At 37.3% G+C, this 143,966-nt stretch overlaps 5 protein-coding genes across 7 annotated transcripts in view; 2 read left to right on the forward strand and 3 right to left on the reverse strand.

Moving 5' to 3' along the window:
* The window catches only part of PDE6C (phosphodiesterase 6C), a 25,558-nt gene extending 15,236 nt beyond the window's left edge, over positions 1–10,322 (reverse strand). For all 3 annotated transcript variants that reach the window (XM_026051842.1, XM_026051833.1, XM_026051849.1), the window contains exons 1-7: positions 9,643–10,322; positions 1,821–1,973; positions 1,618–1,707; positions 1,245–1,385; positions 659–733; positions 505–569; positions 329–395 (exon numbers count right to left, since the gene is read on the reverse strand). In XM_026051842.1, coding sequence (XP_025907627.1) covers positions 329–395; positions 505–569; positions 659–733; positions 1,245–1,385; positions 1,618–1,707; positions 1,821–1,973; positions 9,643–10,122 — 1,071 coding nt within the window. In that variant the 5' untranslated portion in view covers positions 10,123–10,322. The remainder of the gene's footprint in view (positions 1–328; positions 396–504; positions 570–658; positions 734–1,244; positions 1,386–1,617; positions 1,708–1,820; positions 1,974–9,642) is intronic.
* A 9,428-nt stretch (positions 10,323–19,750) lies between these two features.
* Positions 19,751–27,360, forward strand: RBP4 (retinol binding protein 4). Its single transcript, XM_026050942.1, has 6 exons — positions 19,751–19,818; positions 19,979–20,114; positions 20,763–20,899; positions 21,041–21,147; positions 22,686–22,898; positions 27,049–27,360. Exons 2-6 carry the CDS (start codon positions 19,986–19,988, stop codon positions 27,060–27,062), a joined length of 600 nt encoding a protein of 199 aa, XP_025906727.1. The 5' UTR covers positions 19,751–19,818; positions 19,979–19,985; the 3' UTR covers positions 27,063–27,360.
* Positions 27,361–27,979: 619 nt separating this feature from the next.
* Positions 27,980–32,396, reverse strand: FFAR4 (free fatty acid receptor 4). The gene is made up of 3 exons (XM_026051273.1): positions 31,875–32,396; positions 31,256–31,384; positions 27,980–28,418 (listed from the first exon to the last, which is right to left on the reverse strand). The coding sequence occupies exons 1-3, from the start codon at positions 32,394–32,396 to the stop codon at positions 28,011–28,013; spliced, it is 1,059 nt and encodes a 352-aa protein (XP_025907058.1). The 3' UTR covers positions 27,980–28,010.
* A 10,178-nt stretch (positions 32,397–42,574) lies between these two features.
* CEP55 (centrosomal protein 55) lies at positions 42,575–52,932 on the reverse strand. Its single transcript, XM_026051723.1, has 8 exons — positions 52,750–52,932; positions 51,828–52,112; positions 49,288–49,353; positions 46,768–46,909; positions 45,613–45,941; positions 44,397–44,468; positions 44,122–44,247; positions 42,575–43,081 (listed from the first exon to the last, which is right to left on the reverse strand). Exons 1-8 carry the CDS (start codon positions 52,930–52,932, stop codon positions 42,875–42,877), a joined length of 1,410 nt encoding a protein of 469 aa, XP_025907508.1. The 3' UTR covers positions 42,575–42,874.
* A 1,959-nt stretch (positions 52,933–54,891) lies between these two features.
* MYOF (myoferlin) lies at positions 54,892–117,188 on the forward strand. The gene is made up of 54 exons (XM_026051218.1): positions 54,892–55,051; positions 59,790–59,845; positions 60,766–60,857; positions 70,775–70,883; positions 72,248–72,332; positions 75,055–75,212; positions 75,659–75,787; positions 76,227–76,289; positions 76,393–76,443; positions 77,785–77,815; positions 78,288–78,403; positions 79,276–79,402; positions 80,610–80,713; positions 81,576–81,644; positions 81,767–81,810; positions 82,664–82,746; positions 84,865–84,903; positions 86,888–87,012; positions 87,451–87,567; positions 87,908–88,085; positions 88,887–89,011; positions 89,545–89,651; positions 91,683–91,875; positions 92,695–92,850; positions 93,889–94,020; positions 95,473–95,636; positions 96,007–96,121; positions 96,238–96,343; positions 97,178–97,320; positions 97,627–97,800; positions 98,595–98,706; positions 99,625–99,702; positions 100,523–100,704; positions 100,811–100,969; positions 101,102–101,200; positions 101,300–101,461; positions 102,022–102,187; positions 102,602–102,678; positions 105,612–105,623; positions 106,898–106,996; positions 107,600–107,725; positions 108,546–108,701; positions 108,816–108,907; positions 110,157–110,327; positions 110,864–111,012; positions 111,172–111,311; positions 112,230–112,318; positions 112,404–112,499; positions 113,158–113,299; positions 113,736–113,835; positions 114,733–114,926; positions 115,782–115,891; positions 116,234–116,381; positions 116,847–117,188. Exons 1-54 carry the CDS (start codon positions 54,964–54,966, stop codon positions 116,880–116,882), a joined length of 6,174 nt encoding a protein of 2,057 aa, XP_025907003.1. The 5' UTR covers positions 54,892–54,963; the 3' UTR covers positions 116,883–117,188.
* Positions 117,189–143,966: the final 26,778 nt, after the last annotated feature.

Consider the following 143,966-nt stretch of genomic DNA (forward strand, 5'->3'; position numbering starts at 1 on the left):
AAAAAAAAAAAAAAAAAAAAAAAAAAAAAAAAAAAAAAAAACACCTCCTGTATGTGGTGAATTTCTAATTTTTTCCTTGAGACTGAGTTTGTACATCTCACACATGACATCAGGTAATAACTGCTTTATTTCTCTTCCATGATTGGAAGGAAGTCTGATGTTTTGCCTATTTGCACTTGTCCATCCAGGCTACTGATTCATATAGTTCCTTTGGGAAACAAACAGTGGAGGAGGCACAATTGTTTTGGTATAAGTTTTTGGGTATGGAGAGTTTTTTGGGTTCAGAACTGCACAAAGTAACTATAATTTATTTTTGTTATGAACTTACAAATCCATTTTCAGCAACATATGTTGGCAATCCACTGGCAAGACACCAGTGATCTGCTGGAGGTGACCTTTAGAGAGAGAATAAAATTAAATGATTTCTACAGATACAGGCATGTTGTTCTAGCCCAGCAATTAATCTAATTATCACACAGTTGCAGCCTGCTGGTGAATACTCACGGAATGACTTTGATTTCTTCTTTTCCATGTAAAATATAGTCGATAATCTTATAGAAGTTAACTTCCTAAATTTAAAAAAAAAAAAAAAAAGTGGGTGACCTGTACAACCTCAATGACAAGATTAAGATTCATTAAAAGAAAAAAAGATCCTCACTCTTCCATCAGGCGTCTTGGGGCCTTTGTAGGGCTCTGCCTCCCCCAGCCTGATCGGCCATTCATCATAAAACTCCTGGGAAAGGGACACGCAGGCATTAGCAGAAAGTAAAGTGCATCTCTAGTCATAGCTAACATGACATCTGTGGGCAGCAGTTTTATTTTTCTTCTTCCATAGCTGTATTTTGCCACATCTCAGACTATACTAAGAAAATGTTAGGTGTATTCCAAGCAAGGAATGTTAGCCAATAAATTGAAGGTTGCTGGGATCCTTATCCCTGGAAGGCTGCACACCTTCACTTTTTTAACAAGTAGATAATCAGAGGGTGTGTCTCTTGTACCTCACATGGCTTTATATGGAAAAAAAAAAAAAAAAAGGTTTTAGAATCAACTTTTGTATTTATTTTAGACATGCTTTGCCTTGCTTATTTTTCAGCAGGGCAATATGTAGGGTTAGAAAGTATGGTATCTTTACATCTTGGGGAGGTGCACTAAAAATACCAAGAACAGATGAATTAAGTAATCAGAAGGATGAATTTTATAACTTAGTAGTTAACCTATTTCTAGGAAACAGGTAAAAATGTTACCTTCTCTTTAGTCATATCCAGCAGCCCAACAGAGTACCTTTCACAATTTAGATACATTCGAATAGTGTACAGTGCTTTGTGAAATTGTCGCTCTATATCTGTCAGCTCTTCAAATACTTTGTTGGCAGACCACAAAAGCATCTATTACAACAAAAGAGAAAGAAAGTAAATGTTTCCAAAACGTAAAATGCATTCTGACAGAAAATATAACCGTATGCAGCTTAGACATTCCAAAGTATGATAATAAAGTGTATTTATATTTTAAAACAAAGTAGTTAATGCATGGCATTCTTATTTCAATAAGCTTGAGGGAATGTAAGATAATAATGATTTTGGCCAAATAAAGTTTAATTGTTAACAAATTCTTTTTTACCTGACTTCGTCGAGTTTCAATATTGTAGAGGTACGATGTATGATGATTTCTTAAAACCAAAGATATAAAATTGAGGTATTTGTTAAAGACCTAAAGATGACAAAGAACAAAACCAAGGCAAAGTGTGAAACCAAGATGCAGGTTCACTCAAACTACTTGTTAAAATAACAGTTGTGCTCTTGTCTAGTGTTTGGAGTTATTACCTCTTCATCCTCTTTAGAGAATGCGGTGTCATTTTTTTTGTTGAGTGCCATCACAACAGCCAGCACCTCTTTGCCCTGTGTAATTGGGGTTGCCAACATATTGATTGTTGTATAACCAGTTTGTTTGTCCATATAATCAGAAAAATGGTTATTCTGTAGGGGGGAAAGAAAACCAAAAGCACAAATGAAACCACCACAGTCAATTACTATTCAAGGACAAATGATATTTGCTCTTTATGTTCACAGTGTTATAAGCACACTGCAGCGGATTCATAGTCCCAAAGAGCATGATGACTATTTAACCCCACCTTGCAAACATACATATACCCAACTAACTGGAGCAATGATGATGAATACAGCTCCATGCGGCAAGTTCTATGCAGGGTTTTATTAGAATGATGATAAATTTAAGAAAATAAAAATTTGAGAAGTGTTAGAATAAAAGAATAGTATACTCTTATGTCTACTTGATAGCTTTTGCACAGGCTTGAATGCAAGATAATTATTTTGCAGCTATGTTAATATTTCATTTCTATAGTAATATGAATATTTCCTGTACATACTCAAATATGTCTCTTGAAATCAGTCTTGACGGCCTGTGCCTGAAAACGCTTCTGTCAGAGAGGTATTCACAATAGCAGTGCCGCTGGCTGAGCTTTGTCTTTTGCTTCCTGCTTGACTACCTCCCATTTCTGAAGTTCCTAGTTCAACTGGGTGGTTTCTAGCCCAGTGTGTCCTCTTGGGATAGAATGGGAAGGGATCCAGGATCACTTCTGCTGTGTGATCTTGTGGGACTGAGACCATGCAACACATGTTTTTGGTGAGAGGAGGTAATTTGAGAGGAATTTAGGGGTGCTACAGATCTAGCCAGCATGCTTGAAATGTGTAGCTGATACAGGCTTTTTGTTGTTTTCTACGCCTTAACACCTGTTTTATCTCACTGCATCTTACTAACATGACTAAGCATAAAATTATAAACTTTTTACCAATGCATTTTCAATATAGTGTTCTATGAGCTAAATTTACATCCCATAATCATCAGTGGCATTTATAAAATCAGAAGTCACTGTTAGGAAAATGATATGATTACAGCTCTCTGAAAAAGGCAAATCAGACCATCCTTTCTAAAACTAACTTAGTTTCCTCATTATGGCTGTTAGAAATATGAAGTGAACATATAAAATTAAAATCCATCTTGCTTAATAAAATGGTATCATACCTGCTTTGGAATTTTAGCTATGCAACTTAGTTCTTGTCTATAATAAGGTAAAATAAATATAAATGAAGTAAAGTGTAATTATTGTCAGAATGTAAACAATATAGAAAGAAAAAAAAAAGGAAGAAATAAATGAAGCCAGGCTCTGGGACTTCATGACTTATCAGTCAGGCACTGATTTTTGTGGTGGAAAAGTAGTTCTAAGAGGTAAACTACATGAGTAGGTAATATTTCAAAATTACACAGATTGTCCTTGTTTGTTTCTGAGAAGTCCTTATGGCCTTCACTGGCTAGAAGGAATTATCTTTTGGCATTCTTTTCTCATGGTTCTGCTTTCAGATGGGTTCCCTCCTTCTCTTTTTGTGCCCTTCCCTGGAACTGTCTGGAAAGACCTTATTTCTGTCATGGTGCTTTTGCTGGCTTGAGATATCTCACAGCATTTTAAGTGAACTATGAAAACAGCTCTGCACAGTTTTCTAACCTTTCACAAACTTTCCCATTAAATTCACCAGAGTTAAAGAAGCAGTGATGACCATCCTTCTAATGTTTATTCAACCAATCTGTGCAGTAGTTAATGAAGGAAGCTCATTTCCAGTTCATAATGTTGTCTTAGGATTTGCTACCCTATCCTTAAAACCACTGAGCTAAGTCTTTAGCATTTCTGATTGGATTAATAGCAAAATGCAACCTGAGGCAAGTGAGTTTGACAGTTTTGGAAACCCCCAGCTTAAATTCAGTGGTGTAAATTACTCTGTGTGTCAGTTTGATCAGAAATTGAGAAAATTACTGTAAGTGGTGGGATAGTGTAAATCTGTTAATTTGATTTTCATGGTATATGCAAGAAGTGTGTAATTTATACAAATGCAGGGAAGAAGATGAGAGGAATATGAAAAGCAGGTCAAGGTTGTAGGCAATGTGGATCTGGCTCCCTTGTTCAGCTGATCAGCATGAAGACTCACTGCACTGGTCGTTTGAAGCAATAGGAGCAGATCAGCAGTTCAGACTTGTTAGCTTCCTACATCTCCAATATATTTACTTATTTTCCATTGCTTATAAACACTCACATCTCATTCCATCTTTGACTTGAAATGTTAGGGAGTGAAACTTTCTTATAAGCCTTTGCTCCCCTCATTGAGTACCCCCGTACCCCGCTAGGAAACAGCCCAGTGTCATTTTGGGTCTCAGAAGTCATTAACACCTTGGTTTCGCATTGTCCTCACAATTACTCTCATTTGCAAACCTCTTACCATTGCTGTTGTTTCCAAGTGACACTTCAATACTTGCTGTGCTGCCTACCTCTGCTTTTGGAGTTTGGCCAAGTGCCTGACCTATCACTGGGGAGAAGTGACAGACTTAATCCTCCAGCTGTGGCAGAAGTGTCAAGAAAGCTGATGCCTTTCTCCAGCCTTTTCCCCTTATAAAAGAGGAAGAATGGCTTTCGGGGGAGGTCCTTGAAACAGTGACTACTTTGCCTGTGCTGTAACATGGTAGGACTGAGTAGCTGCAGAAATTCCTGAGTGCTAATGGAGCAGGAGCCACAGGAGACTCTAAAGTCAGGAGCATGGTGCCATACTTTCATCATTATCACACATTTATTAGCACCATCTTTACATATTTCCTGCTTTTGCTTATAGCAGCCCTGCAGTCTAGTTTTCTCTTGCAGATATTTTAGTCTCCTGTTCGTTGTCTTGCATTAACTCCAATACCTCAAGCAAAATTTTAACCCCTGAGTTGTGGGTGTGCTGTCTTGCTTACCCTCTTATTTCTACATATCCTGATTTCAATTCACAAGTGTTTTTGTGTCATAATGATGCACTGGAACAGGAATGAGATATGAAATGCACCAATCTTCAGCTATGAAAATGTCACCAGTTTGATCAAACATCAAAACCAACTGCTTAAATGAGCAAACCTTTCATAAGGCTACAGTCAAAAGTTCTGTATTGTCAGGAGTGCATGGCAATTTTGAAATCTACCTTACAAGCAGTGTAGAACACATTGTTTTTGATACTTTGGAGATCATTGAAATTTTGCAGTTGAAAGCAAGTAGAAGTTATATGTTTAATGATGCTCTGGGGCTGAACTTCTAGGTCATTTCATTGAAATGTCTGCCTTATTTTTTGCAGTAGATAATGATTGTTTTAAAACTCCCTGAATTTGAATCTATTATATGAATTTAAATATTTTTGTGTTAATTAAAATAATGAGACTAAAAGATTTCTCTAACGGTCTTCCTTTGGCCTTCAAAGTTTTTTGACAATAACTTCCTTTTTAATCAACTGGAATTCGGGAGTAGTGTTTGAGACTATGTCCTTTATAGTTGATGATATCTTTTTATCTCTCTATCTACTGTGAATTTTAGGAAATCCAAGTACTTCCCATTTCTTTTGTAAGGAACAACAGAAACTTCTATGTCAATATAACTATTCAGCTTTCACATCTCTTACCCATCACTAAGGGACCTGAAATGAGATTAAACAGAATTTTTATAGCAATCCTAAAACATGACCTGAGACCATCTGCTTGTCATCTTGAAACCTGAATTTTTCCCAGCAAAATTTCAGGTTCACCTGAAGCTTTGCCTGTCAACAGCCAAACTGTTGCCTTTTTACCAGGTTGTGATACTCTTCCCTGCGCTCAGGGCAGAACTTCAATGTGGATTTTTCTGTGCTTGTTGCCCTGTGGTGCCATGTTGGGGGGGGTTGCAGAGAATATGCCCAGTGTATGGTCGGGAGAAAGTTCTCAGTGTAGGATGGTAGCATGGTCTTTGTGTTGTGCATGGAACCGCAGTTCCTCTCTAATCCCTTCTCTGTCACTACCAAGGCAGCCAACTGGGTCCATCATATGTGCTTCATGTTTTTGACATGGATTTATCTGAATCCTTCAACCTTTTCCTGCCCTAGGAGGAGTCCAAGATCAAGCCTAGTCCCAGGCCTACTGTGAAGTGGTACTAGAATGGCTCATGGGCAGCGGTTTGGTGTCCAGCTCTCCTCATTGCCACATGGAAGTCCAAGTCACTGAGCTGCAAAGATGTGCTTTACTTGGCGCTCTTTTCTCTTAAAATAATCTTTGGTAGAGATTCAAGAAAAGGGATTGAGTGTTTCTTCTTGGTTCCAAGCTCAGATAGCCTTGAATCAGGGCACCAGCATTTTCTTATGCCTCTGTATGTGCTGCCATTTGAGACAGGCATGGATTGAAAAGTCCTGCACACCCTGTAGTTAAAAAGTAGCAGAGCTCACCAAAAAAAGACTTCTGCAAACTGAGGCTGGCTCAGTTTCCAAAGAAATGGTACAGGTGCTCAAAACTTGATGGTAGATTTAAGACATTTTGTGTCATAGATTTCCAGTGGTTAGATTATTTGCAACACAGACCAGTGCTCTGGCTGCTTGAATGCAAGGTTGGAGCAATGGCACCTGGTCCCACTCTGGTGTTTAGGTACTTCCTTCAGGGCTACTGATCCTAGTCCAGGGCCTCTAAAACTGAGGGCTTGTTAAAATCAGCATCTGAATGTTTAAGTCCCTATGGATCTAATCCTAAAGCTTTCCCTTCCTTTGAAGCTATTTTTCAACATATATATGTTTTATTATAACTAAGAATACTATTCTTGAGTTTCTGATTCTCAGCAAAAGCTTTTGTCTCCAAAAAGCTCTGAATTAAAAACAATCATGTATTAATTTAAATATATTTTGTTTTAAAGGAAATCTATATAGTCTCCTGCATGCTGAGAATGTGAGATTTTGATTTTCAAGTCATGTTCCTTGCCTATTTCTTAATTCTGTTTAGAGATAATGCCTTAGTAAAAGATGTAAGGCAGCTGTAGTCAGTCATTCTCTTGCCCATGTTATCAGTTAATATTTAAAGGATTTTTGTTGAACTACTAGATAAATGCGATTTTATGCAATCGGTTATTTTCCTTTGGCACATTTGAGCAGCACACTCTGTCATGTCGCTGGGAGTAATGAGAGGCCAGAGAGGGGTCCTGCCTGCTGTCCTGTTTCTCACTCTCTTTAAAGATGGGATTAAAAACTGTTCGCTCCTGCATCAACAGGTCTCTAATCCTGTGGGGGGAGGACACTCTTCTTGCTATTAAGTTAATTATGGAAGGTCTATATCTTTTCTTCTGCTTTTCTTTCCTGAATCATTAGCCAGGATGAGGAAATTCCTCACATTTATTGGTACCCTTCCAAGTTTTTTATTTTTCTTAAAAACAAAGATAATCTCTAAAGAATGGGCAGACAGGCATTGAAGGTGGAGTCTCTTATTTTCAGAGATTGATTGCTGCTGTAATCTTTCATTGCCTTCCCTCTTGTTATAAAGAGATGGGAACTGAAGCATGAAGATGTCTCACTGTGGGTCTGTCAGTGCTGTCATGTACTTGAGACTTTAAAAAAATATTATGCTGTTTGGATACAGTCTGTGTCAACAATAAAAAGTGGTTAGGTGACATCTTCAAAGCACTGGAGCTGTCCGGAATTATTCATTGTGCATTTTCTATTCTGACAAGGCAGTAGAAGCCAAATCCCTCTCTGCTTGTCATTTTTTGCATGGTGTTTGGGTAGCAGACAATCTGACTGAAGTGCATACAATGCGCTTTGAAAAACATTTATCCTTTTGAGAACACGTAATAATGGGTTTGCTGCCTATTTCTTATGCCATAGACTGATAATGTTACTGAAGTGCTACTGTCCAAAACTGCAGCCACCAAAGCTCTCACTGCTGCCACCAAGATCTTCACCTAAAAAAGGTGAAACCCTTTCCCTCCATGAGGAGGGTGAGTTTGGACACTTTGGATAGTTGAATGCAAATACTAACATTTTTGAGCTTCATGACTATTTCATGGATATTTTTGAAGAAGAAACCTTCATTTTTAGGAATATCTCTGATTTTTACAATTAACTAATAAAACACCAATATTTTGGAGACATGTAATTACCAGATGTGGGCTAGCGGCACCAAGGTTGAACTCAGCATTCCTAAGTGTGGACCTGATAGCATAGATCTTGGAAAATAAATGAATGCCCAAGTAAAAACACAGTCATTGATTAATTTGAATTACCTTATAATGAATAAATAACTAGATGGCTATTCAGCAGGCACAGATTAATTCGTATGTGCAAAAGCTATCCCTGGCAGTATTAGAGGGACAGAAAGGTTACAATTTGCTTATTTCAGCATATTCAAATTACATTTGTCTCAAAACATTGAACAAATCCTATTGCAAGAGCAGAATTTTTTAGGCGGCCCTGTTCTGGGAAGGTATCACGCTCTAATAATATTAAGCAGCAGTGCAGGGTCTGATAAAAAGCACATCTTTCTTGATCCTCCTGATCTTTTCTCATGTAATCAGCCTTATGAATTTAGAAGGATTATCTTCTAATCTCCCCATTTGGTGGCAAGAGATGGTAAGTCAGATGTTTCTTGTCAGAAGAGCAGCCATTGAAGAAACCATCTTAGCGATCAGTTAAAAATCAAACCTAGTCTTTCTTCTGCTTGTTCATGTGCTTCCAGCTTACATCTGAGAGGGTTTACTCTATATGAAAATAATATTTTTAATATATGTATGTATTTGGATTTGAGCTTTAACACTAGCCTAACCAGGCACAGGTGAACTTGTACATTAATTTATCTTTATTTGTACCAACTTCTAACATGCTAAAGTACAAGACTTTTGGTATATCTCCTGGGAAACATAGATAATTGCACTGCATCAAGATCTTTATTATTTAAATAGAATTCAGGATTGCTGAGGTGGTTCCCCTCTATAAAAATGTCCCAGAATAATAAACTGACTGTACAGTAAAAGTTAATAAGCCAGGCTATTATCCGTGGGCTGGGTTTTTTCCACATAAGTCCAGAAGGATGAAGATGATACTTTCATAATTTAAGGTGAACCCTTTAAGGACATCAGCAATCATTGGAACACCTTTATATATATTCTAGCATCCAAATTCTAGAGCAATTCTTATGCATGATTAATCGTGGTTAGGTTGTTCCCGGTTTTATGTGATTTAATAATCCTTATCTGAGCTCTATTTAAGGAAGGTGATTCTATGAAAATCTACAAGCAACTTTTGGAGCAATTTTAAATCAGATTTCAAATTGAACATATATCTTGACCATCTTCATATGGACTCATTTACCTCCTTGTAAGCTCTCCTTAACAGGGCTGCAAATTAGTTGTCCTGAGCTGTTTGTATGGCAGCAGGGACTCTACAAGGGAGACCACCTGCATTTTTGCTGGATTCTTCTTTGGATTTTTTAAATTTATTTTTTAATTTTAGATCTGTGCCAGGATAGCAGCCTGCTTTGTTCCATAGAAACACAAGCACTTTTTGGCCTTTTTTAATCTAATATTCTCTTCCCTTATTACAGTAAATTACATTTCAGATACTGTATCAGGATACTGGTAGTATCTAGCCAGGCTGCATAACATGCTTCTGCTGGATTTAAAGCATGTTACCCTGTTGCTTTTATGGTTTTTGGTCTGGATTGATATCTCCAGTTTGGGATGTTTTTGAGGAATGACTCTGTGCCACAAGCTCTATTCAAGAAACTGAGTAATTAAATGCACAGAACCCCATTCACCAAGACAAGTTGCTCACTTACCTTTTTCACATCTGGTATATTAAAAAACTTCTTGGTATGAGCCACCCATCCCACTATTCCGATGTCCAGAGGAAAAACAGTTTCATTGTCTGGATTCACCAAATTCTCCTCAAAGCTGGAAGTTGGAGTGACATTGAGAAGCCTCGAGGCTACCTCTGGGATACCATTTCGGGCTCGGCAAACAAACATGCTGCACCGATCAGCTGCCAGCAGCTGGGCCAGCCTCTGCAGGGTCTTATGCACTGTCTTTTCCATAGAGCCTCCCTCATCCTGGATTTCTGTTAGCAGCTCAAAAAGTATGTTAGACTCCTCCAGACGGGACATGTCCTTGAAGCTGACTCCTTCCTTCACATCTCCAGGGTCCGCTTTAAAGATGCTTCCCAGCACTTCTGCCCTCATTTTTCGGTCGAAATATTCCTTGGCAAACTGGGGGTTGTTCTCCAAGTATTTTTCAACAGCATCTTTATTTACTTCACCCATTTTTGTTGGATCCTTCTTTGGATTTTTTTTTTTATTTTTAGAGCTGCATCACCGTCAAAGCAGGAGCAGTAGCAAAAAGTCCTATTTTGATACTAGTAAGAAAATGGTACTTTGTACATACTGTACACCTCACAGGCATAGTACCTTCCCCTTCCCCTGTGGCTTCCAAGCCTTCTGAAACTCTTGAGATGTGACGGAAGGCACTGGCTTAGTATCTTCTTAGCGTGAGGTCTTGGAGACTGCTAATTAAAGAGATGTCAGGGCATTAAACCCCTGAGGATTCTTAGCTCATAAATCCCAAGGGAATCATTTTAGCATTTTAAACTAACCACTTCATTCTTAGACCATACAATAATCTGATGTGTAGATATGTGCAAGTTTTCTCCTTCATATACTGTATGAATTGTAGCATACGTATGAAAGTTTTCATTGAAACGTAATAGGAGAATTTCCTCTTAGATACTCAACCCACATAAAACACGTGTGCAGACATAGTCACGTGTACACGGGAGAGGTGTTTAAGGCAAGGAAAACAGAATGGTACAGAAAAAAAATTGCTTTTCCTTGAAATGGGAGATTATTGAAAATGGTTTATTAAAAGCAAATAACTATATATTTAAGTGAAATCCCTAAGTCCATACAGAAGTCAAAATTTGTCAAGTCATTTGCTTATGTGATAATGCATTAAAAACCAAGCCTTGGAATTTGAATCATCACAGCCAAATATGATTTAGATGCACCTCTTAAAAAAAATTAAAATAAAAGTAGATATCATTAAAGAAGAAAAAACATGACTGAAATTCAAATTGCAATTTAAAATTTTTACTCATTCAGAAATTGTGTATCATTCTCAAGTGTTCAATGAATTAATAATAATTCTCTTATTCTATCTTAACATGTTTCTGCCAAAGTATCAACTTGCAGGTTGGAGTCTAGTGTTATTTTAACTAGTGTTCTTTAAAAGTGCCATACATGAATGGACTCCATGATCTTTATTCTGTGTTGTGATCAAAACAAAACCCAAAATTTCAATAATATTGCAAATTAATCTATAGGAGTTTTATCAAAGATGTTCTCCAGAAAACTTGAATTGCTTTTATTTGACTTATCAGCAAGAATAAGCCAGCTGACAATTTTATTATTATGTGTGTCCATTTTTATTATGCAAGATTCCACCAGATTTCCATCATACCTGTCTGTTTTTACAGGAAGAGAACTGTTCGTAGTTTGAGGTCACAAGTAATGTTGATGCTTTAATTCAGCCCTAATGGAAGGTGATAAACCTTACCTGAAATGCTTTATTAATGATGGTTGGTTGTCCTATAAACAAAGTGATTTTCCCTTAACTAAGATTAACTCTTACAATAATATTCATGTTCTGTTAAGTGTTTGAAATGACATGTGAAAAGTATTGGAAACCCATAAAAGATCTTTATAAGGTTTGGAATAGCGCAAAGGGATGGGGGGGAGGTGTTTAATAATTACCACATTAGTCTGTTAAGTTGAAACATGAACTCATGAATAATTAAATACAATAAAGATGAATTGATTGGATGGAATTTAAAAATGTAGTTTGGTTTACAATGACCTTGAATTAATAGAAATCCTCATTTTGGTTACTCATGTTAAAGTGTATTACAAGAAATTATCTCCCTCCAAACTCTGTTTCCATGAGTCAGATCTTCTGAATTAAAACATCAAAATTATCTTCCCTAGGAATTGTCAATTATATGGCAATATGAAAAAACACAACATTATAATGTAGTAACTGCTATATGTACAGAGGTTTGATATTGGAAACTAACCTTGTACAGTCATTTTCACTGCAGTTTTAGAGGCAAAAATAATACACGCATGGCTTTGATAGTTTTCCATGCTGAGGTTTGATTTAAAAACATGCTGAGCAAGCTGTTCTATTTTTCATATTGTTTTAATTTCAGAGGATTTCAGAAATGCGTATGCTTTGCAGTTTTAATACATATGACGTCATTTACCTTTGATGTTCATAGCTACTACAGAAATTAAGGCTATTTGTGGACTAGTTCTTAGTAGTAGACTGTCGCTGAGCCCTTTTGATACATGGAAACTCCTAAGCAGGATAAGTGACAGACGTAGTTATTTAAATAGATTCAGGCAGCATGTAAATGCCAAAGGTATTTACAAGGCTTCCCGGTTCAGCTCAGTGTTTATGTCTGAGCATACCTGTCTATGTTGATAGCAGTTCATGTGGTTCATTTAGTTAAGATTTTCAAAAGAAAAACAGATGAAATGCATCTCTTACAGCTGCTTGACTTCTGATATGTGTGTTTTCATGGCCACTGACCCCTCAGGGAGATGGGCAGTGTACTCCTATAGATCACTTCTGGTTTTTTGTGTTTTTTTCTTGTGTGTGGGGTTTTTTATTTTTTTTTTTTTCTTCTTCTGTTGCATCACGTAATTTATCTGATAGGCTTCAGTAATATTTTAATAACCCAAAAAATAAATCCAGGTTAAATTCTAATGAGGAATGTGTTTGGGTCTTTTCCCAAGACACACAAATTCCTTCAGCCTTTCACAAAATGTAATCAAAGCCCAAAGGGTATTACTAAAGTTCCTTCTGTGAGAGTGGTGTCTCACAACCCATTGATGGGATATACTGAAAAAAGATGTTCTGTGCTCCAAACACAGATGGCTTTTGATGCAGAGATGGTTTGGTGTCACTGACTGGTATGTTTTCGTACCTATAAAAAGAGAAAAACAGAAAAGAAAGAAAAAAGCTCTTATGCTACTTTTAAAAAATGTTCTATACCTTTTCTTACATATCTTAAAAATGTGGGTACTGAAGCCTGCACATTTTTATAGATTCTTTAAAACTGCTAACAATTAGTTTGGGGTTTCATGAAACAGGTGATCAGGAGAGGATTTAACTTTGAGGGGAGAGTTCCTGAAGTGAATTTCCAACATGGGATAAAGCGATTACCTGGGTTGCCAAATGCGTCTTTGTTAAGCTGTAGTTTCAGGTGGCTGCCCAGCACTGAGATGGCCTTTTAGAGAGATGCACTTCGACCTAGTGTTTCTTGGTAGCTTCTTTAGTGCATATGGGCGAGAGTGAAGGACAGCAGCTTTTTCATCTAATCTGTCCTCACATTTAGCCCGCAGTGCTTTTTGGATACCTAACCATTTTTTGTTTCTTTTGGCTCACCAGAAAACTGAAATAATTTGAAAGTCTGTCATTAAGGATGTCTGCAACAAATAATCAGCAAATGTATGTAAAGCTTAGGCAACTGATATGCATATGGAAGTGTACTTGAAGGTATTTATTCAGTTTGTTTAGTCAATACATTTTTTTAAAGTTCATGGAATTTCTGATCTTACAAGGCTCAGCTGCTAACATGTCAGGCATTTCTGAACTATATCCAAAAAATTACAATATTTTGCAGAGAAAATGTATTGTCTTTTACTATTGCTATCTAATGCTTTGATTCTGTCTATCTCTAAATTACATCCTTATTTATCTAATGTAAAAAGCATTTAAAGCACATAAAGAATTTCTTGATCCAGAGTAGTTTTTATAAGACAATATATCAGGACCTTAATATGCAAACAGTATCTCACTTCTGTTCCTTATTGTTCTCATAACACACTGAAAGGCTAAAAATAAAGCCAAAAGTATCTAGCTAGAAGATTAAGAAATGTCAAGCAATGGCCATGAAGAAACCTGATACGAAAATGGAGATTATAAATAACTAAAGAACAATATTTACTGATAATATATTTCTCTCTGTTGTCAAGAAAATGTTTTCTGAAGGCACAAATTCTACTCTGGAATATTTTTGACACTTTTCCTGGGCAGTGCTCAGTGCTGGTAGTACCTCACACTGCATATTTTCATGCCTACGTGGAGTGTTACTTCTTAGAAATTTATTGTGAGGCAGGAGAGAAAAAGAGATAACAGGGGAAAAGCTCTGAAACTTGATTTATTCTGGCACCTGCTGATGACAAATAATTCACCAAATTCTCATCTCAAATATAATGATGTGATTTCAGAGTAATTCTTTTGAACCACACTTTATAGATCTATTTTTGCAGTTATCATACACATGCAGGTACCTTCTGTAAATCCTCATGGCTTGTATGAAAAATAACCTGTAAAATGAAGGATTAAAGTATCATACCTTGCTGTATTAAGCAACTGAGCTGTTACAGCACGTGCTGTGCAAAACCACAGTGTGCTTCATCTGGTGCAATAATGTCTGTAAAGGGCAGCACAACGGGCTGACTGGGATGAGCTTCCAGAAAAGTGCTCTCATGTTAATGGAGGGCTGGTTACCAGAGGGGGATGAGAGGTGGCTTTGCGAGGTGTTTCCCACTCTTGGCACAGGAGGACTTCTTCCCTGGCACGGCGGGGGTGTGGAAAGCTGGCAACCCCACCGCCCATCCCGAGCCGCTGAGCACGGGTTTTCCTGTGGCTTGTCCTCCTGTGGTTTGTGTCATAGATAAGCCTCATGTTGCTTAATGACAGTAAACCTGCTCAAGAACAGATTTAACGCATTAAGAAGCCTTCAGCCGGTTACAGCATTGGTTGAATGGTCACATACAGGACCCGTGTAGTTTTGGTTTCTCTTCTCTCTGAACAGAACAAATTCTGCTGTGACTCTGAGAGCATCAAAATGTTTTCACAAATATAGCTGGGCTACATTCACATGCCAGAAAATATTAATCATCCTAGTTTGCTACCACCAAAAACAATCCACTTTGAGAATTAAATACAGCTGCTGTTTGCACTGGCCATGCACTTATTCTATAGATTATCTGGAGCAGAAAGTTGAGAGTAATTGAGATGACAAAGAAAATACAGCTGCAGGCACATATTTGCCCATGCCGCAGCCTAGGTAGAGCGCTGCGGATTAGTATCTGCCGCCTGCTGCCCCCAGCTGCAGCTCTGGGTTCAGCTCCAGATCTGTTAGGACACGTGAGCAAGGCTCAAATTTCCCCTATCCCTGAGCCCCATGGCCTTCAGCATGAGGAGGGCTCAAAAAAAAAAAAAAAAAAAAAAAAAAAAAAAAAAAAAAAAAAAAAAAAAAAAAAAAAAAAGTGCCAATAGCAATGGGAACTTATTTTTTGAAGAGAATTAATGATTTTGTAATTCTAATTTAACTGCAATCAGCCCTGTTTTTAAATTCTTCTGTCTAGAGATTTTCCTGGAGAAAAAGTAAAGCTAACCGTGTATCATAATTTATTCTGAATGTAGACCGAAAGAGGAGGCTGGGAATAGTAAACTGCTTTTGGGGGCTATTTTTTGTTGGCTATCAGAAGCTTTCTAAGAAAAAGAACATAAAAAGTGAGTCTTGAGCTTGCTTCCTCCCTGATCCAGGGCAGTATGAAATACTGAAGTAGTAACCTGGGCAGCAGGAAGAGAGTCTGCCATTTAGACAGGTGAGAAGCAGCTTTGCTTGCCCACACAGATATATGTGTGTCTCTGTTTTTCCCTTTCTCAGTCTGTCTGTCTTTCACCAGGGGCAAGAGCAACTTGAAGCAATGCTGAAACTTCTGAGCAAGCAGAACATAAGTGGAAACAGTTGATACTTTTGAGATACTTTTCAGGGTTTTGTACTGAGTGAGAGATGTTTGTGTATGGGAAAGCATCTGAAAATTTCCAAGTTGAATGCTGTTTTCCCCAGGTTAGCCAGCATACTGGCAAATGGGCTCTTACGCCTTTGTTTCCATTTTTGTAGTACATCTAGATGGGATCTAGCATGTTAAAAGTTAATCCAGTTAATATTCAATAGCTGGCAGACCTTAATGTAGAAGAAAAATGTTTCAGCCACAATCTTTATGTAGCTTTGCTGAAGAGAATGAAGTTGCAATTCTGAGCTAGATTTGTTTAAATATTGTTTGTAAAGCATGTGGTATGCATTCACTCACAGAATGTCACGTCATTAAGCTACAAAAACAGTTATCAGAGGCTGGCGTGGTGCAAAGGCCGGTATTTTCAGTTTCTTTCTGTCCTTGACCTCTGTATTCAGACTGCCACCAAGGGGGCCTGTTGTGATGGTGACAGCGTAACAGAACACAGCGCTCCTTGGCTCGCTTGGTGCATTGGCTGTCCCGTTGAGATGAGCCTGGCCCAAAGAGACACTGGCCACGCTTAGATCTATTCAACAGGGCCCAGAGCGTTCCGTCTCCAGCAAAATCTGCTTCTGAGGTTTTAATCTCTGATGGTTGTGAATGGCACTTTGTCTTCTTACAGTTATTTATTTACAAAAAGTCTTTCAGTCTGTATGGACTGCAAGTGGATGCTCCATTTCCTAGTACCAAGTATTTCAGCTAGCTTTCTTCTAAGAACCAGTTGTCATCTTGTAGCCTCAAATAAAATGAGTTTTCAAATATTTAAAGTTTTAATACTGCAGTGGTAGAAATATTTTAAATAGTAATTTTATTCCTTTTTTTTTGTTGTTGTTTTAAAGTCATAAATGAAGCAAAAAATATCTCCTAAAATGAAAGTTTTTTTCCCTCTTCTATGTCCTGTAAAAATCTGACCTTTACTGTGTATTTTCTGTCACTATTCCTAGTGGAAAATATTGCATACTTTTGCAGGCTGTTCATGTAAAAAATATTTTAATCACAGAATCATTTCCAGGAATTCGTCCTTTTTGGGACTCTTGGAAGAATTCAAAGCTAGAAGACATTTTCCCATTGAGTTAATTTCAAGTTCAGTTAAATACAGTTCCAAGAAACACATACAAGCTTTTAAAAATTCTCTGTAGGATTCAAAGTGTGCTGTCAGTTTCAAGCATGAGAATAGGAAATCATGCCTGAAATTTAACAAGCTTGATGCTTAACTTATCACATTTCTTGTAAATTTGTGCTTTGATTTATTCTATGTTTATGCCATCAATATTTTAAATAGAATTAGAGTATTTTAAATATTTCAGATATTCATAATCTTTTACATTTAATTGTCTAAGATTTTCCAGAACCCAGTAATCACTTCTTGCCATTAGCTTGGTTTGTGCACACTGCTCTGAATCCCTTGACAGCCCAGCCCGTATCTGTTCCTTTCTGCTTGTGAGAAGCAGCAAGGGCTGAATCCAGGTTCCAGAGACCTGGAGGAGGATCACTGTGTGGCATCATTTCTCAGCCAAGCCTATAGCCCAAGCCAGTGGAAATGATTATTAACTGAATCAACATTTATGCTGTTTATGAGTTTGCGTAGCTGTGGTGGCATAGTTGTTTTTGTTAAGACTGAGGAAAACCTCACCCTTGAATCAGCAGGCTCCGGTGATTCATGTACCTGTGCTCGTCACCCTTCCCTCCGTCCTCCAGCACGATGAGCTCCTAGCTAGATGAGACTGACTTAGGCAGAGGAGTTTTTTGTGCTGCAAAGGCTTGTGCCGTTGAACTGAAATGCTTTAACTATAGCAGCAATAGGACATCATTAACATAAATTTTCTCATCTAGGCAGAGCTAGAAGTATGGCTAAAGCAGAAGAGAGGTAGAGCCAAACTTTAATAATGTAACCTTCAAATTGTACCAATTTACTTTTCTGCAGTTGTTGAAATCTGACTTGAAAATACTGATGCTTTCATTGTAGCCGTGCTGCCACGAATCTACAGTGGTGATACTTTAGAGCAGTTTTTTCACAGGCTTTACCCAGAGTTTGTAGAGACCTCAGACTTGAAGAGCTGAAAGAATTAAAAATTGAAGTTACTAGGTTGCTGCATCTCTACCGGATATGAATTGCCAAAGAGAAATTACATAATTCTGATTTTCTCCTGTTGATGACCTCAGCTCAATTTAAAAGACTGTACTGGCTCTTGTACATATTTAGAGCTGATCTTATTAAAAAATATTTACAGAAGGTTTTCTGTTCTTGTTTTAGTGAGACCTGGATTGGTCTTTTGTCTGTAGCACTTGCTGAGGACAACATGCAGTAAACGTAATAGCACTGGTGACCTACATACAGAGGTGCACAGATACCGTCATATCTGGATTCACTTGGTTGTGTGACCTTAGACTTCTTTGAAAACCTCTATCATGCAATTTTCATGGGTACTTCATTGACAAACCATTATATGAATAGATTTGATACTGAAAGAACCTCTCTGGGTCTTTGTGGGAAAAGGCAAACATGAAAATCTCAGTATATTAATGGAAATGTTGGTTTATTGGCAGATTACTGTTGAAAGTTTTAGGATAATATACAACTTTTTCTAGTTACCTATGTTAAATAGTTTCTTGCTCCAAATACAAGTTTAGCATTAAAGATAGCGTGACGTTTAGTGACTAGTGATATCTAACACGAAGAATCAAAGGTTCAGAACAGATTTGGAAGAGCCCTGACCATTTGTCATGTGAGAAAGTGCACAATGATATGCCACTTGCAATGCAAAAGGCTCCAACACAGACCAGATAAGAATAAGAGAAAAATCAGGCTATTCCACGTGTTGAATTATATGTCAAAAAGTCTGCCAAGGTCAGCAAGAGTAAAAAGCTTAGTATTTTTGTGAACACACAGATGGAAGGAAAGGTTGAAGTAAGTTTCCGGGAAAGGCCATGCTGAATGAAGTGTTTGGTTTCCACAAATAAGCTACTATTTTAGTATTTTCTATGCTTTACAGCTATCTCCATATTTGAGTTATATTTTTGGTTTATTCATAAAGTAGTAAACACAATCCTCCAACCCTTATTCTTTCAAAATTTGGGGGTGAAATAAGTATGTGAACTAGTTCTCTTGGTAATGATCATTCCTTTCCTGCTCTGGTTACAACTCTAGAAAATAATTAACAGGTTTTCTCTAATGCTTCCTAAAGATGTTGAAACTATAGAACAAATATTGACCAAGAGGCAGCAAAACTTGCCCAGACAGGAGGAAAAATAATCATTTATATAACTGATAACACATTGCCAAAAAAAGAAAAAAATCTGGAAACTTTGATTCATATCAAATGGGCAGGAATGGTGCACACATACATGGGGTGTTCACAGGCTGAGCCTTTGCATCTCTTGCAGGGATCCCAGCTCTTGTTCCCTGGGGTGGGGCAAGGCAGCTTTTGGGTGCCTGAGCCATCCTTTGGGAAGCAAGAAGGAACGGGCTTTGAGGCCAAGACCAGGCTTTCAGAAATGCTAGCAAAAACCTTCAAGAATGATGTTTGCCACCATTATCAGGTGAAGGGAGGGAAGGAATTTGAGAAGGGGTGAAAGAAACAAGCCTGCACCTTGTGACTAGTTTGAACATATTGGGCAAGAAGGATTTTGGACTTTGGTGTATGAAAAACGACAGCAGGGGTAAAGGTACTTCACTCCCCCCGCCCTGGGAAGACACAGGGTGCTTCTGCTTCTCTTTGTCCACCCCTCCATCCCACCAAAAAAACCTACCAACACCTCCTCTCTCTCTCTCTCTCTCTCTTTTGTGCCCACCGACATGGGCCCTGCCTTAGGGTTAAGAAAAGCAGAGAAAGGCATTTGCTTCCAGTGCCCACTGGGCTACAGGCTAGGGTCAAAGACCACCTGCAGAGATGATGCAAGGGGCTGTTGTGCAGGGGCCCTGGCCTGCAGAAGCCGCCAGCCTGCCTCCCTACTCCCCCTCCAACCTTGCTTTGTATCCCAAGGGATTGCGAAAGCCCCAGGGCTACATAAAGCAGTGCCTGGCTGGGCAGCCCGACTGCTGCCACCAACATTTGGGCTTTTGAGGGGCTGCAGGGCCTGGCACTGTCTGTAAGTGATCTTGCTGCAGTAGCATGGGGTGGCCAGGCCTCTTTCCTGTGAATGCATCAGGGAGAGCTGTGGGATGCCCTGAACGTGTTAGGGTTCTTTATTCCGTGTGTGCTTGACAGAGCCCCTTTCTGACTCTGTTCTCTGTTTGCTGTTACTGCAGGGACGAGATGGCCCCTGCAAGGAGAGCCCTGGCCTGGCTGCTGCTACTGGTGCTGGCCTTGCTGGGAGGCAGTGCAGCAGAACGGGACTGTCGAGTGAGCAGCTTCAAAGTCAAGGAGAACTTCGACAAGAACAGGGTAAATCTCTCTTTCTGGATCTGTGATGTCTTTCCTAGCTCCTCTTCCTAGTCTACAAAATTTGGCATTTGGGAATACCACAGTGTTCACGTTTTCACCAACAGTCGCAGGTGGCAACTTGGAGAAACAGCAGCTGTGTGTAGTGTTGCTTGCACCTCGGCAGGGCTGGATCCCGATGCCTCCCAGGAATATTACAGAATCTTTCATTTGGTGGAATAGTCTCAAACTGCATGGAGTAAAACAAAAAGGGGTATAGCAACTCAGTTATTTCTATGAAAAAATAACATTCCGGTGTTTTTTCAGAAAGTATTGCAGTGAACAGATGTACTTACGTTTAAATCCACAAAGATCCTGCTAATTATTTTCTTCTGTCCACCAAGTTTTGTATTCTGCATAGTGGATATCTGTGGATACAAATAAGATAACTAAAAGAAATGTTCACTCTTTCATAAACCCTTTCTGCCCTAGGACAGAATTTGGTGGTTTTATGCTATTGAAACTAGATTTGCTTTTTAGATACAACTTTGAGGTACGGGGTCAAAGATCTGCATGTCCTCCCCTCAGTCATCCAGCTCTAGTTTATAATGTTTCCAAATATGTTTCCCATACCTCCTAGATCTAACTGCAGCCTTCCTAATTTCCTTTCAGTATAGTGGCACCTGGTATGCCATGGCAAAGAAAGATCCGGAGGGGCTCTTTCTGCAAGACAATGTGGTAGCCCAGTTTACAGTAGATGAGAATGGACAGATGAGTGCTACTGCAAAGGGCAGAGTCAGACTCTTTAAGTAAGTTTTTTCCACTCTTCCATCTCTTCTTACTGCATTTCATTAAACTTCTGCTTTGCTTGCTCTTGCTCTAGCCCTACCTGCTATCACTTCAAATCTGTGCTGTTAGGTTTTAATGTGTTGCTTTATCCCATGCTGCAGTAACTGGGATGTCTGTGCAGACATGATCGGCTCCTTCACTGACACAGAGGATCCTGCCAAGTTCAAGATGAAATACTGGGGTGTTGCTTCTTTCCTGCAGAAAGGAAGTGAGTACTTAGCTATGGAATAACTACCTGAGAGTGTTGTTATGTTGTGTGCCAATACTGGGGGAGAAAAAGTCTCTTAACCACCTTTAAAAAACATAATAACAATCATAAAGGAAAGCCTTACTGTAAGGAAGCTAGTCACTCTGTAATATGAGACAGACAGGTGATTGGTTTTCTTTAACCAAATAGAAATCAGGCCTCTGGTTACTTTTGTGTTTCATTTGTTACTGAACAGTATAAACTAGGGTCACTGTTTGGGGAAAAAAAGGAAAGATGGGTGAAATAATTGAAGTCTTGTTTTAGTTTAGGAAGCAGTTATTGAATGCTTCTGTCTTTTTTGAAAAGCCTAACGTTACCCTTAGTGTTCAGCAGGCAGCGGAGGAGAGGATTTTGCAACTGTTCTTTTGCTTAATCTTATGTGCAAATAAAGAGATTTGTTTTTTAAAGAAACAGATATGATGAAGTATGTGTGTGCGTATACATATATCCATATTTTCTAATAATTTGTCGCACACCTAAGCATAATTTCGTTTACTGAGCCAAGTACAGGTTTATTCATAGTTGAGGATTTTCTCAAGGACAGTTTCATGCAGAAGCAGGTCAAAGAGTCTTTCAGAGGTGATTGGAGCTCCATGCCCTTGCGGGGGAGGGGAGGGAGGAATGCTCTGGAAGCCGTTGGCTTTGGATTGTTGCCCAGTCTCCTCGCAGCATGCTGCTGAATCATTTTTGCAGGAATATTCCAAAGTCTCCTCCCCAGGCTCAGCCTTTGGCAAAACTTGTGCCTGATCTTCGCCCACAGGAGGCAGAGGGAGAGAACATGCACTGTTGTTGCCTGCAGTAACAGACAGGTGCAGAGATCTTTTGTTCCAGGAGAGTTAGGTGCAGATAGTTCATTTCTCTGAGCACAGGGTGACTGCATAATCATACATTTATCACATTACCCAGCTGAATAGAATTCTTTGAAATTGTAACTGTGTGTTGAGAAGATAGCATACAGCTGCTGCAAGTACAATTCTAACATAAGTTCATGGAAACTGCATGATGATCATCTTCCACATCAAAGTGATTTATACAGTGTTCCCAGTAGAAAAATGGTGACTCAGGAAGGTTTTGAGTAACCTGGAGCATGACCAGCATGAGCAGGATTTTCTGTCTATTTAACTTTTTTTTTTTTTAAGCACTTTGAATTTTTTGTTTTTATTTTTTAAAAAAATCTGTATACTTCATGATGGCTGCTCTAATACATTTTTTTATTTTTGTGCTATTGCCACAGTTTATAATGATGTTCAGGCACGGATTTACAAGAGGCTTATTAGTTAGTGATGCCGCTCTTGCTCTGGGCCCATGCTGGAAGAGAAGTGGTATTTTCAAACTCTCCATCATCCAAAAGAATTTGAATTAAATACTTGGCACAGGAGTAGGAGATAATTTGCACATTCATAGCAAACTTTGTGGCATCACCTCTTTTACAGTGTTTCAACAGAGATTTCATTAGAATTTTATGTCACTAGTTTCTTCTGTGCTATTGTTTCTTCCAGATGATGATCACTGGGTAGTGGACACGGATTACGATACTTATGCTCTTCATTACTCCTGCCGCCAACTAAATGAAGATGGCACCTGTGCCGATAGCTATTCCTTTGTGTTCTCCCGAGACCCCAAGGGATTGCCCCCAGAGGCACAGAAGATTGTCAGACAACGGCAGGTAGACCTCTGCTTGGACAGAAAATACAGAGTTATTGTTCATAATGGTAAGAGTGTTTCCTTCTGAAGATTTTTATTTCAGGGTTTAATGAGAATCTTTTGTTTATTAAATAGTAAATGCTCGAAGTCTTATACTTAGTGTCTCTAATAGTGTCTTTGGAAACAGGAGTTCTTAGAAAATTCACTCCTACTTTTACTTCCCTTATCTGAAGGAGAGCTAATGTGTATAGCTTTTTATGTCATATTACATCAGTTGAAACAATTAGAGGAGGTTGTAAAATGATTAAATCAGCGTAGTATGAAAAAACATACTAAGGATAAACTTCATAGTGACTGTAAAGAGAAATTGTATCTATCAGAATTCTTTGTTTTTTGTAACAAACCAATTTTTGAAAGGGATAAACTGTTACCTATATTTTCAAAGATTCATTTGAAATATTCCTCACAAGAGTTTTTTTAAGGAAAAACAGAAGTCTTGGAAAAGATAGTGATGCCCCACCTTGCAATAGTGGGGTTGTCCTTTTCCCACATGTCCTCACACCCCCTTTTTCACAGAGGGTTATGGAAAAGGGACATACCTCTTATACTGGAGGAGTGACCTCATCTTGAGAAAGATAGTCAGGCCGAGCTTACAGCATAGGGACACATAAATTGGCTCACTCTGTTACTTATCTTTACCTCCTTCCGTTGGGTGTGTGGGGTTGAGAAGCTACGAGAATACAGGAAGAATGTACATTTCCAGCACCACAGAAGGGTGTAGAAGGTTGGAACAGGGAAAGGGTGGTGTGTTTTTTTTTTTTTTTTTTAATTCCATTCCATCCAGTAAATTGTACCAGTGGAGCGGAGGGGAGAAAGTTCAAACGTGTATTAGAATAGGCCAAATGGTATTTTATGCTAGTTTAATCAATGATCTGGAAGACAACATAAAATGCATATTGATAAAGATAACATCCAGACTGGGGAACAGGAAAAAAATGAAGAATAATCATGAAGGGCCATATGGCACGCATGAGTGCTGTGGCCAAAAAAGTAAGGGTGGTTTTGAAAGCATAAACAAAAGATGTTGAAGATGAATTTACAGACTTTCATGAGACTGTGTTGCTTTGCAGAGGTTTGCTTGCTATGCCATGTTTAATGATCCTGATAATTAGAAGGGGTATTGAGAATAAATTAAAAGTTTCAAAGACCAGCAAATGCAGAAAGAGAAAAGCAAGGAGAAAATGACTGAATGTTTGTACAATGTATCTTCTATTGAGAGCTTCAAGGAGCTTGATACTCTTCTCATTAGAAGGAGGTTAAAGTCTGACCTGAGCAAAGTCTGTGCTTACCTGCAAAAACAATGAGAATTGGATAGTAAAGTTTTGCAAACATAGAAATAAAATAAAATGGCTGAAACGATGCCTGACACAGAGTGGAAATAGAGCCATTTGTTTAATTCTAAAGGTCATTAACCTTTGGAACAGTTTACTGAGAGCTGTTGTATGTTCTTCATCACTAAAATCTGCAAATCAAGATTAAAGGTTTTCCTAAATGACCTGTTGGAATAAACTGGGATTGACTGAGGGAACTCTCACATATTATAAAGAAAGTCAGCCCAGTCAGCTCTTGTGCCTCTATTGTCTGTTCAGCTGATCAATAAACAGAGTAATATACTACCATGTTGTAAAGTATGTTGACAATATGGTGCCCAAGAGACCTGCCGAGGTAGGTGGTGTTGAGCATACTGCTTAGCGACCTGGAAAAAGTACCTGGTGGCAGTGAAAGAAGTTTTGTTTTGAATGAGAGTTTGCAGACAACATAAAAGGATTTAAGGTATCCAAAATTAAGAGATATCATAAACGCAGATGAAATTGGCTTTTGGTAAGTACTTTGCAATAAAAATGCAAAGGAGAAACTTTAACCTTCACATACTGATGGCTTCTGAATTGTATGTTCAGGAAAGACATCTGTATGATGCAGTGGGCAGTGAAACAAAAATGCCGCTTAATTTTTAGCAACCATCAAAAAGTAAATAGGGAACATAAAGCATACAGATTGCATAAAATAGGATAGAAAATTAATATCATTACATAAGTTTACAGTATTTTCTTGTTTTTCAGTATTACAGTTGCTCTTTAAATGAAATACATCAGGAACAAAAAGTTGTGAAGATGAGAGAACAAAATGATGAGATGTTTAGGCTTTTTTTCTAATGATAGCAAAGATAAAGCTTAGATTACAGTTCTTATGATGTGCCTTTAAGAGATTATTAAGATCATCCCTTGCATTGCTGTCAAACCCAGAGATAGCATTATCCTGCTATTAAATTGGTATTGGACTCATGAGTACTGCTCTGATTCAGCATAGCAGTTATCTGTGTTTCTATTATTTCCACACTATATGAGAAATAAACGTAATGAGAATCTTTGCAAGAAAGTACAAACCTAAGGAAAATTATCTTTATTCACTTATTTATGATTTTTGATACAACTTCAGATATGGCATAAATTCTATAAAATAGAATGGCTGTCTTTTTCACAGAGTATGGAAATGGTAGTGTATTTTAAGTATAAAAGCTTAGAAACCTTTTACAAGTTCAGTCTCAAATATTCTTTGTCTGTCCAACCTTAATTTAAAAGCAGATCATGCTACCTTCAGTCTGTTACAGAAATATCCAACCTACCAACCTGAATTAAGTGTTAAATTTGTTGTCTGCTGTCCTAATTTATATTCAGGTGTTGAGCACAGTGTCTGACAGACTATTTGAGTATTGATTGTAAATGAAAAAAAAAAAGATTGTCTTGATTTTTTTAAGACTGTCTCCTTTTTTACTGAAGATTATGTCAAAGTAATCAAACTTAAAGCCAGCTGTTTGCATCTTCCATTACTATGATCAGGGCCTGTAATTACCATAGTGTTAATTGATTCTGAATTCTCCAGTACACTTAAGCCCAAATTCCTGCAGAGCAAATATATTCGGGAGAGAGAATGATTGTAAGCTAAAATGGAGGGGGAAAAAAAAGTATGTTTAAAAGTTTGTATTAGTAACTCTTGAAAACTTCATTTAAATCATATGAGGGTGATTGAAAATCTAACTACTTTATGCTGTAATTCTGCTATTAAGAGTTGCAGAATTATTATCAAAATGGGCATCTTCATTTGTCTCTTTTTTCCTTGCATTCATTTGTTATTCTAGTCAAATTCTGTCTGAACTTTATAGACACTGTAGAAGGCTGAGATCTGTTCTCATTGTGCAAGCCAAGTCTACATCTTAAACCTAAATGTTTTTCCCAAAGATTTATAACTAGCTTTCTATATAAATATTGTACTGAAATTAAGTCCCCAAAATAAATAATAGATATACAAAACTTAAAATAGCAGTTATTTGTATACTAGCTCTTTGAGGTAAAAGAAGCCTAGGAAATTCTGTTTTCATTGTTGTTTATCTCGCATTTCTAATGGCAGCTCCTTCCTAAACGTGGATCAGGCTGTGCTACTGCTTCTCAGTTATAGCTCTACTGCTTAAAGTTACTCAGTGTGAATGTGATATCACACTTTATTTAGCTTTCTAATAATGTTCCTTGTGACAGCAATGTCACCCTAAATATTTACATTGACAGTGGGACTGCGTGTAGAGTAAGATACTGCTTGTAGAGTAAGATACTGTTGTACTTTTACTAAGGTTAAAAAAAAATCTGTTAGCATTCAGTAGAAACTGAAATTCTGAATTAAACAGTGTTGTATATATATTCAACTCATCTGCCATTGCTCCTTGGAAGTTTTGGAGGACAGGAGATCACTTGCTTGTTGAAACACATTCTTATATTAAAAAGAATGAATTACAAATACTTTAAAGCTCTTTAAATAAAATAACTGTTTACCACCGATCTGTCCAATACCAAAGCATTAAAATGATCAAGACAAATGTAACAGAGGAATCCCTTTTTTGTCTTGAATTGAAAATCCTTTGGAATTATATACTGCAGAGATAAATATTTGCATATGATAACAAAAATAAGACTGTTAGATTTAAGAGTATATATCTAAAAATATAACATGTATAATATATTTTTACAATATTATACATATATATCCTATATTTATAATGTGTAAAATAAAAACATAATATAAACACACTTTAAGTTTAGTAAAAGCTTGAATATTTTAATTTTTTCAATGTAGCTGAAAAAATAAAACTTTGATATTTGTGTTTTTCAGGATTCTGCTCTTAAGGGGATCCAAAACTATGGAAGGAAATCACATAACAGCAGCATGGATGTAATGCTACCACATTGATTAAGTGTTCAGTTGAAAAGCTTTTAAATGGCTTTATTTAGATCTTGAATATATTTATCTGAGCTACGTGGCTCACCTTGTCAATAAACCAATGAAATGTTTTAATAAACTCGGATTATAGGGGATGCAGGTTGTTTCTATGCACATCTGTACATATGTAGATGTTGGTTTTATTAGTAAACCATTATCTTAATGCACTATGTAAAATTGGTGACATATGGCAATAAATTAGAACATAATATTTCTTTTTTATCTGTTTCAACTTATGACTAATTTAATTTTTTTAAAAAAACGCATGTTTTCCATAACTTTTAATTTCCTTCCAAATATCATTTCTTTTTTTTCCCCTAGAAAATACTGAAAATCCTTTCCAGACCATTTTGGAAAAGAGGAAGGAATTTCACTGCCCTATATATCATCTATTTTTTTTATGATATGACTATCAGAGACATAAAAATATGCATCTTTTTTGAAGAACCTATTATACACTTGTCATGAGTAAACATTTTTTATTTTCTGATATTTAGCAAAGTTGTCACTTTTTAAACGTGATATGCAACCAGAAACAATCATGCACTTGGTAATAACGCATGTTTATCATCTCATTATTGTCTTCTACCTGAAATGAGTTGGTTTGTCCAAAACTATATTCAGGCAGTTAGTTACTTGACTTAGTATGTAGATATCCTTTTTTTGGCAAGATACAAGAGCATGCATATTTCCGAGGAGGCAAGAATTTTACTTGCAGGAATTGGAAATACAGCTGTTTATATTTTGTTTTCCTGTGAGCCTTCTGTAGTATATAATACTATAAAACAGTGACCTGTTCTGACTGGAATAGTGTAAAGATTAACATCTGAAGAGTGGCATGGCTCAGACTTTAATTATCTGTAAATGAAAGATAAATTAGGTTGTTCACAGTTATTTCTTCTTACAGTGGTTTCTGTGCCAGCTCCATTTCTTATAGGGCTCCTTATACAGCAGAGAAGTATTTCCTGACATTTGCGTCTAAAATGGGTAACATTATACAAAATTGGATTGACAGCAGAGTTGGCAAAAGTGAATACCATGATCCAGAAAAACACTGATGGCAAAATATGCAAATCTTGTTTGAAGTTCTGGACTAAAATTAAAAAAATAGTGATTATAATTGGGCTCCACATGATGAAGAAGGAGATCATCAATACAAACAGGGCTCGAAATAGTTTGTAATCTTGTTGGGAAACACGAATGCGATGATTTTCTGAGTAGGCTAAGCCAGCATTTAAACTCCTTCTTGATGCTTTTGTAATCTGCAAAAAATAGAATAAAGTAACCTATATTGAAACATGGGAGAATTCTCAACACATTTTACAGGTGCAGAACATGATGTTTCTAATTTGAAAAGTAAGTATAGAAAAGGATTTTTTGGTTTTTTGTTCATGGTTTGATTTCAAACATTCTAAATCTGCTAGTCTACTCAATATTAGTCAATCTGTTTATTCTCTTCATACTTTTCCAGCAATAAATACTTTTCTGTTCCAAACAGGCCCTTAACTACTCATGAAATTCCATTAACTTCAGATTGTGACTTCATTTATTCTATCTAAATAAACTCATTGATTTTTTTTACACATGTAAAATGGAAAATAGTTAACAACCCTGTCAATGCACAAGAAGGAACAGAAGCCAGTTTTCTGTCTTATAGCTATGCTGACATTATCAGGTAAAAAAGGAACATGAATTCATTGCAATAACAAAAATCAAGGTACATTTTTAAATAAGAGAGATTTTATTTAAATTGCAGTGTAAACTCTTTTTCAGTAATCAGAATTGTTTTCTATGAACCTGAAATTAAGCTTAAAGATCCTTTTCTTTGCTATGAAAAGTGTCTACATGTTTAGTAAATGTATGATCTAATGTAATAAAACAGCCTAGGCCTCATGTTTGTTTAGAAAGTGGGAAAACCAACCCTTAGCTTCCAGTGTTCAGAATAAATCTACCTTACCTAAAATATCTTCACCAGCAGAATTTGTACCAATTCATAAAAATACCCTCCATCTTTCCAGCTGGATCTGCACAGTGTAGAACTAAGAATTCAAGAAATACCAGTATTGTAGTAGATAAGATGCAGTTGTATCTTTATAAAATATTCACCTGAAATGGGGTAGTAGTAATATATTTTGGATTCCTTTCTGACCTGCCTAAAAGTAAGGCATCTTGATGCCTACAGCAGGCACCTGGATCACACTCAGGACTTGAAGCTTATAAGTCAGGTGTAGGCAGGTATGTAACTTGAATGTTTTTACTGTTTTTAGCCTTTTCCTAAATCTCTATAGGTTGTGCATTGCTTGAGAGGGGAAAAGGTTGAAAACAAACAAACAAAACAACAAAAAAAAAGCTAATTACAGATTATGCTTCTGATCTGTCATTTTTGCCAGTGCTCTGGGCAGTGTTATGTACAAATAATAGATTAAATTCAGCACATTTGTAGAGTATGTTATCAAATTTGAGGTTTTATATCTGTGGTGAATCATCATCCTAGTTGCTCTGTTATTTGAATACATCTAATGCTTTGAACTGTTTTCAGTAATACTTGGCATTTTACTCTATATACACTGGCACTATGGAGTGTTTTCACAAAGTTAGGAGGAATCTGGTTTGAGGGATGACTCAGGTTTAAGATACTTTCCAGCTGAATTCTGATTGCTTCATGGAGAGCTGTATGAGAGAGGAAATTCAATTTACAATAGATGGGATCTAACTATGGGCCTTGCTCCTTTTTGGTTATAAAGAAATGCTAACACATTTTAGCATCTTTACTGTCAGATTGTAAAAGAAATGTGAACACAACAATAAGGAGTTATTTTGCAATCCAGTCTTCAAAATGTTGTCTTATCGTCTTCTAGCTCCCTGTTGCCTTCTAAATCTATCTGTTGTTAACTGAAGTCTGTAAGGACAAGCGAAACATCATTCTTGTCTTGGTCTCTGACCAAGTGCTGTGACATTCCTTGGTTACTGCTTTTTTGCAGTTCTTTTAAGGAGCCAAGATTCTTCATTAATTACTGTATGTTCTTTGTCTATACAATTTGCCTGAATCCAGGTTGGAAAGGGCAGTTGCTTTACTTCACTAGATGAAGTTTAGCTAATGCATTTATCTGAAGATTGTGATGAGATTTAAGAGGGTGGAGAACTGATTATTTTGACTGAGTTTGAGACTTATCCATAGGCAAGTACATGTGAAGCCTAAATTCTAGTTGATGGACACATCTAGGTGGAGTTCTGGTTTGTAAGCCCAGAGCCCCTTGCTGCTCGGCATTTCATCAGTTAATTCCCTGCTTAATAATCTGTGTATTTCAAGATCCCTTCCAAAACCCATAATTTTCCTTATTCATAGTATAAGAAATTACCTTGTACAGCACCACCCTTTTAGTACAGGTGCCATAAAACAAGTTTTGCAGCTCTTAGTTTGAAGACTTCTAGCTTTTTTTCTCACTGTCTCATAATAATACATTTAGGTATCTAATACCATGCTTGCCAGAATGTAGAATAAAACTACAGTGTCTGATATCTAGGCCTATGTTTAAGCAGTTAAACAATACCTACTCAGAAAGAAAGAAAGTTTTGACATACGGCTTTTGCAAAGTTGCTTTGAAAGTGGTGCAAAAATAAGCACATTCTAATGAATACACTATGGAGATCTGCATATTAAAAGGCATGCGGAAAGGAGAAAAACTGTAGATTTAGAAGGAGAAGGATTGTTGTTTCCAGTCCTGTCTGCCTTTAATGGCTAACTCTTTGAGGTAGAGGGTCAGGGAGTGCAAAATCTAGCATTTCAAATGCTTGAGTCTCTTAAGTATTTAGGAGATTGACCAACAAACAAACAGAGAAGACTATTTAATTCTGTATATGAATAAAGACAACCTCTCTCTTGGGCTTTGTAAAGTGCCATTCAAGCATATACTCTTGACTGAAATGTGTAGACTGGTAAATACAGGTTTGAAGTGCCTCATTTCATATCAGGTACTTTTCTACTTGAGCAAATAGTCAATACTCTTGGGGTAATTGTATTTGATAATAACATGTTGATGTCTAGAGAATGCTGGTTACTTCTGTTAGTTCTACAACAAAATTTAAAGGAAAAAAATACCTGTAGAATTTTTGAGTAACTGATGACAACGATTAATCCTGGTATTAAAAAGACAACAATGGCGAAGGCCACATCCCAAACTATTTCTCCTTCAATGCTGGGCCAAAGCAAAGTGCAAATCTGGACATTCTGTTTGCAAAGGATAAAGAAGAAAATTAACATTGTACCTTTGTTTTTTACTGGAAAATTGTCCTGTCCTTAACTGTATTACCTGTGGAGAAAGAGGCTGCAAACTGGACAGAATCAACAGTAAGTTTCTACTTGAACAGATCAGTCAACTAATGTGTTAGTTAATATTAAAAATAATAAGAATAATACTTGTAAATGTTGTCCACAATCTAATTATTGCCAAAAGTTTTAAGTTGAGTGCTAATAATGGCTTTAAAACAGAAATGCAGGCTTGAGACTAAATGATGTAAATGATACAATGATATCACCTTGAATGGATTTTTGCTCGTACTTCAAAACACTGTAAAGGAAAAATGCTAGGTGGGGAAGTGTGGGGACAAGGGTTTTTTTGGCCTCCTGAGTGCAAGCCGAACCCCTTGTTGTGTTTATTTTACATTTTAGGTTGTGCAGGGCATCCCGGCTCCCCACTGCCTGTCCAAGCTCACCTTACCTTGCTGTCGTCGGTGGCCAGCGGCACCACGGTGAAGAAGAGGCAGAGCGGGAGGGTGGCGAGGGCGGAGAAGCCCCAGATGAGGAGGAGAGTGGCGGCGAGGGCCCGGCGGCGGCACACGGTGCGGTGCTGCAGCCGTGCGATGCTGACCACGCGCTCCAGGCTGACGGCGCCCAGCGAGAGGATAACGACGGTGCCACTCAGGCTGACCATGTAGAAGAGCAGGTGGCAGACAGCGGGGCCCAGCACCCAGCCACCGGTCCAGCGTACCACGCTGATGATGGGCATGGCGCTGATGAAGAGCAGGTCGGCACAGAAGAGGTTGAGCACCAGGCAGTTGGCGGCGCAGAGCCGGTGCCGCCGCCGCGCCAGCAGGCAGATGCCCCACACGTTGCCTGCCAGAGCCGTCAGGAAGATGCAGGCCAGCACGGCCGACTCGACAGCACGCAGCCCGGTGCTGTGGTGGCCCTCCACGTCCGAGAAGAAGGGGAAGTAAGTCCTGTTGACCCCAGCATCGGGCATGGAGGAAGCCGGTGGACGTGTGGGAGCTGCGGTGGGCGGCAGTGGCAGGGACAGCACTAGGCCTGGGGCCACACTCCTGTTCGCCAGGGTGGCGGTGATCGGGGCACCCTCTCAGCTCTGGTTGGGGGACCGGCCACCATCCCCTCGGCGCTGCCGCCGCCTGCACGCCCTGCTGGGGCTCAGCTGTGCCAGCCAGGCGGTTTATGGCCCCGGCGTTGCGGTGAAACAAGGAAGTAGGAGGGTAAATACAGTGCAGCTCACACAAAGGTGAGGCTGACACTCATCCCCACCAGGGAGGTGCAGAGGGGCTTCCGGGCAGCCCTGGGCTTGGCTGCTTCTCTTAGGATGCCCCATTGCTTGTGTCTCATCCTGGCTGGGCCCAGAGGCCTCTGGGCTGCTTGGCCCCAACAGTGGGACCTCCTGCAGGGGATACTGAGGAGGGAGGGCTGAAGAGCTGCTCTGAGGACTCTGCTCGGCAGCCTGGGATAACTGGCAGTGTTTTAAGGTAAAAAGAGAAGAGTACTTTACCTTTGCTCTCATGTCTTGAGGGTGGCTTTTGGAGGCAGTGGTCCTGCAAATTGCTTGCGCTGCCAGTAGTGACCCCACATTGTGGGCAAGTGTCACAACATAAAGCTTTGCAGGTCCTTTTGCTGTAGATCTTTATTCAGCAGCTCAACCATCTGCCTTAGACCTCTTGCTAAAGAAGTCTCATAAATCAAGACATAACTGGAAAATACCTGGTGTCTTTTCTCTAGACCTTCCTTCCTGGAAGCAATTGCTGGAATGGTAAGGAAAGCAGATGTTTCCTCCTATGCTTTTCATTGCAGATGATTTACAAATGGACCAGGAGCAAGACACGTAAATCACCGCAGGCAAGCAGGTAATGCCTTATAAAAAGAAGACAAAATGCTTTCAGAATGTATGTAAACAGTTGTATAATGTCAGTCAGTTATGGATGAATTGGTCTGATCCTGTGCCCATGCAGCTGCTTAAGGTTTCAGTTACAGGCTTGGACACGTGCAGCTCCTCCTTCTGGTTCTCATCATTAACTTACTCTTAGTCCAGAGCAATTCCAAACTGGTAGCAGTAGGATTTTGCAAATGGACCTTGCTTGTAGATGGATGTGACCTTTTCAAGGAACTTGTTGTATAATGGCAGTAGTGGAAATTCCAGAAACTTGGTTATTCTGGGAGAATATTGTTTAGCGAAGATTGACAAGAGTTAGATTTTTACTGGACTGGTTCCCCCATCTTTGCCAGTGCAGACTTTGCTCTGATTTTAATAAGAATGTTTTCTCTTGAGCTAAGATAGCTCTTACTGGCTATTCTGTCTCATTAGAAAGTTTGCAGTGCAGCTTAAATCAGATGATATGCTCCTGCTGCTTCCTGCTGATTTGTCTTGGACTGTATGAAATGTAGGCAGATTGCTATTAAGAAGGTGGCTGCTATGAACTCAAATGAAGACAACAGGCAGACTTGCAAAGATCATTTTTGGTAACTGCCTGTACAAGTGACTGGCAAGTGTTTCGTTTTACATCATTTGTTAGGATTAAAAAAAATCTGCACCCTTATTGCAAAGGTTTCAGGAAATTTTCTAACCGTGTTGAGGATGTTTATTTGTATTTGTGATCAAAAGTAGACATATCCCACCACAATTTATGTTGGCTGTCTTATGGACTGATTCTGCAAAATGCTTAGAGAATCCTGAAATACACTGAATACCTTCCAGGTGTCAAACCTCACAGATCAGCAAGTTAGTGCTAAGGTTTTGGGCACTGACAGTGGTGTTGTCAGTTCTGAATATAGGCTAGGCTGTTGGAGAAGGTGATCTTATTGTACCTGCACAAACATTAACGTGGTGGGCAGCTGACAAACAATCGTGCAGGTAAAATGCAAGTTGTATTATGAGTAAAATCTTTAGTAAATTTCCTTTGGCTATAGTGAAAGATGAACTCAGAATCTTATTCAATCAGTTCAGAGTAAAATAAACTATTTAGAAACAGAATAGGATACAGAAAATAAAAAGAGAAACATCCAAGGTATCATCGCTGGTAGAATGCTGACATTTTCAGTTGAGAGAAAGGAATATTGTAGAAGAGCAAAAGGTTTGAAACTGAGATGATTTGGGAGAGCATTGGAAATGCACTTCATCTTCTTTAATTAGGATCACCTTTATCTTTGGACCTTAGTTGTGAATGAAAATGTTATTTATTTGGCATGAGCCTGTTGTTTGCTCAGGAGAACCAAAACAAAATACTGCTTTCGGTATTAATGAGAGAGCTTCACTGTGTCCTGGGTACCAAATACTGTACAGAGGGACTGAAGATATGTGAAGGGACATGCTTGTTTCAGCTAGAATTCAGCAAGGAACTGGAGCTCCTTACTGAAACAAATGCAGTCTGAGTACTCATGGATCTAATGGATCCATTTACCATTTCCCCCCGTTGCCTGCCCCCCCACCCCCCCCCAAAAAAAAAGGATTTTTTTTGCCTCCCAAGAAGTGCAAAAACTGTATTTGCTCTTGGAGAGCTACAGTTTATACCAACTATCATGGTATAAAGTCTGAGGAAGAAAGGAATTGTAACCCTCAGTGTAGCTTGTCTTGCAGTACTTTAATGGGTGGATGCTGTGTGCTGTACATAATCCACACATGGTGGTGACAAGGAAGTGATTAGTGCCTGGAAACCTGTTATGATTGCTTAATCTATATCATTTTTTTCAGCCTATATGCTTTCTTCTGCTTAGAGGTGATGAAATCTGGAATCAACTCAAGTTACACAATTCTGGACACACGCACACAAAATGTTTCTCCCTGTATGTTTTTTTTCGTAGAATGTAAGGTCTGAGTCTCAGTCTTCTGTATGGCGAGTAAGGACTATTACCTGATACCATAACCCAAGCTCTTTCTTTCTTTCTTTTTTTTTTTTTTTTTTGTTTTTTGTTTTTTGTTTTTTGTTTTTTTTTTGAGTTGTTTCCCTGACAACTATGAACTATCAGGGCAAATGGGGGTAGATACTTCAGCATGTTTATTTCTTGGGCATGAGAAATGATGACCAAGAGAGGGACTTCCTTGTCTGGGTAATACTAGAAGGTGAGAATTCTTGTTGTGTTTGGACATGACCTAGTAAAGCAATAATTATATATCTTTTCATATGCATCCTGTTGTTTAGGTCTTTGTACAGTATTTCCTTGCACCTGTATCACAGTGAGTAGATAATACTGACTTTTATAGCAGATGTATTGTGTGTTTAGTATTTGCTAAATGATTTAAGTTTGTTGTGTTAGAGATGTTGACCGTTTGTCTTCACAAAAGAGTTTCCAAGTTGGTAGGTGACTCGAACTGTGTCTATATAATAAGAAATTTTTCTTTGGCATGAAGTGCAACTCAAGTTAACTTTCTATTTCCATTTTTTCTCTGGTACATACAATACTGCAGCTATAATGCTTCCGAAGACTATTAATACTCTATTTGAAAGAAGTTATGCATTTATGAAGCTTGTTTCAAGTAAAAATCCATTTGAGTGTGTTTTGATATCTAGAGATTTTTTAACTACAGTATACTTCCATTTCAGTGAGTTGAAGTAGCTGTCTTAAACTGTCCTGAGTTCATAATCTCTGCCTGTTTAAATGATGGTAGAAATATGAATGCAATTGTTTGTCTTCATATTGTAGGAAGCTTACCCACTCCACTACAAATAATCAGATCCTTCTATAGATGTATGTGGTCTTGTCAACAGCTAGTCACTACTTTTTCTGGAAGTCTCCTTTTCCTGAAATCAAGATCCATCAGAAGCTGCTGTTCTTCCTGGGATACATGCCAGTAGCGCTACTGATTCAAGTTGTAGTAGCAAAATCCTGACCTGTGCCTCAGACAGAGGGATATTTTCTGTTCATGTGCTCTGTAGATGTGCTTTCTAAAAAGAAAGTAATTTGTATTTTGGGAGTATTTAATCAGTATTTAATCGATGACTGTAAGATATCAGACATTATAGGATTTGGTAGATCACCTTTGCTATATTTAAATGGAGAATTAAGTATCTAGTCTAAAATGTAAGTGCCAGCAGATCTAGCAACGTCATCCCTCTCCTCCCATAGTTTCACCTTAAGTTGCTAACTTTCAGATGTGCCTGAAGTTAACTTATATTCCTGCTGTTGGCCTTTGATGCAGAGCCATCAAAGCAAATAGTGTGCTGTGTATCTTACACATTTTAGCATGCTGTGTAGCATGCTGTCTTCATGAAAAGCATGCTTTTCACCAACCTTAGTCATGAGACAAACTTAGGTGGGAGTGTTTTGTGCACATTAACACATTAGGCTGCGCATGTACAGGGAGGATTTTATCTTCCCTCTTATTCAAGAGCCCAATGATTACAGAATACTCCTATTCATGGGGCTTAAGCAGAACAGGCTTCCTCTCTGTACCTCTTAGAAGAGTAATCTTTTGGATGCAACAGGGGGGTCTTCAGGTCAAAATGAGGGTTAAAACTTTTAGAAGCAAAATATTTCTGAGGAATATGCTACAGAATGCTACAGAATGCTTCCTGCTACAACGAAAATCAATCTTCACTGGAACACAAGCCATATGCATAGTTAGCATTAAGCTAGGACTGGAGAACCATAAAATTTCTGCTTGTTAACACCCATGAAAGTACAGAGCACGCTCTAAAGTCTGTTGCAAAATCTTCTATCTTCCCAAGTGTAATACTAAATAATATTATTCCCCACACTGTTCATGTTTTTCATTATCACTGGCTATTTGGGGTCTGGTTGCCTTATAATTTGATATGAGATGATTAAAGAGGTGTGATTTAGAGCTTCTTGTAAACCATGTCCAGAACACATGGCTACTTAGATTATGCCATATAGTTTGTGTCTAGTTGTTTGAGATAATACTGACCAGATCACACTTGTTATATTGGTACAACCTGTGCTTTTGCTGAGGCAGTGTGCTTATTCACCAGTTTTGAGTAGATCCAGCGACTAAACCTGGCTGCACTTTGATCAAGAAAAAGTTAGTTCTACTAAGGTCTCAGAATTTTTTGTTTTAGGGTATTTTTTGAGACACTTTGTGTTGGTCTTTTCATTTTGGAACTGTTTATACAGCATGAAATACTTAAAATATCAGACTGACTCTGACTATTGGTCAGAGAGGCAACAGAGTGGTTGGTGAGGTGGTACTAGTCCTCTGGAGAATCCAGTTCCAGTTCTGGAGTGGAGATTGGGAGTAAGGGAAAGTGTCACTCTGTCATACTTGAAGTCTGCCTCTCTTCCTTTTTTTTTTTTTTTTTTTTCTTTTTTTCTTTTTCAAGGAATGACTCTCATTTGTCTTAGGCAGCTAAAGCTCGAAAAAAATTTGCATCTGTGAATCAGCAGCACCTCCCACTTGGGGTTGTGAAAGTTGCAACAGCACAATGTGCCAAGAAATTAGACATCACAGCACTGTTCCTTACAGTACTGTAGGAATAAGGCATTTCTCAACCCTAGGGAATTATGTGACATCAAGTTGTACTCTCACAGTTTGCCTTGCTTTCCAGCAGAGTTAAAATGCATAATCCCAATCTTGATTTAAAATGGCTTTGTGTGCTCAGACTAGAAGTTTATGAGGTAAGGAACAGGTTAAGTTGTTCTTAACAACTTAAGACTTCTATGAGGTAGCTATTCTGCTTGTAATGAAATGTGGAGAGTCAGAAAGGCCAGCCCTTATGTTCTCTGCTTTTTATTTGGTTGATATCTTATGGTTTGTTGCTTTACAAGTCTATATATAATGTCATTAAAAAATAGGGCTTCAGGGGACCTTGATAAATCATCTGGTTGATGCCCCAGACCCAAGATAGAACCATCTGTCAGGAATGGTTTAGATAGTTGTATAACTGTCCTTATAAATCTTCCATGGTGGAGATTTTACAGCCTCCATGAGCAATATGCTTCACTGCTTATCTATTATAACTATCAGAAAGATTTTCCTCCTGTCAGAATTACCCCGTTGCGGTTTATGAGCTTGTTACTTTTCTCACTGAATATAAGAATTTATTTCTTCCTGTCTGTATATGAAATTTTGCCATTTTTTATGATCTTTTCTAGACTTTATAACCCCAATTCTTCTCTGATTTTATCAGAAATCCTAAAGAAGTCCTATATTCTCATTAGTGTAAGTTGTTCTTAAAGTACAATACTTAAAATTGCATACAGTATGTGAGCTAAAAGTCTTATCACTATTGACTAAAAAGGAAGGACTATGTGTAAAATGTGTAAAGTCTGTTTATTCATCCCATTATAAAACTGTTGCAAGACTATGCAAGTGGGATATTGAGTCATGTTCAGTTTCTATATTCCCTAAAATCCTTTCTGAAGATCTGATATATTGATACTATTTATTTTGCATTTAGATAGTTGATGTTTCTACCTGTAACATTTATTTTACTTACCCTATTTCAGATCATTATTATTGACAAATTGAAAATTAATGCTGGTCTCTAAAGAGCTCTCCATTCTTACCTTGGAGTATGCCAGACTTGGTGTACTCTGTTCTAGCATCTGCATCATCGCTCAACAGCAAAGTGCAGTGAGAGGTACTAACACATGGAAATGGTATCTGGCCCTCTAAGATCCCTTGGACGATTAACAATAGGTCCCAGCTTCCACTATCCTGCTGCTATACTCTCAGCATCTCCTTTTGGCTGCTTGTTGGAGGCAATATATAAGATCATGGGGCAGAACAAAGATCTAAGTGTGGCTGTTCTTGTGGTACTTCATTATTGATGCCTAATTACAGAATACAAATTTTCAGCTTGTGCACCCAGTGTATAGACTAAAGGAAATGATTATGTTTTGCTACCTTGCTATGAAACTGGCGTGTGAAACAGAAAGTTCATTTTAACATAACTTTTCTCTCCATCCACAACACTTCTTCAATTAAGAAAATTGAATAGATATGTTATGATTCTCCCTACCAGTGCTATGACAGTGGTTTTTTTTTTTCTGTTCGAGGAATTAAAGTTAGGATGGTTTGATCTGAAATTCTTTGGCAACCCCTCCTCTCCATTATTAAGCACTGTGTTTTTCTTTATTCTCTTTCTAGTCTTTTGAAATCCCTCTTGCACTCCAGAATTCTCAGATATAGCAGCAAGCTGCTCTTGAATGACTTCAGAGAGGTCTGAGTTCTCTCAGCTGAGCTTCACTAGGTCTAGCCAATTTATAAACTCACCAAATAAGCCTTAGCCTGAGTTTTGCAATGATGTTAATTTTGAAACTAATTCTGATAATTCTGCAATATGGTAAGCTATAAACCCACCTATAGCTATATCTATATACATATATATATAACTATGTAAATACAGCTATAAACTCACCTGCTGTGGTAAATATACAACTATTGCCTCAAGGTTTGTGTTAAAACTTTCAGAGTGACATTTCCATGTTTCTAATGTGCAAAGATTTTTCCACAGAACTGATTGCAGGTACTTGCTATGTAACTCTGGCATTTACTTTTCAAGTTAGAGGAAGGAAAAGATGAAGGATTGTTACAGGTTTGGAGCTGTGGAGTCCTGCTGTACATAAAGTAGCTTGTATTACTAGTGTTAATCCCTAACTGTATCTTTCTTCTATGATAGACATAATTCCTTATCATTTTAAAGATAAAACCATAGCCACAACTGCTACTGTAGTCTTAACATTGTTTAATCATTATAAAATGTGGAAATTAAAATGAAAAGTGACAGATTAAAAATGAAGTATCTACATCTCTACTACTGCTATATTTTTATTACTTCACTGTACTATTCCATTTCATCAGTGCTTTGTTATAGAGATGTCACGAAAGCAATAGTGAGCCTAGGCACCCTGAAGACCTTCTATCATTCATGTTAGTGTTCTTTGTCAGGTGAGCAGTGAGGTCCAGTTGTTTCTAAATATTTGTGTTGTTCAGTGCGACTGTTTTACAGCATAACAAGCACAACGTCTTCCTGCCAGTTTTTATGTGGATAGTTAAATGTTTTATTTTATAGTTTGCACAAACATCTGTAGAACACCTGCTTGCACGTAGCAAATAACTGCATGTAAGATTTTATGAAAACCAAAAACAAATAGGTCAGAAATGGATTCAAAGTTGCACAAGCAAGTAAAGGATTAGGAGCTGATGACAGGATGATTCATTGTAAGGTGTTCTTGTGTAAAAATGAGTTGTTATATATAGCTAACTTTTCAGTCATAGCAGATTGCATCAAAACATTTTAATTCACTTGCTCTTTCCATTCACTTTGCTATACCTGAAAGCCAGATTTCTCAAGCATGTTAGTATTGGTAAACTCTAGTTTTAATCTAAGTTTCTCTAGACCAGCATCTTTAGGTGATGCATACTGCACAGAATTCCTGCTGGGTTGGAATATACTATCTTAGGGTTTAGCACTTAAAGCCAGCTCTTTGAAATGGACAGATGCTCAGACCATGCTCAAAAAAAGGTAAATACTTGATATCTAGAAACTTTATTTATTGCTTTCTACCGATAAAGAGCTAAGATTATAGGCAAGTCTTAGTCTTAAAATGATTCCATTAGGCACAAATCCCAGAGATCCTAGATAAAACTAGAGAGAAATCAGACTTTTTTTTTGTATATTTATTCTTAGGACACTGGGAATAATTCCTGTCTTAGGAGTTAAGAGTCTTAAACAGTGGCAGAAAAAGGCAGTGGTGTAAACTGCATGAACAAATGTAAACTTTCTGAATGCATTGGAATTCCATGATGTAGATGGTTCTAGTCATACATAAGAAGTTGTAAATACTATTTGTGAGTCTGCCTTCAAAGTGACTCTTCTGACATTCCATTTTGATATTTTTCAATGTACACCACAGTAGTATAATGTGTAAATTCATACTTTAAAAAAAAATTAGCAGGTAAATGTTAATTCACAGTTAAAGCTAGGAACAGCTACTGCAGTGATCAAAGCCTTTTAAAATTTATCAAATTATGAATTTTACTTGAATCTACTCACTTGAATATTAAATAACCAAGCACTTAACAAGCTGTACCTTTTAGATACCCTCTGCAGCACTAACCTCTAAAGGGGAAGGGGTTGTTGCTAATTTAAGAAAGCTTCGGTTATTAATGAGAACATTGTTGACCTGGGGCAGGCAAATTTAATTCCTACTTGATAAAATGTTCACAATTGCTTCCTGTAGAAACCATGCTGGTTAAACAGCTGAGAAGAGAGTAGTAGATGATTAGTGTGGTGGTTGTTAGAAAAAGACAAGTTTAACTTCTAAAAATGCAGTTAAATATAGGAGAACAGTATTATTACAGTGGGATGAAAAGGATAGTTATTATGCTGAATTTAGGAGTTGCTTAGAGGCATGAAATAAAATTCCCCTCATGGGAAAAGCATGAGATGTGGAAGCAGGGTTTGTTAGACTTCTGAGTCCACCCTATCTTTGATTGCAAAACTGATTGCAAATGGGTGAGTTCTCAAGGAAAGTTTTGACAATTACTGAAGTAGGGCAAGAATTTATTGCTACCTTGTTTCCCATATTAATACTAAAATAAAATGACACTTCAGATTCATGACAGCATTTTATTAAAACCTGTGTTTTTAAAATAGGACAGATGAAGAGGATAACACAGATTTAAAGGGATATTTCCCAACTTTAACTAGTAAGATACAGAAGTGCAACAAGAGTTTACTTAAGTAAATCTGTATTCAGATTTCTCAAATGATCCCTGATGGTGTCTGAAATGTAAACCTTTTTCATTAGACAGATTTGCCAAGATGACATTTTTCTAGTACTTGCCTATTAATGAGCATTTTCACACCTGCTTTAAGTCACTCAAGACTGTGATTCAGGAGAATAAGTGACTTAAAAGCACTGTTGAAAACACGAGTTGAAAGTAGCAATGACATTTTCCCTACCACTCTAGCTTTTTGGTGACATAAATATAAGGACATTGTGTAGAGATGCATAGAAATAGCCTAGCCTGTTGGAGACAGACCTAAAGAGATCAATTCTACCAGGGCCAAAACCATTTTGTAGCTGTTACTGCCAATTAGGGTACAAGGGCTATTTTCAGACTTAGTAGTCAACTAAGTTGAGCTAGACATGTCAAGTAGTAAAATAAAACCTGACACAATAAATAAATATTTTTACTGATCTCCTTTCTAATAGCAGGAGGAAAAAAAGAAAGAAAAAAAAAGAAAAAGAAATCCCACAAACAATAAAAAAAAGGAAAAAGGTCAGTAGTTTACTTTTTGAAGATAATTGTGAAAAATGTCTACTGCATATTTGGCTGTAATGGAAATATTTTTACAGACATGCTAGGTAAAATATTTAAGGCCAAATAAGTTAAAATGTTTTTGTTAAAGTGACTTATTAAACTAGTAGTCCTTCACAAAACCGTTAAAAAAAAAAAGCCTAAAAAGGACTGCAGTTTCTCTTTGTAAAACTGCAAAGTGGCAGTATTTAAAAATCAAAGATGGCAAGTCTATTTTGAGCTCAAGCTGTACAAAAGTCAATATGTGCTAGTAATTCCCTATGCTGGCTTGTTGGGTACTGCATTTTACATCTAGGACACTCAAGAAAACTTTCATCAAGGAGATTTGAACGTTTCAGGGAAGGACTTGTGTCGTATACTGTCATCTTCTCTTCAAATGCTGCTTGCAGACCTTCCTGTGGTTCCATATGTCCAGATTCCTGGAGTTTCTGGAAAAGGAGAAACCTTTTCATGCAACTGTGGCTTTCATGTCTCGATCAAGTAGCAATAGGAATGAATATTAAGCTTTGATGGCACACACCCCTCGTTCATGCTGTAGAATTAAGAGAAGAATTTTTCAAGATGGCTGAATGCAATTGTGCTCCATACATTAACGCAGGGCAATATCAGTGTGTTACATAGTTCAAAACCACACTGAAACTAGACTGCAGATCGCTTTTTCTGAAGACTATTTAAAAGGAGTTGATGAAATAGTGTTTTATTAGATGAATGCAGAGCTCCACTTCTCAAACTTGCATACAACTCAGGAGAAATATAGCAGTATAAGAGTATAGCAGATCTGCATAAGAATTCCTCTCATGCAAATTTTTTTTTAAGGAGCTTGTGCTTATTACCAAAAAGGTACACACAAAGCAGTTCCAGACCTGCTGTAGTGCAGGGCACATACATTCAGAACTGAAGTCTGTTTCATTTAGATTAGTCCAGAATTGTGATCTTAGCAATCCTATTCAGCTCTCACCTAGTCTCACAAGATGCCTTAGTCTATAGGGTCCCAGTCCCAAACACATCTCCGCTCAAGACGAGAGCAATCCAGGCTACAATAAGGCAGAAGAGATCAATGCCTTGTTAAATACTTAATCCTCCCCTAGGAACTAGGGGATCAAATCCAGGTGGTACTCATTATATATTGCTCTTATGTAAGCAGCAGTAAGACTGTGGTCCTCACAATAAGATGGATGCCCTTTCTCTTTCTTTTAAGGAAATGAGAAACGTAGCATTTTAGTGATCTATCCTACATCAGAGGGGGGAGTAGGGTTAAATAATTCAAATTTCTACATTTAAGGAATGTTCCCTAATCACTAAAGGTATGTTCAGGTAGAAGCACACTGCAGCTTTGTCATTGTGCAACAGGCAAAAGCCAAGTTAAGGGTTCTGACAGAAAATAGAATTAGAATAGAAAATAGAATTTTTTACAGAATTTTTTTGAAGTGAATTTTTGTTGACGATAATAGAAGGCCTAAGTACATACCACAGGTTCTAGGCGGGTTATTTGTTCTCTGGCCTTGCGCAGCTCCTTAAGAACTTTGTTCAACTGATGCTGCAAATTCTGTCGATCCAGCTTTTCATTCTCAAAGTCTGTGGTACACATCTGGATCTGGCACCCCCCAGAAAGTAAAAGATGTCAGGTAAGAATTAAGAATCAGGAAAAAAAACATTTTATATATTTAAATCAATCATTATAGTAAGGATTAAAAAACAAATTCTTGAGTAGTCAGCTCAACATCTAACCATATAATTATGTACCTGTTGTTCCAACAAAGCTATCCTAGTATGTTCCTCCTGCTGCTTAAGCAGTGACTTATGAAGAAGTTGTACCTACAAGGCAGAAAAAAATCTTTAAAAAAAGAACTTCCATATGTAATTGTTAATAAGCTTAACAAATGAAATAGAAGAGAGATGAAACTAAACTTTTATATTTCTAATGTTTCCCTGAGGAACATTGTTAGTACAGGAGGAGGAAGGAATACAAAATCATTTTGCAATTCAAAAAAACAAGACAAAAAAAAGAAGCAAAACAAAACTCTTTCTTAGGCAATTGATAGGATGCCTTAAGACAAAAATATACACATGAAAAACCTATTCTTACCCCTAACAGAATGTAATAACTGCAGAGGGAAGCAGTGTAAATTGTTAAAGTAAAATGAACAACATTAAGAGTCAGAAAAGGTTAGCTATAATGGATTAAATATATGCATGCCACAAAATATCCTTGGTTATCAGAACATATCAAACTTTATAGTGAATACTATTGTTCAGCTACAAAAACTAACAGCTTTTAATCAGTACTAACCAGTGAAAAATCAGCCTGTGTTTAGGAAGCTAAGTTGGTTGGCTTAGATCTAATTTTGCACCCTGTGAATTTTACCCTCCTAACCCAGAACTTGATTCAACATTGCTTGATGTTATTAACCACAAACTTTTTCAAGTAGCTAGTTTATCATAGTTGGATGCCCAAAGGATTGATCTTTAAGGAAGGACTTTCCAGCTTCTCTCTAGAAGATATCATGCTATGCTTTTGTTAAGACAAAGAAATTTCAACAGAATCTTTGTCAGCTTAACTGTGCCGATAGGAAGATTCTGAACAAGAGACCACTGTAACCCTCCACATAGGAGAAATGTTTATGTGCTAAGGAGCGCATAAAGCAAGAATTATCAATCTTCAGTCAGTAATGAAAAGAATCAATCTCACTGCTCCCTGCTTGTTCTTGTGCCCTGCCAGACTAGGGAAATAATTGAAATAGTATATGTTTAACAAGGAAATTGTGTAAGATTTAGGATTTTGATCTAAATTTAAAAAAAATCCAATTTGAAATACAAACAAAAGACAAGTCTAAATGGATATAAAAAGCAGACATTTACCAGAACAAGTGAATGATGGTACATTCTGATAAAACAAGACTTTTCAAGCTCTCTTGATTCTTTTTTAAATGATCTTAAATTTTCAAATGGATCTACTTACCTGAGATAAAAGACCATCAGACTTTTTCTTTTCTTCTCTGAGCTGTTCTTTAATAATTTCATTTTCTTCTTTCAGCCTCTGCAGTTTATCACCTTTGATTTTATTTTCATTTTCTAGAGTCTTCATTTCAACAACCTGTTGTGACTGCAGTAAGGCATTTAAACTAATTATTTCTCGTTGTGTTTCTTCATACTTCTTTTTTAATTCATTAAGTTCAGATTTCAGTAGGGTTATAGTGCGTCTTTCAGTCTCAAGATCACTTTTAGCACTTAGTAACAGTTGGTCATAATACTTTTGCTTTTCTTGTAGAGGACCTTCATGAGCTGGAACTATTGAAACAGTAGCATGAAAATGAAAAAGTCAAACTTAAAAACAAAGAGCAAGATCCTTTGATGGCATTTCAAAGTGTGAAAAAGCAAAAAAATATGCAGATCAGCTTTGGCATATATGAAATTATTGCTTTGATAATAAGGATATCAAGCCAATTGCTTCTGAAACTTATGTTCAGCGTGATCTTAGTTTTACTCCATGTGCTAGTCAAGCACTACACAAACTGGCCTGAAGGCACCGTAGGGAAGGGGTGCCCCATCACTGTTAAGAAACCACATAGCACAGAGGTGAACTAGAGGTGAGCAGATCCATATTGCGAAACACTGTTATAGTTAAGTGCCAAACCTATCAGTTTTTCATGCCAGGTAAGAGGTGTTCAGAGGAGTAAAGGAGGTACAAGGCCTTAATCATCTTTATAATATTTATTTTGAAAAAAAAAAAAAAGCCCCAAAAACTTGATCCACACCTAGGCAATAAACTCTAAATACTTCCTTCATGTAGGTTGAGTGTGTACTTTGAAGGATGGGAGGCATAAAAACAGTTGCCTCAACACTTTGTGCAAATAGAAAGGTTGCCAATGGAGTGTTAAGGCTTTTAAGAACCACATGTAATGAAGAAGATAAGAACAACAGAGATCTGTGGATTAAATAATGAAGTTAGATAACAGGAAACAAAGAAACTTTATTTATCCAAATTTTATCATTAAGGAACCAAAGGTTGAGAGAATTAATTTGTGGTTTTGTGCTATAACTTGTTTTCACAAGACTTGTTCTCTAGATAATTATGGTTTAATTATTTCACTTTTGGAAAAAAATAAATCAGTACCTTCTGCACTGGTTTCTGTTACATGCTGGTGGTAAATGACTTCTGACTTTTGTTCAAGTTCAAAGATCCTGCCCAGCAGTCCCCTGACATACGCTTCACGTTGCTGGTCGTACAGGAGCCACTGCTGGTTTTTCTCAAGAGCCTTCATACAAATGAATGGGGAAAACAATCAAGCCCCCAAAAGCATGCATACATACTCACAAAATAAATTCTGCTAAATAATCACATTCTAAAAGTATCAGTCTTGTTTATTAGAAAAACTATACATTATACATTTGATTTTATTTTAAAATAAATTAGTTGATTTCTACTCTGAAAATTCTAATAGCCTTTTCTGTATAATAAATCTTCATTTGAAAAGCTAGGTCAAAACTGAAATGCGTAAGTTAACATCATAGCAGTTTAACCATATGAAAACTGATACTGTTTACATGACTTAATAAAATGGAAAAGCTACTAAAACAAACAAAAAAAACAAAACCAGGCCTCCATTAGTCATTCCTCATGTTATAAAATTATTAACTTGCGTTTTCTTAAATATAAAATAACATCTTGCAAATTGAATGAGCTCAAGTTTAATTGAACAATTTAAAGTTTGTAATTTTTTTTTTTTAAAGTCTGTGGATTTTATATCCATTTTGAATCACAAATTAGTTCAGGTTAGAAAAGACCATGGGAGGTCTCAGGTCCAACGTCATGCTTTCCAAGGCAGGGTTAGCAGTCAGGACAGACCAGATTAGTCAGGGCTTTTCCCAGGGAGTCTCCTGTTAAGTTTCCCCCAGAGCCACCTGTTCTGCGGGCTGACCAAGCCCAGTTCCTTCAGCCTCTCCTCAGGAAGTAACCCAGCCACCTGGGTGGCTCACTACTGAACATTGCTCCAGTTAATTCACATCTTTCTTGTATTGGGGGCCCAGGAACTGAACACAGTATGCTAGATGAGGTCTAACAAGTGCTGAGTGGAGGGGAATGATCACTTTCATTGATGTACTGGCTATTCTCCTGTTAAAATTGGCCAGGAAACCACCGCCCTTCTTTGTCTCCAGGACACTGCTGGCTCATGCCCAGCTTGCTGTCTGCCAAGACCCACTAGATCCCTCCCTTTCAGCAGATATCACTTGACATTAGACAGTGTTACCTGATCATTCTCTAAAAAGAACTTTGTTCTCCAATTTTGAAACATACTTGACTTCTGGGTATGCAAGGGAACCTGACAGGGAACTAAAGATCACCACGCTGTCATTATACTTGAAATAATTCTGTAGCAAAGGAATTGTATATTCAGCTTTCTGTTCCAGTACTATGGTTCATTAATGTAAGAACCACTACTTCAGCTTTCTGCAATAATATAGAAGCATGTATAAAGGTTTTATTAATATTTAGTGCCTCAGAGGCCAGAATGTCCACTTACTAGTTTCTTAATCTCAGTCTATATGACAACAAATGCAGTGTAGAAAAGGGAGCACATGCATGTGCACACATACGTCTTATCGCCAAAACTTGGTTTTGAACAAGTAGATGTCAAGTGATCCATTTGTATGGAAACTTTATACAAAAGTACAGAATGAGCTTGAATTTGAAACATTTTAAGCTTCAGAGGGGAAGTGGAAAGGGATGGAAAAGTACGCTTTCCATCCCCTTCTGCATACAGATTTAGTTAGTGACATAATTCAATTTTGTCTTACCCCCAAGGGATAGAGTAGTTATAGCATATACTTCAGCTGAAACTCAAATTAGATAGACTTGCACAGGAAAAGCTTGTTATGGCTCCAACAAAAATGAGAATCTGCATAATCACTTATAGGGAAAATGGTTTAAATTGTTCCCAGAAACCCTTGTTAGTATAACATGGAAAAGGTAGTATACTTAAAAAACAAAAACCACACCCTGAAGTACAGACATTTACCTATCCAGTTTGGCTTGTTTATTTTGGTCATGATATTGACAGGAAAAATCAATATATTATCTAAAAATTGTATATATTCATGTAAAATAAACCAAGAACACATGAAACTGTAGTAGAAATAGTTGCTACTTCAGCGTAAAACGCAGAACTAGAAATACAGTCCTTGCCTCCTCTTAATGATTTCCATTATTTCTGCTTTAATTTCTATGTCCATCTTTTAACAAGAGACAGCATTTAGCACAAAAGCTTACAAGTAATTTAAAGTACCGCTCCTTTTCTACCAACAGCTACCCTATTCAAACATTGCAAGAAGGAATCTTTTTGAAGATGATGAGAAACAATAATAATAATAATAATAATAATAATAATAATAATAATAAAAAAAGGATGGGATGTTTGTTTGGTGGTGTTTCCCTCCCCCCACACAAAACATACCTTTTTCAGCCTGTCCTTATTTAAGGACTGCTTGTCACAAAATAATTCTAGGTATGATACTTTTAGAAGGAAACCCATACTCTGGGGTCCCATTATAGTCAAAACATACATGGTGATAATTTACTTTCTTATACATCTCATTACAGATTATGTATCCTTAGAATGTTATACAAGAAACTTACATCTTTCAATTGGTTTTCAACTTCATTAAGATCAGTTGGTGATCCAGTGCTGTCCATTACAGCCTCCTGCAGATAAAAAACAATCCATTAGAGTTCTTAAAATTAGTTGGTTGAAAGAGTAAAACTAGTAATTATTAATCTCCCATAAGTAATCAGCATAAGAATATTTTATATATAGCAAACATGGACTCATCCATGATATTTTCGGATTTAGAGATCTTCATACTCTATACAGGTAAAAGAAAAACATCCAGGAAAATACAGTGCATTGGATTTACATTTAATTTATTCCTGTTGTTGGGGGAAGCTGGAGCCCTTGACAACTTCACCAAGATAAGCAGAGCTTTGTAAGTGTTTCAGAATGCATGCAGACCTATCTGGAACTGTAAGGACTGAGGTTTTTGACGCACAATCCACAGTAGAACTCACCTTTAAAGAATGCCTTTCAGAGTCCTTTATACCCAGCTAAAGAACAGTTAAGCAGTTACTTTGTTCATAACCAAACATCACATTTTACTGCACACTAGTCATAGTAAAAGGGTTTTGAAATTGTGTAGAGGGAAGTTAGAGGAAACTTTTAAGATATAAAAATGCTATCTAACTCCAAGCCATATTATTAGATTTTTTCCTGTGATTTTTGGAACATGATTTAGGGCAAGTTTAGTAGCTGAAAATACAGGATATTTTGAATTAAACTATTAAACTAATAAAACCTGGATTTAGAGACATTATGATTGATCAGGTTCCTATTTCTATAAATAGTAGAATGTGACATTTGTAAAAATTCTAGTAGTATTATGTCATACAACTGTTGTTTCCAATCCAACAAACTGTACCTGCTCCTCGTGTGCCACCTAGCAGCTTCAGGAAGCACTGCTACACTTGTTTTCAGGCTTTCCAAGACTTTAACTCAAAGTCAAATTTTATTGTCATTCATTGAAAAACATGGCCAATATTTAGAAGAAAAAGCTGATTTTACATTAAAAGATAATTTAGCAAGTGGAATCCAAAGGATAACATTTCTGCTATCCATTGCTTCCATGGAGTTTCTTTTTAGTTCATGACAGCTAGCAAGCTGCTCTTAAAAAATAGGAGAGAGCCCTGTTTCTAGTGCTAACAAAGAAGATACCACATCTAATGGGTAGGCTTCCTTTGATCTTCCTAGTTAACACTTAGAATAGAAAGAAATGCCTCTGCAAGCAGCAGGCTGCTGAGACAGTGATGAAGAATAAGTTACAAAGGATGGTCTTGAGTTTTCAGTGTCATGCGTTTTTTTCAATAAAAGTATTTAGATTACAGGAGGATTATTTGCCTTAGTTGTTCTATTTACTTATTTATGCCCTAGCATTCTGTTAATCTGCTAAACATTTTTGCATCAGAACGTTATGCTATTGTCACTGAAATTTAACTTAACACTTTCTCCAGGTTACTCTATAGATACAATAAATAACATCTAGTAACCAAAGTGAGTATGTTTTCTAGCTGGCCAAAAAGTTTTTGATTTCATTTGAGACTGTTCAGAGATACGCTTCTGATACTGGTGTGGTTTATAAAACAAGTTTCTATAGTGGTTATTAAAATGACAAGTCCTTTGACAAAAATAGCATGAAGTCTGTTGGATAAATTCAAAGTTTTACGTTCTTTATCTCTCTAACAAGCTTCAGAACCTCTTAATACTGGAGATTAAATTGGTAATACTCCCCAAGATGAAACACTGATCAACATGATATAAATTATCATTGAAAATTAAGATGATTTACTTGCTTAAGGATTTAGTTTAAGTGGGATTTTTATAAGGTACTCAAGCTCTTCGTGTAGCATGGGAAATAGCATCATCTAAAGGTTAGAAGCTGCCTCTTGCTGAGATACCACTTCATTTTTTCAATGAGCGTTAGCACATACTGGGGTGAAAAAATAATAAAAAAAAAAAACTAAATCCACTTATAAAATCAGCCAATTGCCTAGCACCATAATTTCTAACCATTTTAGATGAGAGAAGTAATTCATTATTCATACTCTACCTCCTGACACGTTGAAGCATTTGCTATTTTTGATGTCATGTAAAGTACAGGCAACTAGTTTTAAAAACTGATTGAGGAGTAAAAGAGGATTCATAAGAGGGAAGACAAAGATATTGTTATGACTGAAGCAGAACTGGGTGAACAGCTAAATTTCCCTTAGTAGTGCCCTGACCATGCAGATCTCAAGAAAGGGTGTCATAGCTGTTCAGTCACACTGAATCCTCACACATAGTGCCTCTAGTCACACTGCTTCTACGTGAACTTGCAAGCGGATCTTGGGGGATAGTAGCAGAGACTTCTCCTCCCCAGACATGCTGCCACTGAAGGAGCCAGTTGTGCTCTGCTCATTCGTCACTTGACAAAGGGTCAAACTGGGCACCTCCTCTCTTCAGAAAAGGATATTTCAGCATGCAAAAAACATGAAGGAAGATTTACAGTCCATGCTGTTTTGTGATTCATTTTGCTACTTAACGGTTTCAAGTCCAACATAAATAATTATGACACCTGTTCAGTACTTACCTGGGATGGCTGAAAAGTCCCAGCTCTGTTTTCAAGCTCTGAACATTTTGCAGTAACAGCAGCTAAGTTACATTTTAACCGGTCCATTTCCTCTGACAAAGAATTAAGTAGCTGTTCTCTTTTTTCTGCTTCCTTTGTTTTTTCCTCTAGTTGACTAAGTAATGAGGATACTTCACTGTTTTTGGTTTTGGACTTGAGCTTGTCTTTTAGGTTCTGGATTTCTTTGTCCTTCTGTCCAAGAATACGGTTGTTTTTCTCTTTTTCTGTTTCAAGTGAAAGTATTTTCTAAAAGAAACCCCCCCCCAGAAGTGACAGATAGGAGTGTCAGTCCACATAGCCAAGGCATTAGAAAGATAACAACAGTTTGAAAAAAATACTTACTTTGAAAGGCTCTCTTAAATTTTAGTTAGCTGAAAACAGTAATTTTCTGTTTCTGACTGAAAACAGCTGTGATGATCATTTGAGAGAATATAGTCTAGAGCAGGTGAAATAGGAAATAAGTGATTGAAGTAATGCAAAGATAAATAAAGATAAATAAGCTTTGCAGGTGCTTTGGTTTCTATATGAACAGAAATCAGTACAATTCATAAATCTTCATGTACAAGCTGTACTGGAGGCACTTCTGGAGGAGGAAGGGGTTGCCAAGTCATTTCTGGGTGATATTTAGCATATTTAGTGGCTCTTGGGAAGCTTTGGAGCCTTCTCACAAGTAAAGTGACAGCAAGCAGAGGTCACAGAAGAGGTACAGTAAATGAATTAGGAGAAAGTCTCCATTTCTAAGTCATCCTTTAGCTTCAAAATGCACTTCTCTAGACACCAGCACTTTGATACAAAGGTCACCCAGCAGAGCAGGTCTGTGACATTCCCCCTCCCTAACCTGGGGACCCCGGGGTTAAACAACAAGCAGGCACCGCCGCCTCACCTCCAGGAGCCGCTCTCTTTCCGGACCCGTCATGTTGCTTTTCCCCTCCGCGAGCTCCTCAGCCCCTCTCCGCAGGGCCGCCGAATCCCGCCGGCGCCTCTCCAGCTCCTCCTCAGCCCGCGGGCTCCCGAGCTTGAAGACCCACTTGCCGATCACGACCTCTTTGGCGCCCTTCGCGGTCATCCTCGAGGACCGGCAGGAGCGCGGGGGGCGGCGGCGGCGGCCGCGGGGGCGGCGGCCGCGGGGGCTCCGGGCGCGGGACTCGCCCGCCCTGCCCGGTGGCGGCGGCGGCGCCACTCTCCACCAGCCGGCTCAGCGTCGCTTCCGGGAGTTTGAATCCCGCCGTCACAGCGACGGCTACGGTGTCTCCAATGGTCCGAAACAGGCGGGGCGGGAGGAAGCGCGAGGGAGAAAATGAAAACGCTTCTGCGGCTGCGCGGAAGGGAGGGCTGAGCGAGAGGGCCGTGGGGTAGGTGCTAACGGCTGCGGAGGCGAGGATGCTCTCGCTGCTAAAAGGAGCCACCCCATTGGCTGACGGGGCCGCGCGACTGTTGGCTGCTTGCGCTCCCTGACCAATAGCCAGGGGCTTTCCTGTTGCTGCCCTGCTCTGGGATACGTGACACGTGCTCGCGACCGTTAACGGCTGCGGCGAGGCGCGAGCTGTACTTGTGCCCCTGTGGGCTCTTCGGTCTTGTGCAGGCAGCTCAGGCGGTTCTGAGGGGTGGTGCAGGGCTCGGTTCCCTTTTGCGAGTTTTTCCCTTCGAAGGGAGTTGCGGTTTCGTTGTTAAAATGGCTGTTGGAAAGCGAGAGGTGGTGGCAGGTGGACGCTGCCTCACGTCGCTTAGCGGGCGTTGTCTTGCAGTGCCTCGTGGGAGGCCCCCATCCCCTGCCCTTTGCGGTGGCAAGGTAAGTGGCTTAGCGAGAGTGCAAGCTCTGCTGGTTGCACTGGTAATCCTGGGGGGCTGCAACAACCAGGACTTATCCAGGATAGGGGGCAGAGTAGAATGATTTTGGCCAGGTCTTCTGTGCCCTCTCTATGTAATGGCATCCGTTGTCTTCCTGTGCTTCAGGTTTCGTTTGCCTTTTCTTCCTCTGTAGTCCTCTTCCTCAACTGTGTAAGATCTAATCATTTAGAAAAGAAGCCAGAACCATCTTGTTTTAGAGGTGGTAAGCCAGGATCACACAGAGTACTGCTAGTTTTCAGAAGTTTCTATGTGTAACCAAATAAAACTTAGGCTGAACTTTGAATGCCAGTGTATGATTCATATTGCTCAATTTTGTTGTTTTTCCTTTTCACTCGTACCTAAAAATACATATTTTTCCATAGTAGAGCATTGGTATTTTAATTTGGTCCACAGATCACAAGTTGGGAAAAACAGCTGTTGAACTGAAGATGGGATAGTTTAGTACAGAGCAGAGTTTTACAAGTTTTGTGGGGTCTACCTAAATGTTAGGTTGTTTTGTTGCAGTAGATCTTATTCCTAATATTATTAGAAAAAAAGATTTATAGTCCTCTAAGCAATACACTTCATTTTTTCAGATATTTGCCTCTTTTACATTTTTATTTTTGCGTTTGTATTTTAATCATTTATTTACGAGAGACATATTAAATACTCATCTAACATGGCTATGCTTGATACTTAATATGTGGCTTCCTGGTCGTGACTGAAGGGGGAGCACTTAAACTACTTTAAGTACTTAAACTACTTTAAGTAGTTTAAGTGCTTCAAGGTATTTCGTGATTCAAGACAGTCACGGAGGCAGAGTAAAACCACAATGAAGTTCTAGAAACGGAGGTGAAAAAAGTATGAAATGTCATTAAGTCTAATACCTTGGTGTACTGACAGCTGTCATGAGTCTTGACTGCTGGGGTTTTCATTAATTTATACTGCTTATGCTTATACTTCTCTTGCTCTGGTTACTTATGAGAGCAGATTTTATTTTTAATGCAGATTAAAAATAAAAACAAAAAATCCTGCACCCATTTTTTTTCCACTGTCCTGTTTCTCTAGTAAGAGCAACTTTTTTTTTTTTTTTTTACATAGCCTTCAACAGTTAATCTGTCATAGATCCACCCATAATCCTTCTTTACTATAAACCAACTATTCCCTGCCTCCTTCCTGCTCGTGTTTCAGTCCAGACGTTAGAGCCTGAGACTTAAGGCTTCTTTGAATTTCTTTGGTAACAACAGAAGTTTTTTTGAGACTGGAAACAATGCTCCGGGTGATTGTAGAATCTGCCAGCAATATCCCTAAAACCAAGTTTGGGAAACCAGATCCTATTGTTTCTGTTATTTTTAAAGGTAAGGAGAACTGTCATAAATGTACTTAGGAAGGGGGCTTTCTTAAGATAGTGATATATGTAAGTATTTGAAAATTTGTAATAAGCTGTTTATAAATTTATATCTGGTATAATGTTAGGAGAGACTTTTGTAAGAAAGCTGGAGTTTACTCGAAGAAGCTTGAACTGTGTGGAGAGTGTTGGTGAGAAAACTTTATTTTCAGAACAGCAATGCCTCTGTTACAAGAACCACACTTTATAAGCTTCTGCAAAGGATTAGCTGTTTGCTTTAAAGTCCAAACTAAATGGCTTAGTTAGATCCATTTTAATTTTGCTGTTAAATATTACTTTTTTTTTTTTCTGTTGTGAATTCTTTACCTTATTTCTGTTGTCATTAATTCCCTTTTTGGCTGGACTAAAAGGACTTGATTTGACATAGCGTTTTGTTTTCAAGGTGCAGAAACCTCCAGGAAATTTTGGATCTTGTAATCCATTAAACTGAACTATGAAAATTAGTTATGTTAATTCCAACGGATATAATTTTCAAAAGTATGCTGAAATGGAAATGGTATTTCCAAAATATGAAAAATCATTGCAAGGGTTTGTCACCTCAAGAAATCTAGTCTGAAATCATGACATTTTGTTGAGGACTGGAGCTGATTTATAACTTCTATTGAATCTCCAGTGATTGAGTGTACTGCTTTTGATCTTAATTCTTTTCTGCTACATTTCAGGGTTAAAATTCTCCCCTCTCATCTTTTGCTCATATTACATTCTAATTCAGTTCAGTTACCTAGAGAATCTCTCTCTATATTTGCTTTTACATAGCTGGGTTTGTTTCTGAGATTTGTTTTCATGTTTTTACATAGCAAGAATTGTTTTCCTATCATAGGGATCATGCATCAGGCTTTAAAGAGGTGAAATCGTATTTATCTGTTATGTATCGTAATGAAGATTGTTCATGTTCATAAATATGCTTAACCGTTCTTTTTAATACAACTTGGATTCTGACAGTTTCCTAGTAGAACATTTCATATCTCATTATACCTGTAGCTTCTTTTTTATGTGGTTATACTACATATAGTAGCTTAACTTTTTTTTTGGATTTCTGGCCAGAGTGGTGCAAGGAGTCCAGAAAACGTTGGTTTCTCGCCAACCTTTGAAGAGCTCTGATTTAATTTGTAGTTGATTACCTGGCTGCAAGTGCAGGGAGATGGGAATCGTATCTGGCATATGTTCAAATTCTGACATTTTTAATGTTTAAATGTGTTTTATATGCAGCCCTAACCCACTCTACTTTAGAGGCTGAGATTTTATGGGTTTTTTTTTCCCCAGATGCATGCCAACCAGCAGCATTTTCTACTAGTTGTAGTCCATGCTCACTGAAAGTACCTTGGTAGTTCATAAAAAACAAGATTGGGAGTACATTTCACAGACTGGAAAAGACTCAGAATAAGCAAGCATTTTCAAGACTTTGGCCTTACCTCTGCAGTACATATTTGTATTCTTGCACTCCAGAGTATTCTTGGAGAAGTCTTAAGTTCAGAACTTGACTCACTTGACAGAAACCTGTTATGGAAGCTATGTTTCATTGAACAGCATTTTCAAACTTTTAACTTGTGCAGTTCTTGCCAAGTTTTTGACTTCAATTAAAATGCACAGTGTTTCTCAGGATTAGATCTTTACAAGTATACTGTGAAGGGGGAAAGACCATGGTCCTATAAATATTAGTGTATGTATAAATGTGTATGTATACGTGTATAAATGACCCTGCAAACATTTTATCTGTTAATATGCATGTATTAGTACCATTCTGTGTGTAGAAAAGAGTTCACTGATATTTCTGTAACTTAGAGACTAACTACAGTCTCCTTCTAACTAGAGTCTCCTTCTTTGGAGATCTTTAAAACCCGCTTGGATGCAGCCCTGTGCCACGTGCTCTAGGTGACCCTGCGTGAGCAGGGCGGTTGGACTCGATGACCTCTGAGGTCCCTTCCAACCTTCGGCATTCTATGATTCTACAGTTAGTATGATCAATACAGTAACTTGTGGTACATATTATTCAGAAATACACAACGGTTTTCATTGTGACATTTTGTTTACAATAGTGGGAGTTCTGCGCAAATGTTTGGCTTTTTATGCTTTTAATATCAGCCCACTGGGTTGGAACTTTCCTTTTATTTACTTTAAAAAACACTTTCTTATTCAAAGAGAACTACACCCCCAGAGTAAACTAGTTTTGCTGTCTTGGAGCTAGGTGCTGTTAGGGCAGATTTTGAGATTGTCATGACTTTGTGTAAGACAAATTAGTAGTCCATTATTTAGTGAGGAAAAGCATTGCCCTTTGCTGAAAAAGCAGTAGTGATTAAGTCATTGACATTCTTTTGGAATGTCACATACACTGAAATGGAGAAAAATATGTAAGTTTATTGTCTTTGGATAAAAGTAAAAAGTTAGCACTGTTGGTGTGTGCCGCAAGTGCTAAGTCCCTTAGGCCTTTGGTTGTTCCCTTTGATCACAGTCAAATAACTTGACTTTATGCACTAAAAATTAACTGAGATGGCGTTTGGTTTGTTTATTTTCCCACATTTGTGCTTGATGTAATAATTTTAAAGTGACCTTATGGTAATACGTAACTATGTTTATTTTTCTGTGTATGGAAGAAAAAATTTTGGAGTGTAGTTATTCACTACATTCTTACTTCATTTTTTGCAGAGGTATAAATTATTGCAACTTTCATTTCCTGGTTTTTGGAAATCTGTTTGCTTCATCCTGCATTTGTCACCACTGTGTGACCTTAGTTCTTCACTAAAGGACACTCTGTGGGCACTTACAAACTGGAATGCGATGTCTCTTTGTATTTCAGAGTTAGGAGTTCAAGCAGCTAATGCTGCTTCCCAGGTTCTGATCCACCTTTCACACAAATGTATATTACAGAATGTTTTTCTTGACTATAATCTAGAATATACCTATTATAATGGAATCATAAATCTTCCCCTTTTGTTTCTCAGAAAACTTCTCAGTCCAGAGAGGATAATCTTACTCTATGTCAAGAATTGTCTTGGCCCCTTTTTAAACTGTGTCTTTCCTCTGTTGCAGAGTTACAGTTGAGCTTAGACAGAGGTCATAGAGCTTTTCCCTCAGGTTCCTGTCTGTGATTCACTATGACCATTTACACTAACAACTTCAACTTTTCCTACTTTCCACCAGCACAGAAAAGGTCTTTTCTGTGATTCCTGGCTCCTATTTTAGGAGGAGGACATGCAGTAGCAATGTCAAACCACAGATTTTGGGGGAAATTCATATTCAGAAATGCTTTGTCTCTTATTATGCTACAAGAAGTCTGAATTTATTTTGCTAGCATGGTAATTAGTTCTTTGTTCTGCAAAATGTGAGTCTGCAGCCTGGTAGGTTATGAATGCTCTTTCCTTTGTGGTATGCTGTGAGTCAATATCCTGTATAAATTGTAGACAATTCCTGTTACACAAATGTGACTCAGGTCTTGCAATTTGCAGTATGGGTTTGGTTTTTTTCCCTTCGTTCCCTCCCCACCCCCATTCATCCAGTAGAAAGAGTCACCACAGAATACTGCTTAAACAGTGTGTGTACAGACTTGCCCAGGATATCTTTATTGTTGCTTTTTGGACCTCTACAAAGCTTTTCTGGCAAAGTATAGTCATAAGTTGGAAATAATACAAATGCTTTTACCTTTATTGTTTTTTTTTTAATGCGAGGAATGTGTCCGAACTCCAGCCTTCTGATACTGTGTATTTGATATATCACCAGTTAGTTTGTTGGCTTTACTTAGATATGTTCTTTTGTTATCATTGATAGTTGATCTTTGTTCAGAGTCCCAGTGTTTTCCATTGCTTTTTTTTGTGTCAAGACATATTTTATGTTGAAGCTCCACGTCGTTTAAACATTGAAAATACTCATCAGCTGTTTGCTTCAAACCTGTTGCAATTCTGGAATTCTGTTTCTCTTCAAGAGAAGGTTGTAGGTGAGGGGAGTCTGTATGGGGCTTTTGCAACACTGAGGTTGTTACTTGAAGGAGAACAATTTGTATTGAAATGTCACAGTAATTGTAATTTACCCTGTCGCATGATTTGTTGGTTGACCAAATGCAGACTTTACCTTGAATGGTGGAAGATCTGTATTTCGAAGGCTATAGTAAAGCGAGTGAAGTGATGCATCTTCACAGGTTGTCTCTGGAAGCCGCTGTTTTGAGGACTGCATTTCCTTGTGTGTCTCTGTGTGTTTATCTATCTTCTGCTAATGCTTGCTTGTTCAAAGCAGAAGATACTTGTATTCAAGCATTAATTCTTTTTTCCTCAAGTGATGTTATTTAGAGTTTAAAAAGTTAAAATATTTGGTAACCCGGGTATGCTAAGTATATAACGCAATGTCTTTACTACTAAAGTGCATTCTGAGGTTATTGCTTGGTTTGATGTCTCTGGACTTTTGGTCAGTTCTTCTTTACCAGTACTGAAAAAGTCATAAAAGGTTTGAGGTGACTGAAATTTAATTTCTTTTGGAGGGATACATACAGGCATTTGTAAACAAAACAGGATAGGAAACCTTAACAATTACTAAAATTGACCAAAGGATTTTTTTCCTGCAAAACCTCTAACTACTGGAAGAGACCAAAAAAAGAGGAATATTGGTTTAAAACTCATTGAAGAGAGAAATGAAGAATTCTGATATTTTGTTATTCTTTACTAATAGTAGAGTCAATCATTGAACTTTATTTGTCTTTATAGATGAAAAAAAGAAAACAAAGAAAATTGACAGTGAACTCCATCCTGTTTGGAATGAGGTAATTTTTTATGTTTCCATGTCTTGGTCTTTTATAATACAAAATACTTCTAAAATTGGTAAATCGGTTGCTGCAAATGTGACTTTTGGAAACAGAAGTTGGTGATAGTGAAGGTATTTGGAAGTGAATGAACAAATACTAAGTGATTTCATCTTGTGCCGTGTATAATTAATACATTGTGTAACATTTGAAGTAAAAGTAGGCAGATATGTTTTGTTTTCTTTTTCTTTTGTGGCTTTTTTTCTCCAGTCATTCTGGACCAGATGATACCCGGATATTGTATAGCCACATCTACTGGTAAATATTTGGATCCCTTGTTAGATACTAAAAATTAAAAAAAAAAAAAAAAAATTATGAGAGGATGTACTCATCCATGTATTGAAGTTTCTCATGAATCTAATACATCTAGTCATATTTTGCATCTTTAATAATATTTTTCTAAGATAAAAATTTTAATACTGCTAAATTTCACCACCAGAAATGGAATTCAAAGATTGTTATATTTATAACTATTTATACAGAGAAAGAAAACCTACAAAATATGTGTCTGAACTCAAAAGCAGCTGACTTTTGATCAAGATTGCAGTGGGAATAGTAAAAAATCTTAGGAATGAGTGTAGAAATAGTCATGAATATAAATGAATATAAAATAGTCATGCTGTAAGGAAATGCAAATACAAATGTGTCAGTTTTAAACAAAATAGGTCTTTTTCTGTTATTATGGCTACTAAGTGCCAAATCAAGAGTGTTTTATGAGGTTGTTCCAAGGCTATACACAGTGAGCTTGCAGATTTAAGCTTTTCTTGTCTGTCTCTTAGTAGAAGCAAAATTTATTTCTGAATAATTTCATTACATGCTACTTTAATTATTTACATTTAACTTGTAATCATGGTTTCTTGTTGCTCCATTTCTTTGTTCAGATTCTTGAATTTGACTTGAAAGGAATTGCTCTGGATAATTCGTCTTCCCTGGCAATAATTGTGAAGGATTTTGAAACAATTGGACAAAACAAGTATGTTCTTTTTCTCCAACATTAAACACTTAAATTTCAGTACAGAAGTCTATAGGAAAATGGGACTGATTGTTAGTGGAAAGAAATGATTGATGCAGCTAGATGGCTTGTGATAAAAACAAAACAAAACAAAAAATCCAAGAACAAAAAAACCCTGCTTGTAGCCTATAAGCCAGTGTGTTTCCTATCCTGTATGTGTTCAATTGTTACTTAGAAGGAAAGTGGCATCTCTCTTTCTTTGTAATTTTAGATATGTTTATCTGAAACTGTCTACAAGGAAAGATTTCATAGAATCATAGAATGCTTAAGGTTGGAAGGGACCTCAGAGGTCATCTAGTCCAACCGCCCTGCTCACGCAGGGTCACCTAGAGCACGTGGCACAGGGCTGCGTCCAAGCGGGTTTTAAAGATCTCCAAAGAAGGAGACTCCACAACCTCTCTGGGCAGCCTGTTCCAGTGCTCTGTCACTCTCACTGTCAAGAAATGATTCCTTAAGTTCCTGTGGAACTTTTGGTGCCTCAGCTTGTGGTTGTTTCCTCTAGTCCTATTGCTGTCCACCACTGAAAAGAGGCCAGTCCCCTCCTCCGCACTGCCTCCCGTGATGTATTTATAGACACTGATCAGGTCCCCCCTCAGCCTTCTCTTCTCCAGGACATGTGAAGCAGAATTTGGATAAAATCTAGATCGCTACACCTGTTATTGTTTATTGAAAACTAGACTTGCCTTAGTTCAGTTGGTGTTTGCTTATATTGAAGATCCTCAAGTAGATAAATAGAATGGCATAAATCTATCTGTGACAGGCCATCTCCTCACAGATGGGCGTAGTGCAACACCCAAGGCTATGATACTTGATTAGCATCCAGAAAATAGCTCTGAGGAACTCTTAATAGCCATTCTCATAACATGGCTAAGGTAAACACAAAAGGATTGCAGGATGCAACCATGGCTCTTAGTCACCTTTGAAAATCTCCCTGAGGAGCTGTATTTTACCTCTGTTATTAGAAGTCTTGTCTAGGAAGTGAGGATGCCGAAGTTCAACCCCCACTGAAGATAGTCACATCCTAGACTCACTTCTTGGGAGAGTGCATGCATATGTTGTATATAATAAAAAAAATATTATTGGGAATGGTTTCTAGGCTACTTTTTTTTTTTTTTTTAGCCTTCTAAACAATAGGCTTTGTGTGGCCCAGTGAACCTAAGGTGCTGCAAATGTTTTTGTGTGTAGTCTTTTTGTTCCTGTGTGAGAGGCTGAAGGATCATTTCAGACATGCAGTTGTCTTCATTGGACTTTTGATAAAATCTTAGATGCTCAGACAAAAACTTCCCTGACAAAATCAGAGTTTATTGATTTTATAGAATTAAAGGAACAACAGCTATAACTACAAGTGCCTGGAAAGATATCACAACATAAATAGTTCTCCTTTAACTAAAAAGTGAAAAATACATTGATTTTCTGTTCATGAAATAATTACACTCTGTCTTCTGTAAGATTTCATGGAAATTATAGATTCTTGTTGTTAATCTTGCTGTTGAAGTAGCTTAAGAAGCAATCAACTCTTTTCATATCAAGTTGAGAGGGAATTACAAAAATGTTGAGTGCTTTAATATTGTCCACTTTTTTGTTGACTTATAGAAAATGGGAACATGTAGGAATAAAACGTTCAAGTTGCTCAATATGGATGTTTTGATCCATTAGCTTTTAAGAGTAATTTATTAATATATAAGAACAAACATTATAATAAAGTTGCTAGAATCTTTTTACTAGGGCCAGTAAGAAAAATGTATTGCTTTGAAATATTAAAATGATGTACATGGGAATCTTCCAATGTAATTAATTACTGTTGTATAAAAATACATAGTTGGTATGTTGTTTATTGTATGAATCACCACACAGGAATAATCCTGATCCCTCAAATAAATTGAAGGGAAAGGTTACAGGCTTCGGCAAAAGGAAGATAATAAGAAATCTTTTATTTAACCAACAAGAGGAATAAAGCATACTATTTTGAGTCCAAACCCGCTCCTACTGAAATCTCTGGCAAAGATTGAGGTAGCAGTGAGTAAAGGGGACTCCAGTAGGAATTACAAAGAAGTGAAAAAATTGGAATCTCTTCTGTCTTCTACTGCCTGTCTCCACCATTTTTGTGCGATGTTTATTTCTTGTCTGCCATTGCAGTTGTATAGGGGTTCTCTCCTGCAAAGCTTTTGACCATGAAGTGAGTTCACGGTGTACGGGAACTTCTGCAGGTTTATTCTTTTTTTATTTATTCTCCCTCACCTCCCCCTAATAATGTAAATAGACAAACAAGTTCTTATGGGAGTTTTTAGTCCACTATGTAACCACTGGAAACTCAATTAAAATCTTTACAGAAAAAAGAGCACAACTTTTTCAAAATGAGATGTCATCTCCCTGTTTCTATGTTTAAACTCCTATATTGTATACATTGTCCATTTCATGCTGCTCTGCCAGCATGGCTGAGGTACATGGCTCTTTTCCTCAGTTTGTTGAGGAGAAAAACAATTAAATATTACAAAATATGAAACATTCTTTCTCCTGTTAATGCCTGTTAATGTTGGATATTGCTGTATTAAAAGGATGTGTGATATCCCATCTTTTCCTTAACTTTTCTCTGTTAAGTTTGGATATTTTATGATTGTGTACTGTGCATATGTTCACATTTATTCATAGCAGTCCACTTCCAGTCTTCTCCTAATCTCTGAATTACAATTCTGTCACTGTTAGGCAATCTGATACTTTCAGAGTTCTCATTCTTGAGATTCCTTTCAATCAGTAAAACAGAATACATTGCATGCCTTGATCTTGGGGAAATCCCAGAAAGCACAAATCTTGATAAAGGAAAGCCTGCCAAGAATCTGAGTTTTGTGCTGTATTTTAAACAGTGTCACCAAATAAGGAAAGGTGCTCATCTCAAATCCTTTAAATGTTCCTAAAAAGAATTCACTCTGTTTATAGGAGGCCTCTTTTTCTTTCTGTGTGTGTGTGTGTTTGTTAAATATCATGTGCATTCACATGACCCCAGCTTGGGCAAGAACAAATTTTATGCACGCTTTTTTTATGCACCAGAAGTTGTCTACAATTTATATATTCTATGAGCAAATTAAAAAAAAAAAGGGGGGGGGGCAAATAAAAAAGAGAGCAAATGGTTCAAATGGTTTATAAGGGAGGCAAATAATGCTTTGGAAAAATAGTTTCCACATGGAGCTATACAAAAGCGTATATATCTGCATCAAAAACAGCAACACTATAAAAATGGTTCTTCTCCAATAACACTTGCATGGGTGTAGCATGTAGATCTGTTTGGGAGGGATTACTGGGAGTGAGGAAACAGGAAAAGGAAGTGAGAATTACATAAAAGATAAAAGAAGATGTCACCTCAGATTTCTTTTAAAAGCACAAGGCAATTTAACAGCAGAAGAGCTGTAATATTAATGAACATTGATGTTGCAAGGAAAAAGAATATGAAAGAGGGGAATATGAACGAAGGGAAAAAAGATCTGAAATAAACTTCCCTTTTGTTGCTGCCATGCATGCATTACCCATGTTACCTTTGAGTTTCTGAGTGCATGTGTAACGTTTTCTTCTTGTTTTTTTGTTTTTTAATTTTACTAACTTCAGGAAAATACTAGGATTATCATGTTGTAGTTCTGCCTGCTTGCACAGCATCCCCTTTTAGTACTTAAAAAGAGTACAACTATGCAGGTAACTGAGCTTTCTAGCAAATTTATCAATTTTATCATGTTTTATAACATGATATATTTGATATTTTTTAGATATAGATAAATTTTACTGTAGGTATCTTTTTTCAGTTTACTGTTTCTGGCAAAATAGAAGGAATTTCTGTTTGGATTTTCTTTCACTGTTGCTTTTGCTAATCAAGGTGTGTTTGTTTGTTCTTGCTTGTGCATCAGCCTTATGTGACTATTCCAGATGATACTTTAACTGTAAGTACCTGAGGAAATAACAGTTCATTGTTGTAATGTGTCCATTCTTCAGAATGGATGATTTGTGCCCTGTAGTGAGGTGGTCTCAATCATAAAATAAGAAGATATTCTATAGCACATACATATGGCTAAATATCTCCATAAGTTAATGTGACTTATAATAAGAGTTATTTAAGAATGCTTTAGGTAGGCAGTTTTAAAGAAGCAGTTAATGAAAAGGAACAAAATCTTGTACTTTGCCAAATGTAGTAGTATTGGTATATACAGATTTGTTCTTCCTAGTGTTTAAATAGCTTAAATACTGGTTAGTTTTACTTATATGATTTCCGATTGTTATATCTATACAATCACAGTAAAGAAGAATTTAGATTTTTCTATACCAAGGAGAAGAATTTAGATGTTGCACCTTGAATAAAGCATTTCGTCTTCATGATATCTTGCTCAACTTCCTCTGACTTTAAAGAGCTGGTGATTTGAAGTGGTATTTATAAATAGAGATTAGAAGCTTGTGAAAGATTTGCATAAATCTTACCTCTAAATGAAATTTCCAGTTACACAATCTTATTTCTTCCACCTTGGTCTGAGTATGGAACCTCTCCCACTAATTGTCCCACAGATTTATTGCTCAGTGAGGTAGATAGCCAAGCAAATGCAAAATCTGCAGACTAGATCAGAATTGCAAAGATGGGAGTACAATGCCTACCACCATAACCTCCTGACTACCAAGAACTTTTATTACAGTTAATTTAAACAATTGTATTAATTGCATACAACATTAAATATGGTGTTCATTTCAACATGTAATATTCATGATGTTAGCTGAACTCTAGCCCCTCAAGGGTAAAAGCCTATTACTTCAGAGACTCATGTTTGCTGCACTTTAGCCTCTTGCTTGAATGTTCTGCCAGCTCTCTGCTGCAGGGTAGGATGTAAGCAGAACAATGTTTTACTTAGCCCTACCCCCACTTTCTGGCTTCTAACTCGCAAAGCTTCTTGGCAACAAATACTCAGCTATTTTATGCAGTGTTACTACTGTGCGCATGGCTATGCTGGAGAGGTGACTGCAGAATGCACATTCCACACCTAGAAATGCACAGAACAAGAAACCCACAATTTGTTATAGCTCCTATAAAATTTATAGTTTTTGTCCGGTCTATTTGTTCACTGACGCAGTGAGCAAAGTGGATTTTACCCTGTTTCTCCCTTGTGCCAAAACACTCCTGTGGCATGTTTCTGTAAATCAAGCTATAATGAGTTATGTGTGTTTTTCCGTTTTTTTTTTTTTTTTCCCCTTGAAAAAAAATTTGCTGCTGCTTTGCAGGCTCACTAAGCTTTTGCAAATTAAATGAGTATTCATGGAAAAATGACTCAGTCATTGGAAAAGACAAATAAAGCAAACCACAGGGATCTCGCAGATCAACAGAGAAATAAACTAGAGAGGGCTCACATGCAAGGTTCATGCTTAGCTGAATTTTCCAGTATAAAAATGTCTGAAAAGAGAAAACATCTGTTTTCTGTTATCTCCAGGACTTTTGGAAATATTTCAAGCTCTAAAAACTCAAATCTTTATGTAGTTTAGAAAAAGAAAAACTGAGTCATTTCAGTTCTGTCTGTGAAGTTTAAAAAAATAACAGGAAGTTAAAATTTTGTCTGAGTGAATTGATTTGGTGGCCTTTTTGTAGGCAGGGGATTATGTGTTTCTCCAGGTTTTTACATTGTTAGTAACCTAGTAACACAGGAAAAGTGGATTGAACACACCCTTCTTGGGCAAAAAAAATGCAGCCACAAATGGTACAGCAAATTATTTGATCATGTTTAAATTCACAATATTACTTAAAAGGGCTTACAGATTGTTTGAATTCTCCTTCAGTTGGATCAATTTCTGTAAATTCTTCTGTGTATGTGAAGCTGTGCATGGTTGCTGCGCTTTGCTTCCATAGAATGTATGTAAGATCCAGCTTGAATAAGATAAGTCTTTCAGTTTTCTGATGTATGTGAAATAGTATCCATAATTTCCTGCTTATTTCAACTTTGTAACTTTGTTTCTGCAACAAGTATTGTCAAATAACTCCAGAACATGAAAATAGTTGTTTTACTGCTAAGAATGGTTTTTGGGGTTTTTTTGTTTGTTTGTTTTCAGTATGTGAATAACACAACATGGCAGAAGGACCTCTAGCTCAGACTCTGTAATGGAGGACACTGTGAAAAAGAGAGTGAACACAGCAATCATAACTTACAGTGTGGGATCAAAGAAGAGAATTAATATAAACTTCTGCCAAAATAAACCCTAGAAAAAGCCAAAAGAATTTAAAGAACTAAATCATTATGCATGCATGTCAGCCAGTAGGAATAGCATACAGTCAGCTTGGTATGGCAAAGAACTTGATATAGATTGCTACTTTCAAACAGAGAGAGGGAGAAACAAAATGTTTGGTACAGTGAATCAGCATTTCCTCATTTTCCTCATCAAGGCATGATTGTGAAGTTTCACTTCTCTTGGTTATTTGGGTGGCTAACAGGAAGCAGTAACCACAGCACTAACGGATTAATTAGCTCTGGCACAAGTGCAACACTGCATTGAACAGTTGGTCAATTGATAGTTACTTGGTTTCTAAATAGAACTTTTTCTTTGATTACTGAGGAGAAAATATTTTAAGCCTAGTACTGTTAGAAGTGGTTGAAACTCTGCCTCTATATTTATCTTTTGAGGTCCCGCTTAGTATATAAATGAGAATGTTAAAGCTGTTTGTGACAGGACAGATTGGTGTGTTTGTTTTTTTTTTTTTTTTTAAACTTTGGTAAAGCTGGAGAAGTTTAAGAGGCTCTTGGGCTGTCTGGTTACCATACAGGTAGAAACCTTAAGGGTGGCAGAAGACTGCTTAAATAGAGTTAAGGAGTATTGCACAGTGGCCAACTGTAGCCTCTGTAGAAGTTCAGAGGTCAATAAAATAATAGTGACTCATTCTCATGGAGGGATCCAACCTGACTGAATAAAAGAGGCGTTTAGAGCTTGGTGTTTGTAGCTGAGTAATTGCAGGACAAGATAGAGTGAAAAGGCTTCTAGGGTTTTTGGATATGCAGATGTATATGCACCAAGAGGAGAGATAAAGGCAGCACTCAGCAGCAAGTTAGACAAAAATCTTCCTTCACTTCTGTTAAGGAAGAAGCATCCAGTGAACGGGACCACTTTGAAAAGCGAAAAGGCCAAAGACTGACTGTCTGGAATTAAAGCTTAGAATTAAATAAATAGGTAGGCTGAATATTAGATTTTTCACTCTTGCTATAATGGGAGAAAGGAATGGAGATCCCTTTTGCTCGACCTAGGAGAGGAGATGAAAACTTAGGACTTCAGACTAATAAGCAGGCAGGAAGTCTCTCTGACTGGCATTTCTTCAGTCTTCTTGAGGAAATCAATGTGTATTGAATTTGTGTATTCAAATGAGTGCACTGTTATCACTGGGGCAGGAGCTACTATGAGTATGAGGAAATGCAAATTTACCCTGGCAAATTTCAAAAGCTCTACAGCTGAACACTTGCTCCAGGGCTAATGTCACTACATAGGAGGGTGCGGTTCCTGTACAGTCATATGGATGATTTGAATATGGGTGACTTCTGAATTGAATCTTTTTGGTGTTAATAAATAAGTCATTACAGCTCATATGAAATCAAAATCAGCTAATTAGGTTTTTTTTTGTTTTTTGTTTTTTTTTCCTCATAAATGTACATAGGAAAATAGGTTTTTTTTTCCTGACATTCTTTAGAATCAGGTTTGTTTTTTTGAATAGTCTTGGCTTTTTTTTCACCTTCTGTAGTTACTTAAAACTTAGCTTTTCCAAATGGGAAGTCATAGTCATAGTTGAAGGATGTGGGGGCAAATAAGAATATTTGGAGCTGTCATTTACTATTGATCCATTTTGTATTAAAGTAAAAAAGTGAATATATTTTCTCTCAGTAAGTTTCTTTCAGTATCCAGCCACATGAATGAGGTGCAAGTATTTGACACTCTCAACTGTATTAATTATTTTCTTTTTGCTTACTATGTTACTTTCATTATTCATATCATTATTAATGATATTCATTAATATCATTAATATGTTAGAAACCCATTTAAAGAGGGAAAAAAATCTTAATTACTTTGCAATTTGTAATTTCAGGGATTGAATCACTGAATCTGTTCTACTTTTCTTTAACTGTAGAGTTATATCAGTGCTTGCTTGCATGATACCTGCTCTGCACTCAGAAAACTGTGATTAAGTACTCCCTAGACAAAAACAAAGTGGCAACTGCAGGAAGCTAGATGGAGCTGAATGTTTTTAAGATAGAACAGAGAAATGGAAAGAGAGCAGAGAGAGAGATGAAGAAAAAGAAATGAAGGAGATGGGGAACAAGGCTACACAGCAGGTCACAAGCCAAGAGGTCAACGGGGAAGTGGGAATAAGTTCTGCAGTGGGATGGAGGGAGTTGTAAAAGATGTGAAGAGGCAGGTCAAGCTGTACAGAAGACCCAGCATAGTCCTAACGCAGGTGAAAATAGTGGAGACAGGTGCAAAGTTTGAAGAGTAAGTCAAAACTATCAAAAAGACAACTGAGATTAGAGGTGGGAGGTGATCTGGGAAAGTGGGTCACTAAAAAGATGAGTGTCAAAGTAAATCTAATAGGTCACTCAAATGGAAATATCGTTTTTTTTATGTACAGAGAAAAGTACTGATATGGAATACCTGGAATATATATTTACAGAAGAATAATGTTTATACTTACTGTATTCTCCCATTGTTTGCAAAAAGTGAAGTGTGATCTGTGGCGTTTTAGTACCTGAGACTAGCTATAAAAATATTCTTTCTTCATGTAAAAAAAAGCCTCAAATTGCGCATGAAAAAGCAATGTAATCTATTGAAAGCAATCTCAGTTAAGTTCTCCACTTAAAGATCTTTGCTTCTAATTTGGCAGAAATTCTGGTATTTTGTTTGGAAAGCATGTTCTTTGTAATATTTACATAGTGAAATTAGCTCAGGGTCCTCTCATTTTCAAAAATCTTAGTTATTCCAATAATCCACTTCAACGAATTGCAGCTACAATTTTCAGAAGTTATTGTATGTTATGGAAGTGAAATACTGTGCCAGCATATTACAACAACAGCCCTGTTGTAATATGGATAATATGTAATATGGGCACAAGTAGAAATTCTATGTAAAAGAAGTTTTTCAGGTAGAAAGTGTATGCAATTCTTGCCTTTTTTTTTTTTTAATTTGAGAGGCTCAGGGTGGCACATGCAGTCCCATAATGAGAAATGCAACCCAGGAGATTCTGCCACATAATGTTAAACTTCATGGGCAGCTTATTTGGCAGAGCCTCTCTACAGTCATATTTAAATATCTGAGAATTTAGAGGCAAGTAGATGAATCTACTGCAAAGTCTAAGTACCATTAGAAAATTAATTTTGTAAAGACTATAGTAAGCTCGTTGGTTTTATTTGTTTTTTTTTTCTTTGTTTGTGTCATGGACACGTGTGTGCATATCTCTTTTTGAGTCTGTGTGCTACAACAGCGATAGTGTCTAGCTGTCATATAGCACTTCTCTCTGAGCGTTAAAAAACTACAAAGGAAGAGGAAGTATTATATCCTCTAGTTTATGAATGGGAACTCTGTGGCTGAAATAAATGGCATGATTATTGAGGGTCACTCAGAAAAATATAATCAAAGTCATTTACGTCTTTAGCCTCATTGTGTTGTAACTGTGTCTTCAATAAAAAAAACCAGAATGTTTAAGTGTAATGATACAGAAAATACAAATTAGCAGTACTCAGTTATTAGACAGCATTTGCAATGGCTTTTTGTGTTTTGTGTTTCCAAGTTATAATTGGAGTCATTTTGTTGACAAACAGATGCTGGCAACAGATAAAAGAGATCTTCTATTTGATTTACACTTGCATTCTAATAAAATTTTAACTTCATTTCAGATTAATTGGCAGTGCATCCATAGCACTTAAGGACCTTGTAGGGAACCAGAGCAGATCTCTTCCTTTCAAACTCGTACCTCTGCTAAATGAAAGGGGACAAGAAACTGGAGTGAGTTTCATTTCTTTCTTTTCCTATATTTTAGATGAAAATACTCCCACAAAAGGGAGTGTAGAAAAAATATATAATTTTAAGTTATTTTTGTGTTGTAGATTAAATGCTTTGCAATTTTATAACCATAGCTCCAGACAAATATAATGAAATATGAAATAAAATATTATGCCATACCTATGTTTGAGTTCATTTGGTATAGAAGAGAATCCTTTAAGTCAGATGAGCAGTTTTGTGTATTTGTGTTATGTATTCGTATGTGTTTATTTTGCTTATTATGTAGAACAGACTATTCATAATAATCTGCCTGATATCGAAAAAAGGACATTGGACATTTTCCTGTGTGTCATGGGGAGTTCCTACATGCAGTTTCTGCTTAATTTATTTGTACCACCCATCTGTGTCATAGCGTGGATTTTTAGGAAGCATAAACATTTCCACATTCAGTTTCATCTGAGTTCAGAAAATGGCAGAAAAACTTGCTTAATTTAGCTTGTGTTTAAGTTTAACAGAATAATTGATGTCTAACAGAAGGAGTTTCTGGAGCTGGGACCTTAACTTTTTTGTGCAGAATAGCTGTTAAGATACCTTATTTTACACTCTAGTACACTTAATAAGAGATTTCAGGGATAATTTTTCTATCTTCTCAGTTGTAGCTTAAGATCATGGTTAGTTCATCACAATTATTTTTTTTTTTGCTGACACCACATGTTACTCTGGCAACTGGAAATAATAAGGGTTTATTTAAAAATTCAAAACTGCAGTCACATGCAAAAAACGATATTTTTATGTTTAAAATAGGCAATGACTTAGTGCTTTTTTTCCAGGATGGTGGTATGAACAAACAATTAGGAGAGCCAGATAGGAAATTTTGCTTCTGATTCAGACTTGTGCGGATCAGAGAGCATTATCTCTCACTGCCTTTATTTTTGCATTTGTATGTGCAGGATGGTAACAGTCACCTCAGCCACAAGGACTGTGAAACTAAACAAACTGTGATGGAATTTTCTAAATACCATAAATATACTAATTAAATTTGCTAAATAGTTTTAGTGCCTATTTCTTATCAGCCGTAAATTGTGTAGTCCTTATTTAGTGTGCATATGTATATACATATATTTATATATGTATATGTACATATACATACACACACACACACACACACATATAAATGTATATATGCCCACAGACACACACATAGAGAGCTTAATACCAGTTTATTCATTTACTAAAAGAATGAAGTTTTTATTATAAAATATGCTGGAGTATAGTTACTGTTAAGGAAGTGTTATGCTCGCTTAATGCTTTAAATACTTTGTTATTAATACTATATACTTTGTATAAAACTATGCATTTCCATATAGGCAACAATTGATTTGGTAATAGGATATGAACCACCAACTGGACCTGCAAGTCCAAATGATCCAGGAGGGAGCAGTACACAAGAAGGTATTTCAATCTTTTCTTAGAATATTATTGCTAAAAGATCATGGAGGTATTCAAGATAAGGCAATAAAATTATTAAGCAGAAATGTTCATAGAGGAGGAAAAAAAAAACCTAATGCACAGAAGTAAGCATATCAAGATTTGCTAATGGTAATTTTTTAAAAATTACAGATAATTCAAAACTACAGTTTGGAAAATTTGCTCTTCCAGTCATAGTGTTTTTTTAACATAATTGTCTTCAGTGGAATCAGATTATAGAAGAATAATGCGACTTAAAGCTTTTCAAAGGGTTTCTGTTTAAGAAAGTTTTTGGAGTGCCGAAATAAATAGCAATTAGCTGCTGTATTGCCATAGGAGTAAACAAAAAAATAACGCTGGGCAATGCGTGGTCAGTGGTTTTGGAGGGATTGGGTGAGATTTTGGAAGCATGAAAAGAAGGCTCATGAGATTTTTTGGAAGACTGAAAGATTCACTCTTATTGTGATCATTCAGTTTTATCTGTCACAGTTGCTGTCCCACAATTATTAAACTGGTTGTTTAGGAAAAATAGCTCATAACCCTCACATTCCAAAATTTGCAGTTTAATTCTAGATCAGTTCAAGGCCTTAACATTGCACAGAATATTTTGGTAGCTTCCAAGGAAATATGACATTATACCTGCTGATAGTTTTGATATTAACAATGAAGTTGAAGTGTATTGCTGTTGATCTCCAAGCTTTTGTTCAATTTCAGTTAAATAGTACACTGCATATTCTTTTGTTTACTTGTAGATACGCAGTTTTGAGTTATATATTCAACCTCATCTTTTCTCGTTATACCGCTTGACTGATTGCTTTCTAGAAGGTGTCTGCAAATAAGAGTGTCTTCAAAAAATCTGGGCAAAAGCTTACATTTTGGCTTAAGGAAGAAGACAGATTAGTGAAATGCCGCATCCCTCTGGGTTGCCAGTAGATAGCTCATCTTTGCTGGTGTAAAGATGTGTATTTTCTATAAAAAATAAACCCTTTAATATTACCTTTGCAGCCTGCCCAATGCTGCTAACTCTTGAGAGTGAAATTCTGAAGTCTACCTGTTTCTGAAGCTCGCTGATAGTATCTGATGTTCAGTTCTTGTGAATTATGGCACTTAATACTGTGTTTTGAAGCTTCTCCAAAATTTAGCCTCTTGGTGTCACTGTGTGTTAAATCAAAAGCAATGATAATAGTTTAACACAGTGGTGAGTTTCGTGCAGAAGGCATCCTGCATAACTCTTCTCAAGGCTGCAGAAACCTGTTAGTCCTGCTACCCCAAGGGATGTTACAGCTGTACGTGGCATTGTAATGAGTAAATCACTTTGCCTGTTATTCGGTGATAGAACAACAAAGCAAGCAAAAAAAGTTTTATCTCCTGGAGTGAAATTTTAATTTCACTTAAGTTCAATGAAAGGTGTCATTTAGGGAGTGCAAGAAGAGGTAATGCAAACACAAAAGCTGTGTGTTAAATTACTAAACTTAGAGTAATTGTATAGAAATCTGAAGCTGAACACTAAAAATGCAAAATATTTTATATAAGATTACTTCAGGAACTATTTTAAAATTTACTTATATAGATAAAGTAAGACATGGCAAACTTTTAGCTGCTGTGTTTGAAAACTGCATTTTCAAACAATTTTTTTTTTCAGTGTGAATGAGCAAACATGCCTTATTTAATTATTTTAGATACCTATTTCCAGTGAAGTGAAATTATCTCCCCAATTGAGACTTACCCAGTTCCACTCCAAACATAAAATATCAAGGACTAAGGGTGTGTAACTAGTCAATTGCGTGAACCATCAGGACAGGTGGATTCTGAAAGATTTTAGAGAGGTGGGGACTTATGATTATAACATACAGAAGTATTTAATGTATAGTATACCAGTCTCTACTTTCATACATCATCTGCGAGAATCACTGAGGACTTCATTATGGTGCTAATTTATAAAGTTAATGGACATTCTTTGATTTTTATTAATGTTAAGCCCTAGAGACGGTTTGTTATTTTTGGAGATTTTACCATGCTTACTGTTCTTTAACAAAAAAAACAAACAAAAAAAGATGTGAGGGAGTGGCACACTTATGTGGTCTAGATATTTATAAATCTGTTTTGCAATACTGAGATTTTATTGTGTGATCCAGTATTGTAATGTCATGTGGCATTAGAACAGTCTTTTACAGCAGTATTGTGATTTTCAAGAGGCTTACAAGGACACTTCCTCTAATTTTGCAGTTAAATGTAATTCAGGTTTTTGTTATAGATGTAGTGGTAATAGATCCTAAAAGATCCTAAAGTAAAAACCACTGAGGTGATGGGGCTCGATACTGCTGCTCAGAAACTGGCTTCAACTGGAATAAAATTAATCACTGCTGGTGTATTGTGAGCAAGTCAGTGATGATTACAGCTGAGTTGTGCTTTGCTGCAACTTCAGCTGGTTAGTTGAAGGGAATGTACACAGATTATTTTAGATACTCTGCACCTGAAGAGGGACAGGTATAACAGTTGTTTTGGTTGGAATGTAAATTTGGAGTATATGCCAAAGTGACCTGCTTTCAAAAGGAGTTGGGTTTGTGCCGTTAATAGAAATAATTTGTTAAAATGAAGTAATAATACAGTTTTAGTGCAACACTTGGATATCAGGCTCTTTTCCTGTAACTTTTACATCAAGTTGTGCTATGTATTTATTTATTAACTGCTTTGCTTCTTACTGTAGCAGATGGAGAAGAGGATGGAGGTTATGAGGATGATGCAGATGGTCCAGTTGGTGCACCAGTGGTTCCAAGTGGCACAAAGGAGGCCCAGCTTGCGAGGCGTATCACCAAAGGGAAGAAAACACGAAGAATCCTTTCCAATAAACCACAAGATTTTCAGGTAACCATTGTTAACTATTACATGTGCCTTTTTCTGCTTGGCATGATATTGCTACCTTCCCATGTCTGGTATTGCAAGGGTAATGTGCTTGGAGACAGATAGCATCTCCATTGTTTGGAAGTCTGTATTTCAAAACTTTAAAAAAAAAATAAAAAAAGAATACTTGCTCATTGTTACAGAGATGTTCAGAAATTTGGACTAAAATTGGACTAGAATTTGAGGACCAGTAGTTTTGTACAGCTCTGACTAAAATTCAGATTGTTATTTAGCATTTAACTGTATGGATTTCAAACTACAGTATCTGTAGAAATAAGTGATTAAAAACAAGCTAAAATTTGCTGATTGTAAAATTCAAGTAAAAATGATGATACAACACGTAGGTTGTTAACACAAGTGTTTGTGGGTTTTTTGTTGTTATTGTTGTTGTTGTTGTTTGTCTTTTCCAGATTCGTGTTAGGGTCATTGAAGGCCGACAATTACCTGGAAATAACATAAAACCAGTAGTGAAAGTTCATATTTGTGGTCAGACACACAGAACAAGAATTAAAAGGGGGAACAACCCATATTTTGATGAAGTAAGTGTAAAAGTAGTTACTATTTTAATACTCTCAAATGTAAAATAGACTAATACAGCTGTCATTATGGTTAATGAATAAAATTTTGCCAACAGTTAAAGGCTAATTCTAGTTTATACACATTTCCCAATTGAATCCCTTTTAATATATATTCACATCACTAAAATCAACTTCCCTACTGCCCAAATGGCTGGCAGCGTCTGCTGATAAAACTAGGGGGAAGTTAAACATCAAGTAAGATGTGTTAAACATCAAATAAGATTGTCATATACAGCTTTCAGCAAGGAGAGAGACTAAAAGTATTATAGCAGGTATGCCTCACAACCCTTTTAAGATAATGTTTTCCGATTTTTTTTTTCTAGTGGAAGATTGAGTTTGAGTTTGTTATTCTGAATTTGAGTTTGTCCTTTTGAGACATTCTTTGTTTTTACCTTAACAGATATTTTTCTACAATGTCCACATGACTCCTTTAGAGTTGTTTGATGAAACAGTTAGCATTCGGGTAAGAAAAAATCAATGCATATTAAAAAAATTGCTGAATGCCTGTTACATTGTCTGACCATTTTACTATGAAGTTTAGGAACATTTGTGTTCTTTCGTTCTAGGTGTATGACTCTTATTCTCTACGAGCAGACTGTCTAATGGGAGAATTTAAGGTAGGTGTGAACCAACTTTCATATCTTGTCTAACATAAAGAAAATGAAAGAAATTTTTTAAATTGTTTTCAATATTTAAAGTACTGCTTTAGTATAATCATAGTTTATTTGAAATACTAGCAATTCCTTATTTCAGTGGGAAGTTATTGTTAAGGGAAATCTGTTTTATATATAACTTTGATCCAAGAAAAGCCAAACAGTAAAATTTCTTATGTGAAAGGTAGCAGGGTATTTTATGATATGAGGCAGCACTTAAAAAGCCTTTTTTTTTAGGCTGCTATTAGACATAACAGTGACATGTATGGTAGAATGAAGATATAGTCACAAACGGTATGGGAAAGTGTTCCTTTGGTCAGAAGTTCATTAGATAAAAAAGATTATGGAGAAGTCTATGAGCTAAAGTAATTTTTATAGTTCAGATTATAACAATAATATTGTCATGATATATTTATATTTGTCAATATTGAGAGGTAAGCACCTGCCTATTTAACGTATTTATACCTAAAGAAATACAGGCAGAACATTCACATGACAAATGGAATGGTTTCTGGAATGCCCTATCATTCTCAATATCAGTGTTGGCTGTATTTTGTGTTTGCTTACTGTTTACTGTGTAAATTCTGAGTGGCCTCTGGACCTGTTTTTCACAAAATAATGAATATGTGGGCAGGAGCTCTTCTGTATATGAAACTTCCTACCACAAATCTAGTTGTTTCTGCTCTTTGCAGAAACAAATCTCTTTTTTCTTATTATCTATCAACTTCTAGTGAACTGGGGAATGTTGCATTGCATTTCTCTGGGGAGGATTGATCATCCGCTAGGCAGGACAGGCAGGGGTAGCATGTCAGTGGTTTTCCATTCCTGCAGCCAAACCTGCAGTGGTTTTCCAGGTGAAAACCCCCAAAGTAATTCTGTCTTGAGAATGACCCTTTCAGCCTTTATCTGCAGGGAACACTTGCCCAACTGCTGTGAGCAAACATATTTATCTTCCTTAACGTGTGAAGTCTGGTGGAGTTAATCTAGTAGGAGTGTATTTGCAATCTTGTCTGGGTTTGACACAACTGGAGAAAAAATCCTGGAGCATCTTTATAAAAGAAAAACCAGATATTTTTTAAAAGGTTTAATTTCTGCAACTCAAGAATGAGATGTTATGCAGGAAATAGGAACAAAAGATATATGAAAAGCCTGTGTGAACATAAAACAATGAGGGACACATGGAATCCAAAAAGCAGTAAGCTTATATAGCAAGTCTTCAGTAATATAGTAAGTCTGTGTTCATGAAGTATTTTTCTGTTTTGCTATCCTTTCAGGGGTATTTTTTCATTTTCATTTTTATTTCAGATTGACATTGGCTACATTTATGACGAGCCTGGTAAGTAACAGATACTTCAGAACTCATTTCCTGGCTTAAAACTTGGAGTGAAACATTTTTAGTACAATTTCTAAAGTTGAAAAAGAAAGTTAAATTGAAAGCTAGTTGAGGTTGCTGCTTCAAATATTCATTATAAAGGTCTGTGAGTATGTAACTTCTTCCAGTCCTTCCCAGATGAAGTACAAGCACTTAAAATTTGGATATTGGGTTGGGTATGAAAGACTTTACAAAGAAAAAACTTAATATGGGAAATAATGCAAAAATGTTTGATAGCTCTGTCACTGAATCGGTAAAATTAATGTTTTAATACTGCTAAATTTCTTGCTTTGAATGACCTGTCAAGACCTCAGTCAGGAAAAATTAATAAAATAATTTGTTTTAAGGTTTTCTTTGGAACATTGGCTATGATTTTGTGGCTTCTTCCTTTTTATAATGGATATTACAATTGATGTTTTTGTTTATTTCATTTTAGGCCATGCAGTCATGAGAAAATGGCTTCTGCTGAGTGATCCTGAAGATACAAATTCAGGATCGAAAGGCTATATGAAAGTCAGCATGTTTGTTCTGGGAACTGGAGATGAACCACCAGTAAGTTGGATTTTTATTTTTTATTCAGTTTTTCCTGGGTAATTATTAATGTACCTCCCTGACATTTAATAATACTGTAAAAATCATTCTTTGAGCAGCATGTGAAAGTAACGCAAGCTTTAGAAGTGATTTCAAGGCACTGAGTGTCTAACCCAAAAGCTATGGGTTGTGGCTTGTCTTGCACAATAGACAACCTCTGGACCAGCTCTATGTGTGCTGATCTACCACATATAGATGCTTCTTCGGTTCTTGAAAAAAATAGAGACGTGTTAGCCTGGTGCTGCATGCAAGCTAATACATAATTCTCTTTAGCATAGTTAATCAAGCTGGGTAATGTATACTGATACTTGTTCCAGGATTAGCTTGGAAATCTCTTAACTACTGTCTGATGTAGATAAACTGAAAAAGAAAGCTCATGATTCTTGAAAGTAAAGAGATATTTATGGTTGTTAGTGGTGATTTTTTTCTTCTTTTTCCTATTTATTTTTAAAGGAGGAAACAGTAAGTTCTGGTAAATGTATCAGATCAGTAGGTGTTTTCTGTTTGCACTAATACGCCTTACTGCAATACTTATCTTGAGTTGGATAGGGAAATTGCATCAAATTACTATTGTGAGTGACAAAATCATTATAGATCATGATTTTTAAGTGTGATTAAAATAGGCTTCTGTAATTAACTGCTTAAGAGATGAAATATAAATAAAATAATTTAGTTAGAATTATTTTTATGGTTTTATAATATGATAAAATCTCCTTCACAACGAAAGTGACAATCTTCTAGATGAAAGGTATTGCAGGCACTAGTTTAACTAATTACCTTAATTTTATATGTTACTCTGCCTTTCTTTTACATACCCGTGTATCGTCCAACAGGTTGAAAAAAGAGAAAGAGATAACGAAAGTGATGATGTGGAAAGCAATCTGTTACTGCCAGCTGGAATTACACTTCGATGGGTCACTTTCCTCCTTAAAATCTACAGAGCTGAGGATATCCCTCAAAGTACATGGCTCTTAATACTTTGATTACTGAATTTGATTGCCACTAGAAATATCTGTGCTAGCTATTCAGAAACATTCTTTGAGTATAAAATATCTTGCATCAATGTGTGCTTAGCATTGTAATGCTGTAATTCTGTGACAGTTTAAGCAGTCCATTTCAAGTCCTTTGGTAGTGAGACTGCTTAACTGTTGTAATGCATAATTTAATGTTACCCATCAGTCAGATTAGTGATGTTCATCTTTTCTTGCTGTGTGGGCCATGTAGCTTCTAGTAGCCATGAAGAGCTCTTCATTAGCCCTTTTCTAGTCACAGAACTTGCATGCCTATAATTCACATTCAAGTAGAGTTGGTCTGCAAATGTACTTCAGGCTCTCACCGTGTAGCTCAGGTATTTAGTGCACACATGCATCCCTGTCACCCAGCTGGTTCCAAGCAGCCCTCTTCTGCAATGCCGTTTAGACACTAGCAGATAAATAGTAATGCTGAGGGCAGCCTGCACCTGGCCATTCCCTTTCAGCAATCCAGTAGTTCTTTGTAGGCACAACCACTTATGATGTGGGAAAGGCCGCAGAACTGCTAAAAACTGGACGGGAGGCTACTGCGTTGGCCAAGCAGATTGTATAGCCTGCAGCCTGTTCGTGAAGTGTGGTGGGCAGGAGCTGACTGTATCCTAGGCGGCTGTACCCAGCTTGGGGACTTCTAAGTTGTACACTACAGGTTTAAAGCAAACAGCCCTAGTGGGCAGGGGAGGTTGTAAGCTCTTTGACTTTAATTTGATGAGTTTTCTCTTATGCTAGCCTCATATTACTAAGACAAAAAGCAATTGTTTTGTTACACACTGTGTGTATTTTCTGCTCGCAGAATATATGTGTCTTTCTATTCCTTTTCACCATGGTTTCTTACATGTATCTGTGGTTACAAATGGCCATCTCTGCTGGTACTTGTTTGCAGTCTTTCAGATACTGTCTTGCAGTTAAAAACTTTCCTCTAAGTTCAGGATTGTGTCAATATTCCTTATGATGTTACAAGCATTTGTATTCTTTAATTTGCGCTGAAGTCTAAATTTTCCATTGTCACCAGCAGATGTTCACTGTTTAGAACTTTGTTCAGATTAAAGTGGTTGATTTCAGTGGGATTGCTAGGGCGTGTTTAGGTTGGGAGGGAAAATGGCATAACCATTAATATCTGTTTTGTAACTTCACTTCAGTGGATGATGCTTTTGCACAGACTGTCAAGGAAATATTTGGAGGAGAAGCAGACAAGAAAAACCTGGTGGATCCATTTGTGGAAGTTTCTTTTGCTGGGAAAAAGGTAATTTAGTAAATGTCTGAAACTTTTGCTTTCTGACCAAGTATCTGAAAAAAGAATTCATTTTCAAGCTTGCAGAAATTACAGAAATATAAAAGTATTAGCGTTACAGCTCCTTGAATAAGACGAGAACAAAGTATAATGTGCAGCAGAACAGCTGTAAAGCTTGGACTACAGACTGGTAAAAGAAACCTGTGATGAAAGACTGGAAATTGTGTGCCAGGTTGCTTACCTACCAGTTGTTCCTGATTTCTTTATGTAACTAATGGTACAGACCTTTCTGCACGGATGGACAGTGTTTGTACATTTATGACTAATACATTCTTCAGAGTAATGCCAAATATGAGCATAACTCCAGCTGCATATCTTACATGCATAGCTGGCCATTCTGTTTTCTTTAATAAGAAAATAATCAGTCTCTTATTATGCTGTATATACAGGTGACTGCTGCTTTTTGGCCTAAGGGTTCCCCAGTGTACATTATCAATAAAGAACAGAGACTCTCCCATAGAGGACATCCTTCATCCACTCTAACATCCTCTCTAAAATCTGCCTGCAGTAACCTGGAATGAAGTTATTCCATTTTCTTCTTTCTCTGTTGTGATGCAAGAGATCTCTTGCTGCTAGTATGAAAGCTCCTTATTTGTAGCTAGTGGAAACAGAAAGTTTCTTTTTTCGCGTAAGGTAATTTCAATCTTAGGTTTAGACACTGGTTTATAATCCTTTTCTAGTAGTCATTGTTGTAGCCTGTGCAGATCAGTTTAGCAGTATTATCCTAACTTATACTAAACTTGCTTTTTCTTGTCTGTTTGACATGCTATGTAATGGGTTTCTCTTTCTTTTTTATTTTCTTTTTTCTTTTAAGGTTTGCACAAATATAATTGAGAAAAATGCTAATCCAGAGTGGAATCAAATTATTTGTCTTCAAATCAAGGTCAGATTTTTTTTTCTCATTTTTATTAAAAAGAAAAAATGCTATCCTTTTGGAATGCAGGCATTAACATTACAGAAGCAAAATAAGTAATCAGTCATTTTATTTTCATTGTTTTTTTCCAGTTTCCCTCGATGTGTGAGAAAATAAAGATAGCAGTTGTTGATTGGTGAGTTGGCTTTTGATGAAAGCGCTTATACAAGATAATGTTACATTAAGTGGAGTAAAGTCTAGTTCTGCAATCATTACTGGCATTCTTAGTCTCGATCCATGAGAGTATTTAAGCAAGTGTTTAAGTTAATCGCCCTTCCGTAGATATGGTTTCTTTACAAGAGGCCTGATTAGTGTAACATGGGAGTGTTGTTAATGTGCAGCTAGCATTGAGGAATAAAGCTATTTAATGTAGAATGATGTTCCTAACATTTGTATTTGTCAGTTTGCTTTCTTAGTCTTGTACCCACTAATGTATTAGTATTTAAGAATATATTTGAATGCCCTTTCTGTATTTTCAAATAAAACTTGAATGACATCTCCTACATCTCATGAAGAGTGACTTCCAAATTAATGTAATGTTGGGAACTTTTCAGTATCTAAGTCCAAAAATCTGTTTTATATGATCCAAATACTCATAGTCCAAAGGTTCTGTAGGTTTGATTGTACCTCTCAGGCATTGTATTGGGGAGAAGGCAGAATGGATCACACAGTTCTGCATTGCATGTTCCTGATTGCATCTCGAGAATGATGCATCTGATGCTCTTCAGAAGAGCTTTTAGGTTGGAGAGTGAAATTCTACCTACTTTTTACATGCATTTTTCAGTACTTCAGGTACTTCGAGGTGACTTCCTTAAGGTACAAGTGACTTTTGTAACCAGACATCATCATCTGTGTATTGATTGAAAACAATCCAAGTAATATAAAATATGAAAATACAGACTCTCTTAGAGTGTTGGCAATCATTTGCATCTTGCTTCTGTGTAAGAGGGTCAGCTTTCTATTTTAAAATAATCTTTCTTCTTTTGCAGGGATCGTCTTACAAAAAATGATGTAGTAGGAACAACATATTTAAGTCTCTCTAGAATTGCTTCTTCTGGAGGAGAAGTTGAAGGTAACTTACTCAGCAGTATGTAACTTAGTGCTTAGTGTGTTGTTAGAAATAGAAAGGATCGGTGTTCCTAAGATATATATGTCTTGCTGTAGTTCCTTAGTTCTTTGGCAAAGAGATCATTTCCAGCGTTTCCAAAGTGATGCCCACAGAACACATACTATATTTTCAGAAGTCTCACAGTATTGCAATCCTGACATTTAAATTACATTATCACAGATATCCCTTTAATTACTTGCATCACTTTGATTACCGGTAGCTAATTGAAAATATTGTTATGTGTTTTAAAAGTTAATCAGTTAAATTTCTAAGTCACTTCTTTCCAAAATGCAGAGAACTTTCAGAGTATTATGAGAAAGATGTGTAAATTTATTAAGATTCTTAGACATTAATTTAGAGTTATTTGGAGGCCACTTGCATAATCAAAACATCTTGGAGCACTAATAGCTAAGACTTATTTTGCCACCTTATGGGTGCACCTGTTCTTCCTCTGAGGAGTGAACCTAAAAGCAAGGCAGTGAACTTAAAAGCAAGGCAGCCTGCAGGAACCGTAGAGAGCCATTCCCACATGTGCTCTCTGCACGTGCTTGTGAAAAAATGGCATTTCCTCTATCCAACTCAACAGCTTTCAGATGCAGGGGAAACTTGAATCAATCACTGCTTAGATCAGTAGCTTACAAGAAATGATCATTACATGTCATTGTACAAGAGCTCCAGGTAACACTTATTTTGATCATTTTAACAAATTATATTTTTAAGGAGTAACTAAAGAGCTGATCTGATTTTAACTGCAAGAAAACAAATTTAGTTAGTCTAGCTATTGTCCCTATCAGTAAGTGTCTTTGTAATAAAACTTTTCTTTACAATGTCATAAAATGCATTTTTCTTCTAATGTTACAACAATTAAGATCAATTTCGTACTGCCTATAATTATGTTATAATATTGTGAACGTTTTTCTTTACAATTTGTGATCTACGTGAAAAATCAATCTCATTTTTATAGCTAGGTCTCATAACCGAATCAGCTCAATGCCATGGATCCAGTGTTACTTTGCCAAAAAAATTACGCTTTATTTTTTTATGACCATTGTATGGCCTGTCAAGCGCCCATAAAGAACCATAGCAGAACATACTCAAGCGTGCTTAGCATTTCACTACTTACATTAGCTTGAGGAAAACTGTTTCTATAATAGGAATTTTAAATATTTTTCTCTTTATTTTGGGGTTTATGAAATTTTTATTATTACATATTGTTGTCTGAGAATGGATTAATTTGTTTGTAAGCTGGTAGTTATATCGGGAGTTTAAGAACAAAGTTACATTGGCTTCAGTCCTGCAATGGCCTGAGCAAGTATTTATGTTCTCCTCAGGCAGTTTCAGTCAAGCAATGTAAACTTACAGCTTATAACCCAGGCCTCTCACAAGGACTGCTCCTTGAAACTAAGACTTTTGGCAAACATTCTTTCATATAACCCTCTTGTGCAAGCAGAGGCAAAAACAAGGGTTACAGAAAAAGATAATGGGGAATAAAAGACAGAAGGGCTAATCTCTTAGGGAGTTCTGTGGTGGGGAAATCCTTGTGTGTGACCTAACTACCCATAAGCATGTGACCTACTTGCCCCTGAATCACAGCACATTTGCACCTCAAACCCCGGCTCACGGTAGCTGAGATGATCCTTACCCTGAGTTTAATCACCACTGAAATACTGTCAGTGGACAGTACTTACGATCACAGACCTCTTTAACTTGAGGTCAATGCCAGGCTCTGAAGCTTATTGTAGCTTCTAAAGAACTGGGAAGGAAAGAAGTAAAGTGTAGTGTTTTTTTTTTTTTTTAAATGTTCTAAAGATTTTAAAAGAGTTAATTTGAAAATTGAAATTTTATTTTGAATGGAGGACTGTAAAAAGAAGTTGAAACAGCAACATCAAAACAGTGTCCTTTCTCGATCAAGCTCAAGAGTAATTACTGGCCTATTTTAATTGCAAAGCAAAATCACCATGTGAACTTCATATATTTTTCAGGCTTGCATTTTTATTTCTAAAACAAATTGCTCTTTGATGTATTTGTTTTTAAGATGCTGTTATTTCTCATCATGTAACCTCTTCTCTTTTCATAATGTAGAATTTTCATCTTCGGGAACTGGGGCTTCATCATATGAAGGTTTACATCTTGATTTGTTACTGATTTTGCTTTCCATTGCCCAAACAGAAAAATTGTCCAACAAAACCCAGTATCTTAAAAAATATTTTAAAAAAAGGAGCCCCAAAAACCGCACCTTTATGATTAAAGAGTATTAAACGCGACCCACTTATTTAACAGTTTTGGCACTGGTTTGAAAATATTTCTGTTTGGTGCTTAAGGCTGTGTTTTAGCGTTGAGCATGCAGTTGCTTCAGATATAAATGCTCTAACAGTGGCTTGCAGTTTTTAGCTTAGCTGTGAGGTCCTGATCGTGTGTGTGCTGCTGCAGAGCTCTGTAGAAGTAAATAACCAACTAAAACAAGTAGTGGCTGTCTTGCTTACGCTTAACTAGTTGTATAAATAAATTCTGAATAATGAAAACCGATGCTGTTAAGAACTGGAGAAATGGCTTTTTATAAATCATGAGGGTTGAAATCTGCTTTTGATAGTTCCTATGGTAAACATCTATGTAGTGAGAAATAATTATGTTTGAAGTTTAAACTGATTCATCCACCCAAATATTATGTTTGCTATCTTTCTTTCACAGTAAAGTAATACCAAGTTAAAGGCTGAGATACTTTCTCAGAATCGCTTCCAGCAATATGCTGAATTACTGAATACACAGCAATGTGTTTTTTTAAAAATAAACAATGGAATTTTAAATATTAGCAATTTAAATATGAGCAGGCTTCTTTAAATGTGAACTTTGGGAGGGCATTTAATTTCTGTCAGCAAACATATTAAACATACAGATCGGTATGTTCAGTCTAACCTGTATTTAGATGTAATAATTCTTCAGTAATTCAGATGTAATAATTGTTCAGTATTAGTATTAAAAAAAAAAAAAAAAAAAGTGGATGTTATCCCATTCAGTCTGAAGTCTGAATGTGTTTTGATTCAAATACTGATCAGGTTCCAATTCCAATTTAAAAAAATAAGAAAAGATGAAAACACAAGATAGAAAACTGCATATTCCATAAAGCTGAAACAGTTTTACTTGTTTTGACAGGAAATTACATCAAGATACGGGATACTTTTTTTTTTAACCTATACGTATCACTGTGCCAAAGTAGTTACTTTGGCAAAGTCATACAAGCCTTACACATGTATTTTTCCTTTCCAGTCTCAACCATTCTTTTCTGTGGTAGATACGTCCTTCTCTGTTATGCAAATTGTCCTAAATAAATGTGAGGTGCAGAACCTGATACTGATGTGTTTTGCACCAGGATGATTTAATCAAAGGTGAAAGCTGGGGCACAGCAAGAAAAAGGATTCGGAATCTTTTCTGTTGGCTCACAATTATGCAGGGGTTTCTTTTTTGTGTGTGTCTTTTTTGTTGCTTACCTTGTTCTATATCTCTCTGTACCACTCACAATATTTATCAAACAATAGTCTTGGCATCCTGTTAGAGCATGTATGATTGTTAATAAAAGGACAAATATCTTACCGTCAATTCTAGGTTTTAATTAACTCTAAAAAAAAGCTGTTTCTTTTTAGTCATGTTCATTGGCATCTCCTTTAGATGAATTTGCAACATACCTTAAGCAGCAGCAGGCTTGATGTAACTTCCTAGCTCAGATATTAAAACAGACAAAATTGCTATTTTTTTCATATTCTTTTTTTAGTTAGACTTGTTAAGCCATTGGCAAATTGTAAAATTTTACTTGTTAAGTAAAAATAAAAGTTCTGGGTTTTTTTGTTGTTGTTTTGTTTTTTTTTCTTGTTTTCTGTCTGAAGTAGTGTATATATATAGTAAGTGTTTTACAACAAAAACTTGGAACAAATATAGTCAGTGGTATAATTACTTATTCATTCACATGGTATACCCACAGACTAAGGTGTTCTTACCTTTTATTTAAAACCAGTAGAATAAACATTAGATATTATCTGCTAGTGATATTCATTGCTTTTCTGACTCTGAATGCTAATTAACAAAGTTTCTCATGGGGATGTTTTCCTGTTAGCAAGCACAGGGGACACAGAAGTAGGCTTTTTACCAACATTTGGACCGTGTTACCTAAACTTTTATGGAAGTCCAAGAGAATACACTGGATTCCCAGATCCGTATGATGAATTAAACTTCGGAAAGGTCAGTATTCTCTTTTCATTACTTTGATAAAAAGATTGAACCAAATTATTTTTAATCAATAATTCATTTTTTTCTATTTATTTGTTTTATACTAATCTAGTTAGGGTATAGCTTTTTGAATTATAATTTATGATTAATAAGAAAATGTCATAGCATTTTCATTTGCATCTTTGCATATATTTGTCCTTCCTATTTCCCTTTTTTCTTAAAAATATATATATTTTTTTACTTCTGGTTTGTACAGCAATTTTCCTTTTTCTGTTTTTGAAATATGCTCCATAAATATGTTTCACCATATGTTGAAATCTGTTGATACATGCTTCCATAGAAGTTTTGAGAAGACTTCAGTGGAGTCAGAAACATGTGCTGCTGAAAAAAGGAGGATGTCATTCAGAAGAAAGGTTATTAAATTTGACTGAATGTGTCACTGTGTTTCAGGGAGAAGGAGTTGCATATAGAGGGAGAATTCTGGTTGAACTCTCTACAGTACTTGACAGCAAGCCTGCTAATAAGAAGTTAGAGATGATTCCTAGTGATGACGTGCTAGTTGTAGAGGTAAAGCCCTGTGTTACTGTCGCTGTCAGCAATGGAGATGGGCTTGATGTGGTAGATTTTGGAGAATGAAATGACCAACTAAATCAGAGTAATTGAATCTGACAATTAAAAAGTCTAGTTTTTGATGGTGTGCCTGCAAAAATGTCATACTCTGACAGCATGACATATTAATTTTAGATACTTTCATATTATCAGATACAATAATTTATTATAGACATATTATCATTTTTGCCTGCATCACTCAGCAATCAGAATTATTTCCATTGAGAAATTACAACTCTTATCTATAATTGTACTATATTATAAGTATTTAAATAAACAAAAAAGGTTTTTGTTGTAGAAATACCAGCGCAGGCGCAAGTTCAGCCTGGCCGCGGTGTTTCACTCCGCTACCATGTTGCAAGACACAGGGGAGCCCATCCAGTTTGAAGTGAGCATCGGTAACTATGGCAACAAGTTCGACACCACCTGCAAGCCCTTGGCATCAACCACCCAGTACAGTCGTGCGGTGTTTGACGGTAAGGATACTGCCATTATGGGCTGAGTTCATGTAAAGCACTCCTTTGGAAGTGCAGAATATTTACCCTGTAGCTTTAGCATGCCAACTAGCTCCCCAGAAATGACTGAAAATAAAACAGAAAATAATGTGCAGCTCTTGAAAACTGTTGATGCAGTTATATATTTGTGTAATTCACGCTGTCGAGACTTTCTGAGATTATTAAAGCAAATTGCATAGAATTTACTGAGGCCTGTTGATTATTCACAGGAAGAGTGACAAGCATAAAAAACACAGTATTTTACAGGTATGTTAAAGCAAGGGCTTAAAATTAAAAAATACTCTTTGAACATTCTGATTTTAAAAAAAACATTTACAAAGAGTTTGGCAACCTAGAGGAAAATAAACTGACTAGATCATGGGAAAATCTATCTTTCCTAAAATTTTACTTTATTAATTGCAAACTAAGTGCAGAAAAAGGGTTTTTTTTTTCTGCCTATTAAATAAGTAATCTGCTTTTATTCTGGAATATTTTATTTTGCAGAAATGCTTATATAAATGTGCTGAAGATATCAACGTATAATTTAAGAGAATGATTAAAATGTTAATACATAACTTTAAAGAATATACTGTAGGATTTTTGAGGTAAAAGTTTGCCCTCTGCAGGGCCTGAAGAATACAAATCCTTTGATAATTTGGGGCTATCTATGTCTTTTTCATGAACTATTGTATGAAAATGCAGTAAATATACCTACTTGCTCAGTATACAATGTGTATTCCTGCTGTGAATTCTAGCTCTAATCTCAGGAATGTTTCCCACCAGGTAACTGTTATTACTACTTGCCATGGGCGAACACAAAACCAGTTGTAACACTGACTTCCTTTTGGGAGGACATAAGCCATAGACTAGACCCTGTGAACATCATCTTGAACATGGCTGAGAGACTGGTAACCTGCCTAGACCTTCTTTTGTTTGTCTTACTTATATAATCATTTATTTATTTATTTAGAGGTGTAATTGAAACTGACAGTTGAACAAATACTGGAACTAGATTCTGATGTTTGCTTTGGTTCTGCTCAGTATAAACACAGAGCAGCGTGAGAAATGGCACTGCTAATCAGAGGTGTGTGTTCTGGCAAAGCGCAGAACTTGCGGGGAGCTCCCCCAGGAGGAGGCCTCAGTGTTGGCCAGGGGCTTGTCAAGTCTGTAGCCATGTGTCTGACTTGGAATTTTGGTGCAGCATCCTGGGTTACTGAACACAGGCAGGCGGAATCCTATTAAATAGGAGTCAAGTATGAACATCGGAGCGTTGGGGTGTGCCTTTGTTTTTTTGTTTGTTTTTTGTATGTGTGTGTGTATATATATATGTAGGCATATGTACACATATTTTAAAAATTAAATAAAATCTTAAAACTTGTACTTACCGCAGTGCCACAGTGAAAGTTTAGAAGTACAAATCTTTTTATTTTTAATTTTTCAGCAATACAACATAGCCACCTTAAAATCAGGAATGCAGGCCAAACTTTCTGAAAACCGATTAGCTGAGATGTGGTTGAAGCTGATTGATGAACTTACAGAAGACATAAGGTAATAACGCCCCCCCCCTTTTTTTTTTAATCTCTTACCTTATTGTAGGCCTACTTGTTACCTTAACTAAGCCAGAAAACAAATTCTAAGAACTGTATAACTCACTTCCTTTGATTGTATCTGAGAAGTAGAACTCCAGGTCTCTCAAAGCAATAGGACAGCAGGGAAGTTACCATGAAGTCATGTCTAGCTGTATAATTCTGCCTTATTTTAGTCATCAGCAGCAAAGAAACATCATCTCTCTTGGGGAAAAAAAAACCAACTCAAGATAGAATTGTTTTGAAAATTAGAGTTCTGGGTTTTTTGTTTTTTGTTTTTTGGTGACCCTTTAGTCAGTATATCTGTCTGCATGGAAGTGTTCAGAGAAGGCAGTAGGAGTCAGCACGTGGGATACTGAAGCAGAAAAAAATCTGAATAGAGAAGAAGAAACAGGAGAGGGGGGCAAATGAGGCTTTAATAGACAGGAGAGATTGAGGTGTGGGAGAAGCTTGCAAATTATTAAAGAAATGGGTGATGAAACAACACAGGAAGAAGGAAGGACAAGGGAAAAACAAGAGTGAATTGTTACTATCCATTAGAAGAAATAGTAAAACATAAAAAGGGAGAACAATTTTATCAAATTTTAGAGCTAGTAGGAAAGTGTACACACAACAAATGGTAGATAATTTATGTCAAAATATAAACTGGCAACTTAATATATCTGTGGCTGCCTTTCTTCTTACAGTAGAAAGAAAAATAAACAAAAAAAACCCGTCCTATGTTACGACAGCAAAATGTGAAGTGTAAATTGTCACATGGAACCATCTAGATACTGTAGGAACTTTGTGTCAGTTGTATCGCCCTGTCCTTTGACACACATCTGAGCTGGGATTTTCCTTTTTCCTTTTTTTTTCCCCCATTTGTTCTATTGTTTTCTTAAGTATTTTATCACTTAACAGTTACAGAGCAGTAGCACTTAGCTGTATCAACCAGATTAGCTTCCTCTTGTTGTAGGCCTTTTACACCACTTGTATGAATATCTCCCATAGGATGTAATGCTGTCTATGCCCTTTTCAGAAAAAACATGAAACGTTTGTCATTCTTTATGTTGAATTTGCCAAATGATTTTCCTTGCTATGTACAATTTTAAATGGCTAGGCATTTGGGAGGCTTAAAACCTGTCAACCTTCTGCTGCCCTGGGTACATTCAGGTCAGTAGAACAGTAGTGCAACAGACAATGTTAAGTTTTTGCAAGTTCTGAGCTGTTGGAAACAAAGTCAGAATTGTTGCCCATTCCACAGGATGTGGATTGTGATGGGGGGAAGGAGGGAAGAGGAGGGTTTTCAAACTTGGCAGTGCCTCTGGAAAATGTTTGAATTTTTTTTCCAGTATCTTGTTAAGGAACTCTGTTAAAGTAATGATTGGTCCCACATGGCTGCCTTTTCCTAAAAACCCTAACTCAAAAAGCCGCTTTTTGCCCTGTGCTCTACTGCAGTGCGTTTCTATATTTTTTTTCTATATTTACTCTGCCCTCTCATGACTTGCCAAGTTCTCATAAGTCATAGGATTCTTTAAGACTGTTTCTGTTTTCAATGAAGGGGTTTATTTAGCTCTTGTCATGGATACAACCTGTGTTCTGTTGAGTGAACCACAGAAACTCTTTGGTGAGTTTCAGTCAAGCTATGGTTTCCAGTCAAGGAAAGGAGCCTAACCTTGTTCTGAAAGCAGAAGTTTCATCTTCTAGAAATATGTGTTCTGAAATAATTTTCTAATACAAATATAGGAAAATGGATTTTGTAGAAGTAACTTCATAACGTACACCACAAGCAACTTTATTCTGGTGCTTCTTGTAAAAGTACAGTCTTGCCCTTATTGTAATAGCCTTGTTAGAAATCTGTGTAGGAGTAGATGCTGTAGCCCTCTTCCGAGAGATTTAGATCACAACAAGTAATAGCACTTAATCAGTGGCCATTGTACGTGTGTGAACATTTAGTATGTGCCCAGATAATATCTACTTAATTTTCTAACCATCGTAACTGCTTTCTTTTCAGGAAACCATTTCCCCTCATAGAAGGCAAATCTAATATTACAGTCCTTGACACTCAGATAGAAAAACTGCGTCTCAAGTCTCTCAAGCAGATTGGCGAAGCAGCAACAAAGATGAGAAATGAAGCTACTGACGTGAAAGCCACTCTGACAGACATTGAGGACTGGTTGGATAAACTACTGCAACTGAGTGAAGAGGTCTGTACTGCCCGGTACCAGTAATTCAGCTAATTTAGAAAGATGTGTCTAATGTCCTCTGCTGATCCAGCAGTATCCACTCTTGCTGTGTAAGGAAACATGTTCTTGTCTGTAAATATGTTTAGGGTTTATATAAATACGGTGTTCTTTTTAGCAGCTGACTTTAAAGAGGATTTAGATTGGGAGATAATCGCCCCGTGATTCATAGAATATATTGTAATATATATTACAATATATATATATATTACAATAATATATTGTAATCTATGCAAAGTGCAGTATTTTGTCCTTTATTTTTTTCCAGAATTACAAGTTACCATGGGAATGCAGGATGTAGTTAGTACTTCTGTGCCCTGTGAGTCATAGGAATCAGCTTGGAATAGTTGTAACAGTGCATGTTTTTATGAATTTTGTCTGTGAATTTTCAGCAATTTCTTAGTTTTTTACCTGGGTTATTCTTTCTTATAATTGGTTTGCACAAGACTTCAGAGATATCTTTTTTTTATAAATCTTTTGTTTTGAAACAAAAAAAACGGCAGTTCATTTGGAAAACTGGCAGCTAGCATGCAGAGGTGTGCATAAATCCCCCAGAAGCTATGGGACTGCTTCTAGCTACTGCTAAAAGCCTTGTGATTATTTACCTGTAATGTGCAGTCACTGTGTCACTGCAAGTGAAATGAGATTCAAAGCATTTATATATATTATAATACTAAGTGATAATGCCTTTAACATACCTGATGAATGTTTCTGTAATCTAAGGTTAGCATTCTATTAATTACTGATTTAAATTTTTTTTTTTTCTTCCCTGAAAATTCACAGCCACAAAACAGCATGCCTGATGTGATCATATGGATGATCCGCGGGGAGAAGAGACTGGCTTATGCTCGTGTTCCTGCACACCAAGTGCTCTACTCCACCACAAGCCCCGAATCTTCTGGTAAATACTGTGGAAAAACCCAAACAATCTTCTTAAAGGTACCATAAATAATATTATGTAACTTTAAACTGAGATGCCCTCTGACCTGAAAATGTAACATGCAAGCAAAGTCTAAACAATGAGATGTCAAAAGTCTACTGCATTTAGTTACTCCAAAGTATCACAGAAATTATAATGTAAGTCTCATTATAATTAAGATTTAGAATGAACATTGATCCCTAACTTGCAGGCCCCTTTGAAAGAGCTCCAAAATGTGATACCATTCTTACAGCGTTGTTGGCATTGGTGCTTGGGGGATGAATGTGAATTGAAACTTTCTGAGGGAAGAATTAGAATAATTTGAAAGTTCCAGAAAACTATTGAAAGTTTTGGATGTTTTCCTGCATGGAAATTTATTTACAGAAGGTCCCTAGTATACCTCTGCATTGAGTTTTACTCTTGAGTGAGGATGCCCTTTCTCCCCTTAAATCTGTATCAAGTGGTATAAACTTAGCAGTAGAAGGCAATCACGCTGTAGAACAGAGATAGCACTTACACGGTTTGTCAGGTATTACTGTACTGACAACACAGGTTAATGACTCCATGCGGCTGGTATTTTTATGAAGACCCTTTTATCAGACATATATGTTATTAGACATTACTTCTTAGCTGCTAAAACATTCTAACATACACATTTTCAGTCTCTCTTTACAAGAAACAATAACATCAATATTGAAATTTTAAGTTTTTGTCCTAATTGCCAACTCAGTGAATAAAATTCAGAAGAGGATAAACGGGAAGAGGGATGATGTTCTAGTGCATCTGGTCTAGAGGTTGGACTCGATGATCGCTATAGGTCCCTTCCAACCTCCACTGTTCTGTAGTGTTTACATATCACAGGCAGGTGCCTTTTAAAGAATGTTTTCCTCCTGGACTGTTCTGTAACTGGCTTTTGAGAAAATGCAAGGATATATAAATAAACCTTGTATTACTTCTCACATCTTTGTATTATTATTTGTGTATTACTAGAAATTACAATACCTGTGTAACAACAAAGAATACTTTTTTGTTTATATATTCCTTTTTGTATGTCCTAGTACCCCCAGGACAAGACAAAAGACAGCAAAATACCTGTGGAGCTGCGAATTAACATTTGGCTTGGGCTGAGTGCAGTTGAAAAGAAGTTCAATAGCTTTGCAGAGGGAACGTTCAGCGTTTTTGCAGAAATGGTATGTCTGTTATGACTTTCTTACCTTAAGTTTGGACATGCATTTTAGGAATTCCCTGGAATTGGAGCTCTTCCAATGTTTTTGTTTTTTGCATGTAGAAAGGAGAGAATGCTTAGAGCACTGTATGCATGCCGTGTGCTGAAACAATCAGACCCCATTCAAGGCAGTTATGTCAAGTCCATTGTGCCTAACAGATGAACTTCAGCAGGCCAGGTCCTGAACTGGTTAGTCAAGTAAAAATCTGGATAAATCCAGTGATTTTAAGGCACTTACTTCAGATTTTTATTGGTGTAATTCAGATTGGGGCCATTATGTTTTGGCATGTGAAGAACCGTTTTATTTTAATTGCTTTTTAACGTCCTACAAATGATACATGGATACAACTAGTTTTGTTTAATAATGGCTCCCTTGTAGGAGTAGGAAAAATTTACAGAAAGCTGTCACAGAAATACTCGGTGTAGTGAGTAAATTCCACTGTCTAAAGTCTATATGACAATGGACAATAACAGTTAACAAAGAAAAATGACTTAAAGGAACCTCAAATAGTCCAGAAACATGCTATACTGGATAGCTGCTCTAACCCCGAGAGTCCATTCATTCTCATGATGATAACTGCATCCATCTCTTACATACCCTATCACCAAATGCAGATATAGCACATGTACGTAATGCCCAGATGGCACATGTAGTGTGTTTAATAGCTAGCAGCACAACACATTTTCACAGGCGTTTGTGTCACCATTGCAGCTATGGTTAAACACTCAGTGGTGCTTTGAATATCCACTGACTGTTTCAAATCATTCAAAATAGTACATGGATCTTCAAAACATTTATTTCTTAAGCATGTAGCTTAACAGACCATGGAATATCTGATGTTTGTCCTACATATACAACAATCCAACTCTATAGGAATAAGGAACAGAACAGAGAAGAAAAGACCATCTTAAAACAGGTTTAATCCCCCTAGCCTGGAGGAAATGCACTGATATAAACTGGACTGACATCAGAGTTGTGTTCCAGTGGCTTCCAAGATAGATAAGACTATAGATCAGTTTTATGCATTACAGAAGAAAACGTTATAAACAGGCAATCTGAGATAGAAAAGAAAGAACGGAAGAAGCTGTTTTGTAGCAACAGTTTAATGAATTTTTATTTACCAAGGCTTTAGTCAGGAGGAAGTTTGACTGCAGAAGTAGGGAAGCACTGAACTGAGGAGATGGATCACAAGCACATGGGATCTCTCTTTACCATGAGCAGAGGAGAAGAGGAGGGAAAGCAGCTGAGGAGCAGTGACACTGGGAACTAATGTGGGATGGGAATATGATGAGACATTTAAGCTCAGAAAAAGGAAACTTCAGTAGAACAAACTGTAACAATTACATAACTATTACTTTCCCCTCTACAAGCTTTTAATTAATTTAAAATACTGTTTTATTCTTCTTTCTCAAACAGTATGAAAATCAGGCTCTTCTTTTTGGGAAGTGGGGCACCTCAGGGCTTGTTGGCCGCCACAAGTTTTCTGATGTCACAGGAAAAATCAAACTGAAAAGAGAATATTTCCTGCCCCCAAAGGGCTGGGAGTGGGAAGGAGAATGGATGGTTGATCCTGAAAGAAGGTTGGATTTTTTTTTTTTTTTTTTTAATGGAAGTAAGATAAACACATTTAATCTCAAAATGTAAATATTTGTGTCTCATACCTGTTCTTAATGGAAAATAATGGCTTTATTTGACTAGCAGAGGGAAAATTAAAACATATTTCAGTGTTCTCTTCGAATATCTGAAGTGTTTCTGTGTTTAAAAAAAGGATTCAAAGCAGACCAGCAGTTACAACTCTCCTGCTAATTGCTTATTTTTATCAGTAATGATTCTATTGCTGCTGCTACTGTCGCACTCCACAGACTTCAGCACATATGTGCACTCTGTGCATTGCTTCTGTGTTTCCTGTAGCTTATTAAGCTTATTAGTTCAGCACTGTATTTGTTGCAGTTTGTTGACTGAGGCTGATGCTGGTCACACCGAGTTCACGGATGAAGTGTACGAAAATGAGAGCCGCTATCCTGGAGGGGAATGGAAAGCAGCTGAAGAGAGTTACACAGATGTGGTGAGACTGTTATTACTATTTTTCACCGGGCAGGGAGGGCAAATTGAAGAGAAAGAGCAGCAGAATGTGTCTCATCTGTTAAGGCGCACATCTGTTCTGATTTTCCCACATAAAAGAATGGAGAAAAAGCTCCACCTCCACGTGAGTTTACGTGTCCTCTTGGATGGATGTGGGAAGATGATGCTTGGAAATCTGATTTAAATAGAGCAGTGGATGAGCATGGTAAGCTTGACTGTTAATGCCTTGATTATAAGGACAGTCTCTCACGGTCTGTACAGTAGAAGAATCCCTTCTAAGAGTGTTGCTGTGACCTGAGCATCATTGTGGGTGCCCTGTGGGGGAACATCTAGGGAATATTTGGGTTCCACTGAATGAATCACATAAAATGATTCTGAGTAAATTGCTCACTGCATCTATTCCTGTTTTACTCATTGTTCCATCAAACTCAGAGCTCTCAATGCATCTCTTTAGATCAAGAGGCCACTATTTTGCACAGTACAAGAAGTAAATGTACCTGAAGTGCCTACTAGAGAGGAAGTCACATAATCTGAGATGATGTACGTTAGGTGTCAGAATACAAGTCTGAGCCCTAGATAACTGGCTTTGTAACATGTAGGGCCAAAGCACAGTAACAGTTTTACCAGTTTTGGCTTTATGATCTGAATTCACATACTTGCAGCTCCTGTAAAAGACAGTTACAGACATAGACAGGACATTCCACTCCTACTTAAAATAAGGTGTTCTCCCTTTGGTAAAGCATGACAATGTGATAGCAATACATCTAAAATTTGAGGGGGGAGAAAAAAAACAATAATGCAAAGAAAGTAACTTAAAATGTATATGTATGATTTTGAAATGTTTACTGTTAGTATTGTAACATCATCATAAAATACTGTCAGTTTCAGAAAATTATGGGTCATTTAGGTTTCACAATATTAAAGTGTTCTGTGATTAAAACTTCATCCCTTGTAGTTAAGGTAACTATTTTCGATGCTTTTCTTATTTGTATCTTACATGTGTTCTTGAAAGTACATTAACTAATCATTTCCGTTTCAGGATGGGAATATGGAATCACCATTCCTCCAGACACTAAACCAAAGTCTTGGGTAGCTGCAGAGAAAATGTATCATACGCATCGACGCCGGAGACTGGTGCGAAAGCGCAGGAGGGATCCCACTCAAACCGTAACAGCAGGAAGGGTAAGGGGGAGAGACAAGTACTCACAGATTTTACTTCTTCCGTAGTGTAAGAGTGGGTTTTTTTTTTTTTTTTTTTTTTTTTTTTTTTTTTTTAAATCTACATGATATTACGAATTTCCTAAGGAATGAAATCTACTGACAAAAAACCCTAAATTTAGATAACTGTTTTTTCTTTTTATTTCTTTTGTCTTTTTGTAAGTGAATGTATCCTATGTGAGGGATTACTATGCCTTATTAGGACAACAGCAGATTTTATTTCCTGGCATTTATACAGTATTGTGGATAAACTGGTTTTATGTTTGCCAGGGAATGCTGTCGTATGACGACCAAGAAGGCTGGGAATATGCTTCTTTGATTGGCTGGAAATTCCACTGGAAACAGCGCAGTTCTGATACGTTCCGTCGAAGGCGGTGGAGACGGAAAATGGCTCCCTCGGAGACACATGGTGCTGCAGCTATCTTTAAACTTGAGGGTGCTTTGGTAAGGTGCTGCATATCAAGTCATTAAAAACATTCAGTCTTTTAATTTATACCATTATAGCTCCTAAATGGTTAGGCTGATATGCAACTGAGGATCTGGTGTAGCTTACATGGTTTAAAACATTTAAAGCCTTAAAGAGACTACTGAAGTATCTGCTCAAACTCTTGCATTGCTTGATTCTTTATTTTTTTTATTATTGTGTGACATTTAAAGCAAAAGGCCAAAATACATGAGCCTTCTGTGAATAAACTGAAAAGACAGCTCACACTCTTCATGCAGATACACTAACATTAGCAGTAGAAACAGCAGGCACTGAAATAGCTGCCCTTAATATTTACATGTATAAAATAAGAGAGAAAAAAAATACTGAAGCATCTGAGAAGCTGGAATGACCTAAGTCACAGGTAGATGGTCAGATCATGTAATTATTCCTCAATGTTTCAGACTACTTAAGAGTATTTAAGCTCTATTCACCAGTGCAGGCTAGTGCAGATCTCTAGAGGGGGACAGAAGAGAGGACCTGTAACCTCTCCTTCAGCCAGAGCTGATAGCCAGTAGCCAGTGCCTCTTCAAAAACAAGACATTCTCCCACATAAGTGAAAATGGCTGGATCTGATTTTTGTACAGCTTCAATGATGATAAGGAATGATTCCTGCATTAATAAAGATCCTTTAAAGTACATTAATTCAGGAACTTAAATTCCTCCCTGACCTGAAACCAGTATACACTCCCACTTGTATCAAGTTTATTCTGAGTCACGTGCAGTGACTTTTTATTTCTATATGTAACTTTAGGGAGCAGACATCAGTACGGACGATGGAGAAGGGAAGAGTACAGACAAAACGAAGGAGTCTGCCACAAAGGTGTTTGGTGCCAATACACCCCTTGTTTCCTGCTACTTCGATAGTAGGTTCTTAATTCTTTTCTTAGAAGTTGCAGTTATCTCTCTGGTCTCAAACAAGATCACAAGCCTTTGTTTTACATTTAGGTTTATTTATTTCCTGTTAAAATTACCATGTGATCCTTATTTGCACCATGTTTAAGCTATTATAAGATATTACAATTATTCATTTTGATATGTCAATGTTCATATTAGCATACATTTTAATATAAAAAAATGAGTACGGAAACATTAACTGGATCAAATAATTTTTATTTGTTCAGCATCAGTCAAACATTTTTAAAATCTGTAGGAAACGGGAGTTCTAATAGCAGCTATTGCATTAATTTTATGCTGCCTAGCTTTTAGCCTGGTGCTCTGTCTATAACAAGCCTCTGCAGGGAGTTAGGCCAGCAGGGAAGATGAACGTGCAGTTAGTCTTCTGCTGGTTTAACTCACTCAACCAGCTCTCTGAAGAGTCAGACAGTGCTGGGTCTGGCCAGGAGGAGGCACTGGGAGCAGCAGGAGAACACTGCCTGCCGCTATGAGATACTTAAGTACAGCAGTACCCAGCCCTTACTCCTCTCTAAGCCTTGGTATGAGCTAATTATTGCACTGTTCCAAACAGGAATTTTGGAGTAGAAGGATTCTTAAACGATCATGCACTTGAAGGAGGAGAAAGAAAAGACAAACAAACAAAAAAACCCAACATTTGCAGGGTTTTTTTTCCCTGCTTTAAGTTAGATTGCAACCAATGTGCAGAGGTGCTGGCTTGTTGGTTCTAGTACAGTAGTGTGCTACGAGTGAAGAAATGTTTCTACAGTGCTGCTGCTTAATTTGAAAAACAGTTTAAGGCATGTTTATAAACTGAAAATAGTTTCATTAGAGGAAACATGTCTGTATAGAGCCAGTGCATTTGAACTCTTTTTATTTATTTAATTCAGGAGTATATAGTTACCACCTTCGCTGTTACGTCTACCAGGCAAGAAATCTGATGGCTTTAGACAAGGACAGTTTTTCAGGTATGGAAAAATCCTACTAATAGTGTAGAAATGCAGTTCTGCAGTGAACTATTGATGTAGCTGTAGACAGTCAAGTCTGTGTAAAGGTTCCAGCTACTGAAACTATGTCAGGAAGGGAGTTGCAGCTTTATCCCATATGATCTAGATTTAGTTAATCCTGTCCCAAAAGTTGTCCAAAAGTAGTGGTGTGACCAAATCGATACTGGTTTTTGTAAGACTTTACATTTGTTTTAAGTAAATTCAGTTACAGATAAAAATGAAGAGGGGAAGCTGGAGTTTACTTCCATTGGAATTTTCTTTCCATACCAGCCCTCAGTTTTATACTTGTTTTTCTCCCCTTTTTTAATGAATGGTCAAGTATAGTGTATAACTTCATTTATCACAGATTACACAAATACATAGATAAGTTAGTACTCTTTTCTGATTTTTAATTGTATGTATTTATTTAATAGCTGCTGCCAGCGTGTCACTACATTGATCTTATTTTAGTATGTTGCATTTAAGAATAAGACAAAGGAACAACAACTGCCCTAAATTTTTATGTGCAAAATTCAGGATATGAATTATGATTCATAAGATATTTTAATCATTTCAAGTCCGTTAATCAAGACTTAAGTAAAAGGAACTCTTTAGTAAGCAAACGGAATTTGCTCTGGTAAATACAATTGATGTCTAGATGTGGCCTTATATAGAATGGTTTTACATAGAATAGCTGGTAAGGACTGAAAAGAAGAAAAATAATGTATCACAGTTAACAAATTGCGGCTTGATAAGGTTTTGTTTGTAACGATATGCTTTTAATCTTTATATAATATTTCAGATCCGTATGCTCATGTTTCTTTCCTCCATCAAAGCAAAACAACTGAGATCATTCACTCAACTCTAAATCCTACATGGGACCAAACTCTTATATTTAATGAAATTGATATTTATGGAGACCCACAGACAGTAGCCCAAAACCCACCTAATGTTGTTATTGAACTTTTTGACAGTGACCAAGTGGTATGTGAAGTTTTTACCTTGTTTGATTCTCTTCTACTTGATGGTAACAAATTAATTAATCACTAGGATTACTTTTTTTTTTTTTCTTTTTTTCCTATTTGTGCAGGGTAAAGATGAATTTCTTGGAAGAAGTGTTTGCTCCCCCATGGTCAAGTTAAATCCCGAAGATGACATCACACCAAAGCTGCTCTGGTATCCTGTAATAAATAATGGCAAAGCTAGTGGTGACATTCTTTTTGCTGCAGAACTTATTTTGAGGGACAAGGTATATACATTTTTATAGTGTTCCACAGAAAGCAATAATGTGACGAATTATATTGCATATGTCTTAATACTTGTAAGCTCTTTTGTTTAAGGAATAGGAGAGAAACTCTTATCAATGTGGTTTTCTTAACAGGGCGGTTCAAACCTTCCAATTCTTCCATCACAAAGAGCACCAAAACTTTACATGGTACCTCAAGGAATCAGGCCAATAGTTCAACTCACTGCTGTTGAGGTAGTTTATTCTTAAAGTTAATGAATTAAAGTACAGTCATTTCATGCTCCAGAGTCTATTTGCCTTATTAAAAAATGTATTTTAAAATATATTTTACAGATTCTGGCTTGGGGATTGCGGAACATGAAAAACTACCAGCTGGCACCTGTTATGTCTCCAAGTCTGATTGTGGAATGTGGAGGTGAAATGGTGGAATCTGTGGTGATCAAAAACCTCAAAAAAACACCAAATTTCCCATCTTCTGTTCTCTTCATGAAAGTGGTACTTACCTAAAAACTATATATGAGCTATCTATAGCTGCATTAGTCTAGGATTTATTATGCAATAAAGGTCTAGGATTTTTAAGGTCTAGGATTTATTATGCAAAACAGAAGAGGAAAAAAAGGCACATCCTTTTCATGCTTAACGTAAGTCATTTACTGAGATTGAAAATTGTAATAAAGGTCATGTAAACATGTCTGCACACATGCCTAAAAATAGTGTCACAGGCAGTAGTACAGGATATATGTATTTATTTGAGAGGGAATTGATCCACCTGCAAATCTGTATGGCCACTTTCATACTGCAAGCATGGGAGGTGTACAGGAATCAAGAACATCCAAGATTTGAGGCACTTGGAAGTTTCTTTATTGCTCTCTATTCAATCATTGTAATATGAGGTTAGAAATTTTATTGCTATACAACCACTGAACATAATAGTTCAGTATTAAATGAAGTAAAAGCTCTGATTTGGGGAGGGAAAAAAAATCAATGTCTTCTCAGTTGTCCCTGTTTGCATTAGAAACAAAATCTTTTTTTGTTTTTTTTTTTTTTGTTTTGAGCTTCTCCCAAAAGAAGAGTTATACAGTCCATCACTTGTTATTAAAGTGATAGACCACAGACCGTTTGGGCGGAAGCCCATCGTGGGACAGTGCACCATAGACTTGCTAGAGAGCTTTCGCTGTGACCCCTACACTGCTAAAGAAGACATCACACCGCAGCTGAAAGGTAGGTGGCTGGAAAATGCAGGGAACAATCTATTGTCAGAGCAAGTCTTGGTCCTCTGAAGCTCCGCTTGAGAGGGAACTCGGAACTTCACTACCTGCTATTACCATTGCTCTTAGTTTCAAGATAGAGGCCATATTCCATCAAAAATGCCCTGAATGTAAAGCTGTTGTTTTCCTCTGTATTTTTGTTAAATTATGTTATTTTTAATTCTGTGCATTTGAGAAACATTTGTGTACATAGCACAAATAGTTCTTGTATGTATAACTGTATTTTTTAGCAAATGTGGCAACTACTTGCTTGCATAAAAATGTCCAGTGTCAAATAATTCAGAGACTGTACATATCTCTCAACCCTTTGGATTTCAAAGGTATGCTTCCTACAGCATATTGCCTTAATAAAATTCTTGGCTTACAGTTAGTCTTCTGTCCGCTGCACCTCCCCGAGATACTGTGATTGAAATGGAAGACACACAGCCCTTGCTAGCAACTCAGGTAATCTTTTAAATTTGATGCTTTCTTCTTTGGATCTGGGATTTCCAAGATACTCTGGATAGCAAAACCAGCAGGAATACATGTAACCTTCTGGAACAAAGTTATTTTGCATCAAGGAAGCAAGGGAAATATGTTAATTGTTTTACCCTGTTTTCTTATATAGCAAACGTTCAACTGGAGCTTTTTGTGCATAGTTTACATGGTATTTTAATAGAACACATTATTATAGTTACTGAAAGCATATAATAGATTAAGCAGTCATTCACTGATGATGTTTAGAGCAGCCTGATCTCACACAGACCAGGCAGTTCTAAATACAGGGAGGTGTATGGTTTGATGGGTACAGAATCAAAGCCATGGGTCCAAAGACCCTCAGTTCATTTTATCACAGTCGTGGCTCTGCCTCTCTTACCATGTAGTCACCCAGAACTGGTATCACTGAAACACTGCGTAAGATGAAATGTGTCTTTAGAGTTTGGCACCATTTGAGCCAAATGTACTGTAACACTGTATACAGTGATAACAGCTGTATGAGAGAGGTAAAAATATCTAGAGCAATTAAAACAAAAAGTGTATACAACTGAGGGAAGCATAAGTGATATGGCCACTGCGCTGAAAAGATGGCAAATACCAAAATTTCATCAATTACATTCCCATTTCCAGTGTTTAAGCAGTATGTCAACAGCACTCAGCAAAATGGCTTCTCCAACAACAGTGCATGTATGTATGTACGTACGCATTAATGCATGGAGATGACCACAGCAGGGCTGCGGGGGAATGGAAGGTGGTGCTCACATCCTGTGGCTGTGAGGCTGAGCTTCTCTTGACAATTAATCCATAGAGAGATTTTGGAGGAGATGATGCTTGTGAGAAGTCTAAGAGAATTAGTTACAGCTATCAAGTTATCGTTGAAATTTTTCTGAAAAAAAAATCCTTACTGCTTTTGCACAACAAACTATTAAAACCTTTTTTTTTTTTTTTCTCTTTCTTTTTGTCTCAATTTTTTTGCAAGCTACATTACCAGAAGCACCAAAACTAACAGGACTGATTTAACCTCACTATTACTGTTTAAAAATTTGTTAACTGATCTGCTTTCTGGAGAATAAAATCTGTAATAAATAAAGTGAAAACTAACTTGGCTAGGAATCCACTGTTTCTCTCAATAGTTTTTTTTTTCCATAATTTCAAGTTGTTCAAAAACTTAGCAGTTCAATCTAAGTATCTTGCAACAATCTATAGTGCAGTCACTGGATAACTAGAAAAATGTACAATAATGATTACATGCTCTTTACTATGTGATATTTCACTCCAAAATCTCAAATTTATCATATGGCATTTTTCTTTGGCATCCTGTGAGCATATTCTGCTTTTACTGTTTTGTTTTTTTACTGGTTTTAGTAACAACGGTATCTAAATGTCACTTGCTTGGGGAGATTTTAAAGAAAGTGTTATGGTTTATTTATTTTTTCTTTTCTTACTGAATCTACCAAGTGCATTATTTGAGGAGACATTTGAGGAGACATTTGAGGGAATATCGAGGAAAAACAAATCTGATTTTAGAACTTTCAGCATTACACTTTGATGAAAGATTCAGAGATCTGTGCTACTGCATTTTATGGAAACTTTATTTTAATATGCTTATCGCATAGGAATGAAAGCCACCATTCCTATTGTCAAAGTTATAAATCAGAGCTTAAGGGAAGTCAAATTCAAATACAGTAAAATATTGAGTAAAACTTGCTTTAAGTTTTGCATATTGATAATGACATGGTTTCTGAGAATAAATCACTCAAATTGCCTTCGGAAGATCTGACAAACTCTTAGACAAATCTGAAAAGAAAAAGCTATAATTCTAATTTCAAGATAGATACGATCATTAAAAGAGATAGCAACATCCTAAGGAGATAGTTACTTTCAGAAGAGAAAGAGAACAGCTTGAGTATGATGTACCAGAGTGATGTCCTGATCTATTGATGCATTTGGTTTAACTTCTGTAATGTTCTTCATATTTCCTTTGCTTTACATAAAAATTTAAAGATTGTATCTTTAAATTCAACAACATGGATTACGCGCAAACCACTCTCACTCATAGCTTCTCACTAATCATTGCTTCCAAAAGGGATACGTATGCTTGCTCCCTATGGAATACCTGGTTATAATTATGGTATCTGTGATCTAACACATGAAGCATTTTGGACAGTGCAGACTGTTTGTAGACACATAATCCTTGCCCCTGTACTTTAATTTCTTTTCACATTTTCCGACTCCTGAAATTCCACAGCCTGTGGACAACTGCAAAGGGACAGGAGAAAGGAAAATGCTGTTAAGCATTATAAGTTTGATTTTTAATAAGATTTTTGTTTGTTATGTTTCTAGAAGTAAATACTTATAAGGTACAAAAAGGGCTTCAACTTGTTTGTGTGAAATTTGTCTAGAAAATACTGATTTTTTAAGTACTCAAAAACATTTTTGTCTGAAAAAGATCAGTCGGATCTTTGGATTCCATTTGTTGATTTTCAAACTACTACAACCCACTGCTGCTATCTGTGGTTGCAAAGAGAGAAGTTAGTGATTAAAGACAAAAACCATTTGTTCTCTCTTTTGTTTTGCTTTCTTACATGAATTAAAAAATATATAGCACAGGGCTATAACATCTTACAGTCCTATTATTTTTTTCTTTTTTTAATCTATATAGTCAATTTAGGCGGTACTAAAAGCAAAGAGGAAAAAGAAAATATTCTTTAAAAAAATCTGTAAATTACTATTACTTTTTAAAATGGACGTAGCCCTGTGCCCCGTGCTCTAGGTGACCCTGCGTGACCTCTGAGGTCCCTTCCAACCTTAAGCATTCTATGAAAATTATACAAAATGTAATAATTGCTATCTTAACCTTTGTTTCTCTCTTCCTCTTTTTTTATAATTATGGAGAACAGCTTACAGAAAAGGTAATGTATACTAGTTCTAAAAATCAAATCCTTGCTTTCTTGCATGTATTTGCAATTACAAATATTTCTGTCTTTTAATACTCATATTTTCAGAGGTGGAGAATAGTTATTTTCTGAAAGTATGTTATAAAATCTACCAGCAATTTGTACAGTAGAAAATACAGGAAAACTATGCAATACAGTAAATCTGTGTTATTAAAACATAATTATCTGTATAATACTTAACTCTAAATCTTAAACCTTAATCTAAGATCTTATATATTCCTTAAGATATGTTTCAAATTTACACAGTAAATGGACAGCATTACAAATTAGAGTATGTTTTGGGGGGAATTATGTAATTGCTATGGATAAATAACATAATAATATATTGAAAACATGACTGCACGTTTAGTGGCAATGTATTATTCCTAGACATTTTAATATCACTTTTTCAGACCTCACTGCTCTTTCTTTCCCAACTGCATTTGATCAACAATAAGGTAGAATTACTGATGTCAGTGAACAACCTTCTGTCAGGGTACAGGAGATCTCTGTGTCTTGGTGGCTTTGAGAACAGTTTTTGTTTACAGCAGTTATAGATCTGTCCCAGTGCTGTGAATGAGTCCCAGCTGAAAACAGACTAGCTAATTTATCCCATACAGGAAAAATTTTCAACACGCTCAATATAGTCACTGCTCACACTACTGAAATTTCTGTAATGAATTCTAAGAATGACAGTGCTTCTCCTCAGCAACCGAAACAGTGACTGCTCTGGCTCAAGGAGAAAAGATTAAAAAAAAAAAAGTGGCAAATAGTAACTGCTCCCAATGGCACAGTACCAGACTGGATAGACAGGAGGCCTGAGCGCTCTGTGTATCATGAGCTGCTTGGAATGGACTCACTTCCTCTAACTTGAACCCTCTAAAAGCTAGGCGAGTAGGCAGTGCTGGAGGAGCCTGGGACGGAAGCCCCGTGTATACCTGCAGAAATCAGTCCTTTGATCTAACTGTCTGGACACCGGTATTTTATTGATCTCTTGAGATCAAGATCTCTTGATCTGTTGAATATAGACACAGCTGGATTATAAACTAGACATATACCCCTCTTCAGCAGTTGTACTCTGATTTTCTTTCTTGCTGAGGAACTTACTTTAATATTCCTTCATCTTCATAGTAAGGTTTTAGTGTGTTTAATTATTGGTTGTTTCTGCTGTACAGCATGATTATAGGAGAAGCTGGAATGGATAACATGAATGTTTCTTATCTGCTAGTAAGACTTTGTTTATTTTTAAGGAAGAAGAAATTGTTGATTGGTGGAGCAAATTTTATGCTTCAGTGGGAGAACCTGAAAAATGTGGACAGTATATTAAAAAGGGATATGATACTTTAAAGGTACTGGTCAGAATAAAATAATTGCTAAAGTTTACAATAATAATACCCTGTCAGAGCTGTACCTTTTTTCTTTTAATTGTTAATGCTCTTTTCAAAATACAACTGTTGATGATTACATATATAGGTCTATTACTAATTCATGTGGTGGAGTGAAAGTTTCCAGAAATCTTTGTTTCTTCTCTGCTTAACCACAGTGATTTATTTACTAGATGTATTGAATGCTTAGCACAACCTTTGTTCAAATAGAATTTTACTCTTAACTTTGGGTTCTTGGGGCCAGGCAGATTCCAGAACTGAAAAAATAACCCTGAAAAAGTAAGAGCGGTAACTTTTCTTATCTATTAGTTAAAAGCTGAAGCCAGACCGCTTTTGTTTCTCAGCTAATATTCCTAATGAAAGCAGAAATAAGGCTAGGAATGGTTATTTAGTCTGTTTTTAACAAGACCTAAATGAATCTTCCTTTTCCCTTACATTCAAAAATAGTCTCCAATGCTTTGGTTGCTTAAGATGTATCATCATGCGTCTTGACGCTACTAATGGAGCTCACATATATGGTATTATCTAAATGTTTTAATTCTCCCCTCTCCCCCTGCTTTTTTCAAGGTGTATGACTGTGAATTGGAAAAGGTCCCTGAATTTAATGGCTTAACAGACTTCTGCGAGACCTTTAAACTGTACAGAGGCAAATCTGAAGACAGTGATGATCCATCGGTGGTAGGGGAGTTTAAGGTAAATTTCAGGTAATGGGTAACAGAAAACGCTGGGTATAGTCTTTCCTCTCTCTCTAAGTGGTAATCAATAAGCACATGTGCATGTAAGCATTTAAACATCAACAGAGGTGCAGGCTTGAATATATTCAGCAAGTATTCTGAAGTGTTTAGCTTAAGGCCCCTTTTTTGTTCAAGTACAGTATTTAGAGCAAATTGCTTGCTCTAAATGTGATACATCATATTAGAAAACACATACACATTAGAAACACATACATAATTTATATAATCTTAAGCTTTCTAAATACCTATGTAACAGAAACATCCCTGATACCCTGGAGAACAGAACCAACAGAACCACATGCAGACATGCTCAGCAAAATACATTTATAAAATTACTCAGAAAAAGGCATAGTGTAGTATTTTTCAGACTTTGTCTATGGCTTTTAAGGATTTTCAAATTTTCAAAGTGTAAACATGTTTAATGAAACATTTTCATAATATCATTAATTTTTTTTAAAAATCACAATTGATGCACTGGAGAGAAAAATGAAGTGTTTTATGGATTCTCATCTGGAGTAAACTCATTAATTCTGTTGCAATGAAAAAAAGTTCTATTATTTTAGATCTGAAGTGGATGTAACTTTACCTTGGTGGTAGATCTTATCCCAAGCTCACTGAAGTTGAAGAAGACTTCTAAAAAACTCTTTGATTAGGCTGTAATGTTGCTATTCCTGTGTAAAAATGGACTATGTATGCATGTGATTACTAAAAAAACCCAGAACTGGTTAGAGTGACTTTCTTAAATTTTTCTTGATGAGAGTTTTTAATGATTATTTTAGGGATCCTTTAAAATCTATGCATTACCCGACGATCCTACTGTTCCGGCTCCTCCTCGCCAGTTCCGCGAGCTCCCGGACAGCGGGCCGCAGGAGTGCATCGTGCGCATTTACATCGTGCGGGCTCTGCAGCTGCAGCCACAGGATAGCAACGGGCTGGTGAGACCCTGTGGCTTCATGTGTGGGGGGGCCACCTCTGCTGAGGTGTATTTTAAAGAAGGTTACTATACTGACAACGAATTCGTAACCATTTTTTCTTTGGTTTCTAAATAGTGTGATCCTTATATAAAAATAACACTAAATAAAAAAGTGATCGAAGACAGAGATAATTACATACCCAATACTCTCAACCCCATTTTTGGCAGGTAACTTTTTTTCCTTTTTGATATATTGTATTTTAGAATGCTTTCATATTATTTCCCCTAATGTCATCAAATAAAACGTTATTTTCAATATCCAAAACTGTAATCACAATTGTATAGTTAACATTGTGTTGGGACAAAAATTGCATTTCTAATTCTTTTTTGTTTTTAGCCATATTCTCTCTGAAATCAGTGGACAGCTTTTTGCTAGTTTGCAGACTTTGTGTAGCATATGCACTGTACAAAAATGACTGAGGTATATGTTAAAATTCATTATGTTAAGTGTGCAGGAACAATGAAATGTGCTTGAAGAATATGAAAAAGTCGTAACTGAAAACTGCTTGACTGGTGTGGTGAATAGTCAGCTGAAGATAAACACCCAGTCTGTGGGTACTGGCTTCAAAACCTAATGGTATATTCGAAATACATAAACAGAAGAATCCTAATTAGAAATGCAGAAGTTGAATCTTCTTTTACTAAAGAGTAAAATTGTCCAGAGTTGGAGAATTTTTGATAAATTAGACAAAGAGAGAGGCTATAAGGCATTTAAGAAAAGCATGCTTAACAATGGGGTGTCCCAGGAGTTCAGTCTTTTAGCCTAGAAAGAAGAAGATAAATACGGTATTTGATTACATGTGAAAAGTAACTTTGAAATTCCTTTTTTTTTCACTAATGACCCTGGAAGTCAAAGTTAAAATTGAAATAAACAAAAAATATATATTCAGAATAACTAACCAGTGGAATACTTCTCCCCAAGGGTAATGCATTCATCAGCAGTGGAAACCATTAGACAATAGTTTGAAAGTAAATTCAGAGAACTAATTTTAAGAAGTTCTACAGTTGTTTCTGTGTAGAGAAACTAGACAGTAGCATAATTCTGGTTGCAGAAGCTAAATGCATAGCCCATACGTTTCAAGGTTCCAAACATATTTGTATTGCAATGTAAAGAGTTGGAAGTTAATTAAATAGTGATGCTTTATATGGAGTGTCCTACAGATCCCCACTATCTCAGTCACCGTTCAGGCTGCTGCACAGACAACCTCTGGAGTAACACGTGCTGCCCTCAGAAAGCGAGAATGTAATATCCACAGAAGCACAGACAGATTTTTTAGCGTGTGCAAATACACAGTAAAGAATGTAACTACTTCCAAGTATATTGCTACTGGAAAGGTCTCTTTAATACCTTGTAGATGTGATTTTTCAAAAATGCATTTTTTTAAAAATAGTGTTAACTGAACATTTTTATATTTAGAATGTATGAACTCAGTTGCTTCTTACCTCAAGAAAAGGATCTGAAAATTTCAGTCTATGACTATGACACGCTGACTCGTGATGAAAAAGTAGGCGAAACCATCATTGATCTTGAAAACAGATTCCTGTCTCGCTACGGATCGCACTGTGGCATCCCACAGCAGTACTGTGTGTAAGTTGCATTTTGTCTGCTGAGCATTGCATCTGTAACATGTAGCCTGTGGTCACTGTAACAAACCTGGACCATCTTCAGCTTCGTTACTGAGCTGAAAACAATGCCGAGGTTGCTTGTAGCACTCACTGGATCATCTGAATTCAAAGTGAAGCTGCAAAGTCTTCAGAAGAGCTATGGATCTAGAAAACAGGACTTCAAATATTGAACTCTTCATACAGTGGTGTGTTCTTTGTGAATGGAGAACTTACACTTAGAACTTTCTGACCTACTTTCGGAATAAACATGAAAGCCTCGCATAGCGTAAGTTACTTTGTTAATATAAAGAAAAAGCACACTATGTCTCAAATGGTAACTTGTGCAGGTATGGAATTAAACTCTTTCAAACTTACCTCACAAATCTCTACTCAGATAGTGTAGCTCATTATGAATTGATATAAAACTAATAAATATATTTTACATAACTTGTAAATGCCCCAAATGCATTCTGTGAAATGTTTTAACAGTTTTGGGATGTGTTTTTTTCTTTCCCAAAGCTCTGGTGTGAATACCTGGCGTGATCAACTAAAACCAACCCAGTTATTGCAAAACGTAGCCAGGTTTAAAGGCCATGCTCCTCCAGTCCTCTCTGAAAATGGCAGAAGAATTAATTACGGAGGACGAGACTATAGTTTGGAGGAAATTGGTAAGCTGCTTCACTAATTATATATTTCTTAAGTTAACACTGATATAAGAAAATAACTTCTCAATTATTCATGAAAAAAAGAAAAAAAAGTGGGAGGGAGGAAGGTTAAGTTCAAATTCTGGGTCATTAGTCCATTCTATTTCCTTTCCTTTATTTCAGAAGCTAACAAAATACTGCATCAGCATCTGGGTTCAAGTGAAGAGCGGCTGGCCCTTCATATCCTCAGAACCCAGGGCTTGGTCCCTGAACATGTGGAGACAAGAACCTTGTATAGCACCTTCCAGCCCAACATCCCACAGGTACCGTAAACCCTTCACTGGATTCATTTGGGGTTTCTCAGTTGCAGAAATAAGAATATTGCTAGATTCATAATATGCTGCCATAAGCAGGTCAGTAAGTTGGTAGTATCACTGGGATAGTGATGTAGCTCTTGCAGTAATTCAAGATACTGCTGCTTAGCTGAGAAACGAAATCAGATTATATTAGAAACACAACATAATGCAATTATGTTCTGCTCTTACGAGCTATAAATGATGATTTTGGACACTGGCAGAGTGGAAACTGGGAATTATTTATTACTTTATTATTGAAATAAGCTAGAATACCTATATTAATACCATGCCAGCAATAAAGGAGGGAGCCTGTCTGAAACGTTTTGTAGCTATTTCCAAAAAATGAAAACTGACTTGTCAGTTCTCTACAGGGTCCTCAGATGCTAATTTGAAGAGGATGATTTATATCTGTAAGAAAGCAATAAATATTAGCATTTGTTTTCCAGAATTTATTGATTAACCAGTGGYTTTTTTGTTGTTGTTGTTTTTTAAACCATCAATAAAAGTGTCCTATATCAAACAGAGAAATCAACTGCAAGAATAAAGAAACAGGCTTGCAGTTGAAAAATGGGAAAGAAAAATCGGCAGTGGTTGCCTTACATAAATAATCTACATAGTTGGCGAGGCTGATCAGCTCCTTGGGGTAGGCCATCTTTTGCAAAGCACCAGCCACATCTCTCAAATTTGTGCTATAACCTTTGAGAGAACAAAATCTTGGACTTAGAGAGTAAGAATTATTTAGACAGTAACAGAACTAGTAGTGCTAGAACTAGCAATAGTACTTTTTAGAACTGTGGCTAGCAGTGCTAGGGATGTAAGTAGGCAGCACCTTGGAATTATCATGACAACCAAATAACCCCTCATCCAACTTCTCCCCTGATACAGGGAAAGCTGCAGATGTGGGTTGATGTTTTCCCCAAAAGCTTAGGACCTCCAGGCCCTCCCTTCAACATCACACCCCGAAAAGCCAAGAAGTGAGTATATCCGTCTGCTACATACCCATCTGGCTGTCCTGACAAAGCAATTCAATTGTCTTCCCTCAAATATCTTGCCTCCCAGGTATATCTTGCGGGTAATTGTCTGGAACACCAAAGATGTCCTGTTGGATGAAAAGAGTATCACCGGAGAAGAAATGAGTGATATCTATGTGAAGGGGTAGGTGCAGAATATCCTGTGAATGCCTAGACCATGGGGACCAAAGACCATTACTTGACTTCAGCCACGCTGAAGAAACAGCATGCTCGCTGTACACACCCTAGCTGCGTTTTAGAGCTCTGCCAAAATCTTTTAGCTTTGCAATTTCAGAACATAAGGAAGATGACTCCTGACTCAAGTGAAGTGCCTCTAGAATATCAGTCACAGACAAAGAAGCTATCTGTGCCTCCTGCACCCTCTGAAATGCTATTTACCTCAGAGAAGTATGGAGGTATTATGAGATAAAGTATGATCAGTTAATGAGTTTAAAAAAAAATCCCAGAAATTAGCCTCATTTTAAAAAAAAAAGGAAATTAAAGCCACAGGAAGATAGTAGTAGAGAAGTTCAGCTAATATCAAAAAAAAAAAAAAAAAAAAAAAAAAAAAAAAAAAAAAAAAAAATCACCGTTGTTGAAGAGTAGGTCTTGTTAGACTGCCAGTTCAGTTCAGACATTCCTATTTACAATGACAGATTGTAACCAAACTCAGAAAGTTTGTAGCAGCCTTCTGTGGCCCAGCACTTAGAGCTTGTTTGCAACTGCTTAATGATGTGACTGCAGCACAGACAAGTGCTGTAGCTCCACTGCAGCCACCAGCCACATCTGCCTGTCATTTTCAGATGGATGCCCGGTAATGAAGAAAATAAGCAGAAAACAGATGTTCACTACCGATCACTGGATGGCGAAGGGAACTTCAACTGGAGATTTGTTTTTCCTTTTGACTATCTTCCAGCAGAACAACTCTGTACAGTTTCTAAAAAGGTAGGTATTTCTAAAGACTTCAATTCTTAAAGCTCAAGTTGTAATTAGTCTTACAATTCTGTCTATTTTATGCACATATTGTAAGAGGAGGTTTGGCTGTATTCTACATGCATCACATCTCAAACTATTTTGCACAGGTTCAGGTTTGTCTTTGGGCAAGGAACAACATCTTGGCAACAACAGTTTCCTCTTAGCAAGATAAAATCCTTAGTTCTGTCCCTCTCAACCCTTACATATTCCCCTCCATCCAAAGTCACATGTAGGAACAGATCACAACCTTGAATTTTCATATGTAATTCTTAGAAGTTCCCTTTTTTTTTTTTTTTTTTTTTTATGTGCTGTTTTCAATTTTCTAAGAAGAGTAGCAAGACACCAAGTTATTCAGAATACTTTTTTTTTTTTTTTTTTTTAATTGCTTGTTTTGTTTAACTCCTAGGAACATTTTTGGAGTCTTGACAAGACAGAATTCAGAATCCCACCCAAACTGATCATTCAGATATGGGATAATGACAAGTTCTCCTTGGATGACTATCTAGGTAAGGCTTCTAAAAAAATAAATACATGAAAATTAAAGAAATACATACTGCATAAGAAGTACATTTTCAGTGGACCACTGAGCCCCTGGGCATGCAGGTACATCTCTACTCTCACACAGTGAAAAGCAGCAGCAGTAGGTACTTGATTGAGACTGCTGGTCTCAATACTCCCTGTCTGATATTTCCTTTTAGGCACTATGATCATTTAACTGCAACTCCTTTATAAGGATGTGTGTCTCCAACTACTGACACACTGAAAGCTCTGCTCTGAAACTGACTCCTGCTTTAGCATTACCTAGGCTTTTGACATTAAATACCAAGCTTACACAAAACAAAAATGTCTTTTTAAGAAATACTTCTCTATAATGTTCAGCTCCTCTGTGGATCACTTCAGAGCTTTGTAGAGGATTGTTCTCTGCCCTGCATTCTGAAAGCTCTAAGTCTTTAAATTACATGCAAACCACATATCCCTCAAGTGCTAAAAATACCACTGATTTCTATTGACTATTTATGTAAGCAAAAATCATGTTTAACTATCAAGAGTCACACAGCTGTTATATTGCTTATATTGGTTAGTTTCGGGGTGAAGGAGGTGAGAAATCCATACAAAAACAAAAAGGACTAAAAAAAGTGATCATACTAAAAAAAGGAAGGAAGGGAAGAACTGGTTAAGTCAGTTTTATGAACACCACTGTTTTCAACATATCAAGGTGGGACGCACCAGCCTGCATTTAGGCCCACCTATCTGCTTCCCAACATCCCTAGGCAGACATATGTAGCATGGTTGGTGAGGTTGTTCCTGTAGAAGTTGTTCCTGTAGAAATAAGCGAGGTTCACCTGAACCACTGTTCTGTCTGGGTGAGTGGCTTACACAATGCATGCGTTTTTTTCTCCTAGGTTTTGTTGAGCTTGATTTACACAAAGCAGTCATTCCCGCCAAGGTTCCAGAAAAGTGCAATATTGATATGATTCCAGACTACAAAACGGATAATCCTCAGAAGGGTTACAAGACTGCTTCCCTCTTCGAGCAGAAATCCATGAAGGGCTGGTGGCCGTGCTACGTAGAAAAGGATGGCTCCCGTATTTTAGCGGTATGATTATTGCTTCTCTACACAGCACTGTGTTCAGTGTTCATTTGGTTTTAAAATAATGAAGCAAGACTGTAAAAATTACCTCTTTTGATGTTAGCTTTCAATAAAGTTTTGAGTTTGAATGTGGAAAGCATTTTCATACACAAAATAATTTATGAAAATTGGAAAAGCCAGACTATCCCCTTGATATGAGGGCAAGCAGAAAAACAAAAAGCATTATAACCCGGCTTTCTTTTTCAATTGCCAAGGGTCTAGCTGGAAGTAGTTATTCATTCACCACTAGTATAATTCTAACCCAAATAACTTAAGATATTCAAACACGCAGCTGAACCTTGTACTTAAGATATATGTAAAATATAAACAACTATTCACCACTAGTTAGAATATTAGGCTTTATCAAATGTATCTGCCGCTGCTTCTTTCTAATGCTTTTACCTTTAAGCTTTTCTTATGGAATTAAATGAGGAAAAGATGATAAAAATATAACCTGCAACATTATAAAAAGAGGCTTAGGAAAAGGATGAAGGCCACAGGCTGTTCTTTGTACAAAACCAAATCTATTTTTTCTTACTGTGCATAGGTTTTGCTAAATTGGAAACAAACAACACAGCTTAAAGTAAAACTTCAGATAAATGCAGCACACAAAATAATCCTGCTCATTCTTTTATTTGTGATCCTATGATACAAAGTTGTGATACTGTGATAGTGCAGAAGAAAGTGTATTTTGAGATAGAAGTTAAAATATACATGTAAGGAGCTCATACAAAACTCTGCTATATAGATACCATACATTTTTTTTTCCTCATTTGTTCATAAGATGTTTGTTTACATTAAACACGGCTTTGTTTTCCAAAGGGCAAAGTTGAAATGACCTTGGAAGTTGTCAATGAAAAAGAAGCTGAGGAAAGACCAGCTGGTAAAGGAAGAGATGAACCCAACATGAACCCTAAATTAGATCTACCAAAGTAAGATACTTTTCTCTCATCAGTTTAACAAATACATTACCTGCATACCACAAAGTTCTTAACAAAATCTGCATTCCGTAGATGATATATTAGACATCACCTGTCCTAAGCCAAATTTTGTGTATGGGGCCTGTCTTGTTTCCTTACGTGTGTGTTCGGATAGAACACCAGGGGATTTCAGACTAACGGCACACATTTACAAAAACACCAGTGCCGCTCTCTACGCAGCTACCTAGCTTTTCTTCAGCTCCAGGACCAGAGTGTTTGAATGTGTTATATTCTCACACTTAGTATTCCCTGTTTTTAATAGTATGATTGATATTTGTTTCTCTCAAAACATAGCCGGCCAGATACTTCCTTCCTGTGGTTTACAAATCCATGCAAGACAATGAAATTTATTGTGTGGCGCAGATTTAAGTGGCTCTTTATAGGCCTTATCATCTTGCTAATTCTATTCCTGTTTGTTGCTGTACTCCTCTACTCATTGCCGGTAAGAACTCTACATGTTACTATTCTTCAGCTGTAGCATATGGCTAGCTTAGGTACAACTCTACAGGACACACGCTTACTGAGGAGGGGGATGCTGCCTACTCAGTTCTAGCAAGATAAGGCTTTCTATCTAATGTAACCTTATAGATGAATTGTTTTTTATGTAATGGTTTCAACTGATTTTATGATACAGTCTGTTAGAATGTACATTAAAGCTAATCTATCAAGTAAAGGCTAAGCAAATGAGTACTTCAGAAGTATTAAATAACCTTCACAGTTAAAAATAGCTTGGAGTCTAAATCTCCTATTTTAGTCAAAAATACTTTATCCACTTTGCATTTTAAATGAAGTTACATACTCTGAATATACTTTGACCCATTTAAACATCTTAGTATTTTAATATTATCTTTTACAAAATTACATGTATTTTATATACATTATTTCTCTCTGTTTTTTCGTCCTACAGAACTATTTATCAATGAAGATTGTGAAGCCAATTTAAAGAAGAGCTTTTCATCTTTTGTTTTAAATAGCAGTGAGGTTTTGCCTCAGGTTGTGGACCAAATTCAGCATGGCTCTCTTCATTTTTTTTTTATTTGCTAGTATTTTAAACTGGAAAATAGATAAGAAGTAAGAATTTAACCAAGGTTAGCCAAGGTTCAGGGGGTCATGACTGGTGTAAAAGAAGGGTCATGTTCCATTTATATGTTCTGATTTTCATGGTATCTACACATGGTTCTGCCTTCCTGGCTTTTAGACTACATTCTTTATAAAAATCACTCGACTGTTCTTGTGGGTTTTTTGTTTTGTTTTGTTTTAATGAATACTATTTTGAGAATTCTGTTGGGTGCACCTTAAATCTGTGTCTTAACTTAATGAAAAACAAAAACAAGCACTACTTACAATTATGTATGCCAAAGAAACCTCACAGTGCAATCAACAAGTGCTTGCAGTTTCTATTTAGAAAAGTTTTCAGTATTGTTAGCTACAAACTCTTAGTTACAGCACTGTATGTATCTTGACAACAACTGCATGTGAATAGAAACAAAAGCATTAATTTACTGTTTACCTAGTGACATTTACAAATGGTTAAATAAACTATCCACAAAAAAGTAAGCTTAGAGCTTTGTTTATCAGTTCCAAGCCCACACTGCATTTTAGATATTGTACAGTATCTATCAGAGGAAGCAGAGCCACAATACCCAGGAACATTCCAGTCTAATTGCATTTTTTTTAATCTGCAATTTTAGATATTTTTAGGTATTTAGGTACACATGTATTTACTATTAACTTGTGCAGAAGTACTTTTTTATTCTTCACTGAAAAAAAAATCTAATGGATTCCTTTACTGATTGGGTAACTGTAAAGAAAGTAGGTTACTGAATAGGTACTTTCTAGTCGTTGGATTTAGAGATGCCCTTGAACCTAGACATAAAAAGATATGCAAGCCAGATTCAAACCCTGTTTAAAATCTGATCTGCATGTGGAAATCAGTTACTTCATTTATACTTAGTCCCTTTGCCCTATAAATAAAGGCACAATAAATACTCTGCACTGAACTTGGGTTTACAGTCTAGGATTCCACCTTGCTTCATAAAAGCATCTGTCCAAACTTTCTCTGGTACCTGAAAAATGTAGGAAATTTGCTGCAAACCCTGCAGGCTTTGTGTGATAGTCACATTCCTCACTAGATCAAAGTTTCTGCTATTTTCAAGAAGATGACTATGAAAGATGTGGGAATTAGTCAGCCTTGATGAAGTCTCTGTCACTATTGCATTTGATGGCACACTTATGCTTTCCTGAAACTCTGCATTGTAAAATAAGCATATATTTGTCCAACAGAAGCGGTAAATGATACTCATTATACTTTGTTGAACAGACTGGGGTAATGAAGGTTACTTGAAATAATTTCCTGAATGAGAAGTGCCATTGGCTACAGCGGAGCAAACAGCAGCCATAATAGCTTCCTTATTGTCTCAGTTGTTAAGAAACTCCTTAAGTATCTTGACCTATAAATGAGAACTCACAGCTGGAACTAGTCACCATCCACCTGGATTCTGCCTTCACTATTGTCAAAACAGCACTCCAGAAATGACCAGGAAGTGCATCAGCTGAACCTCCACTATTAAATTCTGCCTCAATCAATGCCATAAAATTGACAGTAAAAACAGAGCAAGCTTATTTTCATTTTATGGCTAAATAAAGTGTGTCATTTGAAAGTGTAGTAATTACATAAGAATTGGAAGGGTTAAGAGCAACATTCCTCCAAAACAATTACGAATTGGGGCAAGAGATCTGAGCACGCCTGTTCTCCAAGTATTCGAAAAGTGGCGGCTGTTGCCCTTCCGAGATGAGTTCACCACGTTCCAGATGCCTCTGTGTCCAGGCAGGCACAAGCTTGACAGTTACACCACAATGAGGCAAGGATTATTAAAAACACTGCCAAAAAGCTGGAGAAGCCATCCTGTCTTTCAGGTTGTCCTATTGAGGAAAAACAACACATGCTCACAAGAAAGAGAACATGATGGTGCTCTCTATATATAATACACATGTCCTACTCGTGCAAGCTGTGAACACTCCTCTATCTGCTGTACATCACTCCAGAGTTGCAGAAACAACATGCAGGAAGCTTAATGCCCGCTTCACACAGAGCAAACATTTAGTCCTATGCAGTAAACAACTTCATGCCACTCTTCTGTCCTGCCTCGTGGGAGGTTCATTTGGTTAGGACAGCTGTACTGTCCTCCAGTTGTCAAGAACTGAGGCAAAAATCCTTTGAGGGCAAGCAGAAAATTAAAAGAGTACCTGTACCTGTCATCCCGCTTTCTGGTCTAGGAAGCAAAAACCGTTGTATCATTGTAACTGCGCAATGCCAAGTTACTTCATCTCTTTGCTACTCAAGGAGAAATGAACTTTTCTTTCACTCTAGCAAGTACACAGGCACTCTCAATCAAAAATATTCTGGCCTGAGAGCTAATGTGTTTATCAGCTGCATGCCTGGAGTACTGTGTTCAGTTCTGGGCACCCCAGTATAGGAAGGACGTGGAGCTTCTGGAGAGGGTCCAGAGAAGGGCAACCAGGATGATTAAGGGAATGGAACATCTCTCGTATGAAGAGAGGCTGAGCGAGCTGGGCCTGTTTTCTCTGGAGAAGAGACGGCTCAGAGGGGATATGATTAATATGTATAAGTTCAGGAAGGGAGAATGCAGGGAGGAAGGGGACAGGCTGTTCTCACTGGTGGCCAGCGATAGGACGAGGGGTAATGGCCACAAACTGAAGCATAAGAAGTTCCGTCTCCAGGTGAGGAGCAACTTCTTTACTGTTAGGGTAACAGAGCAGTGGAACAGGCTGCCCAGGGAGGTTGTGGAGTCTCCTACTCTGGAGGTCTTCAAAACCCGCCTGGATGCCACCCTGTGCCACATGCTCTAGGTGTGCCTGCTTGAGCAGGAAGGTTGGACTAGATGATCTGTAGAGGTCCCTTCCAACCTTAAATATTCTGAAATATTCTGAAATGCCTGCCTGTGTGTCTAGTACACAGCCTCTGTTTCACGGACAAGATTACCTGGGCCCAAAGTGACTGTGGTTAAATGAAAAAACCTGCCCGATAACTCTGCTGGGTGCCCGTCACAGATGACGGCTCGCCCGCTGAAACTGCCACAGAAAGGCTGCAGCTAAACCGAAAGCCCTTCAACAACACAAAACAAACAAACAGAAAAAACACACATTGTGTGTACTTTTGTCCCCATAAAGCACACACAAGGTCATTGCCAGCACTCTGTCAGTCTTATGACTGACATTGTGCTGGCTCAAACACCAGCACACGCTGATGCTCTCAGTTGCCCCAAAACCACGTGATTGCCTAGTACCCTCCTGACAACTTTTAACCTCCTACTGCCACTTCTAGTAATTACCACATACTCTGCAGCTAGACAGATTATGCAAGGAAATACAATGGAGCTGAAGAGGAAAAGAAAAATTCACCTCAGCCAGCTCAAGCTATAAATAATAGAAACTCATCCCTGCAGCTGTTCTTGCACTTCCTTGAACAACCACAAGATGACACCCTAAGCCTCATACGTTCACCAAGTCCAGCCAGTATTTTGTTGTAGGCCAGTCCTAAGTGGACCTTGCATATAGAGACGTGTAGTAACATGTATTTAATATTTCAGAGAAACATAGTTCAACCATTAAGTATGTGCTTGCTCTGGGTATTTGGAACTTGCAGACATGGGCACCTCTGGGCCTTGTCCATTAAGAAGCCAGAAAGTGAAAGTAAAGGTACTTCTCAGCGTGTGGAGAATGTCCACTATGTGCCATTAGATACCCAAGTAGCTGTGAGTGACTTGGAAGCAGAATCAAACACTGAGTTGGCAGCCTTCAGAAGCTGACAAAGATATGGATAGAGATATTCTAAGCATAGAAGCTTGCACAAATTCTACTTCAGCTACTGCAGTTATCTACTAGTGCTCAGCCCTGCCTCAGGGGCTTGCCTTGCTCAGTGCTCCCTGCAAAGCAGGTTCTTACACACACAGGGAAATAGAATGGGAGAGGGAGAGCAGATTTCCAAAAATTCATGCCCATATAGAAAGGGAGCTAGAATCTATGTCCTTTAAGTCCTAGTCCAATGCTCTGACCACAGAGTAACCCTTTGAAGATGTCTGTCTCTCAGACACGGCTTTTCTGCACCAAAAGATGAAATCCACTTGCAAGTACAAGATGAAGAAAAACGACATTAAAAAAAAATACATTCCTGGAAGCCACTGAAAAACAGACTAAAATCATCTCTGAATGAATTGTAATTGCTTATGAAAGACTCCAGAATAGCTCTAGTTTTTTCCTAGACCCAAAAGAAAGCAGGACTAGCAGCAAAAGCACAGGGCACCCAGAATGCTGCAGCAGATCTGCAGACTCCCAGCACAGAGCAGCAGCACCGCCAGCCCCCACAAGGGCAGCCAGAGGAGCCAGAGCAGAGTGCAGCACTCGCTGACTACAGCAGCTCCCTGAAACATTACAAACTACACTGGTCCTTATACAGTGCTTGGATCCTTATACAGTGACTTGGATGATTCCTGGCAGAACTCCCAAGGTACTGCGCATCACACTAGCACTGTGTGCCTGGGAGCAGGATTACATGTTGGTAGCTGTTACACACACTTCTCTGCAAAATTCCCTAGTTCCCTTGCCTTGAGGACATGCTCCTCTCTGTTGCTCAGATTAGCAGATGAAATACCATGGAGAAGTGACTTATAACACTCTTCAGAAGATCTTGGACGAACTTCAGAGTCACTGTTTGAATGGGGCCATGACTTGACACTACAGTGGCTTTGGTGGCATTACTAAGTTTAGGCTTTCGTTCCTGCTTCCTACAGCAGGTAACAGCATCAGGACTTGAGCAGAAGAACACAATTCCAGCTTCATCCTGCACCCTCTCTGCAATTTTATTTTGGGATTATTCTCCAACTTGCTTCAATTCTTAGCACCTCAGTGCATTGACACAACTTAGATAGGGTTGACACCCTTATATAGGGTATAGCCCATAGACAGAATATCTTAAAGTGCTGTCGTGACCAAAGACAATATTCCTACACTGGGTTCTGAGCTAGCAACTTCCTTTGCTCCACACCTGCTTCAATCCCCAGGTAGGCACGTGCATGCAGACAAGAATATATCAGCTTCACAGGAATGACGTTCAAAGGAGTTCCTTTGCACACAGGAATACCATGGGGGACAAATAATAATAAATAAATAAACAAGAGCAAGTATTTGGCTACCTGTTCAGATAGGTACCAAAAATGCAGCAGCACAGTGCCAGCATGGCTGCTATGCAGTCAAGATAAAGAACACTTAAGAAGCCCAACGTTTATTCTAAATGTAAGCGACAGATATTGGTGCATGCCAAAACAAAGCTAGTTTCTAACAAAATCATAGGCATATGATGCCTGCAGAAAAGCAATAGGCTCCTGCAGCAAAATGCCCAACTTCTTAGTTTCCTTTCCCGGATTCCAGGACAGAAGTTTTGCAGAGGTATTTTGCATATGTGTAAAGGTAGAGAGGTATTTTGCATATGAATCTGCTCTGTACTCCAGGATGCACGAAGCTTTTGTTTTAATTAAGTAGTTAACAAATGTTTTGTTCTGATAGCTGTCTAGGGGGACAACTGATAGCACCATTAGCGCCTTCACTTCAGCGCTCTGCCCTCACTTCTATAGCCCACGAAACACACACCAGACTCCGGCGGCTGCTTAGGGCCTGAGCACCTCTGTGAACTCCCGCCACTAGCTCCTGCTCCGAAGCTCCCGGCTCCCTCGCCGCGCGGAGCAGATCGGTTTCACCGTTTTCTTTTTCAGGGCTAACAGTTCCTGTTGGCGAGCAAGGGGAGGCCAATTACACTTTTAAAACTAATCCTGCCCACATCAGGCCCCTCTAGCCAGAAACATATCCACTGACCACATAATCCAGCTGCAAAGGCCTGCACAGTGTAAGTGCTTCTGATAGAATATTTAAAAAGAAAAAGACTGAAACAAGTATCTGTGCAATTAAGTGAGGAAGCTGAACACCAGCTCTGTATCTGGTGTTGCTCTACAGGGTCTCTGTTATTGGAGACCTATTTCAGATCTTGGTTCTGTTTCTTGTCTTAAAAATTCGTTAAACAAAATGGTCACAACGTGCTGCGAGTTTAAATACAAAAAGTAGAAAGGTAGAAGCAATCAGCTTTGGGAAGGACTTTTGCTTTTACTTCAATTGCATAAGTGTATGTGTGTGTGTTTTTAATTAGAAATGAGCTCTCTCCACTCAGCTTGCTCTGATCCATGCTGTGCCTGCTTAAATCCTGCCAATGAATTTCAATAGTCAAACAAACCTCTATCCCTCCCCAAACATCCACCATTCACATTAAATAAAACACATAACAATAGTGGGAAAATAGACCTGAAAAGAGCCTATTTCCAAATGTAAAGGTCTAACCTGAGGACAACTATTTTCATGCAAATCTGAATTCTTCTTGCCCATATACAAGACGGAGAATTATCTGTTCACTTAACACTCCAAGCTTCTCTTATGGATGAACTCGGAAGAGCAAATGAAAGGAAAATGGAATGGAAGTCTCCCAAAGCAATCCAAAAGAAATGTTCCTCCCCTGCTCTCAAACTAGCAGGAGAGACTGGGAGTAATTGTGCACTCAGGCAATAACAAGGAGAGAAAACTGGGTGAAACCCCAAATCCACCCTACACAACAAAACCCAGCCAGCCTGCTGCATCACGGGCAGTGTGGCTGTAGCAGCAGTTCTCGCTACACACGGAAAAAGGCTTCAGTCCAGACAGCCTCCAAAGCAGCGGTACCCATACAAAGCTCACATGGCAGGGATGCAGGGCTACCTCTGCAAGGAGGCCACCTGTACACCACCATCCTACAGCCACCTGAGGTCACCTGAGACACTACACCTCTCCTGATACCTCGGCTCCTTTACACACATCCACCGAGGAACAGCACAACTGGCTCAGGAGCAGAGTTTCTGGTTTGGAAAATGGCAACAGCAAATTTCCCCATCACTATTAAGTCTGATTTGCTCTGAACACTATTAAAACAGGGGATAGAAAGAACCCACTGCTGAACTATGAAAATCATGTTGTTGTCAGTTTTGCTAATAACCATGAGCACAGATTTCAATCCAGGGCTGCAGACAGCTACCAGAGGTGCCTGCAGCAGGAGTAGCTACTCTGAACTGTGCAGAGGAAGCTACTGCCTGATGTGGTGGAGCTGTTACAAGTGCTCAGGAGCACCAGCCAAGCCTGACTAGGAACCCTGCCCTTGCTCCAGCAAAGGATGAATGAACTCACAACATTTCCAATGAAACTACCACTCAGTAAACTCACAGTGTCTAATTCCGCGTAATCCTTCCAACATGAATAAATCACAGCAACGCTGCTAAATTGAACCAGAAACAGTCTCTCTTCTGCTGACAACCAAAAAAGCTACTCCAAGGTACAAATTGCTTCTGCTAATTCACACGAGCAAGGCAAGTTCGTGACAAGCTACAAATTCAGGTCATGGCACTATTTTTTCAATTGTCCAAGAGCATGTTTAGGATTAAAGTGAGACCACAAATTTTCAATTGTTGGTACAGAAAATATCTGACTCCAGCTTTCTGTCACCCTATAAAAATTAACAAGCATTAGACAAATCACTGTCATTTTTTACCAGAAAATCAGCTAGACCTGAAGAGGACAAGATGAAATGCTAGTCAACCTATCCAGTCTACTCTAATGCTACACAGTCTGCACTGCTCCAATGGTAAGAAAATAATGGAAAAAACCTACAGCAATAGCTGATAGACACAACACCACAAAATGAACTCTACTGTGAAAGCCAAGCACTTACATGAAGATACCAACTACAGAAGATCTTGGCAAACCTTAGTGTTACTGGGTCGGCAGTTTTCAAGTGAGCTATTGGCAAACTTTTACCTTTGTCTGAATTAAATGAGCAAAGACTGAGTAATATGGAAGGAAACAGAGGAAGACGAAACACAAATTAGCACCATACTGAGTTTTGCCACATGAGCCACTGCCTTATAGTAATGTAGATGGACACTTAGCAGAATATTCCCACTTTCTGATGCCTGTAGGAAGACATATTAGGAACAAGGCCAATGATTTCTGTTCCTCTGAGGGTGCTCCCCACGCACACTGAAAAGCAGTAATCTAGTGAGGATAACATCAGTGAGCAACCCACAGAAGCAGTTAAGTTCCCTATCAAAGGGCTATTTCAAAAATCTACTTTTCTTTCTCTTTATTCTGCAAGTCTGTCTCCACTTCTCACCACAGCCCTTTGAATAGCTGGTGCAAAATATCCAGTGTAATTACAGCGATGAAAAGACAATAACAGTGATACAATGATGAGAACAGAGCGCTGCATGACTACACTCACATAAAAAAAAAGCCATAGAAGATGTGGCATTTTCTTAAACACGCTTCAAAGTTCTTCTTAGTATGTATTACCTTTACTACGCTGTCTCCCCCCCCTTTTTTTTTTGTCTCTGCTGTAACAAGCAAGGCTACTTCAAATTGCAGCTTTTTAGTTCTTTTCTATATAGAAATTCTTTATTTTCTTGCACTCTGACACAGTGACTGGAAAGTTCTCCCTCATAATGCAGACACAGTCAACCGATTTGTGTAAGAACTCTCAAAGTTATTTATAACTTACCTCAAATTATTCATAAAATATATTTCTATAAAATAAACAAAAGCCAGTGAAAGTTTAGACGACCTAGTTTTACTATGGATTATTTCACTTCTGAAAGTATTTGCAAGGAGAGCTAAGACTAGGTGTCCTTGGTAGAGATCATTAAGAGTTTGGAGAGGCACTGGATATCAATTCCAAGACATATCTGAAAAGACCAGAAGGGTTTCTTGGAAGTCCTCTGCTTTTTGCTTCTGTATTGAAATCCATAACGTGGGCTGTCCAAATATCAAACTGATATCTGAACATTTTAGACATTCCTTCCCAGGGCCTCACAAAAAAAGTTCAATTCATTCGGTCTGAAAGGCTGGGTTACTTGACTCATTTTTATTTTAATCAGTCAAGTCTTCTCTTGTGCTGGATAAAAAAAATAATAGGATAAAAACCTTAGTGAACTCCTTACCGAGTAAGGTCAAATCATTATCCTGTTTTACACACTGAGTTCAGCCTACAAATACGGAAGAGGATCTGAACTCTAGCAAAGAAAGCAGTGCAAGCCTTCCTTGTACCTATTACGACACCTATGAAAACACCTATTCTCAGGAGATTGCTCTGTCAGGCTATGGATTAATCAGCTCCTACCATCCTTAGTCAGACTTTGCTACCAACCAGTGCCTGGAATGTGTCATGCAGAGCACACAATCATAGAATCATAGAATGCCGAAGGTTGGAAGGGACCTCAGAGGTCATCGAGTCCAACCGCCCTGCTCACGCAGGGTCACCTAGAGCACGTGGCACAGGGCTGCATCCAAGCGGGTTTTAAAGATCTCCAAAGAAGGAGAATACTTCACAGAATCTGTAGGAACCTGTAGAAATGCTATGAACAGTTATCCATAGCAAGGAAAGGATATCTTTGGATATCTTTCTATCTGTGATTTTGTTACACAGATAGTATCTTTCTTGCACTATCTGTATTGAAGAAGATTAACAGAATTCCCATTTTGCCGTGCAGGGAAGGAAAGAGATGCATCATTATTAGATGGTGCTAAGTGGCATGCTGGAAGGTAAATGTAGGCTCAATCTAGCTGTCAGAGGGAATGGATAAGACCCTCCTAGACAGGGCTGATGAATGCTTTGATATATGCATTTAAAACCAATGTCTCCCTTCTACAGAAGAGTGTTTATCAAAGGAAACATACTCTGCTCTAAAAATCCATTATAAGCATTTCAAAGGAAAGAAACTTGACTGCAGCAAATATAGTACTGAAAATGTTTCTCTTCCCTAATTCCTTCTTTCAGAAACTGCAAACAAATAATTAGCCCATCTAAACTCAGAGTCTGTAACCTGTAGTTAACACGATGTTACTAATGCATTTATAAACATCAGGCTCCAAACCCAACACCGAGATATTCCATCATAATTTAGATCTGTCATTATTTTCACCACCCTGATGAACATGCTGTCACTGGCAGAGTGTTTGACAGTTTACATTACCTGCAGACATGAGTTCATGTCAATTCAATTAAGAAAGATTAATTCCAGAACTGACAATGCATAAATATTTTTAAATTACACCTGGCCTTGTTGGCAGTGCTTGCTCTAAGACTGTCTTTAGAAGAGAGAACATGTCTTTAGCCTCCTGGGCAGAAAGGGAAACTAGGAGGAAGGTGAAAGAATGTTTTATAAACTCAGTATTCCATTACACTGCCCAAATCTACCCACTTGAAAAAAAGCTCGTCTGTTACTGAACGAATGGAAACAGGAAAGATTCACTCCAAACTGCCACTGCCAGAAAATTGTCAGGGACATTGTTATGATAATTGTTTTGTTGACCGGTTTAAGTCTAACTCATGTACATTATTACATTACTGCTTTGGAAGACATTCAGATACCACGGTGAAAGATATCAAGGTATGAGAACCCTATGAGAATGCAGACAGATAACATTTGACATTTATCTTCACAAACAAAAATCTGGGTAACACCCCACTGACTGCACTTCTGACGAGTTAAGATAAATGTCACGTCAGACTAAGTAATCTTTTTTTTTTTTTCTAGTGAAAAACTTTTACCCTTGACTCTGGTATGTAATAATAATGATGTCTAGCTTCAGTGCATATGAGCATGCTTTATTAGGTCCATATCAAGCATGGGATTATAAAATGACTTGCTCGCTATCAACAAACAGGTCCACAGCAAGAAGCAAGATTTCTTATATTCTGGTCCAGAGTTTCATCTAACAGGATGGATGAGAAGGTTTACACTACCCTATCGTATTGTCTATCTCTCTAAGTCCTCCCCTAGGAAGGCTTGAAGCTGCTTCCCAAGTTCCATCTCTCACACACAAGGCTTCTAGATGACAACAGCATGTAAGAAAATGCAGGATGGATCCACAAAACATCTAAGCACTTTTATATGGGTAATGCATAAAATTACATATCTGGATCCAGTGTGTCCTTCCACCTAGGCCGGAGGCAGGGTTTATGATTAGGTGTTTTTCTCTATGAAATAGGCAGAATGAATCGCACATCACAGAATGAAGCCAAGGCAGCCATCCTACAGAGCAGCCTACACAGAAGCACTCAAGCCAGCTGTGCGTCTGAATTCCCCCACCAAAGGACTTAGCCCTGACCTCCTCCATAAAGCAGAGAAAGGCATCAAAATCGATGCTTAGCCCACTCAACAAGAAATTTTGGCCTTCAGAAAATTCATTTTACCCAAAGATTGCCGTGTGAAAAGTGCTCATGCTACCCCCTGCAATCTTGTTTTTTAATCCTAGATTGTATTTGCAAGAATTTATTTGTTCACCACTACTGTTATTGCAAGCTAGCTAAACAATACCTCTCCAGATTCTGTCACTAGCTTCGGGAAAAGCTTTCAGTTCTATCTAGCATTTTGTTTTGTTTTCAAAAGCTGATGATTTTGAAGATATGCCAGGAAAAACAAAATGTTACAAAGGCTAAGCCCTTTTTAGTCACTTAGGGAAATGCCAAGGTCACTCAGAGTCACTCAAGTCACTAAGAGAAATGCTAAAAACAGAAACCCACAGAAAATAAAGAAATTGGTTTCAAATGCCACTGAGGCATTAGTCTTCTCACATGCTCAACTTCCTCCCCTTCCCATGAAAAGTGTTCATGTTGACAGCAAAAGAAAAACTTTGCCTTTATATAAATACAAGCTGTTCAGTTTTTCTGCAAATGCTACACATATGCATATGACTGACACGCATATGATGAAACTTTACTAGAACATATTATATTTGATCTAACTATTGCACATTTTAAATCATCTTCATCAGACTCTACTGTCCTTCTGTCACTGAGACCTTGGGCTGGTTTTCCTGTTGTGGTGAACAGGAGACCGAGCTCCATCAACATGAATTCAGCAAAGTGGAAAGAACTACAGTCAAATACAAATTTCTCAGGTGGTCCTTCATTAGAGCAAGATTCAAGGCATTCAGATTCTTAAGTCAGATATGTACTAAAGAAATCTGTACTTACTTAAATTTTGTGAAAATAAATAAAAAAAGAACACCTACACCCATAAATGATGCCAAGTCATTAGAAATATATAACTATAATAGAGAAATACAAAACTAAAGATGATTGTATTTTACTACTTTTTTTTTTCGCCTCGAAGATCTTAAATACTTTGTTTGATTTTCAACTAAACATTTTCCATGTTTATTTATTCCTGTTTTGATTGCTGAGATCATCAGGTTGACTGATGATCTAAAGCACATTACACCTGCCCCACTGCTTTTTAAGTGCAACACAACAGAATACACATAGAAAACTTACCCCTCAAAACACCTTGTTTCCAACTTTTTTTTTTTTTTTTTCCTTTCCTTCTTTGCACATAGCTTTATCTGATATGTAGTCACTAAAAATGACTGTTAGGCTGGGCCACAAAGACAGGCAGGAAAACCCAGCAGCGCAGACAGGCAAACATAAGGTACACACACCCTCATTCCCAGGCATGCAGGGTGCACTCTGGGCACTTTCTACTACATTCCCCTGAAGAGTAGTACTTTCTACTACTCTTTCACTTTGCATTTGTCTAAGATAGTTACCACTCCGTGGGTGAGGGAAGAACAGGGAGTGGAGAGGCAACTACCTGCTCAAAACTAGTAAATGAAAACTTGAAATGCAGCAGTTTCTTAAACCTGTTAAAACAGTTGCAACAGCAGAGCTGACAGTGCCTGTAGTAACCAAGGGCATCAGTTGGACAGTCCATAAACAGAGCTCTAAATTTCTTCCTGAAACCTGACCCTATTTATCCTCTATCATTCCTGATACCATTTCACAAGGGGAATGAGGAAATCCTCTCTTTCGTCTTTTGTGAGATTAACACAATTAGGGATCTCTATGATATTTCATCCAGAGGGGAGGGGAAAAAAAAAAAAAAAAAAAAAAACCCACACCCCACCACCAAGCCTCACCACTAACGAAAAAATGCTAAACCCCAGAGATCAGGTACATTTCCTGCTTTCTAATCTCCCCCTCTAGCAACTCGAGATTTTCATCATCCTGAGTGAGCCTTGAAAGACACGGGGAAGTGGATCTTCCACAGAACACTCACCACTCCCCTATTTTCCTACCCTATTTCTCAGTTGAAATATTTCACAAAGTCATGCTACCACAAAAGTAAAGCCTCAATACTTGGAAAACTTAACCAGACATGAGAACTGACCAAAGAAAGTAAGCGGTACCACACGACAGGGTAGTGCAGAGCCCAGATACAGGAAGATGCAGACGGAGCAGGATGTGCCATTTGCGCTGCTGGCACACAGCGGGAGTAGAGAGGAGAACGCAACTGGTGAGTTCAGCAACTGTCCTCGTGCCCTGGAAGGGATGCACCTATCTGCCCATCAGTGTGGCAAGCGAGCAGTGTGGTGCCAAGGAGGATGCGGTTCCTGTGGAGAGCACAGGTCTCCCTCTGACCTGAGCATGGGTCACCACATACCTGGTGAACTGAAAACTGGCCATTATCTTGGAGAGCTATGCATCACGACACATCCTACACCAATGTGAGGACAGTGCCTTTTACATACTGTCTAATCAAAAGCTGAGGTAACATCCTGAACATTTCAAGGAAACAGTAGAAATGTCACTGTTTTCTTTAGTCAGCCTACAGGAATTCAAACATTGGTTTCTCAGATATGTCAGTTTCTTAGTTGATGTTTATGGGTTTAATTCCTTTTTTTCAATATATACAATTTTTTTGAATATTTTTGAATATTCAGTGGATATGGAATGGAATACTACTTGGAATACTACTTTTTTTTTTTTTTTTTTTTTTGAACTGATTTTCTTGACACAAACCTCCTCCAATGGACACAGTCATTACGCTTGGAATCAGGTTAGAAATCAATGAGGCAAAGGTCTGGAGAGAAGCTGAAACAAATGTATTTTAAAAATTTAAATTAAATGTCATGTGTATGAAGACATTCTTCTCACTCTGGCTTTCCTCCTTGGCCATTTTTAGACAGTTGACTAGCTCGGCTATGCTATTTAGTGAAAGCTGCACTTGCCTTCACTGAAGGATCATCACCTGATTTGTCAGGAAAGCATGGGTGCTTGGATTATCATTTCTGTCAAGGAACAACAAGGCCGATACATCAAACTTAGGATATTTGAAAATGTGCCGTTCTGAATTTTTAGCCAGAAGTCCTGGTTAGAAAGCACAGAGTGAACAAGGAGATGTAAAAGACAGTACAGATTTCATTCTTCCATTACACTTTTCATTTATGATCACAAACGAGATACCCAGAGGCTCTGGTACACAAGATTTTTGGCAGATTAATCTGCATTTTTATAAGAAGCCTAGACGAATTCCCTAAAAGGCTTGAGACAATAAAATAGTTTGCAACAGAAGAGAAAGTAACTATTATTTTTTCCTCTCCAACTGAAGTATTTGTATGCAAGTACAAAGCAGTATAAAGAAAGAGAAAACAAAACACAAAAGTTATAAAAAAAAATGTGAAAGGCTAAGAAAAGGTTACACAAGGCACATGTGCGCATTGTGAAATATCCAAGAGAAGAGAGTAGCTACAGAAAGCAGAATGGGCAAGACAAAATAATAAAAGTGGCAGCAGAAATAAATAAAAATATGCCTCCTCTCTCTGTATTCCATCTGCTTAGCTTGTCAGGATTTTATGCACAGTGCTACCTTCTTCTGTGTTTCTAATACACACTGCACTAAAACTTTCCGACACTACAGAAATAAATAAATGCTTCAAGAGAATCGCAGTACGGCCTGTGGCAGATGGTGCAGTACCAGAATAAAGGTGGCACTGAAAGGCTAATACATTTAAGGTACCTTATATATTGGTTTTGGTCATGGAGAGGTGGTTTTGTTCTGATTCTCTTTAAAAAATATATAATCTACACTCATGAGCAGTCTCTGCACTAGGCAACAGAAGACCTCCCTCTCATATGTTTAGATCCCTGCATATTTTCCTGAATCAATCCAATATAATCACAGGGAAATCTATGATCCTTAAAACAGGGGCCATGAATGACATTAGGCAGAAAATTTTACTGCTAACTTTGAAGGGAGCTATTTCAATTCTGTATAGGCTCTATCCTAAAGCTAGGTTTTGGTACAAGTATTTTGGTGAGTATTAGCAAATGGAAGTAGGTGACTTTTACCTTTACCTGTTTTTTAAAGGCTCTAAATATTAACAAGTCTTTTCTATTAAAAATCGAATGTGTTCCTCACATTTTAAACCAGTTTCTCATTTGTATGCGTCTTTAAATAACAGCTTCCACAGAGTATCTTTGTCATTTTGAAAAGTCCACTCTAGGCTATGTTAAAATAAATTGGGGGGGTGGGGGTGGGGGGGAAGGAGAGGGGGGGAAAAGGTTGTTTTTACAAATTAAGGAAGAAAATGAATTTGCTTTGCTCCGTGGTACTTCTCAATTTTGGATCACCTACGTATTAAATTACAGACATTTTGTGCATTTCTTGCCTGACCAAGAGCTACATATTGACAGATGTATTAATATGCTACTGTGATTAAATGAGACCTGTCTTAAAAAACAAATTTTAAAAAATTAAAAATTGAAGTTACACCTGATACTACTTCTTCAACTCAAACAAATTACAAGACTCTCTCTCTTCTATGAGATTAATTTAAGAAAGAAGGCAGTTGTGTCCCTACATTGCAACTCAAAAAACTGGCCGCCAGCCCGGATGGCCGAGAGAACTCACAGGATAATCCTGCAAAGGGCGAGCAGAGGCACCTGCGGCTCAGCAGGCGGCTGCTGTGCGCCAGTCACCGCAAGGCGGTCAGCAGCCTAGGGCAACTCGCTCCCTCTGGTTCGGGAGAAGCCTGAACCAGACGCACCTAGGGTTAAGTGAAGACAAACACCCAACAATATTCCTGCTCAAATGGCTCATTATAGACATTTAGGGCATTTACAGATGTGTTTAGATTGACTCCACTATCCTTAGAGCTTGTGAGTACACCTTCTCCATTCCCTTCCTCGGATGAGGCAAAGCAGCATTCAGTGACCATGTCACATTTCAGCCTCAGCTTGGCATCATTTTAGCAACTGATGATGTTATTTGAAATAATTGACACATCTCCCTCATCTGAAAAATATTATCATAATCTGTCCCTGCAACAATCTCTATCATATTTCAGTGTTGCTAAAACATGTTTCTGAAGACTGCTAAATTTAATCTGTTCTCAGAGAAGCTAATAATAATAATAATAATAATAATTATAAAAATATATTGAAATCAACTGACCTTAGAGCTGTTCCTCAGAACATTAGCTGAAAATTAGCTGGAGCTCTCAAACGCCACCAAGTCATCCCTGGACTGAAAGAACTACAAGTCTGGAAATCAATGATGACTGATGAGCTTGCCCTCAGTAAATATTCCAGTAATTTAACTACACCAGGACCGGGACAGAAACAGATGATCACATACCCAAAACATTTAAGCAATTGGGGTCCCTATCTTAATAGTGAGATTGCTTAGACACTTCCAGCACAGCAGATCTTTGACAAAAAAAAATATGCTCCCCGGGGGAAAGTCAATACACTTTGCTGACTCCTCTCACAGCCAGAGGCTAAAAGGATCGAGTAAAGCACAAGCGACTGCCTTCATCTCTAATAACGTCATTAAGAGAAAGTGGTGCCCTAACTATCAGTGGACCTTGAAGAAATGCCCAAGTGCTCAGCTTCCTCCTTAAGTGGAAGCCAGAGATTGAGTAGGTGGTCCTCCTGCAGGCAGGCTGAGAAACTGAGATTACCTATGCATTAATCACATGAAGCAGCCACACTGCACTGGCAGTAGTGGATCCCTGAACATAATTCTGGGGGACTGGATAAAGAGGCATGGGGCTGAAATTGAGAACATCTATCATTCTTAAATTGGTGGCCAAAGGAACTTGACCACTGCTCGCTACAGTCAGTGCTGAATGGTGTCTTTCCAGCAGGTCCAAGAATGGTGATACAATGCTACTGAACCCTGCAGCATTCAGTGTAGCAAAGAATTCAACCACCACAGGTGACACTGTATTATCTTCAGGAAGGCCAATTTTTTCCGATGAGAAATATTTCTTTAGCTGAAGAGTATCTCAACAAGAAGCAGACTTGGTAAAGCCTCTCTGAAGAATAATGATAAAAGAGCAGCAGACAATAGTAAGATCCAAATCTGTCATTTTTTTTTTAACTGAGAGAATTCTTTAGTGAGGTGTTTCATCTCCTACATAGTTGCTACAAAGTGAAAAGGTGCCAGACATATTCCACCTAAACATGGACAGCATTATAAACAGACCTTCCATACGAAGGGGAAAAACAAAAATCAAAAAAAAGGAAAAGCTACAGCACATCTGCAGTGTAAACGTTATCTTCACTTTGAGAACATGCCTGGATCCAAACATCAGACATGATATATAGGATTACACTACTCAAGGTAGACATACCTAGGTAGCGAACATAAAACTACTCATAGTTGAAGAAAAAAAAAAAAAAAAAAAAAAAAAAAAAAAACCAGTTTATCTAGAAAGTAGAGAAGTCAAAAAAAAAAGGTCTTTAAAAAGAGTAGAGATCTAGATCAAAAGACAGACACTGGGAAGAGAACACAACTACAAGGTATGAGCAAATTCAGAGGACAGGCCAAGCAGAGACAAGCTGTAGGATGCTAAAAGAGGAAATAAATAACCCTTAAAATAAATTTGTACCTAGAAATAGTACAGAGAGATGGGCATTCACAGATGACATGCAATTTTATGGGGCAAGGAGAGAGAGAGAGAGAGAACATGAAGTACACATTATATGCAAAGAAAATTCAATGAGTGTACAAATATATTTCATAGAAATATAAAATTTTAACTCTTCAATTATTCTCCCTCCTCCAAGAAAGGTACCACAATAGATCTACTTTGTTTTTCTAATATGTAAAGATGATTTACAAATTTACATATGCTATTTAAAGATAACATACTTAAAATGCTGTGTTTGCAAAAAACAAACAGACAAAACAAACTCTCATCAAAGAAAAAAACAATATTTCTATGCTTTATTAATAATTGCAATCAAGCAATATAAGCTCCTCAGTGGGTGAAATAACGCATTAGAAAAATCACCTACCATTCGAAGGCAGCGTCAGCTTTTGTGTATGGATTGTTGAGAACAAAAGTAACCATCACAGCCAATTTCTAAACACAGGAGAGCAGTTATTTTTGTGATTTCTTAAGACATTTGCATAGCACATGCCAAAGCCTAGAGATATATTCCTTTCACCGATTTTTTAGCATCCTCACAAGTTTTGTCAGAACCCCAAAGAATTGTCTAAACGCAACTATATCCTGACAAGGAATTCGGCATTATTCTCATCAATATTGCTATTACTTGACACACAGTGTTCTACTTTGAGTCAAATTTCTTATGTAGTTAAAAGTATCATGGCAAACACGTGCACACACACACAGATACACAATCTCCTATTTGTACATGATCAGTGAATCTTAGGACTCTATACAGAGCTTTAGTAAATAGGAAAAGATCTTCTCTCTAAGATAAGTCTCATTATATGGGTCATGAATAACATTAGGAAGGATTGTTGTGTCTCAAAATTGGACACCAACAAACAAGGGAGCTACAGAAGAGGGATAACAAACACAATAGACCAAAAGAGAAAAACATACATCCAAAGCACTGCGTAACTGCCCTACTTCATTTATAAAAGAGAGCTGGTTAGTAATGAGCATTAATTTAGACTACTTTTTTTTTTTTTTTTTTTAAACTGTGTGGCATTAAAAGACATACATCTTCATTCAAAACAAAATAGAGGCACACTAGGTTATTTTTGTTAGTTCTGCGTACAGTATAATTACAGAATTAGCTAATAAGCAAAACCATTTAGGAAAGATATGAAACTCAAATGGGACACATATGGGAAAACAGTTTTTAATCACATGATTTACCCAAAAGGAAGTGTAAAATGAATATAAACTGGCCCATTTTCATCTTAACTCTCAGTAAATGTTTAATGTGGAAAAAATGTGATAATTAATGTTTCTATACTCATATGCTTAAGGAGTCATTACAATCAGCCTTTGTTTGCTACAGAGTTGGCAGCATAGACCTACTGCATTTGAGAAGGGAATGTTTAGGGTCATTTAACATTGTATCACTCTTGGTGATCCAAGAGCTGCTATAATTCTGCCAAAGAGTATAGAGGGTTTCCCAGTCAAGTTTCATCCTGATTTTGATTACTGTTTATCTCTAGTCCACGTCTGAATAGTTGTAGTAAAATAGAGGAAGTTTTACTCCTGAATTTGAGGTCAGCTTGTAATGAACCATGGTTTCAATCGCATGAACAGCTGCTTCTTTTATAAGCAAAAAGGGTTCACTTACAGTTCAGGGTAACACAGTAATAATTTAAGGAACAAGGAAGCTTCTATTCATTTCTTTATTTTTTATATGTTTTTGAAACATTTTGACATTTGAGTGCCTATACTAGACTTGTCTGAATAGAACGTGATATTAACCCTATTCTGCTTTATAAAAAAAAAATGGACAAAGTGAATTTTAAAAACAGAAATACAGTAGACCTATCAATCATCATATAAAAGCTTTTTTTCATTGACAACCTCATTTTTCTGTAGCAAGAAAAGCTATTATTTAGCTTCTAAAACTTTGTAGCTCTAGTTAAAAGGGACATGGCAAATCAGGAATACTCTCTAAGAACAGGAACTAAAATATCTGGAAATGACAGCAAACTAAAAAGGGAACAAACAAAATCCAAGAAACCAGGCCACTACTAAAATCAGTGAGACACAAAGTTTCTCACCATTAAAAATGAACTTAACAGAAAGATTTTTTGTGTGTGTGTTTTCCACTTAGATTGCAAATGTTTTTGTGGATGAGTAGGAGTTACTTCTATGAACTGTAGAATTAAATAAAGGATTACTAGTTTTTTTTTAATTTTTTTCTCTTATCCTCATTTGTACTACTTAGATTTGTTAATGTACTTGTAAGGTAAATGGATTTGAAGAGTGAATTTAATAGCCTTTTGGCATTCATCATCTCAAACATATTATGGCTTCCCATTTTTGACACAATCCATATTGATGCTTTTTCGGTAATCACCCTATTTACTTTTGGCAGTGAATAAGTTGTGGACTAGAAGCCAAGAGACCCAGGCGGTACTCCTGGCACAGCCATTAACTTGTCATATGATCCTAGGTAAATCTTTGCAGGCCAGATCTACTCCTTGTGATCCTTAATCATCCAGGTAATCCCCATGGCAGCTCACTGAAGCCCTCTCAAATAACCTCACGTTTTAGCATTTGCTGGCCTGTATTAAAGGCTCGGCAGTCAGTCGCAGAACTTCTGTAAGCTTCAGTTTCCCCATCTATAAATGGAGAGGATGTCCATGCCAGGAAATCCTTCAAGATAAAATGGCCATCTTTTCACATTATTTATGTTCTAATGCAAGGCTTATGAGCTTTGGTGGATATATTAGTGTTCCTCCCTCAAGCAGGAGACACACTGATTTGTTCATCATGATGATAGGTGAAGTTGGAGGTTTTCTTTTTGTTCTCCCTCCCAGAAATACAGGAATATCCTCATTTCCCACAGCACATCCTTCCTTGCAGCTATCAAAATGGTATTACAGATGCAGATGCAGATAACTCAGATCTCATGCTTAAGATTTGAGCAGATTTCTGTATTATTCCTTTGTCTTTTCCTTCATTGATTACTTCGAACACCCAACTGACCACAAAAGAAAGAGCAACCTTTGGACACATGCATAATGTAATTCAGAAGCAAACACAAATCCCAAAGTATCATGACGGGGGGTGGGGATGGGGAAAAACAAAAAAACAAACAAACAAACAAACAAAAAAAAAAAAAAGGAGATTTCCCAACCAACTTAAAGTAACCTTACCTCAATCAGTATCACATATGGGATCAAAGCACTTTGAAATACTCTGGGTATTCTGAACAGCTGGGAAGAAGCTGCTCTAAAACTGCCACAGGGTCTGCAGAGGCAGGGCAAAGAGACACCCATCCACTCACGCCACTGCAGGACTCAACAGTTGTCTGTGTTGCTTTCCTTTCATTTTAAGGCAGTACCTTGCTGCTCCCAAGAGTCTGCCTATTCTGCCTCTGCCAAAGTCATTGCCCTGCATTCAACCTGCTATTATCATTGCCTTCTTGCTTGTATATGCTACAGCGAGTCTCGTCTTCAGCCTACTCACTCCGAACTATGAACAGAAATTCTCTGCATCCTAATGTTTGTGTGCATATGATACAGTTTCCAGATATGGAAACTGCAGCACAAGTGTCTCTGTATAAGAAGACAACTAGTTAGTGTCAGTGAATTAAAAAAAAAAAAAAAAAAAAAAAAGCTAATTGACAGCAGAAGTATATCCAGCTTTCGGAGTCACTTCATAGGCCATGGATGACAAAGATGAGGCTGCTGGCCACCAGCCAGTATCAGTGGATGCCTCACAAGTACAAAACCAAAAATACATCCAAGATATTTTGAAACATTTAGTATTACCCAACGTATACCAGGACTCCCCAAAACAGTAACACTGAAAATCCACTGCCAGGCAGATTCAAGATTAAGCCATTCCCTTAGGTTAAATTAGTCCTGAAGTGAACTCCAGCAGTTTTCCCTCCTTTATAGGACACCCTCCCCACTCCCCTCACTGTTACTTCAATTCAGTTTGGACTATCCAAGCTACTCCATACCAGTGTGACCCTACAGCATTTGGTGACCTCGCTTCCTATTTAGAACTAGAAGGGTGAGAAGAAGCTTGTGCTTTTATTTTACCCGGGTTTGTTTCATTACTCAGCTATAGACACGTATTTTTCCACTGCTGTATTACTGGTACAGCAAGTGTCTGGAGTTCCACCAACCACTACAAACGAGAATTTACTTCCAAATGTAAAGGTACCAACTCATACTCTCACATTTCTTTATAGAAAATTATCCAGCTGCTTTGCAACTGACTTCAATCTCCATGTATTCTTGCCTTAGTAAGTTATTATCAAGTGCTAATACTGCTGGGAGCTGATCCACACATTACCAAAAGTTTACTAAAATTTAGTGGGATTTGGTTTGGTTTCTCTGCAGTGTATTTTAGTGCGGTGATATCAAGGTGGAGTCAAATCCAAATGCCTGAGAGTTTAATTCTACCTAGTAGACTATGCTATGGCAACCAGCACCTCAATTTCAAGGAAGACTGCCTAACAGACCAATGTCTTGAATTTAAAAGTAAATGACTATTACTCCTAGGAAATACTCCTGTGTGCACAGGAAAACTGCCTGATGGAGAGAGACTCAGCAGGAAATGAAGGAGGATATTAAACAGAAGAAAGGGTACAACTATCAGGTTGTGCCTTTACTCTCCTGTGCTTGAGCTGTTGTCTGATGACTCAAACAGGTTCTTGGCTCCTTTCTGAAGTGCCTGAGGTAGGGATGAGCTAATTCAGCATTTTATATGATCTAATTCAGAAAATATGCAGCTATCCCACTACAGTATGCACTGTTCTGCAAAGTTATTTTATTCATGCCTATGTATTTCTAAAAAATACACTGGATGACTTACATTTCTCTGTTGCTTTCTGCATGTCCTCCTTTCTTCTTAGCACTTGCAGTAATTCACCTCTTTACGTGTCTTTACCAGATGAAAAATTAAAATCGATTGATCAGGATACAGCCACATCCAGGGAATAGCTGACTAAGAACAATAGGAAGAATGGAATAGATTAATGGTTGGATTGGCCCTTTTTTAAATGTCACAGGAATATTGGCAGAACATCTTCCGCCATACTTCCAATTGCACAATACACTACGAAGAATAAAGATTAACATGATGGAAGCAATCTCTCCAGGTCTCCTCTCCCCTATCCTAATAACAATTCTTGGAAGAATCCCTTGTGGCCACTGGATTACTGCCATTTCTACAGAAGCTATATAACTTTTCTATTAGAAACCTTTTTCTTGTTCTGCTTTCAAAGCGGCAAAAGCCTGATGGAATCTTAATGGTTCTACCTCACACTGTTGCTTCTTCTCACGTCCGATTAGATTCATTCCTGTTCTTCTCACCAGCTGTTTATTTTTCCGTCTTTGATGTTTCCTGAAACAAGGATGACTTTCTGAAGGAGAGGCACAACCAGCACAGCTCTACTGTTCATAAAGTCCCTTAACTTTTGTACCATACATTAAAAGCTTTCATTCCTTTTGACCTATATCAAACTAATTTATCTTGGGCAGACAGACACTCCCTCCTACAGGTCTGTATGTGTGTTTTAAATAAAATTTGGCTTTGGGATTTTTAGTTTGAAGTTAAGCAGCAGTGATTACATCTATTTTGATGTACTCAGCGTGCTCAGTGTGTCAAATCAAGGATTGAAGTGTGGCACTCGTATTATAAGATGCAGACATGTGAAAACATTCCACACTAATGTACTTCTTGCTCCTGGAGCTGTAAGATTTCCACAAGGGAAAGTGCTCAAACTCTATCCAAATGACAAGCTGTACTTTCATTTTTCAAAAACACAGTTATTTTTGGTTTTAGACAAGCAGCATCAGTATGTCAGTGGATAAGCGCCTGGAACGTAACTACAGTTTTTGCTGTCCTCTGAAGGACTAGGAAGCCAGTGGCTAATAGATCTCTATGACAAGCACTACGTATTGCCTGTTTTCTGCAGATCTACTGCTTATTTTCTGCCGATTAAGATATATTATCCCTGATGCTGCTTATGTACTTATCATGCAGGTAAGGAAATGAGAAGTTCACTAATGGCTATGTAAAAGTAACTGCCTGCACACACAAGTAGTGTTACATTTTATTGCTCATGCTTGGTGATTACAGAGTATGCAAATTACAGTGTAGGCAAAGTAGGCTTTCAAAGACCGTAGCAGTCCAGCTTTTACTGACAGGGCCTAGAAATTTCCAGACAGATGCCTTCAGAAACTTCCATGAAGGCTCAGCACCTATAAATAGATGGTAATGGATGCACTATGGACAATCCTACTGTTATGTTATGAGCTGCTGCAAAATTTGTAGGAGAAGCACTTTTGAGCTGTGCAGCTAAATGGAAAAAAGGAAATAGGTTCTCTTTGAACTCTGGCCTACAACTGGGTAAGAACTGGAGACATTTTAAATAAAAATTCCCTCAAAAAACAAGGGTGAACATATCCCCACATTTTACAGTAAAAATCACTGTTTAAAGACCAAGGAACATGGGGAAAAAAAATCCATTCCCCTAAAGAAACTTCTAACAGATTGAAATGGGAGAAATTCTATGCAAGGTTCTTACTCTATAAATCATCTTCCTGTATAAAACCCAATCCTATATACTTTTTAATCAAAGAATATTTGTGTAGATTTACGAACCATGCATATACCCCAAATTTAGCTAAGTCCATAAAGCTTTTTATAATAAATTAATGAATTAGCCATTGAAAAACATAGAACTAAGTTTCAGATATATTCACAGAACCTTGAAGTACTGCAGCTAAGATTACCCTTTCAATTCAATTTTTTTGTATTTACATGCTATCATTCTACATATTTATGAAGATCTAATAACTGGATAAATAAGACTACTTGATGTCCGTAAGGCAGAGGGAGAGAGTGGTAATCCTCTTAAACTCTCTTAGTATCACCTATGAATTATCAAGTTACATCTCTATACAGCTTCAAACACCAAGAGTAACTACAATGACATTTCAGCAACAATTATACACTCCAGAAAAAAGAGACTTTTAGTCTCAACCTCAAATCAGACACGATTCAACACATATGCATCAGTTCGGATAAAAATAACTGCTCAAAGACTTAAAGTAGTTCATTTAGATGATGACTTTCAATTGCTCATGTGGACTACTGCCTGTAAAAGTGTACGTAAACAAAATTGATCCTAAAAACAAACAAACAAAAAAAAACAACAGGACATTACAAGTGTAAGTTTCTTGAAACTCAGTTGTTAGGAAATGTGAAACCAAAGAATATGGCACAGCAGCTATTGAAACAGCAGCAGAGGTATATTATTTAATTAAAAAAATGATCATTCAACTGCAATAGCCATTCCATTTGTTTTACTACACTCACTCACAGCTGAAGTGATAGACCATAGCAGGAAAAGCTCTCCATGTGATGCTAAAAGTGTTAGCTCATCTTGAAACTCAAAGAAGAATTTGGGGATGAAAAATAGTTTCTTTTCTGATTTGTTCATAAAATGAAGCTCATGCAGTTGTATCATCTGTGCTTCTGTCATTCCTCTCCATAATTTTGGGCCCAGTTAACTGAATGTAACAACTCTGAAAGTGATATAGTTGTCTCAAGATCTCAATTTCACCCATACGTTATAAAATGAGGTGAATAAAGCAGCACAAGCCAGCAACATCACTGAAGGAGAGAGAATAGCCTGTTTGTAAAACCTATTCTTTGTGGTATGGTAGTTGGCTAATTACCAGACTACAGGCAACAACTAGCAAATCAGCACACACTTGCATCTAAACCAGCAAAGGACATGTTGCTACTTGTCCTGCTAGTGGGCAGAGGCTAAGAGAGTGAGTCACAGGTGATTTTCAACAGTGTGTGTATGCAGCAAAGAAATCATCTACTTCAGAGGTGACCATACAGTGTAACAGGGAGCTAGCTTGGCTGGGAATTTAGGACACGAGAAACAAATCTGTAAGAAAACAAAGGTCATTAGTTCTGCTGCTCACACACCCATTTGTCCAGGGTGGTCAAGGATACCTCAACACATGAAGATACCAACATATTTTCAGTTGTTCTTCAGAAATGCCCAGTTAGAAAGGGGAACATTATCTTATCCATTCCCAAAACCGCAATGAAGCTTCATCAATAAAACTTGATATTATAAAAGTGGTGCTACAATCAAGTGGTCTGACCTTGGACAATGTAGCAGCTCTTACAGATGAGAGATTGTGACGATCCCCTGTTTACTAATGAATAATGAGAGTAGTATTTGCTTGCATGTAAGTGGCCTGCTCAACCACAAGGCATACAAATAATCTTTAAGTGCAAGTAATGTTTTACATAATGGGAGCTTTCAATCTATTGCTTTGCCTGCCAAAAGAGATTAAGGATTTGATATACTGTCAGCTTTGAACACACAAAAGCATTGGACGCTTTCTCCATAAGGCATAAAGCTGAAGCTGAAAGAAATCTTAAAATGCTTTCCAGCTGACAGAAGTTACTTACGTGCATGGGGAAAGGACTGCTGGAGTGTGTCAGCAGTTAAGCCTAAATTCTCTCCTCTCTTCAGAGTTTGTGGAGTTTGTAATTTCCACTCATCTCACATAGAGCAAAGAAGAGAACATGTATATGAAAACTGATGCTTATGGATTATAGAAATGTGTTTAATATTAAGGTCATATATAAGCTACACATTAAATAATAGCAGTACACTAATAATCTTCCAAATGTATTTAAAATGATAATAAATATTAAACAAAAATGTAAGTTTTATATCAGAATTTGGTATTTGATGGCAGTATAAAAATACACTTGAAATCAAAATATGGGCTATGCTACAGGAGATGACTTTTTGCTGGCATATGCCCCATAAAGCAATGTCCCAGGCAATCTGGAGCTCCTCAGGCTGGCCCAGAAGAGCTCAGAATGCATGCAATGTATTTGCAGAGGTTTATTTGGCATTTTTAAAACTCTGGCCACCTACTCGTATTATCTCTCATATGAAGAGAGGCTGAGTGAGCTGGGCCTTTTTTCTCTGGAGAAGAGACGGCTCAGAGGGGATATGATTAATATGTATAAATTCAGGAAGGGAGAATGCAGGGAGGAAGGGGACAGGCTGTTCTCACTGGTGGCCAGCGATAGGACGAGGGGTAATGGCCACAAACTGAAGCATAAGAAGTTCCGTCTCCAGGTGAGG

The sequence above is a fragment of the Nothoprocta perdicaria genome, unplaced genomic scaffold (assembly GCF_003342845.1).
Source record: "Nothoprocta perdicaria isolate Ctin4 unplaced genomic scaffold, notPer1 scaffold_111, whole genome shotgun sequence".
Taxonomy (NCBI): domain Eukaryota; kingdom Metazoa; phylum Chordata; class Aves; order Tinamiformes; family Tinamidae; genus Nothoprocta; species Nothoprocta perdicaria.

Bases quoted from the DNA above. Each gene is read 5' to 3' on its own strand.
- RBP4 (XM_026050942.1), top strand. From the start codon at position 19,986: ATGGCCCCTGCAAGGAGAGCCCTGGCCTGGCTGCTGCTACTGGTGCTG. The intron at 20,115-20,762 runs GTAAATCTCTCT...ATTTCCTTTCAG, and splicing joins AGAACTTCGACAAGAACAGG to TATAGTGGCACCTGGTATGC. The intron at 20,900-21,040 runs GTAAGTTTTTTC...CCCATGCTGCAG, and splicing joins GGCAGAGTCAGACTCTTTAA to TAACTGGGATGTCTGTGCAG.
- FFAR4 (XM_026051273.1), bottom strand. From the start codon at position 32,396: ATGCCCGATGCTGGGGTCAACAGGACTTACTTCCCCTTCTTCTCGGAC. The intron at 31,385-31,874 runs GTAAGGTGAGCT...CTTTGCAAACAG, and splicing joins TGGCCACCGACGACAGCAAG to AATGTCCAGATTTGCACTTT. The intron at 28,419-31,255 runs GTATTTTTTTCC...TATTTTTTGCAG, and splicing joins GTTACTCAAAAATTCTACAG to ATTACAAAAGCATCAAGAAG.
- CEP55 (XM_026051723.1), bottom strand. From the start codon at position 52,932: ATGACCGCGAAGGGCGCCAAAGAGGTCGTGATCGGCAAGTGGGTCTTC. The intron at 49,354-51,827 runs GTAAGTACTGAA...TTTTATCTGCAG, and splicing joins GGACTTTTCAGCCATCCCAG to GAGGCTGTAATGGACAGCAC. The intron at 46,910-49,287 runs GTAAGTTTCTTG...ATTTGTATGAAG, and splicing joins TTGAAAACCAATTGAAAGAT to GCTCTTGAGAAAAACCAGCA.
- MYOF (XM_026051218.1), top strand. From the start codon at position 54,964: ATGCTCCGGGTGATTGTAGAATCTGCCAGCAATATCCCTAAAACCAAG. The intron at 94,021-95,472 runs GTATGTCTGTTA...TTTCTCAAACAG, and splicing joins TCAGCGTTTTTGCAGAAATG to TATGAAAATCAGGCTCTTCT. The intron at 100,705-100,810 runs GTATGTGAAGTT...CTATTTGTGCAG, and splicing joins TTTTTGACAGTGACCAAGTG to GGTAAAGATGAATTTCTTGG.